Raw genomic sequence first — 144,179 nt, 5'->3', positions numbered from 1 at the left:
CAAGGGTGTTGATTGTGGATCCAAGTAAAACGAAATCCTTGACAACTTCAATCTTTTTCCATTTATCCTGATGTTGCTTATTGGTCCAGTTGTGAGGATTTTTGTTTTCTGTGTGTTGAGATGTAATCCTTACTGAAGCTGTAGTCTTTGATCTTCAGCAGTAAGTGCTTCAAGTCCATTTCGCTTTCCAGCAAGCACGATTGTGTCATCTGCATATTGCAGTTTATTAATGAGCTTTCCTCCAATTCTGATTCCATGTTCTTTTTTATATAGCCCAGGTTCTTTGCTCAGCATACAGACTGAATAAATATGGTGAAAGGATACAACCCTGATGCACACCTTTCCTGACTTTAAGCCAAGCAGTATCTCCTTGTTCTGTGTGAAATAATTTTAGTACCCATTGATAATTATTGCCTAGGATTATTATTACTGTGGTATTCACCAAACGATATTTTCTGCTCCAATAATTTCTTCAATGTTTATTAATTGGAATCCCATAAGAAATAGCTTTCCCTTTTCTCCCCTTTATTGACAACAACCTGGTGAATCAGATAAAACAATAGGCTGCTGGCTCAAGTTCCAAGAACTGGAGGTCAGATGATGATGAGCTGGGTGCAGGATTCAGAGCAAAAGAACTTTGCCAGAGCATTCATATATGTTGGATGCAGACCATTCCGTTAAGGAAACCCTCCTTCCTAGAGCATGCGGTGCAGGGTGTGATTTGAATAAGGGTGGTAAAGTAGTGACTGGACTAAGGGTGGTGACTTAACTCAAACCCTCTAGTAAGGTAGTGACTCAAGATACATCCCATCCTAATCCTGCCTAATTAACATAATGTACAACTCACTCCTAAATGGGGCCTTAACCACAGGAATAGAGGCTAGGATTTACATCACAAAAGGGTGGACAATTAAATCATTGCATAACTGCCAAAGTACATCATTACATAACTGCCCAACCACTGAAAATCATGGCCCAGCCAGTTAACACATAACCTTAACCATCACAGGTTCCATAAACCTTATTTGGATTAGCAGCAAGCTGTAGAATCCCCTTGGTGGGCCACAAGCACCTTATTTGCATAGTTTCATGCAATCACTGTGTGGGAGTCACAAAGTCTATGGCTAGAAGGTCCATATTAAGTAATTCATTGCACTGCAGTGTCCTTTTAACTTGTGAGGTCTGGCCTAACCCTCAACCCTAGAGTCAGAGGTGAATCCTGCATGGGTGACTGGTGTCATAGCTATATGAGGACAGGAATCTGAAATTTCACATGACACAGTTGGACTGTGATATGGGATTTCTTAGTCTCCTTGGCATAGATAGTAAGATGTTGAAGTCATTAAACTCCATCTGACCCTAAAACTGATGTCTCAACTACTAAATTACATAATTGGTAGATTTTTGGTGATGACTGGAAAAAGGATTGACCAGACTGATGTCAGTGCACCTAATGTCTACATGTAGTAAGTACTCAGTAAGTGATTTTTAATCAGCAAGTGAATGAATAAATAAGTGAATACATTTAGAGGCTATCAGGCAAAGACTTGCTCAGTTTCCTTTGTCTCCTTACAAAAGTTTCTGCTTCCACATCAATCCACACCTTCATACTCTGCATCTCAGTGAAAAATTTCGCTGTCTTCATCAACTCTGGCTCCTCTCCCTTCTCTTCTGAGGTATCACACCATTAATCATTTACCCTTTCCACATATTAATTATCTCTTGTGTTCTGATTATTTGCCCTTGGTGAAAGGATACAGCCTGACACACACCTTTCCTGACTTTAAACCACGCAGTATCTTCTTGCTTTGTTTGAAAGGCTGCCTCTTGATCTATGTATAGGTTCCTAATGAGCACAATTAAGTGTTCTGCAATTCCCATTCTTCACAATGTTACCCATAATTTGTCATGACCTACATAGTTGAGTGCCTTTGCATAGTCAATAAAACACAGGTAAACATATTTTCGGTATTCTCTGCTTATAGTCAGGATCCATCTGACATCAGCTATGATATCCCTGGTCCCACATCCTCTTCTGAATCCAGCTTGAGATTCTGGCAGTTCCCTGTCCATATACTGTTGCAGCTGATTTTGAAAGTTTTTCAGCAATATTTTACTTGAATGTGAAATTAATGATACTGTTCAATAATTTCCGCTTTCACTTGGAACACCTTTCTTGGGAATAGGCATAAATATGAATCCCTTCCAGTTGATTGGCCAGGTAGCTGTCTTCCAAATTTCTTCCCATAGACAAGTGAGCACTTCCAGCACTGCGTCTGTTTGTTGAAACATCTCAATTGGTATTCCATCAATTCCTGGAGCCTTATTTTTCACCATTGACTTTCGTGCAGCTTGGCCCTCTTCCTTTAGTACCATCGTTTCTGATCATATGCAACCTCTTGAAATGGTTGAATGTTGCCAGTTCTTTTTGGTATAGTGACTCTTTGTATTCCTTCCATCTTTATTTGATGCTTCCTGTGTCATTTAATATTTTCCCTATGTTGTTGTAGTTGTTAGGTGCCATTGAGTTGGTTCCGACTCATAGTGACCCTGTGTATAACAGAAAAAAACACTCCCCAGGCCTGTGCCATCCTCACAATTGGTGTTATGCTTAAGCCCATTGTTGCAGCCACTGTGTCAATCCATATTATTGAGGGTCTTCATTTTTTTTGCTGGCTCTCTCCTTTACGAAGCATGATGTCCTTCTCCAGGGACTGATTCCTTCTGATAACATGTCAAAGTATGTGAGATGTAGTCTCACCATCCTTGCTTCCAAGGATCATTGTGGTTGTACTTCTTCCAAGACAGATTTGTTTGTTCTCTTGGCAGTCCATTGTATATTCAGTATCCTTCACTAATACCACAATTCAAAGGCATCAATTCTTCTTCAGTCCTCCTTATTCATTGTCCAGCTTTTGCATGCATATGAGGTGAATGAAAACACCATGGATTGGGTCCCTATAGAATCCTTCAATATTGCAGTTCAAGGCTTGAATTTTTTCTTCAGCTCTTCAGCTTGAGAAGTGCCAAGCGTGTTCTTCTGTTTTGGTTTTCTATCTCCAGCTGTTTGCACATGTCATTATAATACTTTACTTTGTCTTCTTGAGCCACCCTTTGAAATCTTTTCAGGTCTTTTACTTCATCATTTCTTCTTTTTGCTTTAGCTACTCAACATTCAAGAGCAAGTTTCAGTCTCTTCTAACATCCATTTTGGTCTTTCCTTTCTTTCCTGTCTTTTTAATAACCTTGCTTTCTTCATGTTTGATGTCCTTGATGTCATTCCACAACTCTTCTGGTCTTCGGTCAATGGGCTAAATCTATTCTTGCGATAGTCTCTAAATTCATGGAGAATATACTCAAGGTTGTACTTTTGCTCTTGTGGACTTGTTCTAATTTTCTTCAATTTCAACTTGAACTTGCATATGAGCAATTGATGGTATGTTTTGCACTTGGCCTTTGGCATTGTACTGACTGATGATATTGAACTTTTCCATTAATTCTTTCCAAAGATGTAGTCTATTTGATTTCTGCATATTCCACCTGGTGAGGTCCATGTGTATAGTTGCCATTTATGTTGTTGGTCTTGCAAAGTTTTATATCAAGCTCCAGCATCATTTCTATCACCAAGGCAATATTCTCCAACTACCAATCCTTCTTCTTTGTTTCCAATTTTCACATTCCGATCACCAGGAATTATCAATGCATACTGATTGCATGTTCTATCAATTTTAGACTGCAGAACTTGTTAAAAATTTTCAATTTCTTCATTTTTGGCCTTAGGGGTTGGTGCATAAATGTGAATAATAGTCGTATTAACTGATCTGCCTTGTAGGTGCATGGATATTATCCTATGACTGGAGACTTTCTACTTCAGAAGAGATCTTGAAACTCCCCAGCGCATCTGTCAGTTTGTCATACTGTGGGGGCTTGTGTGTTGTAATGATGGTGGAAGGTATGCCACCGGTATTCAAATACCAGCAAGGCCACACATGGCAGAAAGGTTTCAGCTGAGCTTCCAGACTAAGACAAACTAGGATGAAGGACCTGGAAGTTTTTTCTGAAAAGAATTAACCAGCAAAAGCTTATGAATAGCAGTGGAACATTGTCTGATGTAGTGCTGGAAGATGACCCCCCTCAGGTTGGAATGCACTTAAAATATGACTGGCAAAGAGCTGTCTTCTCAGAGTAGAGTCAACCTTAATGATGTGAATGGAGTCAAGGTTTCGGGACCTTCATTTGCTGATGTGGTACAACTCAGAATGAGAAGAAACAGTTGCAAACATCCATTAATGAATTAGATATGAGATGCAAGTTCAGGCTCCTGTGATTACAAAAGTTTTGCATTTAATATCATTTAGAAAGTCTTCTAGCATTTCATATAACAACTCCTGCTTTTGTTGTACTTAGCACTTTGTCTTTTGTGAATTGGTGGCTTATTGCCTTTGCTCATTTCTCTCGACTTGTTTAGTCTTTAAAGTGTCTTGATAATGTAAACATATGACTTTATGTCTTTTTGTTAAATTTATTTTTGCCGTTTTAATAGTTTTTCTACTCGATGTTCAAGAGCACTTTTCAGAATCTCTTCTCACATCCACTTTGGTCTTTTCTTTCTTTTCTGTCTTCTTAATGACCTCTTGCTTTCTTCATATATGATGCCCTTGATGTCATTCCACAAGTCATCTGGTCTTCGGCCACTAGTGTTCAATGCATCAGATCTATTCTTGAGAGGGTCTCTAAATTCAGGTGGGATACACTTATTAAGGACTCTGAAACTTGTTCTTGAACATTGAGTAGCTAAAGTGAAAGGAAGAAATGATGAAGTAAAAGAACTGACCTGAAGATTTCAAAGGGCAGGTAGAGAAGACAAAATAAAGTGTTATAATGACATGTGCAAAGACCAGGAGATAGAAAACCGAAAGGGTAGAACAAGCTCGGCATTTCTCAAGCTGAAAGAGCTAAAGAAAAAATCCAAGCCTTGAGTTGCAATATTGGACGGATTCTACAGGGAAAATATTAAATGACGCAGGAAGCATCAAAAAAAGATGAAAGGAATACAAACAGTCACTATTTCAAAAAGAATTGGTTTCCCTTCAACCATTTCAGGAGGTAGCATATGGCCAGGAACTGATGGTACTGAAGAAAGAAGTCCAAGCTGCACTGAAAACTTTGGTGAAAAACAAGGCTCCAGGAATTGACGGAATATCAACTGAGATATTGAAGGCACCTAACAACAATAGTTTTTCTGCGAATATAACCAGAGTTGACATGCTGCCAGAGCTAAGGAAGTTTTCCTTCATCACAGTGTCTCAGAGATTATCTAAGCTTATATATTTTCCCACCTGTCCATTACATTGCTTTCTCCTGCTTACTGATCAGATTCTCATGTTTCTTTAAACACAGGGTAGAAAATGACCATATCAAAATGAGCCTAAGTTTACATGTCCATGCAAGGCTTCCCAACTGGAATATTTGGGTACCATTTCTACATTCTTTAGGGGAAAGACAATATGATGTTTTCAGCCTGAGACATGTCCACTCTGGCCTAATCTCTGGCTAGAAGTGAGAAGAGCATGGTATTAACAGAGCCCCAGGAGGCTATGTTGTGCTGGGTTTGTGTGAGCACAATGTTCAGCATGAGTAGGTTTCAGAGAAAGGGAACCTAGTTTCATATATTCTATGTCTCCTATAATACAGAAACTCAAATGAGAACCAAATGGAAATAAGGAGAGGATGCAACTCAATTCATGGAACACATTTGTAACCAAATCAATAAAATGCAAGAGATACAACTACTGGGTAAGGCATGAACTGCGTCTTGAAGTTCCAGCAGCTGTGAGGCCACCTTGTTCTTCAACATTCTCTAACACCATCTCTTATCACTCTCCCTCTTTCACATTCCATTCACCACACTGGCTTCCTTGATGGCCTTGAACATCTGAAACAAGCCCCTTCCTCAGGGACTTTGCACTGTCTGTTCCCTCTGGGGCACACACTTCCCCAGATATCTTCAAGTCTCCCACAGCCTCACCCTTGAGGCCTCTGTTCACATGTCACTTTGTCTGCTGATCTTGCCTAAACATTCAGTAAAAAATAGCAACCCCTATTCACTCTCTCCTATTTACCTGCTTTCTTTTTCTTCAGAGTATTTGCCACCATCTGATATGATACATGATTATGATATTTGATTGTATTCTGTCTCTATCATTGGATTGTAGGGACTTCTGCTTTTCAGCATTGCCTAGACAGTGCCTGGCACATAGTTAGCACTCAATATATATTCCTCAGGTGAATTTCTCCAGAAAGATTAAACAGAAGAGTTCTTAAGGGAAAGGCTCAGAAGGAGCAGGAATTCACCAATCAGAAATGGCCCTAGGGATTCCCTAAAGAGGACCAGATCCATGAATAAAATAGAGACTATAATTAATAAATCTACTGCAAAATATAAACTATCCCATTACTTCTAGGCTGGTAATGTCTGTTTGTGTGGAAATATGTTCTTTTTCTATTTCCTGATATTCACTACAGCCACATGAACCAGAAAATGATACATGAATTTTAGAATTTCTTCTGGGATTTTCAGAGGAACCAGAATTTAAACCCTTCCTATTTGGGCCCTTTCTGTCCATGTACCTGGTCACCTTCACTGGGAACCTGATCATCATCCTAGGCATTATCTCAGACTCCCACCTCCACATCCATGCGCTTCTTCCTCTTCAGCCTGTCCTTTGCTGACATCGGTTACACCTCCACCACTCTCCCAAAGATGCTGCTGAACATCCACACACAGAGCAAAGTCATAACTTATGAAGGCTGCCTCGGTCACATGTAATTTTTATGCTATTTGTGGAGCTAGACAACTTTCTTCTGATCATGATTGCTATGACTGGTTCCTGGCCATCTGCCACCTGCACTACATGGTTATCATGAACCCTTGGCTCTTCAGACCACAAAAATTACTTGTCAAATTTCTGTAATGGTGGAGTCTACACAGAAGACAGATTTATATCAATAGGTTGACAATATGGATAGAGTCAAAGATGACTTTAAATATGATGACAAATCATACACTGTATTACTATGGAAAAGATTTCTTTTTGATGATGTAAATCTATGCATTGAAGTGAGGAAGCTTGCTGTCCATGAGTAAGGGGGTTTACTCAGAGGGTGAAGGACCAGGTTATATGTTATATATTATTTTATTGAATCATGTTCCCTATAGTTTTTTTCTATTTCCCTAGCTGGAGCTTTCCTCCCTTAGTTCTGATATTTGCTATGTCTTGCCATTCTCACATCTATCATTTCTTATTATTTCATTGTGACCTTTGATTCAACTGGAATCCAGATTTCTGGGTTCATGGAATTGGAGTGACCCATCCAGGCCATCAGCCCTTAGGTGTCCTTTTGAACCACGAAGGAATTCATTCCCTGGAGTCACCTTCAGGTAAAAAAATAGCTTAATAACCAGCTTAGTGGAGACCATTTTGCCTTAGGCGTTGTGTTCTTTTGGAGAATTATCTATGCAGTCAGTTCCAGAAGCAGACTCCAAAGGTCAAACTGGGAGCTATGTTTTAAGGTAAATCAGTAATTATTTTAGTTGTTCTTCAAGACAATGCTGTATGAAAATCATACCTGACACAAATTTATCAGTTCTGTTATAACCCTTTTTTCTGTGACAATGCCAATAAGGTTTGGTATAAGAGTGTTTAGAGTTTCTCTCATCTTTGCAACATTTTTGACACTCTAAATGTAACCCCGATTTGCAAATTGTATGTGGAATAAACTTCAATCCATTTGTATTATTGGCTTAATATGATTTTTGTTTTAACAGAAAATGGTGTCAAAAGTGGGACCTTGAAAACATCTTCCCATGTCCCTAAATCCTTGGAGGAAATCAGGAACTGAGCCCATAACATATAGCATTCTTTGTGCTCCCTGCTTCTTTCCAGTTTCTTTGGGGCTGTGGTAAGAATTCTCAGGCCTTGAGCTTCACATTTTGCTTTGCAGCTTGACAACTTAATTGAAAATGATGGTAAGTTGTAAGAGACTGGGTGTCTAGCTTGCAGAATGAACTGGTTCAGAAAGAATGAACTAGGCTCAGAAAGAATGGAACCTGGTTTCATGTGGTTGTTGCGAAGGGAGACTAGAGTTTTTTTAAGCCACAAAAATTTGTGGGCATGAGTTCGAGCACCTTAAAAGCCTCTAGAGTGCTTGCCTCCAACAGAATGACACTCATATTGGGATACGCTGGGACATGAGATGTGCCAGACTATTAGGCTGCCTACAAGCCACAAGAAAGCTCTTGTGCAACAGAGGAACACTCAAACAAAACACTGACCAAACCCTGCAGGAGACTCCCTGTTAGGAATTTTATTTGAGTTTGAGAGACTGAAGTTTCAACCTAAGGGAATAGGGCCCTTGACTAGTGAAACCCATGTGAAATTGTTCACTACAGATTAGTAAGTAAGCATAAGTAAGCCTGTGCTTGCCTTGCTTACTGGGTAAGCTGCCTCTGATTTTACCAAAGAATAGCTGTATACATTTTAAGAAACTGGTTCCCTATTTGCTTTGTTTTCTGTTTTGATGCTTAAAAGTATAAACTTGGTTTTTGAGCTGGCCTCACAGACTAATGAGTTTATGTGGTTTTCCTGTCTCATTTTGTTCTGAGAGCTTGACTCTTATCTAGTAATAGTAATCATGAAAATCTTTTAGTCCACTCAGTCCTGTGTAGTTAATTCTGGTTCAGTGCAATCCTGGATCAGCATTCTGCAAACTCATCAGCATCTATACAAGAATTCTGGAAACCTTGATTCAGTCAATTTGTATCCATGTTCAAAGCATCACAGTTCTTTCCATAAGTCCAGTATAGTCCATCTTTTGTTGAAATGGAGCCCTGGTGGCACAGTGGTTAAGAGCCTGACTGCTAAACAAAAGTTGGCAGTTCAAATTCATCAGCTTCTTTATGCAAACCCTATGTGGTAGTTCTACTCTGTCCTAGAGGTGAAATCGTCACTGCAAGTTGGAATCTGTTTGACAGCAACAGGTTTGGTTTCTGGGGTTTTTTTCTTATATACTTTGGCCAAGCATTTTCAGGGAGTCAACAAAGTTAAAAATTATCTTTAAATGGCAAATTTAAAATGGCCATGATTAACTTATAGTAATAAGAATTCTTAAAAGTGAAAGACCTGGTGTGAAGTAATTACAAAAGTAATGCAAAGTCAAATAAAGTCAGTTCAAAATCTTTAGACAAAAATATCTCTAAACATAATGAATAGCTTATTTTCAAAGAGCTTCAGATATAACACATAATAATCTTGAGACTATAGTCAAGATATACCAAGATTATCAAGTCTCTAAATGTCTGAATTGTAAAAACAACAACAAAAAAACTCCATCAGTAAACTATGTGAATTCCCCAGTTAAAATCATTGGCTCTGATGTTGCTAGATTCAAAAGAAATAAAGTTGCAACCAAGCTAGGAGTTTTAAAAATTATGGCATAATATTATGCTCTTGTTGTCTAATATCAGGCACACTGACACATACATTTTTAACCCAAATAAAATTGGCATATCTCCTGATTTGACAACATATTTTGTAACTCCTAATGCCTTACATAAACCTTTTAAATTTATTTGTTATATATCTCTTACAGTACAACTTTTAAATGGTGAAAATGAACATATTTATTACCTGTTGCCGTCAAGGCGATTCTGACTCATAGTGACCCTAGAGGACAGAGTAGAACTTCTCCATAGAGTTTCCATGAGCCCCTGGTGGATTCAAACTGCTGAACTTTTGGTTAGCAGCTATAGCTCCTAACCACTGTGCAACCAGTGCATCATTTAAACTATAATGAATATCTATCAACTCAACTGAGTATCAGTTACTGCCAAAACCTTCCCTCTCTCCATACCTTTGGGCCAGTGTCTGTCAACTTTTCTTTCTTTATTGACCAAAGGAGCTTTTCTAGACTTTTTTCCCCCTAATCACCCATTAAAATTAATACCCCAGATATACTGCATATTCGTTTATGTACTTTGTCTTTAGAGGGTCACAATTCGTTGTAATATCCAGGATATTTATCACCTCCCAAGCCCTATTTTTGCTTCTACCTTCCATTGCTTCAGAGTAATTCTGGTCTTATTTATTATTCAGTTAGTTAGATGAGTGGCTCTCAAACATTATTGCACAAACAAATCACCTGTGGATATTGTTGAAATGCAGATTCTGTGTGTCCGGGGTGGGGGCCCATAATCTGCATTTCCGATAAACTGTCAGGTGGTGGTGCTGCTGCTCCATGGCTCACACTTGGAATAGCAAGGGATTAGATGGTGATTAGAGTCATTACTACCTAATTATTTTATCAACAGAGGAGACATTTTCCTGACCGTGCTAGAATGCATGGTGCACAAATGTTTTATTGGCGGGTAAGATGATGTGCATCCCTAACACCAGTTAGTAACAGGCAAGGCTAATCCCCTCAACACCCCATTGTCTCTCACATGTATGCTCTTAATCAGTATAACGATGACAGACTTAGTGGCGATTGGCCCTTGCAACAGCTGGGATAAATGAACATCCACATGTATATACTTCTTTTTCTCTCTCTTTTTTCTTGGGTTAACTTGCTCTCTGTAATATATTTGTAAGGGCTCCCAGTCTGGGATTAGCAGCTGGCAGGATGCACAGGGGACAATTTTTTTACCTTCCTTGCAGGAAATTAGAAAGTACTGCTGGGAGAGAGGGGCATTTGAAATGCAAAGAGACAACAGAAAGCTAGCACAGACTCCAGATGTTGCTGGGTGGCACAAGCAGTCAATAACCCAAACGATGGTGGTTGAAACTCACCCAGCAGCACTGCAGAAGAAAAGCCTGATGATCTGATTCCATAAAGATGACAGCCTTGAAAACTCTTTAGACCCCTAAAACTACTTCCCTGAGATAGTCTTTAAACCTTAAACCAAAAATATCCCCCAACATCTTAAGTCCAAACAATAGTTTATCTTAACTAGTAAAATAAGTCTGCCTTGAGCATTATGCTCTACCTACGTATAAGGTATCAAATTGACAACAACAACTCAAAAGATTCAAAAGGAACCTTACGGGGTAATGAGTTTATTTTAATGGGGGAGGGACAACTCAGAAAAGGAGGGTGAGAATGGTCGCACAATTTGAAGAAGGTAATCAATGTCACTAAATTGTACTTATAGCAATCGTTGAATTGGTATATGTTGTGCTGTGTGTATTCTCAACAGTAATAATAAAATAAAAAACAAAACAAAAACTTATGGAGCACAGTTCTACCCTGTAACATATGGAGTTGGCGTGAGTCAAAATTCACCCAATGGCAAAGAATTTTATTTTGTTTCTTGGTTTAGCACAGACGCTAAGCCTGAGAAAAGAGGATAGGCGAGAAAGGAGAAAGAAGGGAGAGAGAGGAGAAGAGGGAGGAGGGCAGGGGAGAAGTGTGAGCATTTCTGGGCAATGGCCCAGCCTCGTCTGCAGGTGTCTGAGGTGATCCCAGAGCAGGGCTAGTGGAAGACATTTATAGGGGGCCAAGCACAGTGAAGGCAATCCAGAACCAGGGATGCATCCATCTGGGTGTGTCTAGGAGAGAGGTTGACATGGGCACGAATCGAAGCAGAGATTAAATTGCAACATTAGCACAAGGGATGCTGAGTTTTGCCTCCTCTCTGCACCTCGACTTGTAACAGAGCCACCTCTGCCCCTGGTGGCCAAGGCCGGTGTATGTGACCTCCCTCCAGCTGTCTGTGACACACAGCATGGCCCCCCTCAGCCACCAGTTGGCTTCCTGTGTCAGAAAGAATGGAGAAGGGGTTGCTGACAGTGTTTGACATAGAGGCCTTCCTTGAAAACCAGGTAGGGCAGCGTGATGTGAACTGGGGAAACTGAGGGAGTGCTGTCAAGGGTGACTCGTGTAGGGGTGGAACTGAGTTCATGTAATATCACAGCCAGAAGTCAGGGGCCGTCCTGCCAACCGAAATCATCAGAACATGATTTGCACCTTGCCTGAGTTCCCTAGTGCTGCAGTAACAGAAATACCCCATGTAGGGCTTTAAAGAATAGAAATTCATTGTCTCACAGTTCAGGAAGCTAGACATCCTTGTCTCTTTCAGCTTCTCTCCCTTAATTCCTTGGCCATCTCCACATAGCATCAATCTTCCCCCATTTGTCCTTGATTGCTTCTGTGCTTAGATCTGTTCTTTTATATCTCAAAAGTGATTTAAGACATATCCTACACTGATAGTGCCTCATTAACATAACAAAGGAACTCCTATTCCCAAATGGGATCACATTTACAGGTATAGGGGTTAGGAGTCCAACACCTGTTTTGGGGGGACACAATTCAATCCATAACACACGTTGACTGAGTCCCTTCAAAGGAGGGACTGAGTCATTCCACTGTTGATGACATTTATAGCACAGGGAAAGCTGTCAGCCGTTCCCTGCCCACTCTGGGTTCCAAGTGAAGGGACATGTCCTTAGTGTCTCCAACAGCAGATTCAGCCTCACTCCCTCTCCCTTTCTTCCCACCTCTGTACAGTAACCTCTGTCCTTCACAGAATAGACCAGTTGCTCCAGCCTAGTGCCTGTGAGTTTGGTTCTGTTCCCATGTCCTCCTCTGGGTGGCAAGGATGAGGCCTTTGCTGAGCTGGTGATGATTGAGTACCCCTGAGTGGGCAGTAGGTTGGTGGGGAGTGGGTTGGGAGAGAGACCATGGATTGACCTCTCATTCTGCAGGTCGCAGTGACATATTCATTGAACAAGACCTGGCCTGGGGAGGCTGTGGCCCTCAAGTTAGAGCTGCACGGACCAACTGTGTGTTTTCGTGTGGTTGATAAGAACATCCACCTGCTCAGGTCTGGCTTTTGGCTGACCCCTGCCCAGGTGAGCTGGGCCCTTGGGTGTGGGGCTCCATGGTGGCTCTCCCTTCCTTCATAGTCCTGTTCCAAGAAGTGAAGGGGCTCAATATGAATCCAGATTTGAGTTCTCCATTGGGGTCAGTTCTTAGTGAACCCAGTCCTTGCTGCTTTGGGGCAGTTGAAAGAACTCAGCCTCACTATGTATCCCGAAACCAGTTGCCACTGAGTCAACTCTGACTCCTGGTTTTCCCCATGTGTGTAAGAGTAGGACTGTGCTCCATAGGGTTTTCAAAGGCTGATTTTTTGGACATAGATCACTGGGCCTTTCTTCCAAGGCACGTGTGGGTGGACTTCAACTGCCAGACTTTCAGTTATCAGCTGAGCATATTAACTGTACCACCTAGGGACTCTCCACTATATATCAAACTCTGAAATATGACCTTGGCCATGTTTCATCCATCCAGCCCCTGTTGGCCCATCTTAAAATGACTGATGACACAAATTTCCTATCTATTAGGAGTATCACAATGAGGTGACGGTTCAGTGATAGGATACTCACCTTCCAGGAGGGACACCCCAGTTCGATTCTCTACCAATGTACCTCAGGCACAGTCACCCCCAGTCTGTCATTGAAGTCTTGCATGTTGCTGTAATGCTGAATAGGTTTCAGAGGAGCTTCCAGACTAAGACGGACTAGGAAGAAGCCTGAGGATTGTCTTTTCAAAATCAACCAATAAAAACCCTATGGATCACAACAGTCTGGTCCACAACTGATCATTAGGATGGCGCAGGACTGAGAAACGTTTCGTTCTGTTCTGCATGGGGTCACCATGAGTCAGAGCTGACTTGACAGTAGCGAACAACAATAACAATAGGACTGTTGCACACTGGTGTATAGGAAAGAAGGCTGATAGGTAAAGTGCTAGACCATGAAAGAAAACCACAGCTAACCAGCACCCTTTCCCCAGTCACCAGGTTTTACAGGAGCTGGCTGAGTGTGATATTTCTGATGCCTTCAGGGCATCCAGGGACCTAGAGAAACTCAACTGGTGGGCCAGAATGACAGCATGAAGACCCCGGAGCTCCTCCGACTTCCTGTGGACACCCTGGGGGGTCACAAGGAGGCCCAATTTGCCTTCACCATAAGGAGATGGTGCCATCTGGGACACCAGTGCCTCTCTTTTAAGTTCCTTTTGCTTTGAAACAAAGGGTGTTAGGGACAGAGAGATGGTTAAGGCATAACTTCCAGAGTTTTATTGCCACAGAACTCTGTTTCTTTCTTTCTGGAATGAAAGCTCACAAACCCTCCTGGGTTGCAGGAAGTCCCTAGGTGGTGCAAAAGGTGAATGCACTTGGCTGCTAACCAAACAGTTGGAGGTTCTAGTCCACTCAAAGGTGCCTCAGAGAAAGTCCTGGCAACCTACTTCTGAAAAATCAGCTTTGAAAAACCCCAAGGGGCCCAGTTCTACTCTTAACACATGTGGGGTCGTTAGGAGTCAACTCAGTGTCTGCTCCATATGCTCTGTGTGACCGTGTCAAGGGGAGGCAGACAGGATTGCTGTGATGATGGCACCTTTGAGCTCCCAAACTCCTCTCCTCCCAGTTCATCCTCCCAGGATGCTGAGACTGAGGAGGACACAGTCCCCTACTGTCAAACAGCTCAGGGGGCTGAGCGGGGATTCTGGCAGAAGGTGGTCACAGGAGTGCTCTGACGGACTGAGTTATCTCAGGCTGGTGGCCACAGGCAATGAAGACTGTTATTTATGTGCATTTGCTACCCCAAAGCCATTAGTGTCCACTTACCCGCAGTGGGTCAAGGTGTTGTCTATTGCTTAGGACACTGGACTGGTGGTGATCACTGACTGGGTGAGCCTGGCCCACATTCAGGATGGTGGCTTGTACATGGACCTGGCTGTCCTTGCCTTCCAGCCCGTCATGGGAATCCTGGTGGCAGTAGCAGCCCTCAGGTAACCCCCAGGTTATACTGTTAGTATTTGGGGCTGGATCATTTTCTGGGATAGGGCCATCTTGTTGAGCAGCATGCCTGTTCTCCACCCACTCTATGCCAGTAATACTGCCTAGTGCTAAAACCAAGAATGTCTCTAGACATAGCTGTGTGTGTGTTTCAGAATCACCCCTGGATGGGAATCCCTGGGTTAGGGGATTCCACTGACCCCCAAGAGACTGTGTTGCATGATCATCCAACCTACTTAAGTCCAAAGATGCTGCACACATTTAAATACACACACTGAGTGGGGAGGAGCAGGGAGAAATCAAAGAAGGAGGATCATCCTGGCTTATGCCATCTAATCTGTTGGGAATTTATTCTCGTGTCTTGTGTGAGTAGGGACTGAACTCAATATGTTTCCAAATAATTTATGGCAGTTCTCTCCACCATGCCATTGTGGACATTTGGTTCAGGATTATTCTCAGGGGAAGGGCCTGTCCTATGCATTGTAGGATGTTGAGCTGCCTCTACATCCCTGGCCTCCACTCACTCAATGCCAGTACTCATCCTCCAGTAGTAACTCGTTCCCAGACTTTGCTCAACTTCCCCTGGTGGCAAAATCACTACTGACCCAGGAGGAGGGGCTTTCAGCACCTTGACCTTACCCTTTCCCACTCTTGGTCCTGCCCCAGCACACAGGATTTGGGATGGAGCAGAGGAGGGAGGATGATGCACCAGGGGAAGAGAAATTCCAGGCAGAGTGCGAGGTCTGGGCCCCATCTTCCCACTCACCAGGGCTCTGCTTAGAAAATTCATTCTATTGTCTTTTCACCTTCCTCTCCCCCTTCTCTCCTCTTCCTTCTTTTACTCTGTCTTTCCTCTTTCCCTCCAACTCTCTGTCTTCTTGAGTTGGACAAGTAATTACTTTTCAGTCTTTATTATCTTAAATATAAACCTTTGAAGTCTTTGCCTTCAAAGCAAACCTTTGAAGACTATGAATTCCTCTCAGAGTACTGCTTTAGTTGCACCCCACAAGTTGTGCTATGAAGTAGTTCCATTATTTCCTGATTCCTGATATGTTGTTGTTAGGTGCCCTCGGATCAGTTCCAACTCATAATGACCCTGTGTACAATAGAATGAAAGTCCTATGCCATCCTCATAATCATTGTTATGATTGAGCCCATTGTTGTAGCCACTGTGTCAGTCTATCTCTTTGAGGGTCTTCCTCTTTTTCACTGACTCCTGATACAGAGACTTTAAAAACTATAAAGAAATGTCTGACCAGAGTAAACGAAACTAGGTTAGAGTTCAGGTTTGAAATCCATTCTGTGTAAGAAAACCTGTGGAGCCAGTTCTGCACGCTAAGAAAATGTGTTTTTTTCCTTGTAACCAAGTCAAAACCTAATGTTACCAGTTTATCTCCAAGGGGCTGTTATGTAACTGTAATGGCTCTGTGAACTCTTTATGGTAGCTAAGTGGAAACTAACCCACAAAACACCCATATCATTGAACAGTAGCTATTTTACTTCACCAAGCACCAATTAGAATTTCGTTAGCTTGTTTCCAAAGGAACTTTAAACCCAAACTGCTCATCTCTATGGTTTGTTCCCAAGGAATTTTGAAACAAAATTTGTAAGCCACCGATCAATGTAATGTCACTAAGTAGGTAACTAGTTAACCAAAGCTCTGTAACCAATCATTATTAAGGTCTCACTGTGTTATCCCAACTTTGACAATGATGTACTTTTATTTCCTTCTGTAACAGTATATTAGCTGCTTCCTAACTGTAATTCAGTGGAGTCCACTAGTCTCTTGTGCATGGTGCACACTAGCAGGCCCACAGTACAATGATGGTCTTTGTCTTGACTTTATAAAAATCTCTTTTGAGTCTGGGTTCTTTTACCCTGTGACATTTGGACGAGCATTTTGTTGTCCTTTTCTGTCTGGTTTTTCTTGGATGTTTCAGCAAGTTTTCACTTGTGTTTTTCTCTCTGGCGTTTCTGGGACATTTCACCAAGATTTCACTTATTTTTCTGTTCAAATTTTCTCAAACTTCTACTTATTTTTCTGTTTGGATTTCGTAGGACTTTTGGTAAGCTTTCCCTTGTTTGTGTTGTCTAGATTTTATCATCCCAGTCAATACAGAGGTAAATCTACTTTCAAAGAATATTTCTTACGGTTTGTGACAAGCTAAAGGTACAAGTGGTTTGTTTGTGGGAATTCTCAAAGGTGAAGTTTGCATGCCATCTAGTGATGTGTGGCTATATCTGCATTTTCTGAATCTTGATAGCAAGTGCTGAAGCTCTAGTAAGATGGGGGTATGCCGCTTATGGGCCATACTAAAATGGCATGCACTTGCCAGAGATAGAGTTTCAGACCACGTGGAAAGTCGGGAACATTTTGTGCACAGGAAAAACTAATTTTTCTGCACAGTGGATTGGGAAAAAATGAGACTCTAAAATTATTGGCAAAGTTTTGGTTTTGGGTACCTACTAAAAGTTCCCTTTTGTGTCTTTACTGACTTTTTTTTTTGTCTGTACCTCTCTATTGAAAAATCACTCTTCCTGCTAAGACTAACAGGTTTGACTCATAAACTAGCTTTGACCGAAGAAACTCCTTGACAAGTAAATTAATTTCTTATACTTGTGTGACAATTACGAACACAGCCAAGCAAGAAATTACGCACAAGCTGGAAAGATGCCCAGGCCAGTCTTACTTCAAAACAGGATGGCTGAAGAGTTACTTAAAGAAGCCCTGGAAATAACAATAAGTTCTATTTAAACTCTAAACCTGATCGCCCTGTTAAGAAAGTTCAAATGACTGCCCCTTGGTCTATGTACAAGTTCCACTTGAGCACAATTAAGTGTCCTGGAATTCCTGTTCTTTGAATTGTAATAATGATCTTGAATTTTTTCTAAAGGAGCCCTGGTGGCACAGTGGTAGACTGTTTAGCTGATAACTGAAAGATTGGTGTTTAAACCCAGCAGCTACTCAGTGGGAGAAAGATGTGGCAGTCTGCTTCTGCAAAGATTACAGCCTTGGAAACCCTATGGGGGTTCTACTCTGCCCTATAGGGTGGCTACTGGTTGAAATCAGCTCCACAGCAACAGGTTTGATTGGTTTTTGTTTTTGGTTTATCCTTGCTAAACTCATAGTAGTGTCTTTAAAGATGAATTTGGATTTTCTATGTAAAGAATCATGTCTATAAGTAGAGACAGTTTTATTTCTTCTCCTTCAACCTGCGTGCCTTTTATTTCTTATTCTAGGACCTAAAGTACAATGTTGAGTAGGAGTGGTATCTGTACATTCTAGTATTTTATTTTTTACAAGGTTTTCTTTTTTGCTTTTATTCTATTTATAACAGCAGTGCTAGGTCCATGGGTTACTTACCTTTTGTAAGTTCTGATGATTGATGCCTGTATAAAAAATTTTTTTCTGATAACTAAAGTAATGTTCCCTGTATTAACTGGGAAATACTAAAACGTATACATAAAATCCATTGCCTGTAATGTACCATCTCAGAGCTCATTCCAGGGAAAATGTTTGATATGTTTCCTACACTCTGTGCACATGTGTTATCCTTTTTGACAGAATTACCTTCATCCTTTGTATATGAGATTAAATTAAATCTATCCGTTGCTTCAAAGTGGTCCCTGAGTGGTGCAAATGGGTTTCCCTTGACTACTAACCTAAAGGTTTGTGGTTCAAACTCACCCAGCAGCGCCACAGAAGAAAGGCTGGCAATCTGCTTCTGTACAGACTCCACCCATGAAAATCGTATGGAGCAATTCTACTCTGTAACACATGTGGGCACCACGAGTCAGAACTGACTCAATGGCAAAGCTGTTTTTTTTTTTTTGCCTCAAAATAACAGCAGAATGCAAACTGAACAGATAACATCGGGGACCTTCTCACAAACAGATGATGTCATGTTCCCTGATTCTCATGTGTTCCCGTAACAGGTTCCTGCAGCAGATTCGTTAGAAGCCAGTGGGAAAATGCCATAATGTGGAAAGAAACCCAACACACTCCATAAAAGCAGAAGCGCTTCATGAGTGTAACCATTGAGGGAGGGTGCAAAACAGCTTATGGTTGTAGGAAAGGCCTGTGCATTACTTTGATATTTCAGATGGTGATGAACGTGGAGGTCAGTTTTGTTTTCAACTACGTCAAGGTGACATTCCCTCTTTGCTTCCCCAAATGTCAGCAGTGTCATGGTTGAGAAGCCACACTTTAAACGTTAAGTAAGATCATTTAGAAAGACTGCTTGTTGGAATCCCATTGTGTGGCTGGATAGAAAATTCGTTTCCTTAGTGGAAATACGGAAACCCTGGTGGTGTAGTGGTTAAGTGCTATGGCTGCTAACCAAGGGGTTGGCAGTTTGAATCTGCCAGGTGCTCCTTGGAAACTCTATGGGGCAGTTCTACCCTGTCCTATAGGGTCACTATGAGTCAGAATAGACTCGACGGCAGTGGGTAGTGGGGTTTAGTGGAAATACAGCACATGCAGACGACAAAATGTTTCACCATTGCAAAAGAAGTAAGAATAGAAAGTCACCACCTCTCCACCTGAGGTTCCCCATCTCCAAACCTGGAAGCAGCTGCTCTCAACAGATAGTTATTTGTCTTTCCATATTAAAAAAAAAAATTGTAACACAAATGGTACCATACCTGTCTTAGTCTCCTAGGGCTGATAAAACAAGTACCACAAGTGGGTGGCTTCAGGGAACAGAAATGTATTTTCTCAGATTTCTGGTGGCTAGAAGCCTGATTTCAGGGCACTGGCAGGGCCATGCTCTCTGCCTGTTGGCTCTAGGAGAAGATTCTTCCCTGTTTTTCCTTTTTTGTAACCAAGGTGTTCCTTGGCTTGTAGACAGATCCCCACACTGTCTTCCCATGTGTGTGTCCTATTTTATAGCATGCCTCAGAAGGGATTAGATTAGGATCTACAGTACTCTGGCACAACCTTGCTAACCGATTAAAAAAACACAACTATTTCCCCAAACAAGATCACATTCATGGGTACAGGGGTTAATCTCGTTTGGGAACACAGTTCAATCTGTACCACTAGCAAAAGGTTGAGTTCTTGGAAGCAACTAGCATTGTGTAAAAAATATGTTTCTTTCTTTGAAAATTGTTAGGAGTTCCTCAAGCATACGAGAGGAAAATCAGGGTAAAGGATTCTGTTCAACAGATATATGAGTGTATAAAGAGAGCATGGCTTGCACAGGGAAATGTGAATAGTTCTTTGTTGTTGACACATGGAGGGTACCATCAATGTTTCTTAACGCTTGTATTCAATAAAATACACTCAGTGCAAAAAAAAAAAAAAAAAAAGTACGTGTTTCTTGGCTACCTGTAGAGTTCTTCATTGCCTATTTGTGCTGACTTGAGGGAATTCTTTCTCAGCCCACAGATTCTAGTGGGGTGGCTAAAAGCAACCAACAGTCCACCATTCTGGAAGGACACAGGACAGCCCCATCAGACCTGGATTTTTCTGCCACCAATGCGAAATGGTTAGCCTTATCCCCCCCCCAACCCGTTTTACAAACTGGGCTTTGAAATAAATCAAAATGGGCTTCTAAAGTTTGTTCTTCTCATGGTCAAAACTTTTTTTTTTTTTTTTTTAATCTCAGATAGAAAAGACTCCACGATCTCCATGGTTAAGAAGACTCCACAGTCGGAAAAAATGATGTCATAGAAATATGATTCAAGTTCATTATCTTCCTCATGGAAATAATCCAGTAAGTGCCTGAAACGGGGACAGTTGGTGGCTCAGTGGTAGAATTCTCTCTCCCACTGGGTCGATTCCTGGTCAGTGCACCTCGTGTGCAGCCACCACCCATCTGTCAGTAGAGGCTTGTGTGTTGCTATGATGCTAAAAAGGTTTCAGTGGAGCTTCCACATTAAGACAGACTAGGAAGAAGGACCTGGCACTCTACTTTTGAAAAAAATTAGCCAATGAAAACCTTACAAATAGCAGTGAAACACTGATACGGTGCCAGAAGATGAGTCCCTCAGGTTACAGGTTGTTTCATTCTGTTGTTCATAGGGTCACTATGAGTCAGATTCGACGAGAAGGCACCTAACAACATCACAAGGAAGAGCAGTTAATACGACTACTATTCAAATTTACCCACCTACTGCTAAGGCCAAAACATGAAGAAACTGAAGATTTTTACCAACTTCAGCAGTCTGAAATTGATCAAGCATGCAGTCAAGATGCATTGATAATTACTGGTGATTGGAATGGGAAAGTTGGAAACAAAGAAGGATCAGTAGTTGAAAAATGAGGCCTTGGTGATAGAAACAAAGCTGGAAACTGCATGATAAAATTTTGCAAGGCCAAGAACTTTTTCATCACCAATACCCTTTTTCAACAACATAAACAATGACTATACATGTGGACCTTACCAGATGGAATATACAGGAATCAAATCGACTATATCTGTGGAAAGACATGATGGAAAAGCTCAATATCATCAGTCAGAACAAGGCCAAGTGCTGACTGCAGAACAAACCATCAATTGTTCATATAAAAGTTCAAGTTTAGGTTGAAGAAAATTAGAACAAGTCCACAAGAACCAAAGTATGACCTGGAGTACATCCTACCTGAATTCAGAGATCATCACGAGAATAGATCTGATGCATTGAACACTAATGACTGGAGACCATAAGCGTTGTGGAATGACATTAAGGACACCATACATGAAGCAAGCAAGAGGTCATTAAAAAGACAAGAAAGAAGAAAAGATCAAAATGTATGTCAGAAGAGACTCTGAAATGTGCTCTTGGAAGTAGAGTAGCTAAAATGAAAGAAGAAATGATGATGTAAAACAGCTGAACAGAAGAATTCAAAGGGCAGCTTGAGAAGACAAGGTAAATTATTATAATGACATGTGCAAAGACATGGGGACGGAAAACCAAAAGGGAAGAACAGACTTGGCATTCTCAAGCTGAAAGAACTGAAGAAAAAATTCAAGCCGTGTTGCAATACTGACGGATTCTACTGGGAAACTATTAAATGATGCAGGAACCATCAAAAGACGATGGAATGAATACACAGGGTCCCTGTATGAAAAAGAATTGGTCTACTGTCATGGACTGAATTGTGTCCCCCCAAAATATGTCAGCTTGGCTAGGTCAGATTCCCTTCTTTGATTGTATGATTGTCCACCATTTTATCTTCTGATGTGATATTCCTAGGTGTTGTAAATCCTATCACTATGGTGTAGTAAGGTAAATTAGTGGCAGTTATATTGATGAGATCTAAAAGATTAGATAGTGTCTTAAGCCAATCTCTTTTGAGATACAAAAGAGAGAAGCGAGCAGAGAGACGTGGGGACCTCATACCACCAAGAAAGCAGCACCGGGAGCAGAGCACGTCCTCTGGAACTGATGTTCCTGTACTGAGATGCTCCCAGACCAAGGGAGGACTGATGACAAGGGCCTTCCTCCAGAGCTGGCAGAGAGAGAAAGCCTTCCCCTGGAGCTGGCACCTGAATTCGGATTTCTAGCCTACTGGACTGTGAGAGAATAAAATTCTCTCTGTTAAAGCCATCCACTTGTGGTATTTGTTACAGCAGCACAAGATGACTAAGACATTGATATTCAACCACTTCAAGAGGTAGCATATGATCAAGAACTGACAGTACTAAAGGAAGAAGTCCAAGCTGCACTGAAAGCACTGGTGAGAAACAAGGCTCCAGGAATTGATGGTATGCTAACTGAGATGTTTCAACAAACAGATGTAGCACTGGAAGCACTCATTCATCTATGCCAAGAAATTTAGAAGACAGCTACCTGGCCAAGTGACTGGAAGAGACTCATTTTTCTACTCATTCCAAAAAGAGCTGATCCAAAAGAATGTGGAAATTACTGAACAACCTCACTAATATCACACACAAGTAAAGTTTTGCGGAAGATCATTCAAAAGTGGTGACAGCAATAAATCGATAGAGAACTGCCAGAAATTTAAACCGGATTCAGAAGTGGACATGGAACAAGGGTTATCATTGCTGATGACAGATGGATCATGGCTGAAAGCAGAGAATACCAGAAAGATGTTTAACATGTTTTACTGACTGTGCAAAAGCATCTGACTGTGTGGATCATAACAAATTATGGATAAGACTGTGAAGAATGGGAATTTCAAAACACTTAATTATGCTCATGAGTAACCTGTGCTTAGACCAACAAGCAGTCATCCAAACAGAACAAGGGGATACTGCATGGTTTAAAATCAGGAAAGGTGTCCATCAGAGTTGTATTCTTTCACCATACTTATTCAGTCTGTATGCTGAGTGCATAATCTGAGAAGGTGGACTACATGAAGAAGAACGTGGCATCAGAAGTGGAGAAAGACTCATTAACAACCTGCAATATGCAGATGACACAACATTGCTGGGTAAAAGCGAAGAATGAGGACGACTTGAATAACTGATGAAGATCAAAAAACATAGCCTTCACTATGGATTACACATCAACACAAAGAAAACAAAAACCTCACAATTGGACAATTTAAGAAAATCATGGCAAATGGAGAAAAGACTGAAGTTGTCAAGGATTTCATTTTACTTGGATCCACAATCAACACCCAAGAAAGCAGCAGTCAAGAAATCATACAACAGATTGCACTGGGCAAATCTGCTGCAAAAGACCTCTTGTTGTTGTTGTTAGGTGTCGCCGAATTGGTTCCAACTCATAGCGACCCTATGCACAACAGAATGAAACATGGCCCGGTCCTGAGCCATCCCTACAATTGTTGTTATGCTTGAGCTCATTGTTGCAGCCACTGTGTCAATCCACCTCATCCAGGGTCTTCCTCTTTTCCGCTGACCCTGTACCCTGCCAAGCATGATGTCCTCCTCCAGGGACTGATCCCTCCTGACAACATGTCCAAAGTGTGTAAGACGCAGTCTCGCCATCCTTGCTTCTAACGAGCTTTCTGATTGTATTTCTTCTAAGACAAATTTGTTCATTCTTTTGGTAGTCCATGGTACATTCAATATTCTTCGCCAACACCACAATTTGAAGGCTTCAATTCTTCTTTGGTCTTCCCTATTTATTGTCCAGCTTTCACATGCATATGATGCGACTGAAAATACCATGGCTTGGGTCAGGTGCAACTTAGTCTTCAAGGTGACGTCTTTGCTCTTTGACACTTTAAAGAGGTCCTTTGCAGCAGATTTTCCCAATGCAATGTGTCTTTTGATTTCTTGACTGCTGCTTCCATGGCTGTTGATTGTGGATCCAAGTAAAATGAAATCCTTGACAATTTCAATCTTTTCTCCATTTATCATGATGTTGCTTATTGGTCCAGTTGTGAGGATTTTTGTTTTCTTTATGTTGAGGTGTAATCCATACTGAAGGCTGTGTTCTTTGATCTTCATTAGTAAGTGCTTCAAGTCCTCTTCACTTTCAGCAAGTAAGGTTGTGTCATCTGCATAACACAGGTTGGTAATGAGTCTTCCTCCAAACCTGATGCCCCGTTCTTCTTCATATAGTCCAGCTATAAGCAGAATAGAATAATAAACATTAGAATAAAGTAAAATCTTATCTATTTATGTAAGTGAAACATTACTAAGTCATAAATTCTAACTAATTAAACACAGCTATTTCAGATGTAATAAGTTTTAGGCACATAGTAAAGGCCTCAATAACTCACATTAAAAATGAAAGATTTTAGGTTCCTAAGGAAAAAAATAAAATGTTACAGTAAGGAATAATACTGACTTCAGACAATATTATAATCAAAAGAAGAATGGGGAAAAAAATGTAAAGCAAAAAGAGATGTCCATTGTCTCCATGATGAACAAGTAATAATAAAGTTGATTTAAGCAAAGTTAAGGTTGGTCAGGAGTTGTGTAAATTGATTACATTCTTATTAGTAAAATATTTAAGTTAACTTCGGGTAAGTATATAAAACAGGGTTATTTTAAATAGAAAATGATAAAGATACTAAAATAAAGAATAAAGGATAACAATATAACAATGCATTAAGGAAAATAAAGAAAGAATGATTATAAGTACAAAGTAAACTGTGAAGATATCTATTGTAATTCTTACTGGTTCTAATTGATCAAACACAGTAATTTTAAAGGTAAAAAGAATTATTAGTATAACAAATCATCTTTACAGAGTAATAAGCTTTACTATTAAACTATGACTATTTGCACAGAATGCAGGAAATTGCATGAAAATAATGTACCAGAGTACCTAATATTAAAAATAACAATGATGTTTTTCATCTAAAGAAGAAATTAAAAAAGAATTTTTTTAATGAAAGAGTAAAATGCAGTTCAATGATTTCAGAGTAGTAGGCTTAAACACAGGCCTGATCCTGGAATCTTGAGAATGTAAGCAATCTACCCAGGTGCCTGCTTCTTCTTTCCCTTGAGTTCAGCTGTTTTCTTCTAGATTTTCTGTTTAGCTGTATTTTATTGACTACTCAAAGGCATTTTGACTGTGTGGATCATAACAAATTATGGATAACATTTTGAAGAACAGGAATTCCAGAACACTTAATTGTGCTCATGAGGAACCTATACATGGATCAAAAGGCAGTAATTTGAAAAGAACAAGGGGCTACTGTGTGGTTTAGAATGAGGAAAGGTGTGCACCAGGGTTGTATCCTTCCACAATACTTATTCGAACTGTATGCTGAGCAAGTAATCCAAGAAGCTGAACTATAGGACGAAGAACACAGCATCAGCGTTGGAGGAAGACTCATTAACAACCTGTGTTATGCAGATGACACAACCTCGCTTGTTGAAAGTGAAGAGGACTTGAAGCAATTACTGATAAAGAACACAGCCTTCAGTATGAATTACGCTTCAACATAAAACAAAACTCCTCACAACATGATAAACTCAGAAAAGACTGAAGTTGTCAAGGGCTTCATTTTACTTGGATCCACAATCAACGCCCATGGAAGCAGCAGTCAAGAAATCAAATGACACATTACACTGCAAAAGATCTCTTTAAAGTGTTAAAAAGCAAAGTTGCCACTTTCAGGACTAAGGTGCGCCTGTCCCAAGCCATGGTATTTTCAATCCCCTCATATCCAAGTGAAAGCTGGACAATGAGTAATGAAGACAAAATAATAATTAGTGCCTTAGAATTATGGTGTTGGTGAAGAATATTGAATATACCATGGACTACCAAAAGAACGAACAAATCTGTCTTGGAAGAAGTATAGCCAGAATGCTCATTAGAAGCAAGGATTGTGAGACTTCATCTCACTTAATTTGGAAAGGTTATCAGGAGTGATCAGTCTCTGGAGAAGGGCATCATGCTTGGTAAAGCAGAGAGTCAGAGAAAAAGAGGAAGATCCTCAATGAGATGGATTGACATGGTGGCTGCAGCAATGGGCCCAAGCATAGAAATGATTGTGAGAATGGCACAGGACAGAGCGGTGTTTCATTCTGTTGCACATAGGGTCGCTATGAGTCAGAACTGACTCAACAGCACCTAACAACAACTGTAATTCAGGGAACTCTGCTAGTCTCTTGTACCTGGTGCACACTAGCAGACACTCATCGCAATAATTGTCTTTTTCTTGGCTTAGTAAAAATCTCTTTTAATTAACTTTGAGCCTGGGGTACTTTCTCCTATGACATTTTTTTCCATGAGGGTGGGATCCAAAGCCATTTTCCTTCAGCGGGATCCTTGAGGGGTCAAGGAGCAGAGCAGTCCAGTGACAGGGCCCTTTGTGCTCTACCATTTCCACGGACCCCGAGGGAAACCCTTGGAGGTAGTACTCTTGGATTTGAACCCTATAATTTATGGTGGGTTCCCTAAGATCTTTTATTAAGCCTTTTGTTTTGTTTTTCTATGGAGCTCTTCTCAGATATTTCAGCAAGCTTTCTCTTGTTGTATTTTTCTATCTGGTTTTTCTCAGATATTTCAGTAAGCTTTCACTTGTTGTGTTTTTCTACCTGGAATCCTTTGAACATCCCATCGAGCTTTCACTTGTTTTTCTGTCTGGATTTTCTCAGATGTCTCAGCAAACTTTCACTTGTATTTCTCTTAGGATTCCCTCAGATGTTTGGTAAGCTTTCGCTTGGTTGTATTGTCTAAATTTGAGCATTCCAGTCAAGACAGAGGTAAATCTACTTTCAAAGAATATTTCTTTGTGGTTTGTGAGAAGCTGAAGGTATTTATCTGTACAAGAATGTTTATGGGAATGCTCAAAGGTGAAGTTTGCCAGCCTTCTAGTTATGTGTGGTTGTATCTTCAGATTTCTGAATTTTGAGTAGCAAGTGCTGAAGCTCTGGGAAGATGGGAGCATGCAACTTATGGACCACATTAAAATGGCATGCATTGCCAGAGACAGAGTTACAGACCACTTGGCAAGCCTGGGAACATTTTCAGCTCAGTAAAAATTAACTTTTCTGCACAATGGATTGTAAAAAAGGAAGCTCTAAAATTATCAGCAAAGTTAAGTTTTCAGGTGTCTAGTAAAAGTCCCCTTTTGCTTCATCGTCAGTCATTTTTTTCCTCTCTACCTGTCTACTGAAAAATTACTCTTTCTGCTAAGAATACACATTTGACACATAAACTACCTCCAACCAAAGAAACTCCTTGACAGGTAAATCAATATAGCTGCACAGCAATTACAAACCCAGTCAAGTGATAAATTACACATGAGCTGGAAAGATGCTCAGGCTAGTTTTGCTTTAAAACATGATGGCTGAAGAAATACTTAAGAAACCCTAGAAATAACAATAAGTTTTATTTCAGACTCTAAACTTGACTGCCCTGTTAAGAAAGGGAGAAAGCCTCATTTTGAAATGCCTTTTAAAATTAAATATGCTGAAGAAAAAAAAAAAAAAACTTCTACAGTCACTGTTCCCACTCATGATGATGATAAAAAGAAGGCAATAATTACAGCTACAATACCTGTAGATATGGCGCCTGTATAAAAACTTGTAAACCTAGTTTATCAAGATTAGTTTTGAAGAGGCAGGGCTAAGATGGTGGAGTAGTCAGATGCTTCCTGTGGTTCCTCTTACAACAAAGACCCCCCAAAACAAGTAAACTGATTATATATGACAATCTAGGAGCCCTGAACATCAAAGACAAAGTAGAGGAATCAGACTGAGTGGCAGGAGGTGGGAGAGACAGTTTAGAAGGAGCGAGGAGTTGCCAGACCTGACCCAGCAGGAACTGGCACCCTGCAGGCTGGATTGGCTGACTTATGCAGTGAGGCAAGCAGTGGCACTTGGGATGTGTTTTCCACATTGGGAGAGACTGAGGGGAAGAGAGTCTGCTCAATGCTCCAGAACCAGGGAGAAATAGTACTCAACTGGCAAAAGATAAGTATACGTGTCTAACCTACTGTGCAGAGCAAAAATAATAATAATAATAAAACCCTTTGGGAAGAACCTGCTCCCCTTTTACCTTCCCTCTCCCTCTCTGCACCGGGTCCCGGCTGGCTTCAGTGATTGCCACATCCCCTGGGCCCGTCATGCACCCTGAGCCATTCTCCCTGCTTTGGAGAGGAACAAATTAACAAATGGGAAAAAATAATCTGCCAGCTCCCCTAAGCTGGGAACTCAGGGAAGGCACAGCCCCTTGTCTAGGAACAGGCATAAGTGGTCCACGAATGCTGAATGCCTTTCACACCTGCATAGACCTGTGTGGGCCCATTTCAACAGTATAGGCCCTCATCAGCACAGTACAACAGGGTGTATACCTGAAGTCTCTTTTCAGCTATACTAGTTATTAGGGGGAGTGGCAGATTCATGACATTTGACACCGCCCTACTCATTAAGCAAGGTCCTCACCTACCCACATCTGGGGTTGGAGGACTGATGGCTCCACCTACACCACCTAGCCACCCATGCCAAGAGTCCAAGAATAAGTGATGCCTCCCAATTCTTAGAGCCAACAGCATTAGGTGCTCCTAGTCCAGCTGTAAAACCCATCCACCTATCTGCTCTAGGGAACAGGGATGCACTTTCCTCCCAGACACTCAGGGGCACCTGTCAGCCTCCTACATTGCTCAGCACATGACCCCCTACTGCAGCCAGATCTCTGTGCCTACCCCAATCACCCCTGCCTGTCTAGGACTGTAGCTGAGAGCCTGCACCACATACTTGGTGAGTGACAACCTAGACACCTGAGCTGAATCCATACAAGAAAAGTAAACAGACTACTGAGCTCACATATCTAGTAGCAGCTCTAACCACTTGGTGGTGGGACGTGAGAACGTCAAAGTCACCAACAATCAAACTAGCTTATACAACCAGCCTATTTGGGCATATCAAAACTAAACAAAACAAGAAGCTAGGATACAGTAAGTAAACACAAAATAAATAACTATAGTAACATCGATGGCTGGGAGACAACAGTCAATATCAAATCACATAAACAGGCAGACCATGACGGCTTCAGCAAGTGCCCAAAACAAAGAATCAAGAACCCTTCTGGAAGAAGAGAGTTTTCTTGAAATACCAGAGGTAGAATTCAAAAGATTAATATACAGAGCTCTTCAAGAGATCAGGCAAAATGGAGAACAAGCCAAGGAACACACAGATAAAGCAAAAGAGGAGCTTAGGAAGGTTATACAAGACTATAATGACAAATTTAACAGACTGCAAGAATTCATAGAGAGAGCAAACAGAAATTCAAAAGATTAACAATAAAATTTCAGAGGTAGACAACTCAATAGAAAGTCATAGAAGCTGAATTGAGGCAATGGAAGTCAGAATTAGTGGGACTGAAGACAAAGCACTTGACACCAACTTATATGAGGAAAAATCATATAAAAGAATTAAAAAAATGAAGAAATCCTAAGAATTATGTGAGACTCTATCAAGAGGAATAATCTACAAGTGACTGGAGTGCCAGAACAGGGGGGATAAGAGAAAATACTGACAGAATTGTTGAAAGTTTGTTGGCAGAAAACTTCCCTTATATTGTGAAAGTTGAGAAGATATCTATCCAAGAAACTCATTGAACCCCAAGCAAGGTAAATGCCAGAAGAAAGTCACCAAGACATATTATAATCAAACTTGCCAAAACCAAAGATAAAGAGAGAATTTTAAGAGTAGCTAGAGATAAATGAAAAGTCATCTGCAAAGGAGAGTCAATAAGACTAAGCTCAGACTACTCAGCAGAAAACATGCAGGCAAGAAGGCAATGGGATGACATATATAAAGCCTTGAAGGAAAAAAATTGCCAGCCAAGAATTATATATCCAGCAAAACTGTCTCTCAAATGTGATGGTGAAATTAGGGCATTTCCAGATAAACAGACGTTTATGGAATTTGTAAAAACCAAACCAAAATTACAAGATATACTAAAGGGAGTCCTCCAGTTAGAAAATTGGATAACAACCCAAGACTAGGACACAGGAGAGAACAACCAGATATCAACCAAGATAAGGAAGTCACAAAAACAAATCAAAGCTAAAACACTGAAAATAGAGAAACAGAGATTTCGTTATGTAAAAGATGACAACATTAAAACAAAAACGAGGGACTAAATACTGTAGTCATAGATCTTTCTTATGGAGAGGAAGTCAAGGCAATATCAAGAAGTAAAAGACTGATTTAAACTTAGAAAAATAGGGGTAGCCACAAAGGAAACTAATAATCCTACACATGAAAATTTAAAACAAGAAAAACATAAAGACTCAGCGAGTGCAAAATCAACAACAATGAAAAAGATGAAAAGAAAATACATAAAGAAAAACAATTCAAAACAGAAAATTAAGTGGAACAAAGAAACTGTCAACAACACACACAAAAAAGTCAAAATGACAGCACTAAATACCCATCAATAATTACACTGAATGTAAATGGACTAAATGCACCAATAAAGAGACAGAGACTGGCAGAATGTATTAAAAAAAAAAAAAAAAAAGATCTGCCTATATGCTGCCTGCAAGAGACACACCTTAGAATTAAAGACACAAATAAACTGAAACTCAAAGAATGGAAAAAAGTATATAAAGCAAACAATGAAAAAAGAGTAAAATCCACCACAAAAGATAAGGAAGGACACTATACAATGATTAAAAAGGGTCAATACACGAGGAGGATATAACCATAATAAATATTTATGCACCCAATGACAGGACCCCAAAATACATAAAACAAACTCTAACAACATTGAAAAGAGTGACAGACAGCTCCACCATAATAGTTGGAGACTTCAACACAGCACTTTCAGTGAAGGACAGAACATCCAGAACAAAGCTCAATAAAGACATGGAAAATTTAAATGCCACAATCAACCAACATGAACTCATAGACATAAACAGAACACTGCTTTCAACAGCAGCCAAGTATATGTTCTTTTCCAACGCACATGAAACATTCTCCAGAATAGACCACATATTAGGCTACAAAGCAAGCCTTAACAGAATCCAAAGCATTGAAATATTACAAAGCATCTTTTCTGACCATAAAGCCATAAAAGTAGAAGTCAATAACAGAAACAGCAGGGAAAAGAAATCAAACACTTGGAAACTGAACAATATCCTGCTCAAAAAAGACTGGGTTATAGAAGACATGAAGGATGGAATAAAGAAATTCATAGAATCAAATGAGAATGAAAATCCATCTGTCTTAGTCATCTAGGGCTGCTATAACAGAAATACCACAAGTGCATGGCTTTAACAAAGAGAAATTTATTCTCTCACTGTCTGGTAGGCTACAAGTCCAAATTCAGGACTTCAACTCCCAGAGAATGCTTTCTCTCACTGTAGGCTCTAGAGGACGTCCTTGTCATCAGTCTTCTCTTAGTCTAGGAACATCTTAGCACTGGAAGCTCAGGTCCAAAGGATGTGCTCTGCTCCTGGTGCTGCTTTCTTGCTGGTATGAGGTACACCTGTCTATCTGCTCACTTCTCTCTTTTATATCTCAAAGGAGATTGGCTTAAGACACTATCTAATCTAGTAGACCTCATCAATATAACTACCACTAATCCATCTTATTGCATCAAGTGATAGGATTTACAACACATAGGGAAATCACATCAGAAGATAAAATGGTAGACGATGACTTGGGTCTTAAAAGCTAGCAAGTGGCCATCTAAAATTCATTAACTGGTCTCAACCCACCTGGAGCAAAGGAAAATGAAGAACACCAAAGACATATGGTAAAGATGAGCCCAAGCGACAGAAAGAGCCACATAAACCAGAGACTCTATCAGGCTGAGACTGGAAGAACTAGATTGTGCCCAGCTACCACTGATGACTGCCCTGACAAGGAACACAACAGAGAATCCCTGATGGAGCAGAACAGTGGGATGCAGATCTCAAATTCTTATGAAAAGACCAGGCTTAATGGTCTGACTGAGACTAGAGGGACCCTGGAGGTCATGGTCCCTGGAACTTTTGTTGACCCAAGATTGGAACCATTCCCAAAGCCAATTCTTCAGACAGGGATTGGACTGGACTATAAGATAGATAGTGCTACGGGTGAGGAGTGAGCTTCATGGCTCAAGTAGACACATGAGACTATATGGGCTACTCCTATCTGGAGGGGAGATGAGAAGGAAGAGGGGACAGGAGCTGGTCGAATGGGAATATAAGGTGAAGAGAAGGAAAGTGCTGTCTTATTAGGGGGAAAGCAGCTAGGAGTACATAGCAAGGTATGTATAACTTTTTGTATGAGAGTGACTTGATTTATAAACTTTCACTTAAAGCACAATAAATAAACTAATTTTTTTTAAAAAGGTAGAGAATCATACAATCATATAAGGAAGTCATGACCTAGCCAAGTTGACAGATATTTTGGGGGGACACAATTCAATCCATGAAAACATCCTACCAGAACCTTTGGGACACAGCAAAAGCAGTGCTCATAGGTCAATTTATAGCAATAAATGCACATATCCAGAAAGAAGAAAAGACCAAAATCAAAATGTTAACCCGGTGAAAGAAGCCCTCGGCACCAGAAAAAGCAAACAATAAAAATTAGAGCAGAATTAAATGAAATTGAGGATAGAAAAACAATTGAAAGAGATAACAAGACCAAAAGCTGGTTCTTTAGATCAACAAAATCGATAAACCATTGGCCAAACCGACAAAAGACAAATAGGAGAGGAAACAAATAACACAAATAAGAAATGAAATGGGCGATAACACAACAGACCCAACTGAAATTGAAAGAATCATAACAGATTACTATGAAAAATTGTACTCCAACAAATTTGAAAACCTAGAGGAGATGTGGAAACCCTGGTGGCATAGTGGTTAAGTGCTACAGCTGCTAACCAAAAGGTCGGCAGTTTGAATCCACAAGGTGCTCCTTGGAAACTCTACAGGGCAGTTCTACTCTGTCCTATAGGGTCGCTATGAGTTGGAATCGACTCAACGGCAGTGGGTGGGTTCAGAGGAAATGGATAAACTTCTAGAAACATAGTACCTACCTAAACTAACACAGAGGCAGAACAACTAAATAAACCTATAACAAAAGAAGAGATCGAAAAGGTAATCAAAAAAACTCCAAACAAACAAAAAAAAAAGCCCTGGCCCAGATGGCTTCACTGGAGAATTCTACCAAACTTTCAGAGAAGAGTCATCACCACTACTATTGATGGTATTTCAGAGCACAGAAAAGGATGGAATACTCCCAAACTAATTCTAGGAAGTCAGCATATCCCTGATACTAAACACCAGGTAAAGACACCACAAAAAAAGGAAACTACGGCCAAATGTCCCTCATGAACATAGACATAAAAATCCTCAACAAAATTCTAGCCAATAGAATTCAACAATATATCAAAAAAATAATTCACCATGACCAAGTGGGATTTATACCAGGTATGCAGGGGTGGTTCAACATTGGAAAAACAATTAATGTAATACATCACATAAATAAAACAAAAGACAAGAACCACATGATCTTATGAATTGATGTGGAAAAGGCATTTGACAAAGTTCAACACCCATTCATAACAAAAACTCTCAGCAAAATAGGAATAGAAGGGAAATTCCCCAGCATAATAAAGGGCATTTATACAAAGTCAACAGCCAACATCATCCTAAATGGAGAGAGTCTGAAAGCATTCTTTTTGAGAATGGGAACCAGACAAGAATGCCCTTTATCACCACTCTTTATTCAATATTGGACTGGAGGTCCTAACCAGAGCAAATAGGCTAGATAAAGAAATAAAGCACACCCAAATTGGTAAGGAAGAAGTAAAAGTATCTCTATTTGCAGATGACATGATCTTATACTCAGAAAACCCTGAAGAATCCTCAAGAAAACTACTGAAACTAAATAAAAGAGTTCAGCAGAGTAACAGGATATAAGATAAACATACAAAAATCAGTTGAATTCCTCTACACCAACAAACAGAATGTTGAAGAGGAATCACCAAATCGAAACCATTTAGAACAGCCCCCAAGAAGACAAAATACTTAGGAATAAATCTAACCAGAGATGTAAAAGACTTATATGGAGAAAACTACAAAGCGCTACTGCAAGAAACCGTAAGAGATCAACATAAGTGGAAAAACATACCTTGCTCATGGATAGGAAGACTCAACACAAAGTGATCTATAGATAAAATGCAATCCTGATACAAATTCCAATGACATTTTTTAATGAAATGGAGAAACAAATCACCAACTACATATGGAAGGGAAAGAGGCTTCGGACGAGTAAAACATTATAGAAAAAGAAGAACAAAGTGGGAGGCCTCACACTGCTTGATTTTAGAACATATTATAACACCATAGTAGTCAAAACACCCTGGTACTGGTACAACAACAGATACTTAGACCAATGGAACAGAATAGAGAATCCAGACATAAATCCATCCACATATGAGCAGCTGATATTTGACAAAGACCCAAAGTCTGTTAAATGGAGAAAAGACAGTCTCTTTAACAATGGTGCTGGCATAACTGGATATCCATCTGCAAATAAATGAAACAAGACCTGTACCTCACACCATGTACAAAAATAAACTCAAAATGGATCAAAGACCTAAATATAAAATCTAAATGATAAAAATCATGGAAGAAAAAATAGGGACAATGCTAGGAGGTCTAATATATGGCATAAACAGAATACAAAACATAACTAACAATGCACAAACACCAGAAGAGAAGCTAGATAATTGGGAGCTCCTAAAAATCAAACACCTGTGCTCATCAAAAGACTTCAAAAATGCAAAAAGACAACCTACAGGCTGGGAAAAAAATTTTGGCTGCGACATATCCAATAAGGGTCTAACCTCTAAAATCTACAAGATACTGCAACTCATCAACAACAAAAAGACAAATCATCCAATTAAAAAATGTGCAAAGGAGGCGGGGCCAAGATGGTGGAATAGCCAGATGCTTCTGGCAATCCCTCTTACAACAAAGATCCAAGCTAGGAGCCCTGAACATCAAAAGCAAAGTTAGAAAACAGACTGAGCGGCAGAGGGTGGGAGAGTCGGTTCAGAAGCAGAGAGGAGTTGCCGGACCTGAATTGCTGGGATCCCTCAGGTACCACTCCCAGGAGTGGCTGTGGCAGCTGGTAGTAGTGTTCAGCCACAGTTTCCTCAGGTAGACGCAGCCAACCACACAGGCTACTCACGCCACCGGAACCAGAGAAGAATGGCGCTTTCGGCAAAAGCTAAGTACTTGTGCATATTTTACCATGCCCCCTGCCGGCTTCAGAGGCTGTTGATTTCCCTGGGCCTGAGAGCCTGTTGAGTGCCTGGAGCTATCCTCCCGGCCTTGGAGAAGTAATAAATTCACAATTGGAGGGTAAAGATAATTTGCCAGCTCCACCAACCTGGAGAGCTCCGGGCGGAAGAAGCTCCTGTCCAGGCATAAATGGTCCATGGACTTTGAATACCTTTCCCCCTGCATGGATCTGTGTGGGCCTATTTCATGAAAATAGGCCTTGGTTGGCAGACTGCAACTGTTTCAGCTATGTGGTGGAGAGGTGGGTGTTTGATGATTGACACCACTTTGCCCATTAAACAGGGTCCTCACCTACCCACATAAGGGGCCTAAGGACTGGTGGCTCCACTCAGGTCACCCAGCCACCCGTGACAGGGGTCCAAGGATCACTAGTACCTCACAGTCCTTACAAACAAAAACATTGGGTGTCCATGGTCTGTCTGTAGAATGCACCCACATATTTGCTCTAGGGAAGAGGGACGTGCTTTCCTCAGAGTCACTTGGGGGACAATTCTCAGAGAATGACCCTTAGCTCCAATCAGATACTGGTATCTACACCTATCACCCCTGCCTCTCTAGGACTGTAGAACAGAGCCTGTACCACCCACTTGATGACCAGCTACCTGGACACCTGAGCTGAACCCATACAAGAAAAGTGAATGGACTCCTAGACTGATGTACCTGATAACAGCTCTACCATCCGGTGACAGGACATCAGATATTCAAAGGCAAAAGATAATCAAGCTAGATAACTCAAGTAACCCATTTGGGCATACCAAAACAAAACAAAGCAAGAAGCTAGGGTACAGTAAACAAACATAAAATTAATACAATAACTTATAGATGGCTCAGACAACAGTCAATAACAAATCACATAAAGAAAGAGACCATGATCGCTTCAACAAGCCCTCAAAACAAAGAATCAAGGGATCTTCTAGATGAAAGTGCCTTCCTGGAATTACCAGATGCAGAATACAAAAGATTAATATACAGTGCCCTTCAAGACATCAGAAAGGAGATCAGGACAAGCCAAACAACACACAGATAAAACAGTTGAAGAAATTAAAAAGATTATTCAAGAACATAATGAAAGATTTAATAAGCTGCAAGAATCCACGGAAAGACAGCAATCAGAAGTTCAGAAGATTAACAATAAAATTACAGAATTAGACAACTCGATAGAAAGTCAGAGGAGTAGAATCAAGCAAGTGGAAGCCAGAGTTGGTGAACTTGAAATAAAGAACTTGGCACCAATATATTTGAAGAAAAATCAGATAAAAGAGTTTTTAAAAATGAAGAAACCTAAAGAATCTTGTGGGACTCTATCAAGAGAAATAACCTATGAGTGACTGGAGTACCAGAGAGGCATAATGGGAAATACAGAGAGAATTGTTGAAGATTTGTTGGCAGAAAACACTCCTGATAGCGTGAAAGATGAGAAGACATCTATCCAAGATGCTCATCAAACTCCACATAAGGTAGATTTTAAAAGGAAGTCACCAAGACATATTATAATCAAGCTTGCCACAATAAAAATTATATTTTTAAAAATGGGCAAAAGATATGAACAGGCACTTCATTAAAGAAGACATTCAGGCGGCGAACAGATACATGAGGAAATGCTCAGGATCATTAGCCATTAGAGAAATGCAAATCAAAACTACAATGAGATTCCATCTCACTCCAACAAGGCTGGCATCAATCCAAAAAACACAAAATAATAAGTGTTGGAGAGACTGGAGCACTTAATACACCTCTGGTGGGAATGTAAAATGGTACAACCACTTTGGAAATCAATTTGGTGCTTCCTTAAAAAGCTAAAAATAGAACTACCATATGATCCAGTAATCCCACTTCTTGGAGAAACAAGGGCCTTTACATGAACAGATTTATGCACATCCATGTTCATTGCAGCACTGTTTACAACAGCAAAAAGATGGAAGCAACCAACATGCCCATCAATGGATGAATGGATAAATAAATTATGGCATATTCACACAATGGAATACTGTGCACTGATGAAGAACAATGATGAATCCATGAAATATCTCATAACAGGGAGGAATCTGGAAGGCATTATGGTGAGTGAAATTAGTCAGTTGCAAAAGGACAAATATTGTATAAGACCACTATTTTAAGAGCTTGGGAAATAGTTTAAACAGAGAAGAGAATATTCTTTGATGGTTACGAGATGGGGAAGGGAGGGAGGGAGAGAGAGGGGTTTTCACCAGTTAGATAGTAGGTAAGAACTATTTTAGGTGAAGAGAAAGACAACATGTGGTACAGGAGAGGTCAGTGCAACTGGACTAAACCAAAAGCAAAGAAGTTTCCTGGATAAACTGAATACTTCGAAGGCCAATGTAGCAGGGGTGGGGGTTTGGGGACCATGGTTTCAGGTGACATCTAAGTCAATTGGCATAATAAAATCTGTTAAGATAACATTCTGCTTCCCACTTTGGAGAGTGGTGTCTGGGGTCTTAAATGCTAGCAAGCAGCCATCTAAGATGTATCAATTGGTCTCAACCCACCTGGAACAAAGGAGAATGAAGAACACCAAAGACACAAGGTAATTATGAGTCTAAGAGACAGAAAGCACCCATAAACCAGAGCCTACATCAGCCTGAGACCAGAAGAACCAGATGGTGCCTGGCTACAACTGATGACTTCTCTGAGAGAGAACAGAGAACCCCTGAGGGAGCAGGAGAGCAGTGGGATGCAGACCTCAAATTCTCATAAAAAGACCAGACTTAATGGTCTGACTGAGACTAGAAACACCCCGCTAGTCATGGTCCCCAGACCTTCTGTTAGCCCAAGACAAGAACCATTCCCAAAGCCAACTCCTCAGACAGGGATTGGTCTGGACAATGGGATAGAAAATGATACTGGTGCAGCATGAGCTTCTTGGATCAAGTATACATATGGGACTATGTTGGCATCTCCTGTCTGGAGGGTAGACGGGAGGGCGGAGGGGATCAGAAGCTGGCCGAATGGCCTAGAAAAGAGAGAACGGAGGGAAGGAGTGTAGTGTCTCATTAGGGGGAGAGCAGTAAGGAGTATATAGCAAGGTGTGTATAAGTTTTTGTATAAGAGACTGACTTGATTTGTAAACTTTCACTTAAAGCACCATAAAAAAATTTTTTTAAATGTGCAAAGGATATGAACAGACGTTTCACCAAAGAAGACATTCAGGTGGCTAACAGACACGTAAGGAAATTCTCACGATCATTAGCCATTAGGGAAATGCAAATCAAAACTACAATGAGATACCATTTCACCCCAACATTATTGGCAGAGATCAAAAAACAGAAATGCTGGAGAGGTTGCAGGGAGATTGGAACTCTTATGCACTGCTGGTGGGAATGCAAAATGGTGCAGCCATTTTAGAAAACAATATGGAACTTCCTTAAAAAGGTAGAAATATAAATACCATACGATCCAGTAATCCTACTCCTAGGAATATACCCTGGAGAAATAAGAGCTGTCATGTGAATAGACATGGACACCCATGTTCATTGCAGCATTACCCACAACAGCAAAAAGATAGAAACAACCTCAGTGCCCATCAACAGATGAAAGGATAAACAGACTATGGTACATACACACAATGGAATACTAAGCAACAATGAAGAATAATGATGAATCTGTGAAATAGCTCACAATATGGGTGAACCTGGAGAGCATTAAGCTCAGTGAAATCAGTCAATCACAAAAGGACAAATACTGTATGAGACCACTATTATAAAAATTCATGAAAAGGTTTACACACACAAAAAAACAAGCTTTGATGGTTATGAGGGAGGGGAGGGGTGGAGAGGGAAGAACACTAACTAGACAAATAAGTGGCAATTTTGCTGAAGAGTAAGACAGTACACAATACTTGAGGAAGTTAGCCAACTTGACCAAGGAAAGTCATAAAGGCTTCACAGACGCATCCAAACTCTCTGAGGAACTGGGTTACTGGGTTGAGGGCTGGACACCATGGTTTCAGAGGACATCTAGCTCAATTGGCATAACATAGCTTATAAAGAAAATGTCCTACATCTGACTGTGGTGAGTAGCGTCTGGGGTCTTAAAAGGCTGGGAGTGGCCATCTAAGATACATCTACTGGTCCCATCTCGGCTCTAGCAGAAGAGAATGAAGAAAACAAAGACAAGAGAAAGATTAGTCCAAAGGACTAATGAACCACAGCTACCACGACCTCCACCAGTTTGAGCCCAGAACAACTAGATGGTGCCTGGCTACCACCGTCGGCTGCTCTGACAGGGATCACAATAGAGGGTCCTGGACAAAGCAGGAGAAAATGTAGAACAAATTCAAATTCACACACAAAAAAGAAAGAAAGACCAGACTTGCTGGTCTGACAGAGACTGGAGAAACCCCAAGAGTATGGCCCCTGGACACCCTAGTATTGAACCCACTCCTGAGGTTTACCCTTCAGCCAAACATTGGACAGGTCTAATGGGCAAACGAAAACACACTTGTGGAACGTGCTTTGTAGTTCAATCATGTATATGAGACTAAATGGGCACACTAGCCCAAAAGCAAAGATGAGAAGTAAGGAAGGGGAGGAAAACCGGAAGAATGGAAACAGGGAACCCAGGGTGGAGAAGGGGAGGATGTTAACACATCACTGGGTTGGCAACCAATGTCATAAAATAATTTGCAAATTGATTGTTTAGTGAGAAGCTAGTTTACTCTGTAAACTTTCACCTGAAACACGTTAAAAAAAAAAAAAAAAAAAAAAAAGACTTCACCAAAAGAGTAAAAAGAGAACCTGCAGATTGGGGAAAAAATTTTGGCTACAACGTATCTGATAAGGGTCTAATCTCTGAAATCTGTAGAATACATCAATACCTCAACAACAAAATGACAAATAATCCGACAGTTCACCAAAGAAGGCATTCAGGTGGCTAACAGACACATGAGGAAACGCTTGAGATCATTACCCATAGTTGTTGTTGTTAGGTGCCGTTGAGTCAGTTTTGACTCATGGCAATCCTACGTGCGACAGAACGAAAACACTGCCATCCTCACAATCATTGTTATGCTTGACCCCATTGTTGCAGCCGCTGTGTCAATTCATCTGGTTGAGGGTCCTCCTCTTTTTCACTGACCCTCTGCTTTACCAAGTATGATGTCTTTCTCCAGAAACTCGTCCCTCCTAATTACAAGTCCAAAGTACGAGAGATAAAGTCTCGCAATCCTTGCTTCTAAGGAGCATTCTGGCTGTACTTCTTTCAAGACAGATTTGTTCCTCTGACAGTCCGTGGTATATTCAATCTTCTACTCCAACTCCGTAATTCAAAGACGTCAATTCTTCTTCAGTCTTCCTTATTCATTGTTGAGCTTTTGCCTGCATATGAGGCGATTGGAAATCCCGTGGCTTGGGTCAGGCACACCTTAGTCCTGAAAGTGAATCTTTGCTTTTCAACACTTTAAAGAGGTCTTTTGTAGCAGATTTGCCTAATGCAACACGTTGATTTCTTGACTGCTACTCCCATGGGCATTGATCGTGGATCCAAGTAAAATGAAGTCCTTGACAACTTCAATCTTTTCTCCATTTATCATGATGTTGCTTATTGGTCCAGTTATGAGAATTTTTGTTTTCTTTACATTGAGGTGTAATCCATAGTGAAGGCTGGTAGTAGTCTTTGATCTTCATTAGTAAGTGCTTCAAGTCTTCTTCACTTCAGCAAGCAAGGTTGTGTCAACTGCATATGCAGGTTGTTAATGAGTCTTCCTCCAATCTCAATGCCATGTTCCTCTTCATAAAAATATAGCCCAGCTTCTAGAATTATTTGCTTAGCATACAGGCTGAATAAATATGGTGAAAGGATATAATCCTGACACACACCTTTCTTGACTTTAAACCATGCAGTATCCCCTTGTTCTGTTCAAATGACTGCCCCTTGATCTGAGTACAGATTCCTCATAAGCACAATTAAGTGTTCTGGAATTCCTATTCTTTGCAATGTTATCCATAATTTGTCATGATCTACACAGTCGAATGCTTTTGCACAGTCAATAAAACACAGGTAAATGTCTTCCTGGTATTCTCTGCTTTCAGCCAAGATACACCTGACATCAGCAATGATATCCATCATTCCATGTCCTCTTTAGAATCTGGCTTGAGCTTCTGGCAGTCCTCTGTTGATGTACTGCTTCAGTCACTTTTGAATGATCTTCAGCAAAATTTTACTTACATGTGACACCTTTCTGGGGAATAGGCATAAATATGAATCTCTTCCAGTTGGTTGGCCAGGAAACTGTCTTCCAAATTTCTTGACCAAGATGAGTGAGCACCTACAGAGCTGCATCTACAGAGCTGCATCTCTTTGTTGAAACATCTCAATTGATATTCTGTCATTTCCTGGAGGCTTGTTTTTCAACATTCCTTTCAGTGCAGCTTGGTCTTCTTTCTTCAATACCATCAGTTCTTGATCATATGCTACCTCCTGAAATGGTTGAACGTCAACCATTTCTTTTTGGTACAGTGATTCTGTATATTCCTTTCATCTTCTTTTCGATGGCACCTCCTTAAAAAGCTAGAAATAGAAATACCATACAACCCAGCAATGCCACACCTAGAGAAATAAGAGCCATCACATGACTGGACACATGCACATCCACGTTCATTCACAATAGCAAAAAGATGGGAACAACCTAAGTGTCCATCAACAGATGAATGGGTAAATTATGGTACATACCCACGATGGAACACTATGCAAAGATAAATAATGATGAATTCATGGAACTTCTCACAACACGGATGAATCTAGACGGCAATATGCTGAGTGAAATAAGTCAATCACAAAAGGATAAATATTGCATGAGACCCCGTTATAAAAACTCAAGGAAAAAAAAACTCAAGAAAAGGTTTACACACAGAAAAAGCCATCGTTGACCTTTACGAAGGAGAGGAGAGACTGGAAGCGAAAATCGCTAACTAGATAGTAGACAAGTGTTAACTTTGGTGAAGGGAAAGAAAACACACAATATAGAGGAACGCAGCACAACATGACCAAGGCAAAGTCATAGGAGCTTCCTAGACACATCCAAACACCTTGAGGGACTGAATTACCGGGGCTGAGGGCTGAGGACCATGGTCTAGGGCAACATCTAGGTCAGTTGGCATAACAGTTCATAAAGAAAATGTTCTACATCCTACCTTGGTGAGAAGAGACCAAGGTCTTAAAAGCTTGCAAGCAGCCATCTAAGATACATGTATTGCAAGCAGCTATCTAAGATGCATCTATCGGTCCTATCCATCTGGAGCAAAGGAGAATGAAGAAAACCAAAGGTACAAGGAAAATATTAGTCCGAATGACTAATGGACCACATGAACCAGAGCCTCTACCAGCCTGAGCCCAGAAAAACTAGATGATGTCCAACTACCACCATCAACCACTCTGACAAAGATCACAATAGAGGGTCCTGGACAGAGTGAGAGAAAAATGTACAACAAAATTCAAATTCACAAAAAAAGAACCAGACTTACTGGTCTGACAGAGACTGGAGGAACCCCCAAGACTATGACCGCTGGACACCCTGCTAACTCAGAACCGAAGCCACTCCTGAAGTCCACTTCTAAAGATTAAACCCATTGCCATCGAATCAACTCCAACTCATAGTGACGCTATAGGACAGAGTAGAACTACCCCATACAGCTTCCAAGGAGCACCTGGTGAATTCAAACTGCCAGCCTTTTATTTAGCAGCTGTAGCACTTAAACATTATGCCACCAGGGTTTCCATTAGACAGGCCTATAAAACAAACATAGCAATGATTGAGAGGATGGCACAGGACCAGGCAGTATTTCGTTCTTTATAACAGAATGAAACCTAACTCAATGACACCTAACAACAACATAAAACAAACAATAACACACCTGAACAATGTGCTTATTATTTCAGTCAAGTATATGAGACCAAAGGGGAAACACGTGCCCAAAGGCAAAGACGAAAAGGCAGGAAGGGACAGGAAAACAGGACAAATAAGGGAAACCCAGGGTGGAAACGTGGAGAGTGCTGACACATTGTGGTAATTTCAAACAATGGCACAAAACAATTTGTGTATAAATTTTTCAATGAGAAACTAATTTGTGCTGTAACCTTTCCCCTGAAGCACAATAAAAATTTTTTTTAATCATAATAAAAAGTTATGCCTTAATTGAGAAGTCCTTGGGTAGTGCAAATGATTAAGTGCTCAGCTGCTAACCAAAAGGCTGGAAGTTTGAGTCCACCCAGAGGTGCCTTGGAAGAAAGGCTTGGTGGTCTACTTCTGAAAAATCAACCATTGAAAAGCCTATGGAACCCAGCTCTACTCTGATACACATGGGGCCACCATAAATCAGAGCCAACCGCACAGTAACTGGTTGGCTGTTGTTCTTGTTGTTGTTAGGTGCCTTCAAATCCATTCTGACTTACAGCAACCCTATGTACAACAGAATGAAACATTGCCTAGTCCTGTGCCATTCTCTCAGTCCTTGTTATGCTTGAGTTCATTGTTGCAGCCACTGTGTCATTCCATCTCGTTGAGCGTTTTCCTCTTTTTCGCTGATTCTCCACTTTACCAAGCTTTGTGTTCTTCTTCAGGGACTCGTCTCTCCTGAAAACATGTGGAAAACATTTGAGACATAGTCTCACCATCCTTTCTTCTAAGGAGCATTCTGGTTGAACTTCTTCCTAGACAGATTTGTTCATTCTTTTGACGGTCCATGGTATAGTCAGTATTCTTCACCAACAGCACAATTCAAAGGTGTCAATTCTTCCTCGCTCTTCCTTAGTCATGGTCCAGCTTTCACATGCATATGAGGCAGTTGAAAACACCCTGGCTTGGGTCAGATGCACTGTAGTCTTCAAAGGTGACATCTTTGCTTTTCAATACTTTAAAGAGGTCTTTTGCAATAGACTTGGCTAATGCAATGAGTCTTTTGATTTCTTGACTGCTCGTTCCATGGGTGTTGATTGTGAATCCAAGCAAAATGAAATCCTTGACAACTTCAATTTTTTCTCCATTTATCATGACGTTGTTTATTAGTTCGGTTGCAAGGATTTTTGTTTTCTTAATGTTGAGGTGTAATCCATACTGAAGGCTGTGGTCTTTGATCTTCATCAGAAGTACTGTAAGTCCTCTTCATTTTCAGCAAGCAAAGTTGTGTTATCCTCATAATGCAGGTTGTCAATGAGTCTTCCTCCAATCCTGATGCCCACTTCTTCTTCATATAGTCCAGCTTCTGTGATTATTTGCTTAGCGTACAGATCAAACAGGTATGGTGAAAGGATACAACCCTGACACACACGTTTCCTAACTTTAAACACACAGTATCCACATCTTTCTGGTGTTCTCTGCTTTCAGCCAGGATCCATATGACATCAACAATGATATCCCTTGTTTCACATCCTCTTCTGAATCCAGCTTGAATTTCTGGCAGTTCTCTGTCAATGTACTGCTGCAGCTGCTCTTGAATGATTTTCAGCAAAATATTACTTTCGTGTGATATTAATGGTATTGTTCGATAATTTCCACATGCGGGTAGATCACCTTTCTTGGGGATAGGCATAAATGTGTATCCCTTCCAGTTAGTTGTCCAGGTAGCTGTCTTCCAAATTTCTTGGAATAGATGAGTGATCACTTTCAGCTCTGCATCCGTTAGTTGAAACATCTCAGTTGGTATTCCATCAATTCCTGAAGCCTTGTTTTTTGCCAATGCCTTAAGTTTTTTTTTTTTTTAAGTGCAGTTTGGACTTCCTCCTTCAGTACCATTGATTCATGATCATATGCTACCTCCTGAAACGGTTGGGCATTGACCAGTTCTTTTTGGTATAGTGACTCTGTGTATTCCTTCTATCTTCTTTTGATGCTTCCTGTGTTGTTTAATATTTTCCCTGTAGAATCCTTCAGTATTGTGACTCACGGCTTGAATTTTTTCTTCAGTTCTTTCAGCTTGAGAAATGTTGAACGTGTTCTTTCCTTTTGGTTTTCTATCTCCAGGTCTTTGCACATGTCATCATAATACTTTGTCTTCTCAAGCCGCCTTTTGAAATCTTCTGTTCAGCTCTTTTACTTCATTAATTCTTCTTTTCACTTTAGCTACTTGACATTCAAGAGCAAGTTTCAGAGCCTCTTCTGACATCCATTTTGGTCTTTTCTTTCTTTCCTGTCTTTTTAATGATCTCTTATTTTCTTCATGTATGATGTCCTTGATGTCATTCCACAATTCATCTGGTCTTCAGTCACTAGTGTTTGATGCATCAAATCTATTCTTGAGATGGTGTCTGAATTCAGGTGGGATATACTCAAGGTTGTACTTTTGCTCTTGTGGACTTGTTCTAATTTTCTTCAGTTTCAACTTGAATTTGCATATGAGCAGTTGATGGTCTGTTCGGCAGTTGGCCCCTGGCCTTGCTCTTACTGATGTTATCGAGCTTTGCCATCTTCTCAACTGGTTGGTTGGTTGGCTCTAATTGAGTAGAGTGTTAACTCTGCCAGGTAAAATAATTGGCAAGTTCCATCTTAAATGAGTATAACATTAAAGAGTTAACTAGTTATGTCCTAATTGAGGAGTTCTAGGTGGTGCAAACAATTAACATGCTCAGTTGCTAACTGGTTGGTTCTAACTGAGTATATTAAACGATGCAGGAAGCATCAAAAGAAGATGGAAGGAATACACAGTCATTATGCCAAAAAGAATTGGTCGACATTGAAACATTTCAGGTGGTAGTGTATGAACAGGAATCAATGGTACGGAAGGAAGAGATCAAGCTGCACTTAAGGCACTGGCAAAAAACAAGGCTCTAGGATTTGATGGAATACCAATTGAGATGTTTCAACAGATGGATGCAGCACTGGAAGTGATCACTCGTCTATGCCAAGAAATTTGGAAGACAGCTACTTGGTCAACTGACTGGAAGGGATCCATATTTATGCCTATTCCCAAGAAAGATGATGCAACCAATGTGGCAATTATCGAACAATATCATTAATATCACACGAAAGTAAAATTTTGCTGAAAATCATTCAAAAGCGGCTGTAGCAGTACATTGACAGAGAACTGCCCGAAATTCAATCTGGATTCAGAAAAGGACATGGAACCAAGGATTTCATTGTTGATGTCAGATGGATCCTGGCTGAAAGCAGAGAATACCACAAAGATGTTTACCTCTGTTTCTTTGACTATGCAAATACATTTGACTGTGTGGATCATGACAAATTATGAATAACATTGAGAAGAATGGGAATTCCAGAACACTTAATCGTGCTCATGAGGAACCTGTACATTAATCAAGGCAGTCACTCAAACAGAACAACGGGATACTGCATGGTTTAAAGTCAGGAAAGGTGTGCATCAATCTATATGCTGAGTGACGATCAAAGACCACAGCCTTCAGTACGGATTACACCTCAACATAAAGAAAATAAAAACTCTCACAACTAGACCAATAAGAAACATCATGATAAACGGAGAAAAGATTGAAGTTGCCAAGGATTTCATTTTATTTGGATGAGCAATCATCACCCATGGAAGCAGCAGTTGAGAAACCAAATGACACTTTGCATGGGGCAAGTCTGCTGCAAAAGACTTCTTTCAAAGTGTTAAAAAACAAAGATGTCACCTTGAAGACCAAGGTATGCCTGACCAAATCCATGGTATTTTCAATGGCCTCATGTGCATGAGAAAGCTGGATAATGAATACGGAAAATTGAAGAAGAATTCATGCCTTTGAATTGTGGTATTGGAGAAGAATATTGAATGTACCATGGGCTGTCAGAATGAACAAATCTGTCTAGGAAGAAGTACAACAAAAATGCTCCTTAGAAGCAAGGATGACAAGCCTTTGTCTCATGTACTTTGGACATGTTATCAGGAGGTATTAGTCCCTGGAGAAGGACATTATGCTTGGTAAAGTGGTAAAAACAAAACAAAACAAAACAAAAAAACAGGAAACCCCTCAATGAGATGGATTGACACAGCGGCTGCAACAATGAGCTCAAGCATAACAAGGATTGTAAGGATGGTGCAGGGCCATAGGGTCACTATGAGTCGGAACCAACTTCATGGAACCTAACAACAACAACAACAATTGAGGATAATGTTAACCCTGCCAGACAAAAGAATTAACAAGTTAGATCCACAAAACTTTAATCATCTGTCTCTCTCATTTTTATTTTTGTAGGGCAGAGAAGAGAAAAAGTACCTTTTTCTGCCAAAACACAAGTCTGGCATTACCTTAGCACCAGGTACAGTGAGGTCCCTTCTTTAGCCATCTTTGCACGTTGACCCAGAGGCACTCCTGGAGTTCACAGCGGCCTCATGGGTTTGCCTGCAGATCTGACCCATTCCTGAGTCAGGCAGGCCTCCTCTCCTAACACATCCTCCTGGAGACCATGACATCAGGCTTGATTCCCCCTGCAGCCTTGACATTTGCTCATGAAATATGAAACACAGGGGCCTCCTGCCTCTTAAAACTCCCTCCTGGGGTAACTCTATCCCCTCTGTTTTTATCATGAGCTCATTAAAACGACTGCAGTTCACCGGAATCTGAACTCAACCCTACCACGCCTCCCTTGCACCTACTGGCAAAACAAGCTGCTTTTCTTAGCAGATCTCTTCTCTGCATTTTTTCCTTTTAGTCCTCCTTGTAGCAGTAATGCTGGTGACATTTCTGTTGGATACAATGGACTGTTTTCCTGCAATGCTCTGGCCCGGAAAACCAATGGCACTAGTAGAGGTGGGGGTGGCCTGTCCTGCTGACACCAGGTGGGCACACAAGTTCTGATACTCTTTCCAACACAACTAGATAGTGCCTGGCTACCACCACTGACTGCTCTGACAGGGATCACAGTAGAGGGTCCTGGACAGAGCTGGAGAAAATGTAGAACAAAATTCTAACTCACAAAAAAGGACAGACTTACTGGTCTGACAGAGACTGGAGAAAATGTAGAACAAAATTCTAACTCACAAAAAAAGACAGACTTACTGGTCTGACAGAGACTGTAGAAACCCCGAGAGTATGGCCCCGGGACCCCCTTTTAGCTCAGTAATGAAGTCACTCCTGAAGTTCACCCTTCAGCCAAAGATTAGACAGGCCCATAAAACAATAGGAGACTAAAGGGGCACACCAGCCCAGCGGCAAGGACGAGAGGGCACGAGGGGAATGGAAACCTGGTAATAGGAACCCAAGGTCGAAAGCGGAGAGTGTTGACATGTCTTGGGTTTGGTAATCAATGTCACAAAATGATATGTGTACTGTTTAAGGAGAACCCAGTTTGTTCTGCAAGCCTTCATCTAAAGTACAATAATTAAAAAAAAATAATTTTGACACTCAGGCCAGCTGAGCTGGTGGGTGGGCCAGTAGATGCTGAACAGGGTTCTCCTTCCAGGTGTGAGGCCCAACATATGTGCTTGGAGCAGAATCAGGCACGCAAAGGGGTTCTCCCCAGGCTTCTTCCTTGGATATGGAGCCCTCATTGTGGAAAGGTGGAACCCTGGTCACAGCAGCTCCTGACTATTGCTTTTGTGTGTGTGTGTGGTAAAAATATATATAACAGGCTGCAAATTAGCAGCCCCACATATAAATTGATATGTAATACAATTAAGCAAAAAATGTAACTCTTGGTTTAATCAAATAGGAAATGTAGAGAATATTGCAATTTTGACAAGCCTAGAAATCATACTGTCAGTCCTAAAGGAACTGAAGAGCCCGAATCACAAGCATGGGTTATTTAAAAAAAAAAAAAAAAAGGAATGTGTCAACCTCTAGCCCATTGTCCTGTTTAATTTTTTTTCATATTTGTAACTGTTTACAAATGTGTTACTTATTGATGTGTCTCTGTTTATTACCTGCCTGCTCGACTACAAAGTAAGGTTCATGGGAGCAGGGCCCTTACCTGCCTTGTTCAATGCTGTAACCCCAGTCGCTAGAATAGCACCTGATAAAGAGTTGTTGTTGTTAGGTTCCATCGAGTTGGTTCCGACTCATAGTGACCCTATGCACAACAGAACGAAACACTACCCGGTCCTGCACCATCCTCACAATCGTTATGCTTGAGGTCATCCTTGCAGCCACTGTATCAATCCACCTCATCCAGGGTCTTCCTCTTTTCCGCTGACCCTGCACTTGGCCAAGCATGATGTCCTTCTCCATGGACTGATCCCTCCTGACAACATGTCCAAAGTATGCAAGACGCAGTCTCGCCATCCTTGCTTCTAAGGAGCATTCTGGTTGCACTTCTTCCAAGACAGATTTGTTCATTCTTTTTCACTAACACCACAATTCAAAGGCGTCAGTTCTTCTTCGGTCTTCCTTATTCACTGTCCAGCTTTCACACGCATATGATGCGATTAAAAATACCATGGCTTGGGTCAGGCCCACCTTAGTCTTCAGGGTGACATCTTTGCTCTTCAACACTTTAAAGAGGTCCTTTGCAGCAGATTTACCCAGTGCAACGTGTCTTTTGATTTCTTGACTGCTGCATCCATGGCTGTTGATTGTGGATCCAAGTAAAATAAAATCCTTGACAACTTCAATCTTTTCTCCATTTATCATGATGTTACTCATTGGTCCAGTTGTGAGGATTTTTGTTTTCTTTATGTTGAGGTGTAATCCATACTGAAGGCTGTGGTCTTTGATCTTCATCAGTAAGTGCTTCAAGTCCTTTCCACTTTCAGCAAGCAAGGTTGTGTCATCTGCATAACGCAGGTTGTTCATGAGTCTTCCTCCAATTGTGATGTCTCATTGTGGAATGACATCAAGGACATCATACATGAAGAAAGCAAGAGCTAATTGAAAAGACAGGAAAGAAAGAAAAGACCGAGATGAATGTCAGAGGAGACTCTGAAACTTACTCTTGAATGTCGAGCAGCTAAAGCAAAAGGAAGAATTGATGAAGTAAAAGAACTGAACAGGAGATCTCAAAGGGCAGCACAAAAAGAAAAAGTATTATAATGACATGTGGAAAGAGCTGGAGATGGAAAACCAAAAGGGAAGAACACCCTCAGTGTTTCTCAAGCTGAAAGAACTGAAGAAAAAATTCAAGCCTTGAGTTGTAGCAGTGAAGGATTCTATGGGGGAAAATATTAAACAACCCAAGAAGCATCAAAAGAAGTTGAAAAGAATACACAGAGTCATTATACCAAAAAGAATTAGTCGATGTTCAAACATTTCAAGAGGTAGCTTACGATCAGGAACCGATGGTACTGAAGGAAGAAGTCCAAGCTGTGCTGAAGGCATTGGCGAAAAACAAGGCTCCAGAAATTGATGGAATATCAATGGAGATGTTTCAACAAACAGATGTAGCGCTGGAGGTGCTCACTTGTCTATGCCAAGAAATGTGGAAGACAGCTTCCTGGCCAACTGACTGGAAGAGATCCATATTTATGCCTATTCCCAAGAAGGGTGATCCAACCGAATGTGGGAATTACAGAACAATATCATTAATATCACACGCAAGCAAAATTTTGCTGAAGATCATTCAAAAATGGCTGCAGCAGTATATCGACAGGGAACTGCCAGAAATTCAGGCCGGATTCAGAAGAGGACGTGGAACCAGGGATATCATTGCTGATGTCAGTTGGATCCTGGCTGAAAGCAGAGAATACCAGAAGGATGTTTAAAAAATGTTTACCTGTGTTTTATTGACTATGTAAAGGCATTCGACTGTGTGGATCATATAAAATTATGGATAACGTTGGGAAGAATGGGAATTCCAGAAGACTTAATTGTGTTCATGAGGAACCTTTACATAGACCAAGAGGCAGTTATTCGGACAGAAAAACGGGATACTGATTGGCTTAAAGTCAGGAAAAGTGTGCTTCAGGGTTGTATTCTTTCACCATACCTACTGATAAACAGTAGGTGCTCAATAAATAGTTGTTGAACAAAAGCTAAACGATTACTGCAAATTGTTAAGCGATAAAAGTAAGGTATAAAAGTATGTCTATACAGTCCGATCTCAATTATGTTTTACACATATGCAAAGAAAATACATGGGACAAAAACAGAAAAATGCATATATATAACAAAACATTTGCTGGAAGCATGTAATTAATGTCACTGAATGGTACATGTCGAAATTGTTGAATTGCTATATGTTTTGCTGTGTATATTTTCACTGTGATTAAAAAAAAAAAATTGCCCATTCAGCAATTTTACAGATACAATTTGGTGACATTGATTGCATTCATCATCTTGTGTAATCATCACTACTCTTTTTCCAAATCCTTCTGCCGCCACTAACAGAAGCTCAGAGCCCTCTAAGCAATGACTCTATTCCACCAGCACCCTCACCCCTGATAACCACTAATAATCTTTGGTCCCTATATATTTGCCTACTTCCTGTAAGTGAGGTCATACAGTATTTGTCCTTTTCCAACTTACTTATTTCACTCAGCATAATGTTTTTGAGGTTCATCCAGGTTGTAGCATATATCAGAACTTCATTTCTCTTTATGGCTGAGTAGTATTCCATTGCATGGATGGACCACATATTGTTAGTTCCTCTGTTGGTGGACACTTGGGTTGTCTCAACCTTTTGGCTATTGTGAATAATGTGTAGCGAACATGGGTGTGCACTATCTGTTTGCCATCCTACTTTCAGTTCTTTTGGGTCTATACCATGGATTGGAATTGCTGGGTCATTTGGTAGTTCCATATCTGAACTTTTGAGGAACTCCCAGGCTGTTTTCTACCTCCTTGTGGTCTTATAGTGCACCTAGCTGGTGGACGGCTCTCTCCTGTCCCTGGTGCCTTCACTGCTTCTCCCTCAGCAACTAGACCCCTCCCTGGGACTCTGGGTGATACAGCCAAGAAAGGCTCATGGTTCCCATCTCTCCATAGTGACCCATCTAACAAGAAGTGGCTCCGCATGCAGGCCCAAGACTCCGTCACCATCTGGTCAGCAAGGTCATGGGCTTGTCCTTCACACAGGGCCTGGGTGCGGAAGAGTAGGCCCTGTTGAGGGCCTTCAAGTCCTTCTTTGTGGAGTTTAGCTGCACACCCATGTTATCCGTGGAAAGTAGGGTAAGGTCCATCTCAGCAAGCACAACTACCTGGGTGTCTGGGCCAAAGTACTGAAGGTCAGGGGAGGTGCTCTGGAGGACAGGGGGTGGTAGCAACGGTCTGGGCTCCTTTCCCCTGGAGCTTGAGGAGGGGGTGATGGGGCAGGTTGCTTTTGAAACTTGAGTGGGGGGAGTAGCTTGGGGCCAAGCAAATGAACAGAAGCTAAAGCCCAGGCAGGGCTGCCCCATCTGCCCTAAGTAGTTTGCTTTGTTCCTAAGCGAGAAGGGGCCTCTATAGAGAACCTGGAGAGGGGGGTGGGCAGGGAGCACCGGGCGTGGGAGGTAGGCCAGTCCCAGCATGATGCACACATCACCCCCTGCAGGTTTCAAGTTGCTTGTCAAGCAACTTGGCAAATGCCAAAAGACCAAGAAGTTGTACCTGGGCCCCGAGGAGGGCAGGCCCAGCTGGCTGATCCTGTCCTTCAGTGACTTAGGCATAGCCACATTACAGGTGGGGTGCAGGCTCCCTCCAGGCCATCCAGGGCACAGGCCCAACCTAGCTGGGGAGAGAGGGGCAGGTGGGGTCAGCAGGCCTGCTCAGGACCGTCCAAGGGGCAGGACAGCTGGCCAGACGGACAGGGCTCAGCAGGGATGTTGAAGGTAGACCTGGGGGGCAGGGCTGGAACCTCACCTTGTGGGAACCTGGATCTTCAGGTGCAAGCCAATTGAGCCACTGACCTGGGAAAAGGGTGAGAGGGGTTGTGCACTCTCAGTGTCACACATATACATATGCAATGTTGTCTTAGTTCCCTAGAGCTGCTGTAACAGAAATGCCACAAGCAGGGGGGCTTTAACAAACGAATTTATTTTTGCACAGTTTAGGAGGCTAGAAGTCCAAATTCAGGGCGCCAGCTCTCAGGGATGGTTCTCTCTCTGTCAGCTCTGGAGGAAAGTCCTTTTCTCTTTCCTGCTTCTATTTCTCTGTTCCTTGGTGATCTTCACGTGGCATCTATCTTTCCCCCATTTATGCTTCCTTGCTTCTGTGCCAAATCTGCTCTTTTTATATCTCAAAAGTGGTTGGCTTAAAATACACCCCACCCTGATATGACCTTATTAATGTAACAAAGAAAACTCTATTCCCAAATGGGATTACTCTGCAGGTACAGGGGTTAGGATTCCAACACATATTTTAGGTGGACACAATTCAACCTATAACAAATGCACATGCAAGACACACCACACAGTGCAAACCCACATGTGCACACATATACTCACACACACCCACCCACACACGTGCGTGCATGCACACTCATGCTCACATGCAGTCATGCACATACATGCATGCTGACATGCATTCACATATGTGCATCTCCCTGAGAGCCAGATCAAGCACCCCAACCTCCACAGCCAAGGCCCTTGTGTACAGAGACATGCAGTGCTGCCAGGCGGGTCACAGCCTCCCAAGCCTGACAGACATCCAGAGGAGAGCCCCACCAACCAGAACATCCCCCTTAGCACCGACCGTGTCTGACCAGTGTGACGATCGAGGTGGGCCACATGCTCACCCTCAGTGATGCCCCAGGGCCTGGTTCTCTCGGCTGTGAACTGGGTCCTGTTGTGGCATGAGCTCAGTGCCTGAGCCAGAACCTGGGCAGTCTCCAGCTGTCTTCCCTGAGGGCTTGGGAATGAATGGGGCTTCCTCAATGGCAGGCCAGAGCAGGCTTTGGTGACACGGCCCCAGAGTGGGGATGGGCTGCCAGGGAGTGCCCCCCAATGGGCTCCCAGTCTTACCATCTCCAGGGGGTCCTGCCTCAGTCTCCGGTGTGTTGGCGGCAATGGTGGGGATGTGATTCGGTGTTCTCTCTGACCCCAGATGTGAATCCAGGAGCTGCTCCTTCCATGTGCACCTTGGCCAGTGTCCTGACTTCTGACCGCACTCCATAGGATGGGGAGCTGACTGCTTATGGAGCCGAGGTAGTGCACATAGACCATCTCACTGTGCTTGGCCAAACAGTAGGGGCTCATCTCACAGAAGCTAAAATCGCTCTGTTGCTTTCAGGGTTCTCGGATGTATCAAGTCCCAGGGCCCTGGTGAGGATCGATTCCATTCTGCGATGAGAGCACACAGCAGCTCCTGTGAAGGTCCTAACAGCAACCAAGGGACGTCACTCCCCAGCGGCCCAGCTGTACCGAGCTGCACACCCTCATGGCTGTGGTCCTAGTGGACCAGAAGCACAAACGTTTTCCATCAGCGCCTATAGGCACGTGCGCCAAGTAGAACTCCTTGTGGCAAATAGATCATGGCTGCAGGGTTGGTGATGTGACATACTGGGTTCTCCTGGGAAGAGTACGTCATCAAACAAAGAATGGGATGGCCACTCTGGAAAGTTAGAGACCCCTGATCCTGTGCTCAGCCTGAGCATATTCCCCGGGGCCCAGCCTGCCCTCCTGTGTCCAGAGGAGGAGGTGGCAAACCTCCCAGAGAGGCCCAGGCGTGGAATCCTAGAGTTCTTACCTCCTTCCCTTACAGAAGGAATTTTTTTAAATCCATATACAGGGATTGGGAAGGACCTCCTTCCCCACCTTCCCCTGAGCCTTCCCTCCCATTCACGCTGCTAAACAATCTCCTTGTTGTTAGCTGCCGTCAATTTGGCCTGACTCATGGTGACCCCCTACACAACAAAACAATGCTGCTTGGCCCTGTGCCATCCCCATGATCTGGGATTGAACCGTCATGATCCTGTGGTGCAGTGAATTGCTATTTTATGGCCCTTCTAGCCACGGTTGTGTAACTCCTACAAAGTGACTGAGTGGAGCTATGTAAATGAGATGCTTGTGGCCCACCCAGGGGATTGGGCAGCTTGCTTAAAATGTAAATAAAGTGCGTGGCACCCTTGTAGGGTTGGGGTTGTGTAAACAAGGTGCATGGAACCCTAACAAGGGGATTGGTCAGTTTTACCATATCACTAGGCTTAAAAAGAAAGCCAGCTCCAGAGCAGAGGGAGGACCTCAGTATCATCAAGATAGAAGAGCCAGGAGTGGAGCACATTCTTTGGACCCAGGGTCTCTGTGCTGAGAGCCTTCTAGAGCCAGGAGACAGACAGCTGTAATGCTGGAGCCAGCATGAGAGGGCAAGAAACGGTAGCAAGCAAGGCAGAGTTCAGCGGCAGGGAAATGGCAGCAGCAGAACCAGGAGACTGGTGCAAGACAGTGCAGTGGGCTTCCTAGCCCATGGGGCGAGGTGCCTACAGTGGGCATGTAGACCCATGGGGTGAGAGATCTGAGCCCTTCGGGCTGGAGGCTTCCTGGTGGTGTGAGAAGCCTCCAGGCACTTATCAGTGAGCTAAAGAGCTTTGTAACACTTGCCTAAGCAGGGCCCAGGCCAAAAGCAGAGGCCCAGACTGGGAGGAGGGCCCAGGCTGAGAGCAAGGGCCTAGCGGCAGCAGCTAAAAAGAAGCTGCCTTGATCAAAGAACTGTATCCTGAGTTGTCCCTGTTACTTACAAGTTGGTCCTGATCCTGAATTGTAACCTGTTACTCCCCTAATAAACCCCATAACCTTGAGTATGGACTGTGCGTTCTATATGGCCACTGCAATAAATTATGGAACCCAGGAGAGAAGTAGAGAGTGCCATGGGAGGGATGGCTGGTGGCAGAATTGGTAAAAAAAAGGTTGGAGGGTAGATGTCTGTCTGACGTTGATGGTGATTATCTTCCCTCCTCGTGAAGTTAGAGGAGGAGGTCTGACACCACACCATTTTTACAAATCCATAGGCTTTTTACAGGCTGATTTTCAGATGTAGATTGTCAGGCCTTTCCTCCTAGTCTGTTTTAGTCTGGAATCTCCACTGAAAAATGTTCAGCATTATAGCAATACGCAAGCCTTCATGGACAGATGGGTGGTAGCTGTGCGGGAGGTGCGTTGGCCATGAATCAAACTCAGGTCTTTCACGTTGAAGAGGAGATTTCTACCGCTGAGCCACCATTGCCTGTGAATAATAACCACCTGTGGTTTCGACCTCTGCACCCATGTCATGCAGGCAGCCCTGGGGGTCAAAGGTAAGATTGAGCCTCCAGATGACTTGATGTTGATGCACAAAAATGAAGCATCAATTAGAAAATGTATTTCGTGAGCAGGAGGCATTGTGTGGATTGATCAAGTAGCAAAATGCTTCTCCCACCTCTTTGTACCCGACAGCTCTAGACCCAGTGTCAATTGGTTGGTTATTAAGGTGCCAGCCCCTGCACTAGACTCAAAGTAGGACAATGACTATGACAAAGACAGCTTCCCCCGAAGAGGCACCACGCTGATAGGGAAGGAGGCAAGAGGATAGCTGTACCCATTGCAGATGCTTTACTTGGGTGGGGTCAGCCATCAGGTGGAGCCTGGGAGACCCCGGAGTTCCTTCCCAAGAACTTGGGCATGGGCGGGGGCTTCCTCAATGGCAGGACCGAGTGAGCTTTGGTGACATGGCCAAGGATTCACAAGGGACTGCTGGGAAGTGCCCCCGACCAACCCACTGGGCTGCTGTCATCCTGCCTGGCTTCCAGCCAACCACCAGAAGGCTAAGTGCTTTCAAGCATCTTAACCGCTAAAAAACCCACTGCCATCGGGTCGATTCTGACTCATAGCGACCCTATAGGACAGAGTAGATACTGCCGGATAGAGTTTCCAAAGAGTGCCTGGTGGATTCGAACTGCTGACTGCTTGGTTAGCAGCCGTAGCACTTAAACCACTATGCCACCAGGGTTTCCCCAAGCATCTTTATATGCCCAAGTAAATCAGCAAGAACAAGGAAGAGAGTGGGTAACATTCAGCAGACCACAAGGAGGACACAGCGGTGTCTGGGAAGCCGGGCTTGCTGGTCATTATGGAAGCTGGAGTGAGTCCTCAGGTTCAAACGGTGACTGAGGCATGCCCTTTCACTTTCTGTATTAGGAAATGTCCCTCATTGGATGTGGTGCCCATACATCAAACCCAAACCTGTTGCCTTCATGTCGATTCTGCCTTATGGCAAACCTATGTGTTACAGAAAAGAACTGTGCTCCACGGGGTTTTCTTTACAGAGACAGATCACCAGGCCTTTCTTCCACAGTGCTGCTGGGCGGGTTGATCCGCCAACCTGTTGGTTAGTAGTCAAGCGCAAGTCTTTTGCAACACCCAGAAACTCATGCATGCACGCAATGAAACGTTATTTGGCCATAGAAGGAATGAAGTCCCAAGACCCACCACAAGGCTGGACAAAACATGGTCAGAGCTGGCAATAGGGGCATCATATGCAGACCATGTTATGGGCCCAGGGACTGAGTAGGGCACAGAGATGAAGAGGCTGGAGCCAGGGAAGGATAAGTGTAGCTCAGATGGGCTAAGACAGTCGGAATGGGTGCTGGCCCATGGCCAGAGCAGAGGAGGAGGCAGGAAGCTGGGCTGAATTCTGCCAGAGGCCAAGGTGGAGCAGGAGGGAGGCTGCAGGCAGCCAAGAGGAGGTCTATTGTCCACTGTCCCTGAGGCTGTGCAGGGAGGTGTCCAGGAAGCCAGGGATAGCAGTCAGCCAGAGTCAGAGAATGGGCTCACTCCTACAGAAGGCCCCTTGGCCAGGTTCCAACCAAGAGGGGCAGAGGTTCTAGAGCAAACAGCAGAGAAAAAGGGATGCCTCCTGCCAGACAGCAGCCTGTCCTCACCAGAGAGGGTGCCAGATGGCAGGACCATCGGACAAGATCTTAAGACATACTGGCTTAGGCCTGGAATTCGTGGTCTGCAGATGTATTTGCTTGCATGCTCCCTAAAATAATTTTGTAAAAACTAGGTAGTTGTGGCAACAAGCACATGAAAAGATGCTGGACGTCATTGGTCATCAGGGAAATACAAATCATAACCACAGCTAGACACCACTTCACATCCAAAAGGAAAAGACCAAGCATTGGTGAGAATGTGGGAAAATTGGAACCCTCACATGTTGCTGGAAGGAATGACAAATGGTACAGCTGCTGGGGAAAACAGTTTGGCGGTTCCTCAAAGAATTAAACATAGAATTACCGTATGACTCAGCAATTCCACTCCTAATTACTCAAGAGAAATGAAAGCAGGAACTCTAGCAGACACACGTACACCAATGTTTATAGCAGTAGTGTTCACAATAGCCAAAAAGCGGAAATAACCCAAGTGTCCATTTTCCAGGCATGGACCAGTAACGTGAAAATTATCTCCAAAAATAGAGGGTGCCAAGAGACCAAAGAAAGAGATAGGCAGCTCCAGGGTGGCAGCAAAGGAGTTTATTAGGGAGACTTACAGACAAAGCAAGTCCTAGGTGGCTACAGGACCAAAGCAGATCTCTGTGCCCCTCAGTGGGAGGGCAGAGGTTTTATAGCAGTGGTGGGCAATAGTGGCTACAAGCCAGGGACCTGCATAAGAATGCAAACTATAGTGAACTAGCAGACCACATGACCGTGCTCATGTTCGACCTGGCAATCCCTGTTTCCCCTTCAATCCACCCCTCAAGGCAGGCTCTTACAATCTGGCACGTTCTCCCTCTCGTGCCACAGTATGAGAGACCCCTTTCCCCAACCTGCTGGGAAAAGATAGAGACGTGGGGTTGGTCAGGTGCCATATGGTGCCCACACACGTGCAGGAGACAGAGGAGGTTACTTTGTGCCCCGACAGAGTAAAGTCTTCTCCAATAAGAAGTAGGAACCGGGAGAGAGATGGCAACCCAATTCCCAGCCTCCTTGTCAAAGAATGCTCTGGGCTCAAAGCTCTTAGAATGCTCTTAGACAGCCTGGATGGGAGGCACAGAGGCAGATCATTCCCCCAACAGTCCACCGCTCAACTCCCATCAGGGTGCCAGAAAACGAAGCAAAACACTACCAAGTTCTGGTATTCCCATCATCCCTATTGGACACTAAGCTGCATGTTCATGGTTTGGTGCATAACTCTGGCGGATGTTACATCTGTGCAGCGTTTGAGGCAGCTTTTAAGGAAGGCTACTAGCAGAGACTATCAGAAAGGTGTTTGTCTGTGTTTTATCGACTATGCTAGGGCATTGAATTATGTGGATCGTAACAAATTATGGACAACATTTCGAAGAATGGGAATTCCAGAACACTTAATTGTGCTCATGTGGAAACTGTACATAGAACAAGAGGCAGTCATTCAAACAGAACAAGAGGCTAGTGTATGGTTTAAAATCAGGAAAGGAGTGTGTCAGGGTTGTATTCTTTAACCATATTTATGCAATCTATATGCTGATCATATAATCCAAGAGGCTGGGCTATATGAAGAAGAATGAGCCATCAGGATTGGAGGAAGACTCATTAGCAACCTTTGATATGCAGATGGTACAGCCTTGCATGCTGAAAGTGAAGAGGACTTCAAGCACTTACTGGTGAAGATCAAAGACTACAGCCTTCAGCATGGATTGCACCTCAACATAAAACAAAAATCCTCATAACTGGACCAATAAGCAACATCATGATAAATGGAGAAAAGACTGAAGTTGTCAAGGATTTCATTTTACTTGGATCCACAATCAACACGCATGGAAGCAGCAGTTAAGAAATCAAAAGACGCATTGCACTGGGCAAACCTGCTGCAAAAGACCTCTTTAAAGTATTAAAAAGCAAAGATGTCACTTTAAGGACTAAGATGTGCCTGTTTCAAGCCATGGTATTTTCAATTGCCTTATATGCATGTGAAAGCTGGACAATGACTAAGGAAGATGGAAGAATTGATACCTTTGAATTATGGTGTTGGTGAAGAATATTGAGTATGCCATGGACTGCCAGAAGAACAAACGGATCTGTCTTTGAAGAGGTACAACCAGAGTGCTCCTTGGAAGCAAGGATGGCAAAACATATTTTGGACATGTTATCAGGAGGGACCAGTCCCTGGAGAATGACATCATGCTTGGTAAAGTAGAGGGTCAGCGAAAAAGAGGAAGCCCCTCAGCGAGATGGATTGACACAGTGGCTGCAACAATGGGCTCAAGCATAACAAGCATTGTGAGGATGGCACAGGACCAGGCACTGTTTCATTCTGTCATACATAAGGTCACTATGAGTCAGAACATACTCGACAGCACCTAGCAACAACAACAACATTATATATTAATAATTTTAAGTTTATATGTTACAAAGTATCACCTAAGGGCACTCATGTTTGGCCTAGCAAAGCCCGTTTCCCCTTCATTCATCAACAGATGGATGGGTAAACACAATGTTGTCCACCCATACTCACAAAGAGAAAAGAAGCTCTGATACATGCTGCAACATGGATGAGCCTTGAAAACATTATACTCAGTGAAAGAAGCCCGACACTAAAGAGCACATATTGTATGATCCCATTTACATAAAATATCCAGAACAGGCAAATCATACAGGCAGAAAGTAGATTAGTAGTTGCCTAGGGTTTGGGGGGCAACTTGTCAGCGGTTAAAAACAACAGGGCTTGGGAGAGGGGGAACAGGGAGTGACTGCTAATGGTCACGAGGTCTCCCTTTGGGATGATGAGAATGTTCTGGAATTAGATAGAGGTGGTGGTTGCACAACATCATGAATATACTAAACGTCACTGAGTTGTTCACTTTAAAATGCTTAAGGTGATCAAATTATGTTATGTGAATTTTACCACCAAAAAATAAAAAACCAACCCAGGCTCTGACCTACTGATCTCATGGTCTGGAGCAGTGACAGGTGATACGAAATGACATTTAAGTAGCTACAATGTGCAGAGGGCCGCAGTGACATGCAGGGAGTTAGGGGGTCTGAGGAGGGCCCTGAGTTTGGGGGCGGGAGAGTGTGGAGTGGGAGAGGTAGTGGTTGGGGTCTGCAGGGCTTAGGCATCCCCAGCATAGCAGTCACCTGGCACTTCCTGAGCCCTCGCCCCCTTCTCCCTGCCCCTTCTGAGTAGGTGCAGGTAAGAGCACAGGCTGCTCTGAGGGTCCACGTGACCTACCCCTGGACACACAGCCAGGGGGAGCATGAAGGAATAAGCCTCAGTTTCTCACTGAAAGGGACAGGGAGAGGGGCTCCCCTGTCTACTGTGTACCTGGGACCTCAGTGCCACCCTGCAGATGCCACAGTGGCAAGGTTATGTGGCCTTACTCAGAGGGTTGGCTGCTATCCAGTGCCAGCTGCCTACCCAGCATCCCATCTCTGTGTTTCTCTATTTCAGCCCAAGGGAGCCCCCTACAAATACACCTATAGCACCTTCCTGTGTCCCAGTGGTGAGCCCTGCCCTTCCCCCAACCTGCCTCACTCCCATCTCGCCCCACTCCAGCCCCACCTGTGCCCCCTACTCTATCCCTGCCCAACACCCCACTCCATTCCCATCCCTCCACCACTGTATGGAGGACAGGTTAGTGGTTGCTAGAGGGTAGGGATGGGGTGGAAGATAGGGGGGAGGGACATGGATATGGGATCCTTGTGGTGTTGGAACCGTTCAGTATCTACTGTGATGGTGGACACATGTAATAAATTTGTATACAACTTACACACAAACACACACAAATAAAACTGGGGAAATCTGAATAAGATCAGTGGATTGTAACAATACGGATACCCTGGTTGTGATATCGTCCTGTAGTTTTACAAGATATTACTGTTGGGGGAAACTGGACAAAGGGTACACGAGATCTCTTATTTTTATTTATTATTTCTTATCTACAATGATCTGATTAATATTTTTGATTAAAAAAATTTAAAACAATACATAAGTATTAGAGAAAATTTGAAAAGATAGAAAGGAGAAAATTTCCTCTCATTACAACACAGAAATGACCTCTTTTGACACCTCGTTGTATTTGCTTTCACAGTGTTGATGATTGTTTTAGCATAGCTGTGAGCTCATGGCCTATATATTTTATATCCTGCCTTTTTCATTTAAGGCATCCAAAGTACTTTTCCTTGGTACTGCCAAGTATTCATTCACAGCACTTCCAAACAGTTTCAGTATGTTCCATCAAATGATTGCTCCATAATTTGACCTTTTTTCTATTGTTGGACATCCATTTAATGTTTCTAGTTTTTTGATATACTAATTAACACTAGGATGAATATCTTTGTATTCAAAGTAGAGCCAGTAACATTTTTTAACATGATTATTATGGTATAACTGACCTACAATACATTGCATATATCTTAATTGTGCAATTTGATAAGCGGGGACATATGTGTACATCTAGGAAACCAACACCCCAGTTAAGGTAGCAAACATTTCCATCACCCCCAAAAGTCACACTCCTTTGTAACCCCTTCCCCCTGCCCACCCTTGACCCTAGGCAAACTCTGATCTCCTTTCTGTCTTATAGTTTGTACTGTCTAGAAATTTACATACATGGAATCATTCCAGGCCCCATTGCCATCGAGTCGATTCTGACTCACAGTGACACTGTAGGACAAAGCAGAACTGCCCCTTATGGTTTCCAAGGCTGTAATCTTTATGGAAGCAGACTGGCACATTTTCCTTTGTGGAGCGGCTGGTGGGTTCCAACCGCTGACCTTCCAGTTAGCAGCCAAGTGCTTTACCCACAGTGTCACCAGGGCCCCTTTATGGAATCATAAAGTATGTAGTTATTTTATCTACTTTCTTTGGCTCAGCACAATAATTATGAAACTCATCCATGAAATGTGTATTAATAATTCATTCCTTTTAAAGCTGAGTAGTATTTCATTGAATGGCTGGCTATATAAAATTTTGTGTATCCACTCACCTGTTGGCGAACATTTGGCCTGTTTCGAATTTGGGACGATTTCAAATAAAGCTGCTACAAGCATTTATGTACAATGTACAAATCTTTGTACAGATAAAACGTTTTCCTTTCTCTTGGGTGATGACCTAGGGGTTGTTGTGGTTAGGTGCCGTAGAGTCGTCTCTGACTCATAGAGATCCTGTACACAACAGAATGAAACACTGCCTGGTCGGTCCTGCGCCATCCTCTCAATTGTTATGCTTGAGCCCATTGTTGCAGTCACTGTGTTAATCCACCTCGTTGAGGGTCTTCCTCTTTTCTGCTGACCCTGTACTTTATCAAGCATGATGTCCTTCTCCAGGGTCTGGTCCCTCCAGTCAACAAGTCAAAAGCATGTGAGACACAGTCTCACCATCCTTGCTTCCAAGGAGCACTCTGGTTGTACGTCCTCCAAGACAGATGTGTTCATTCTTTTGGCATTCCATGGTATATTCAGTATTCTTCTCCAACACCACAATTCAAAAGCATCAATTCTTCCTCGGTCTTCCTTATCCATTGTCTAGCTTTTGCACGCATATGAGGCGACTGAAAACACCATGGTTGGGTCAGGCGCACCTTAGTCCTCAAGGTGACATCTTTGCTTAACACTTTAAAGAGATCTCTTTCAGCCCATTTGCCCAATGAAATGACTCTTGATTTCTTGACTGCTGCTTCCATGGGTGTTGATTATGGATTCAAGTAAAATGAAACCCTTGACAACGTCAATCGTTTCTCTGTTTATCATGATGTTGCTCATTGGTCCAGTTGTGAGGATTTTTGTTTCCTTTATGTTGATGTGCAATCTGTACTGAAGGCTGTGGTCTTTGATCTTCAACAATAAGTGCTTCAAGTCCTCTTTACTCTCTGCAAGCAAGGTTGTGTCATCTGCATAACACATGTTGTAAATGAGTCTTCCTCCAGTCCTGATGCCCTGATCTTCATAAAGTCCAGCTTCTTGGATTGTTTGCTCAGCATACAGATTGAATAAGTACGGTGAAAGGATACAACCCTGACACACACCTTTCTTGACTTTAAACCATGCACTATCCCCCATGCAGGGTGCTGGTTCCTGCTGGGTTAGGTCTGGCAACTCCTTGCTGCTTCTGAACCGTCTCTCCCTCCCTCCCTCTGCCGCTCAGCCCCATTCCTCAACTTTGCCTTTGATGTTCAGGTCTCCTAGATTGTCATATATAATCAATTCACTTGTTTTTTCAGGCCTTTGTTGTAAGAGGGACCACAGGAAGTGTCTGACTACTCCACCATCTGGGCCCCGCCTCCTGGATCACCTTTCTTGGGAATAGGCATAAATATGGATCTCTTCCAGTTGGTTGGCCAGATAGCTGTCTTCCAAATGTCTTCACATAGATGAGTAAGCACTTCCAGTGCTGTATCCATTTGTTGAAACATCTCAGTTGGTATTCCCTCAATTCCTGCCTTTTTTTTTTTGCCAGTGCCTTCAGTGCAGCTTGGTCTTCTTCCTTCAGTACCATTGGTTCCTGATCATATGCTACCTCCTGAAATGGTTGAACATCAACCAATTCTTTTTGGTATAGTGACTCTGTGTATTCCTTCCATCTTCTTTTGATGCTTCCTGTGTCATTTAATATTCTCCCTGTGGAATCCTTCAGTATTGCAAGTTGAGGCTTGAATTTTTTCTTCAGTTCTTTCCGTTTGAGAAATGCTGAGCGTGTTCTTCCCTTTTGGTTTTCCATCTCCAGCTCTTTGCACGTCATCATAATACTTTACTTTGTCTTCTCAAGCCGCCCTTTGAAATCCTCTCTTCAATTCTTTAACTTCATCATTTTTTTCCTTTTCCTTTAGCTATTCTGTGTTCAAGAGGAAGTTTCAGAGTTTCTTCTGACATTAGGTTAGGTCTTTTCCTTCTCTCCTGACTTTTTTAATGATCTCTTGCTTTCTTCTTGTATGATATCCTTGATGTCATCCCACAGATTGTCTGGTCTTTGGTCATTAGTGTTCAACGTGTCAAATCTATTCTTGAGATGGTCTCTAAATTCAGATGGGATATACTCAAGGTTGTACTTTGGCTCTCATGGGCTTGTTCTAATTTTCTTTAGTTTCAACTTGAAATTGCATGTGAGCAAATCATGGTCTCTTCTGTAGTCAGCCCCTGGCCTTGTTCTGACTGATGATATTGAGCTTTTTCATCATCTCTGTCCACAGATGTAGTCAGTTTGTTTCCTGTGTATTCCATCTGGCAAAGTCCATGTGTATAGTCACTGGTTATGTTGGTGAAAAAAAAGTTATTTGCAATGAAGACGTCATTGGTCTTGCAAAATTCAATCATGGGATCTTCGGCATCGTTTCTATCACTAAGACCATGTTTTCCAACTACCAATCTGTCTTTGTTTCCAACTTTCACGTTCTAATCACCAGTAATTATCAGTGCATCCTGATTGCATGTTTGACCAGTTTCAGACTGCAGAAGTTGGTAAAAATCCTCAATTTTTTCGTTTTTGGCCTTAGTAGTTGGTGTATAAACAGGATAGATCCTAGGAGTGGAATGGCCATATAATATGGTAGGTGTAGGTTTAACTTTTTAATGAACTGTCAAACTGCTTTTCAAAGTGGTTGTACCATTTTGCATTTCTGCCAGCAGTGAATGAGAGTCCTGGTTTCTTCCTCTTGTCGTCAACACTTGCTGTTGTCGGTCTTTTTAGTTTTAGCCATTCTAATGGGTGTCTAGTAGTATCTCATTGTGGTTTTAATTTACATTTCCATAATGACGAATAACACTGAATATCTGCTTTTTTTTTTTTACATTTGTGTGTCTTCTTTGGTGAAGAGTCTATTCAGATTTTTTGCCCCACTTTTAAATTGAGTTATTTTTTATTACTGTCTTGAGAGTTTATTATATATTCTGGATATGAGTCTTTTATCAGATACATGCTTCGCAAAGATTTTTTCCTAACCTATGGCTTATGTTTTCATTCCCATAATAGTGTCTTTCAAAGAGCAGAAGTTTTTGGGTTTTTTTATTTTCTTTTAGGTGAAAGTTTACAAATCAAAGTCAGTCTCTCACACAAAAACTTATATACGTCTTGCTACATTCTCCCAATTGCTCTCACCCTAATGAGATAGCCTGCTCCCTCCCTTCACTCTCTCTTTTCATGTCCCTTTCGCCAGCTTCTAACCCCCTCTACCCTCTCATCTGCCCTCCAGGGAGGAGACGCCAACATAGTCTCAAGTGTCCACCTGATCCAAGAAGCTCACTGCTCACCAGCATTCCTCTCCAACCCATTGTCCAGACCAATCCCTGTCTGAAGAGTTGGCTTTAGGAATGGTTCCTGACCTAGGCCAACAGAAGGTCCGGTGGCCATGACCACCGGGGTCCTTCTAGTCTCAGTCAGACCATTAAGTCTGGTCTTTTTACGAGAATTTGGGGTCTGCATCCCATTGCTCTCGTGCTCCCTCAGGGGTTCTCTGTTGTGTTCCCTGTAAGGCAGTCATCGGTTAGAGCTGGGCACCATCTAGCTCTTCTGGTCTCAGGCTGATGTAGTCTCTGGTTTATGTGGCCCTTTCTGTCTCTTGGGCTCGTAATTACCTTGTGTCTTTGATGTTCTTCATTCTCCTTTGATCTAGGTGGGTTGAAACCAATTGATGCATCTTAGATGGCTGCTTGCCAGAGTTTAAGACCCCATACACCTGTCTCCAAGGTGGGAAGGGCAGAAGTTTTTAATCTCGATAAAGTCCAGTTTATCAATTTTCACTTTTATGGATTATGCTTTTATTGTCATATCTAAGAAACTTTTGCCAAACCCTGTTTTCTTCTGGAAGTTTTACAGTTTTAGGCTTTACATTTAGGACTATGAGCTATTTTGAGCTAATTTTTGCATATAGTGCAAAGTGTGTATCAAAGTCTTTCCTGCATACAGATAGCCAAGGTTCCAGGACCATTTATTGAAAAGACTTTCCTTCACCCATTGTCATGTATTGAATTGTGTCCCCCCCCCCCCAAAATATGTGTCAAATTGGCTAGGCTATGATTCCCAGTATTGCGTGGTTGTCCTCCATTTTGTGATTGTAATTTTATGTTGAGAGGCTTAGGGTGGGATTGTAACACCATCCTTACTCAGGTCACCTCCCTGATCCAAGGTAAAGGGAGTTTATCTCTCAAGAGATAAAAGGGAAGGGAAGCAAGCAGAGAGTGGGGGACCTCATACCACCAAGAAGGCAGCACCAGGAGCAGAACATGTCCTTTGAACACCAGATCCCTGCACCTGAAAAGCTCCTCGACTAGGGGAAGATTGAGGACAAGACCTTCCTCCAGAGCCGACAGAGTGAGAAAGCCTTCCCGGGGAAGTCAACACCTTGAATTTTGATTTATAACCTACTAGACTGAGAGAAAAAAATTTCTCTTTGTTAAAGCCATCCACTTGTATTTCTGTTATGGCAGCGCTAGATGACTAAAGACACCCATCAATTTGCCTTGTCGCCTTTGTCAAAAAATCAGTTAATCATACACGTGTGGGTCCTTTTCTTGACTCTGTCCTGTCCCATTGATGTATTTGTCTATCTTGATGCCAATACCACACTGTCATGATTACCCTAGCTTTATAGTAAATCTAATATCAAATATGGAGTCCCTGTATGGCTCAGTGGTTTAGAGCCCAGCCGCTAACCAAAAGGTTGGTGGTTTAACCCATCAGCTGCTTCGTGGGAAAAAGATGTGGCAGTTTGCTCTTGTAAAGATTTCAACCTTGGAAACCCTACGGGGCAGCTCTACTCTATCCTGTAGGGTCACTATGAGTTGGAATCAACTAGACGGCAATGGGTTGGGTTGGGTTGGGTTTTGGTATGGCACAAATGGTTAAGTGCTTGACTAATTGTCGAAATGTTGAAGTTCAAACCTCCCAGAGTCGCCTCAGAAGACGGGCCTGATGATCTGTTTCTAAAAGTTCGCAGCCTTGAAAACCGTATGGAGCAGTTCTACATGCACACATGGGGTCACCAAGAGTCAAAATCAAGCTTAACAGCAACTAACAACAACAATATCAGATAGCACGAGTCCTCCTACTTTGCTTTTCTTTATCAAAGTTGCTTTGATTCTTCTAGCTCCTTTGCAGGAGTCCCTGGGTGGTGCAAAAAGGAACACGCTCAGCTGCTACACAAAAAAATCAGCCATTGAAAACCCTATGGAGCCCAGTTCTATTCTGACACACATGGGGTTGCCACAAGTTGGGGTCAACTCCACGGCAACTATTTTGTTTTTGTTTTGTTTTTTGTCTCTTCCAGCTCCTTTGCATTTTCACATAAATTTTGGAACCAGCTTGTCCATTTCTCCAAAAGAGCCTACTGGGGTTTTCATAGCGATTGCGTCATATCCATAGATCAGTTTGGGGCAAATTAGCATCGTCACAATATTGAGTCTTCTGAGCCACACACACAGTCTCTCTTCATTAGTTCCTCTCAGTTGTGTTTTGCAGTTTACAGCAAAAGGTCTTGCCCATCTTCTTCCAGATTTACCCCTGAGTATTTCATCTTTCTGGTCTTTGGGTGGCGCCAACGGTTCGTGCTTGACTACTAACCAAAAAGTTGGTGGTTTGAACCCACCTAGCAGCACCACATAAAAAAAGTCCTGGTGTTCCGCTTCTGTAAAGATTACAGACAAGAAAACCCTATGGGTCAGTCTCCCCACCTACAAAATTAACCCCATTGTGCCCAGGGAGCCCGATTTGATGAGATTGGACTTCTCAGGCTGCGGCAAAGCTGAGCCCACAGCCCCAGCAGCTGCGCTGGGGTCATGTTCATTGGCCTTCCCTGCTTAGGATGTCACCCGAAGTATGGCTTTCACTACTTAAGAAAAACGAAAGTGAAAAAGCAAAATTCTAACCCCCCTCCCCCTCATGGTAGAGCCTCTTCAGCGCTAAATGCTCAGGGTCTGAATGTTGAGGGGGCTGGTTTCTTTCCCAGTTTGAGGGCCTTTTGCACCTCACGTGAGCTCAGGATCCTGGTGCTCCTGCAAGTCAGAAGTGACCACCTGGGCTGCATGGGGACACCTGGGACCACATCTGGATCAGCCAGGAGGGCCATCATTGGTTAGTGATGTCTGCCAGAGACACAGGAGGGCAGCCATTGATTAGCGATATTTTCCAAGGATGCAGGGGAGCAGTCATTGATTGTCTGATGTCTGTCAGGGTTATGGAAGCCCTGGTGGCATAGTGGTTAAGAGCTACAGCTGCTAACCAAAAGGTCAGCAATTTGAATCCACCAGGTGCTCCTTGTAAACTGTATGGGGCAGTTCTACTCTGTCATATAGGGTCACTCTGAGTTGGAATGGACTCGACAGCAGTAGGTTTGGGTTTTTTTTTTTTTTTTCCAGTCAGGGGTACAGGAGGGTCGCCATTGGCTAGTGATGTTTGCCATGAGTGCAGGAGGATGATCATTGGTTAGTGATGTCTGCCAGGGGTGTAGGATGATTATTAATATGCCTGCCAGGGGTGCAGAGGATGGTCATTGATTAGTGATATCTACCAGGGGCACAGGAGGGACAGGAAACACTGGAATACCACGTGTTTGCAGACCTGAGGTAAATATCTGAGGTCTCAGCTTTCCCCAAATGCCAGGGTCTAGTCCCCTGACATTTCTTTTTTGGACCACATGTATTGATGTCTACCCCAGGAGCCAGCCCAAGCCAGGGTTGTCTTCACATCCTCATGACCGACTGATCCTGTCCTTGCAAATGGAGTCACCCACTGGAGTCTGACAGGCTCCTGAGATGTGGCTGAGGACTTGTTCCTGAGCTTCAGTGACATGGCCTCTAAGTCAGGTACTGTACCTGTCTTGGATGCTGCCTTCCCGGGTCCCGGCCCTGGTCTCAAAAGGGTCCATCAGGCCTCTTCCATTTCAGTTGCCTTGGCCAAAGCAGAGATGATAGCCTACACCCTGCTGACCTGTACCCTCCTGGGCAAAGTGGCCACTGCCCCACCAGTGGTGAAGTGTCTGTCCAGGAAGCAGAGCACACTTGGGGGCTTCTCCTTTACCCAGGTAAGCCAGGCTGGGGCCAGGGGGAGGGGCTCCCCAGGACAGGGCCTCAAGGTCACCTTGTTTCACGCTCACTGGGTTCTTCAAGTCCCCTGGGGTGGCACCTTCCACCTACAGCCTCTGAAGACCTGGAGCCCCAGAGAGGGCAGGAGCGTTGTGGGGGGAGGACCCAAAGGACAGACACACTGTCAGCCCCTGCCTCTTGTGGAGACCCCAATATTGTCCCTGGTCCCCAGTTCTGTGGTGTCTGCAGTGGATGTGCTGTTCTGCCTGCGTGTACTCCAGATAGGATGGGGTGGTGCCACATTCTGGCCAGGCTCCTTCCCTGGGCTGATGGCAGCCTCCTCTGTCCCTAGGACACCTGCATGGTGCTGCAGGCCTTGGCTGAGTACGACAGCCTGTCATACACTGGTGGCATCAACCTCATGGTCTCTCTGGCTTCCACCAACCTGGACTACCACCAGCAGAGCTTCAAGTTGCACAGGGCCAATAAGAAGGTTCTGCAGACGGCAGTGGTGAGTACTCCTGCATCCAGGCCGAGTGGGGGCTCTGACTCAGGGTGGGGGCTGCACTGGTGGCAGAGAGGGCCAGTCAGGCATCACAGCATCTTCTCCCACCAGATCCCCAGCCTCCCCACGGGGTTGGTTGTGAACACCAAGGGTGAGGGCTGTTGCCTGATACAGGTGAGTCTGCAGGAGAGGGTGGCTCAGGGGCCAGTCCCTCCACTCGTGGCATCTGGAACCCAGGGGCCCCTGGGGGCAGCGAGGGCTCCAAGGGCATTGAGGCAGGATGTGTGTGAGAGAGAGAGATCATAGGGTCTATCCACTACCCCCAGCCAGGGATACAGGAGGGTGGTCATCGATCAGTGATGTCTACCAGGGATGCAGGAAGCCAAGTTAGGTGGCTATGTGTCCCCTTTAAGTATAGGGTCTCAGGAGATCCCTCCAGTAAACCCCCCTCGGCCCCAGGTCCCAGATCTCCAGCCATAGCAGACTCCTCCATGGGGATAGCACCTGGCTCTTGGTTATCCTCTCTGCCAGGGCCTGAACTTGGAGTCTCAGCCGGGACCTACCCCGTCCCCACCCCTCAGCGCTTCAGCTCCCAGGAATTAGGCGTGCACCTGACTGGCCAGTAATTAGAGTGCATGTTGGCCTCAGTGACCCTCAAGAGGCTTAGTTTCACGGAAGGTAAAGTGGGAAACCAAAAAACATAGGAGATGGGAGGGGAGTTTTGGTGCCAGAGAGGCTGGGGCTAGAGCCTGAGATGCATAAACATGGAGGATGGTGGCACTCACACTAAGTCCGGCTGTCTCGAGGTTAAATAAAACAATGACAGTTTTGACATTGTCATCAATGTTGTTGTCATCATCACCCTGGATGTCTCCCTTGTTTCCCTCTCCCCGCCCCCCACCCCCCACTCTGCTCCATCCGTCAGGACCCCAGGTCACTCTGCCTTGGTCCTCTCACACCCCCCAGATCGATGTCACCTACAACATGCCCGACCCAGTAGCCGAACCAGCTTTCCAGCTGCTGGTGAGCCTCCAGAAGCCTGAGACTGGAGGCCACCATGGAGATGACGCCCACCCCCACACCCGGATGACAATGATCCCGTAGCTGGCCAGCATCTCCAGGAGTATGAGATGACGCTGGAGGTATACACCCAGTAAGGCCACCTGCCCAGTGGGCCACACCCCTGGCTCCTGCTTCTCTGGGCAGCAGTTTGGCAAGGACAGAAGGGACCAGAAGGAGCTTGAGGACAGGTTTTGAAGTGAGGGAAGAAAGAGGAAGTGGACGCTGCAGACCCCAGTGACAGTTGGGGCAGATGGGCCAAAGCGGGGATGGCCATTTGTGGCCAAGTGCCTGGCACTGCCCAGCTTTGGTTCTGAGGGCCTCTTCGTTTCCCAGGAGGACCCAGGACTGGCTGAGGCAGGTCCTCAAGAGGGCATGGCTGCTCAGCAGAGGGTGTGGATGGACTCAGAAGATGTTCATTGCCATGGGTGATAATTTGGAAGCCAAAAGGTAGAGGGGGGTGGTTACCACAGCAACTGCATCCCAGTTGGAGCTGCCCAGGCACCAGGCCCTACCTTGACCCTAGACCTCCAACATATGAGGTTCCACGCAAGTTCAAGGCAGGGCTTAGAACTGGTTCTTCCTGGTTCAGTCATGGCCGAGAAAGTGAAACCAGAACATGCTTGAATTTTTAAAATTTGGGTTAACTGGAACAATAACTGGAATAGGAAAAATTAAGGGTTAAAGCTCTGCTAGAAATTTAATCTCCTTCTTAGAAAACAAGGGCAGCACACATGTTGCAAAGCAACCAAATCTCTTGCCCTTCGAACTTTGAGCAGAGTCGTCTGAAACAGCACTACCCTGATCAAAGATGGCAGCCAACCCCGGTGCTTCAGATGTGTGTTGCTCTCCACTGCCAATAGTCCGATCTCACGCGACAGGCTTCTGAAAGGGCTCACTACACCTTTCTTGAGTCTCCCATTCCAGGTCTTCGACCCGTAATTTTTCCCATTCTGGTTATTTTTCTGGATCACCCAAATTTTAACAATTCAGGTCTGTCCTGGTTTTACTTTGTCGGCCATGACTGGACCAGTTCAAACTGGTTCAGAGTCCTCATTCAAGGTCTTCAGTGTGGACAGACACAGGCTGGCCTGAGCCCCTGCGGGTGGGTCAGGGAGTGAGCAGTCCCCCCGACCCACAAGCCATGTTTCCCATGGCACAAATGGGAGTTGGGCAGGGGGTGGGGAAGCATCTGAGCCTGAGCTTCTCCTCCAGGGGTTTAGAGACGCCCACTGTGTGCCCCCAGATGTTGGCCTGACTGCATCCCTCAACCCCTCCTTGCTCTGTGGCCCACCCATCCCTTCCAGCCCACAGCTTCTCCTTGAATGTGTCCCTTTCACTGTCCTCAGCACGCAGCACAGGGAGGGCCTAATACGTGCTGGACTCCAGAGACCAGCCCAGAAGGGGAAACTTAGGGCAGCACTGAGGAGCTACTTACCTGGAGTCTCCTACCAGGGAGACCCTGGTGGAGCACCTGGGCTCCTGCTGCCTCTTGGAGCCATGCTCAGAGCAGGGTCATGAGCTGCTTCTCATGTGGGGACACAGTGTGGGGTGAGCGGTGCAGTTGGCCCAGAGTCAAGAGAGCTGGAGAAGGCCCTTCGCCTCTGGCCTCAGTGTTCTGGCTGCAAAATAGGCTGGATGAGGGGGAATGTGAGCTGCTGGGGTGGTGGGGGCCATGAGTGCTGCAAAGAGCCTGGGTGTGGCTTCTGGTCCTCTCATAGAAGGTGGCTGCACACAGTGTCCTCCAACACGTCCATCCTTGAAGTGCCCTTGCTGTCATGCTTGTGGGCAGAGGTGGAGAGCCTGGAGCAGGTGAGGTCACACCTCACCTGTAGTGGTTGTTGTTAGGTGCCACAGCGTCGATTCCAACTCATAATGACCCTATAGGACAGGGCAGAACTGCCCCATAGAGTTTCCAAGGAGCACCTGGAGGATTCCAACTGCCAGCCTTTTGGTTAGCAGCTGAGCTCTTAATTACTGCACCAGCGGGGCTCCACTGCAACTCACCGCAACTGAAACGCTGCCTGGTCCTGAGCCATCTCACGATAGTTGTTATGCTTAAGCCCATTGCTGCAGCCTGTGTCAACCCATCTTGCTGAGGGTCCTCTTTTTCGCTGACCCTGTACTTTACCAAGCATAATGTCCTTCTCCAGGGACTGTCCAAACTGTGGACAGGTCCCTAATTTCAAGCTTTTTGTCAGATTTCTTTGTGGGGCAAAGGTGGTGCTTTGGGACTTGCCCCTGGCGGGGGGAGAGGCAGGGTGGGGTGGGGGCTCTCCAGACAGAAACGCCATTGAGGGCATCAGTAAAAATGCATGAACTTTGGGGACCCTGTGGGGTGCCTGCATCACGCTCACAATCTCAAGAGATGCCTATGTCATGTCCTCGTTCATAGAGGAGAAAAGAGGGGTGAAGAGACAAGGGCTGCCTTGCCGGAGAGCTCAGGTTGGGGAGTGGAGGGAGAAAGGGAAGGAGAAGCAAAGCACCTCTGAGGCGAGGAGGTGGGGGGATCGGGAGGGGGGCAGGAAAGTTCTAGGGAAGGGGCTGGGGCTAGCGTAGAGGCCTACTGGGGAGTGGGCTGCGGGATCAAAGATCTGAAAAGACGTCCCAAGTGGGAGTGGGGGTTGAATGGGGCAAGTGAGGCAGAGCTCAGCAGGGCGCCTCAGGAGCCACAGGGCGGCCAGACCTGGCCCAGGGCTGGATTGGGGCCACAGGAGGGACGGGAGGGGGCACTCTGGGCAGGGACCTCAGGGGCTCTGACCACGTTTCTTCGAGGCCACGCGCGTCTACAACGCCAGCAATCGCAACCCTCTTGTCCGGGAGCTGTGCGCCGGACCCGCATGCAACGAGGTTGAGGGCGCCCCAGGCCCCGGTGAGTCCGCGCGCCCCCATTCCGGGTGACCACGCCTCCGCTCCCGGCTCGGACCCAGGCTCTCCCGGCCCCGCCCCGCGTGATCACCGCCCCCTACCCTGGGCGAGCGCCCCCTCCCACCTGGCCCCGCCTCTCTCCGGGCGCTCATTGCCCGCTCCCCGACCGAGGGTCCGGCAGAGATCCGAAGGGAGAAGAGGAGGTGGCCAGGCAGAGAGAAGGGGACCGCATGGGCAGGAGGACCCGGCACAGTCAAGGACCAGGCTGGGAGGGCAGCGGGGAAGGGGCGGGGCCGAGCCGTGTGTGGGCGGGCAGCGGGGAAGGGGCGGAGCCGAGCCGTGTGTGGGCGGGCAGTGGGGAAGGGGCGGGGCCGAACCGTGTGTGGGCGGGCAGCGGGGAAGGGGCGGAGCCGAGCCGTGTGTGGGCGGGCAGTGGGGAGGAGACTGGGCCCGAGCCGGGTGGAGGTGGGCAGTGGGGGGGAGGGGCCGAGCAGGATGGAGGCGGGTAGCTGGGAGAGGGCGGGGCCGAGCCGTGTGGCGGCGGGCAGTGGGGGAGGGGCGGGCAGTGGGGAGGGGGCGGGGCCCAGCATCAGGGCGGGCAATGCGCAGAGGACCCTGCCAAGCAGGGTGGAGGCCGGCAGTAGTGTGGCCTTGACTCTTCCTCCTCAACTCAGACTTTCCCGAGACAGCAAGGGCAGGGCTGGCGGTCACCCTTTCTCTTTACTTCCCAAATATTTCGGAATGGAATTTAGGTTGGTTTTCATTTTTTAAAAATGTACATTTCTAATTTAGTAAACCCGTAGCTAGGTAAATATAGGACCTGCGCCGTGCCCCCTCCCCACCCCTCAGGTCTCAGGCCTCCCGGCAACTGTCCCACCGTGACCCCTCCCTATGGGCGGTGGCCCGGCCCCCCCAGGGGCTTCTCACCACCCTTCCTCCTCTGGCGGGGGGTGGAGGCGGCGCCTGGAGGAGTCCCTCCGGGGCCACAGAGGAGAGGGCGGCGATTCCTCGTTGTCAGTGCGCCCGCGACTGCGGCGCCTGCGAGGACCCAGTGTGCGCCTACGACGGCTTCGTCTACGCCGGCCACTGCGCCCTTGGTGAGGATCATCACCACCCTCCTCACCCACCGGTTCCCGCCTGCGTCGCCCCTCCTATCCACTACCGCACCCTCCCCCTCCTCCATCGCCGCCTCCTCTGTCATCGCTCCCTCCTCCTCCATCACAGCCCCCTCCTCTCCCACCACCCCTTCCTCTCCATCACAGCCCCCTCCTCCATCACAGCCCCTTTCTCCATCACCGCTCTCGCCTCTCCATCGCAGCCCCCTCCTCCGTCACAGCCCCCTCCTTCCGATTTCTGTCCCTTCGTGAACCCCTCACCCCCATCTTGTGACCTCTTACCTCCCATCACTGCTACTCTGGGTCAGCTATCTTTTCCCCCACCCACCTCCAGGTCTTTGGGGAGTTATCACCCAGATCCCCACCCCCAACTCTAAGTCCACCTTCCTTACAACCAACTCCTATAGCACCTATGACTATGACCCAGTCCTCCCCGGGGTGGGGTGCACTTGCAGCAGGCCAAGAGGCTGGGCACAGCCAGTCTCTAGCCGTGGACTGGGACCCTGAGGAGGAGGACAGGTGAGAGCTGGCCGCATCCATCCCTCACCCCCTGCTCTGGACCCCTGGCAGGAGTGGGGAATGACTCAAATGGAGGGGTCAGGCTTTGAATTTCTGGGCATAGAGGGGGATCCTGCCCTTGACCAAGCCCATGGTGTGCAGAGTGAGGGGTCAACTCCAGGAGAGATCCACCCCTGGGCTTGGGGCCCCAAGGGAAGGGTAGAGAAGGGGCTGCAGGTGGTCTGGGGAGCCCTGTGGGGTCAGGCTGGGAGGGGACATCCTGGCAGACTTCCTGGAGGAGGTGAGTCTTTGGGGCGTAAGTTACAGAAAACTGGACTCAAGAGGTTTAAGCAAAAGGTTGATTTATCAGCTCAGATTTGTGCGAAGTCCAGGGGGGAGTGAGGCTCAGGCTCAGTCCTGGTCAGGTGAGCGTTTCTTTCAGGCAGGTTCTCTCACATAAATCTTGGTGGCAAAGACAGTTTTTTATTCCACTCAGCAAACCCAACAGGAAGAACGCTTTCCCCCAAATCCCCAAGGGTCAGCGGTGTGCCATCCTGCCCCAGGCACTGGGTTTAGTTCATGGCCATTAATTATTGATGGGGCTGGGTTTAGGGTTGTCATTGTTCCAACTCATGACGACCCCATGTGTTACAGAGTAGATCCGCTCCATACGGTCTTCAAGGCTGTAATCTTTACAGAAGCAGATCACCAGACCTTTCTTCCGGGGTGCTGTTGGGTGGGTTCGAACCACCGTTTAGGTTAGCAGTCGAGTGCAAACCATTTCCTCCACCCAGGGACCTTTGGGTTTAGGGCTACTGTCTAATTATTTCTCGTTTGTCCACTCTGTTCATCTTTCCATGCCCTCTTTTGGATTAATCAGATATTTCTTAGAATTCCATTTTTTTAATTTAGCTATTGTCATTTTGGAGCCGTGCTGGCACAGTGGTTAAGTGTTGGGCTGCTGACCAAAAGGTCAGCGGTTCGAATTCACCAGCCACTCCTTGGAAATCCTGTGGGGTAGTTCTTCTCTGTCCTACAGAATCACTATGAGTTGGAATCGGCTTGATGGCAATGGGTTTATTGTCTTTTGAGCCTTGGTGGTGCAGTGGTTAAGAGCTGTGGCAAGCTACCAGTGCTAACCAAAAGGTCAGCAGTTGGAATCCACCAGCCGCTCCCTGGAAACCCTGTGGGGCAGTTCCACTCTGTACTGTATGGTCACTATGAGGTGAAATCAACTTGAGAGCAATAGGTTTGGTTTTTGGTTTTATATTGTCTTTTTAACTATACTTTTTTCCATTATGTTTCTAGTGGTCCCTCTGGGTATCAGAGCTTATTTGCCTAGTAGTGTCCTTACCAAGGAAACCCTGGTGGCATAGTGGTTAAGTGTTACAGCTGCTAACTAAAAGGTTGGCAGTTAGAATCCACCAGGTGCTCCTTGGAAACTCCATGGGGCAGTTCTACCCTGTCCTATAGGGTCGCTATGAGTCGGAATCGACTCAACGGGACTGGGTTTGGATGCTTTTTTTTTTTTTGTCCTTACTAAGGAGTGGCTTCTCCTCCTTATGGTCACCTACCTGCTTGGCGCCTCATCCTGTTCTTGTCAGCCCTGAGCTGTCCCTCGGAAAGGTCCAGCAACTGTTTGGTGGGAGGTGACACCTGCGTCCAAATGAAGCTGATAAGCAGATCAGCAGAGACCTGCCTGCCCGTCAGACCCTACTTAGGGTCTCCTGGGGCCCAACCACCCTCACCCTCAACCGGAGGGACAGTGGGGGTGCTGGGGGCTTGTTGGGGGTGGGGCAGCTCCACTCTTCCCAGCTGGAGCTCCAGAGCCCCCTAGCCCTGATGCTCGGGCATCTCTGTCCTTGAGCAGGCAGCTCCTGCACCCCAAATTCGCTATGGGAGAAGGGGCATTCCCTAGAAGGGCTCCTGGCCAAAGGCTTCTTTCTGAGGCAGACAGGGCACCTAGCCAAATTCAGGAGACAACGTGCGTCCCTCCATCAGCAACTTTGAAATTTAACAGGCTGCCTCTTTCCACAACAGGAAGCCCAGGCCTCCTTTTGGGGCTCCTGGCCACTGAGTCCCTTAACTGGTACCTCAGAAGCCAGAAGGCTGGGTTGTCCTGGGTCACCTCCCCACCTCCGCCCTTGCCCCGAGGGTCCCTCCCCCACCCACCCCCACTCCCTTTCCCGCCCACTCCTGAAGACCCCTGAACGTTTAGCTATGGTCGCACAGAGCCTTACGGAAAAGCCCCGGGTCCAGTGTAACGTACCCTCTGCCAGCCCCGGGTCCCCCGGCCCAGGACAGGCCCTCCGCTTCGGCTCTGGAGGACCGTTCTCCTCCTGGCGCCGCGGGGTCTGACCTGCCTTACGGGAGAAGTCCCAGGCCGCCCCCAAAGCCTGCTCCTGTACTCGTCCCGAGAACGCGCGTTCTTGCGCGTGTCTGCCCCTGGCGGCGCCTTTGCGCGGGGTTCTCCGAGGTAGTTATTTCAGCCAACTCTGTTAAGCTGTTTCTCCGCCCGGGGGCGCAGCGACCCTGCCACTTACAGCCGCCCTGTCCTTCCTGCCCTTGTGGGCCCACGGGGATAGGCCCCGCGGCTGCTTCCCCGACTTTTCCCCAAAAGAACACGGAGGTTGTGGTTTAATAAAAGCTCGTTTCCACCGGAGTCACAGATGGCGACGGCCTCCTGCGGGTTATGGGGGCTCAGTCATAGACAGGGACCAGAGGGCCCCCCCGAGATGCGGAGGCTGGGTAGGGGCCCTCAGGCCTCAGCTGGAGCCGCAGCTCCCCAGCAGCCGTGGCTTCTGTGCCCAGGTCTTTAGAGCTGGGTGAGCGTGGGGTTTCTGGAAGTCACACACTTGCACCCCGAGATCACCCTAGATTCACATGCAGGTGTAGGAAATTGTACAGAGAACGTCCGGGGCACCCCTTGCCCAGTTCACCCAATTAATGAACATCTTACAAAACTCTAGTACAAGGTCACAGCCAGGATTCTGATCCACCAATCTTACACAGACTACATGTACTCGTGTGTGAGTGTGTATGAGTGTGTGTGGGAGTGTGTGTGTGTTTGCAAATGTGTCAGCATGAGTATGGATGAATGTGTGTAAATAAGTGTGGGAGTCCCTGGGTGGTACAAACGGTAAACACATTCAGCTACTAACTGAAAGGTTGGCAATTTGAACTTACCCAGAGGTGCTTTGGAAGAAAGGTCTAGTGACCTGCTTCTGTTAAGATTATAGCCAAGAAAACCCTATGGGGCCAAGTTCTACTCTGTAATACATGGGGTCGCCATGAAGCAGAATCTACCACATGGCAACTGGTTTAAATGAGTGTGTGTGTGTGAGACAGCTAGTGTGAGTATGAGTGTGTTTGAGTGTGTGTCCCCAGGCACCCTGACACCCTGGCTCAGGGTCACCCTGCTCACCAGCTCACACTTTCCTGGCCCCCCAAGGCTGGGCTTATTGGCAGCACAGACTCAATGGGGAGCCCAGGACGCCCCCCCCCCCCCAGTCCCCTCATGCTACAGTCTCTGCCCCACAGCTCCAACACAGTGCTCCAGGTGGCTCATGGTGTTGGGGTGAATGGGGTTGGGGTTTACCAGCAGACTGGAGCATTGTGGAGGGGGGTCACAGGGCTATAGGTCTGAGTACCAGGCCCCCAAGAGCCCACCGCCGGCCTCACCTAGTCCTGGGGGGAGTTAACATCAAATCGAGAGGTCAAAGAGTGGTTTAGAGGAGAAGCTGGAGTCTCTAGGGCCCTGGAGACAGAGGAGGAAGAGACTGGGACCTGTATCCCCCATGACAGAGTTGATGCTTTGGGGCAGAGTCGAGGGCTCTGGGTTTTTTTTTGTTTCGTTCTGTTTATTGTGGTGAAAACATACACACCAGAACATCCGCCAGCACGACTTCCACATTTACAGTTCAATGACATTGATTACGTTTTTCATGTTGTGCCACGGTTATCCTTATCCAAAACATTTCACCACCAGAGGGGCTCCGTTTTGATTGCTCAGGAGATGCCCCAAACCCTGGGCACCGCCCAAATTTGGAACCAGGGTTGCTGGGGCGCGAGCGGCTGGGGCAATTGGGGGGGAAGGGGGAGGTGGTGGCAGCCGGGACTCCCCCTGAGCAGGATCCTGTAGAAGGTTAGGGGGCTCCCATCTCTGGAGGGGGCTTAACTGTAGTCGGTCCCAGAGTCCACCTGGTCTGGAGGTCCAGAAGGGCCAGGAGTCTGGCTAGCCCGGGGGGTCCTTCTGGTCTGGAGGTTCTGCTGACTTAGGGGATCCGGCTGGTCTGGGATCCACCTAATCCGGGGTCCGGATGCCTGGGGCTCAGCATCCCATCTGCAGGTCAGTCATACCAACGAGGTAGAGCGGGTGCCGTTCCCCGCACCAACCCCTTCCCCGGAGGGCTTGGAAGTCGCGCCTGCGTTTCCAGGCGTCAGTCTGCGGAGCGCGTGGCGCACCTTTTCACGGAACTCGGCCGACACGTAGTAGTAGACGAAGGGGTCCACGCAGCTGTTGAGGGTGCTGAGCGCCAGGCTGGGCAGATAGGCGGCGTAGAGGTTGCCCCAGGCGCGCGGCCCCGGGTCCGAATAGTGCAGTAGTAGCAGCACGTTGCTGGGCGCGAAGAAGGCCAGGGCCGAGGCCAGCACGAGGGCGGCCAGGCGCAGAGCGTGATCGTAGCGCCGGCCGCCCGCCGCCAGCGCGCGCAGCGTAGCGCCGTAGCACAGCGCCATGGCCAGCAACGGCGCAAAGCAGCCAAGGAGCGCCAGGCAGGCGAAGGCGGGCCGCCAGTGCGAGAGCTGCGCGTCGAGTGGCAGCGCGTCGTGACACAGCAGATGGCCCGCGCCCGCGCCTGCCAACCAGAAGGTCTGTCGCTGCAGCGCGAGGGGCAGCGATAGCGCGGCGGCCACCAGCCAGGCGGCGGCACAGAGTCCAGTGGCCAGACACCGGCCGCGCAGGGCGCGGGCGCGTAGCGGGTGCACCACGGCCAGGTAACGGTCAAGGGCGACAGCCGCCAGCAGCAGCAGCGAGCCGTACATGTGGCCGTAGAGTGCGACCGTGGCCAGGCGACAGGCGGCCTCGCCAAAGGGCCAGCGCTGACCGCGCAGGTGGTAGGTGATGCGTGGCGGCAGTGCCAGTCCCAGCAGCAGGTCGGCGGCTGCCAGATTCATGAGCAGCAGTGTGGAGGGCAGGCGCGGCGTACGTGTGGCCAGTACCCACAGCGCCAGCCCGTTGGCCGGGAGTCCGAGCGCCAAAGCTAAGGCATAGAGGGCAGGCACCAGGCGCGTTGGCACCCAGCCCAGCAGCAGCGCCTGTGAGCTGTCCGGCAGTAGCAGGGTGTCGCTGTCGTTGGAGCAGAGGCGGCCAGGGAAGCTGCGTGGGCAGGGCAGATGCGGGGCTGTCACTTCTGTGTGTCTGAACCAGGGCCCCAGCTCGCTGCCTGCGGAGAGAGCGGTGTCAGCCCAGTTTCGAGGGAAGGGATGGGTGCCGAGGACAAAGGGGGCTACACCAGAGCCTGGCATCTGCCCCTCCTATCCCCTTCCTTGGGGTCTGCCCCTGGTGTCCCCTCTTGTGTCCATCTCTAGTTACTCCCTGGTGTCTGCCCTTTATGTCCCTCCCCAGACTCCTGAGCCACCTCCTTGTGTTCCCCTTGGGCCCTTTGTTGCCACCCTAGGGTCCACCCCAGATCCCTCAGCTGCCCCACTGATTTCCCCCTTCCTTCTGTCCACCTCTAGTGACCCCCTAGTATCTGCCTCTCATGTCCACCCTGGACTCCTCAACTGCCCCTGTGTCCCCCCCAGACCCCTGAGCCACTCTCTTGTGCTCCCCCTTGAATCAGTTCCCTCCCTTGTGTTGTCCCCCTCATTTGCTCCCTTGTGTTTGCTGAGGGGAGCCAACCCATGGGGGGGCTACAGTCCAGGCCCCAGCTCTCAGGATGCAGATGCCCCCAGCCCCACTGGGTCAGGGCCAGGGTGGGGGATGGGGCTGAAGGGCCCCTCAATTTCCCTCTACTCAGGCCCCCTGGCTCTGGGCCCCATACCCCTTGGCTTCTCTCTGCTCCTTTCACTCACCATCGGCCCCGCTTGCGCTCTGGTCCTCAGGGGTCTCGTCGTAGATGCTGGGGGTGCGGGTGCCGCCAGCAGGGTTGAGCCCCCGCACCAGGGCCCCGAGCAGCAGGAGCCTCCGCATGTCACTGCCGACAGGCTCGGTAGTCTGGGCCCCTCGGCTTCCTGCCCGCAGACCCCCAGCCCAGCTTCCTGCCTCAGCCCCGGAGGGTGGAGAGCTGGGAGATAAACCAGGAAGACCCCTTCCTGGCCCCCACCCCAATCCTGCCTGAGGGACTCAGCCGAGGACTGGGCAAACCAAGGTCAACTCCACCCAGCTGAGGCTCCTCACAGGGCCCAGCAAGATGCGGGGGGCGGGGGGGGGGTGCTGCGCTGAGCTGCTGCCCTACCTCGGCAACCCCCACCCCAAGCCAGGAAGCATCTGTGGTCCAAGTGGTCGCTTCCTGCTGTTCGCTCCCTCTGCAGCCCCAGTTCTCATGACAGCCATGCGTCAGGGGCCCTTCCTGAAGCCTCTCCTCCCCCCATCCCCAGGCTGGAGGTCATCGAGCAGAGGGACACCCACGACACCCAGTCCTCTGTGGGGCCTCACTCCTGTCCAGCACCTTCCCCTGGACATGGGAGAAAGGGCACTGCAGGGGTAAGAGGCACCTGCTGAGCCTGGGGCCTGCTGAGGAGAATGAAGAGGGGCTTAGTCCTTAGCCAGAGTTACTGACACTGACCACGTGCTGCCCTGGGGTCTGAGGGGACCCTGGCTCTTGAAGCCCCAGCCCCAGCCTCAGTTCGGTGATGTGGTTCACAGCCAGACCCCAACCCAAGGGAGGCCCTTCCTCCTCTCAGCCCTCCACGCCCCCCACCCATCCTGGCGGCCAGGCCCCTGTGGGATGTAACATCCATTCTCTGGTGGGGGGGGCACCCTCTGTGCTGATGAAGAAATAGAGGCTTCGAGGGTAGGCACCCTTTCTTTCTCTAGTCCACGCCCCTCCCGGCCTGGGAGAGCCCTGTGGTCAGGGCCAGGCCACAGGGAAGAACTGGGGGCAGGAGGGCCAGCCTGTGGTGGTGGGGGTCTGGGGTTAGAGGGAGCCGTTTCATCTCAGGGCAGCCCTAATCTAGTCACACACCCGGGGACTTGTTGACCAGCCAGGAAGTGATGAGGCAGAGTCCTGGGCAGCGTCTAGTGTGGCAATCACCCATGTCAGCCCAGGTGGAGATAGGAGGGCCCTGCCCCAGCTCCGGGAAAATCCAAGGCCAGAGAGGTCCCTGGGCCCAGGGAGCTGTTTGTATCACACTAAGGACACACTTAGCCCACACTCACATCTTACAGACACATGTAACCAAAGACATCCACAACTGGGATCCCTGCCACCTTCATTGTAGGTGATGGGGGAAGTCAGTGTTCCCACCCTTTGACTCAGGGGCCCCAGATCTGGGAACTTACCCTGGATGTCCCAGGGAAGATGTTTGTATAGGACATTTCTGTAGCACAAAGTAGGGTGCACAGTCCCCCTCCCCGTTGTGGATGACACTGTGTCATGGGAGGGACCCCAGACATGACAGGGAAGGTACAGAGACACTGGGAACCCAGGGTCTCACTTGAGTGACGTGCAATGTCCAGGACCACACCCTGGGATGCTGGGCGCAGGGTGAGGCTGTCTGGGGAGAGGACTTGGGCTTTACTTCTCACCGTGAGCCATTTGTGCTGCTGTGATACTGTTCATGTGAGTGACCTAGGACTGCTGGACAAAGTACCACATGCTGGGGGGCTTAAAAGAGAAGAAATCTAAAGCACTCAGCTGCTCACCAAAAAGTTGGTGGTTCTGAATCCAACAGCCTCTCTGTGGGAGAAGGATGTGACAGTCTGCTTCCGTAAAGATTACAGCCTTGGAAACCCTATGGGGGCAGTTCTACTCTGTCTCTTCGGGTCATTATGAGTTGCAATCAACTCAACTGTAATGAGTTTGGGTTTTTTGTTTTGTTTTAGGAAGCTGTTATTGCCTTACCATAAGTGGGTCCTAAATCTCCAGATACTTGCCTTCAGCTAATGGCTGGGAAAATATCAAAACACACACACACATGATTCTGTTTGACACATCCCTGCCTTAAAAATTCTATGCTAAAGAAGGATAGTTTATAGTTTGCCTGGATGTTAGAACAGCTTTCCCTGGCAGCTGCAAATAGGTAACTATTTTTTGTTAAAGCTGTCAGTCACGATTCATTAACTATATTAAGAAATGTGAAGAGGTCAATTAGGAGAATGCTATATTGCTCAAGGAGTTTTATGCAGTACAGAGAAGGAAGGATGGAATTATCAGTTCAACAACCTTACCAAAAAAAAAAAAAATTTGTATTTAACTTTCTGATCAAAAATATGAAGCAGAGATGGTACAGGTAATGATGATGGTAGTATGATAATAATGATATAATAATACCATTATAATGATATTAAAATATGATTCAATAATAATAACAATAATATTTGAAAAATAACAAGAGAAGTCAGCAATGGGAAAAACTTAAGGCATAACAAATAAGTCATTCCTAAGACTGTAGGTGTCTTAGTTATCTAGTGCTGTGTAACAGAAATACCACAAGTGGATGGCTTTAACAAAGAGAAATTTGTTTTTTCACAATCTAGTGGGTATAGTAGGTTACAAGTCCATATTCAGGGTGTCAGCTCCAGAGGAGGGCTTTCTCTCTCTGTCGGCTCTGGAGGAAGGTCCTTGGTCCTTGTCCTCTATCCTTCCCTGGTTGAGGAGCTTCTGAGGCCCAGGGACCTTGTGTCCAAGGGACGCGCTCTGCTCCTGGTACTGCTTCCTTGGTGGTCCCCACCTCTCCGCTTGCTTCCCTTTCCTTTTATCTCTCGAGAGATAAAAGGTGGTGCAGGCCACACTCCAGGGCAACTTCCTTTACCTTGGATCAGGGAGGTGACCTGAGTAAGGGTGGTGTTACAATCCCACCCTAATCCTTTCAACATAAAATTACAATCAGAAAATAGAGGAGAACCACAGAATACTGGGAATTATGGCCTAACCAATTTGACACATATTTGGGGGGGGGACACAATTCAATCCATGACAGTAGGCTACAATAACGTTTCAAAAATTTAAAGGTACTATCAGAACATCAATTGCAAATCTGATACATAAAGAAAGTGTACATCACTATAGCCTACAGGATTTATGAAAACACAGATTACTGGGCCTTACCTCCAGTCTCTCACTCAGTAGGTGTCTCAGTCATCTAGTGCTGCTGTAATAGAAATACCACAAGTGAGTGGCTTTAACAAAGAGAAATTTATTCTCACAGTCTAGTAGGCAAGAAGTCTGAATTCAGGGTGCCAGCTCCAGAGGAAGGCTTTCCATCTCTGTTGGCTCTGGAGGAAAATCCTTTGCATCAAGCTTTCCTTGGTCTAGGAGCTTCTCTGTGCAGGCACCCTGGGTCCAAAAGACACATTCTTCTTCTGGCACTGCTTTCTTGGTGGTAAGAGGTCCCCCGTCTCTATGCTCACTTCTCTCTTTTATATCTCAAAAGAGATTGATTTAAAATAACCTAATCTTGTAGAGGAAACCCTGGCGCCATAGTGGTTAAGTGCTATGGCTGCTAACCAAGAGGTCGTCAGTTCGAATCCCCAGGTGCTCCTTGGAAGCTCTATGGGGCAGTTCTACTCTGGCCTATAGGGTCGCTATGAGTCAGAATCAACTTGATGGCAGTGGGTCTTAATCTCGTAGATTAAGAGTCCAGCCTCGTTAATGTAACTGCCTCTAATCCTGCCTCATCATAGAGGCAGGGTTTACAACACGTGGGAAAATCACGTCAGACGACAAAATGGTGGATAATCACACAATACTGGGAATCATGGCCTACCCAAGTTGACACACATTTTGAGGGGGCATAATTCGATCCATAAGAGTAGATCTGGATTACACCCAAAAGTCTGCATTTCTAACAAGTTCCCTAGAGATGCTGATGCTGCTGGTCCTAAGACCATATTTCGAGAACCACTGTGATAAATTAAGTCTCAAATCCTTGGAAAGGAAGGAAATGAATATTCATTGAGAGGAAAGGGAGAGAACAATTATTGAAAAACTACCTTGAGTCAGGCTTGGTTAAGTGTTTACATAGTTCCCGGTTTGGTTATGTGTTTGTGTAGTTGACCTGGTGCAGTCCTCACATCATCCCAATGAGCAGTACTTCTCCAACATACAGAGCAGTGGGGGATGAACGCATCCATGCAGAGCCTATGCCTAAGCAGTCCTCTAGAAAGGGGAGATTATTGATGACTGTATTACCTTAAAATTCCCCATAAAATTTGTATTCTGTTTCAAAATATCGCTGCTCGTTTTGAAATAAAATACTTCTAAAACAAAAATAACCCCGAAGAAATCTATTCTCTCACAGTTTGAGAGACCCAAAGTCCAAAATCAAGGTTCGGCTGGGCCATGCTCCTTCCAGAGGCTCTAGGGAAGGATCCTTCCTTGTCTGTTCCAGCTTCTGGTGGCTCCAGGCGGTCCTGGGCTTGTGGCTGCATCACTCCAGTCTCCGCCTCCGCCATTACATGGCTTCCTGTTCTGGGTCTGTGTCTCTGTGTCCAAATGCCCCTCTTCTTATAAGGACACAAATGATCGGATTTAGGGCCCAACCAACCCCAGTATGACTACATCTTAACTTGATTACAACTGCAAAGACCTTATTTTCAAATAAGGTCCTGTTCACAGGTAGTGGGTTAAGATGTGAATGTATCCTTTTGGGGACACAATTCAAGCCATAACACTGTTCCATAAAAACTTATTTAAAAAAAAAAAGGCAAAAAGATGGGATTAGTGGCTTGTCCTGGATTTCTTTGCTCCCCGGACCCACCTGCCCTCTCTTTTCTCCCCTACCAGCCCCCAGAACCAGGGCTTCAAGTTGATTCAAATGGCTGATGAAGCGAGACTGGAACAGACTTGAATTTTTAAAATTTGGGTGGGACCAGAATGATAACTGGAATGGTAAAAATTACAGGTCAAAGCCCTGGAATCAGAGACTTGGAAGAGGCGTGGTGAGCCTTTTCAGGACCCTGATGCATGAGACTGGATTATTGCCAGGACTGTGGAGAGCAACATACATTCAAAGCAGTGCAGTCAGCTGCCATCTTTGAGCAGAACACAGCTATTTCCGACTCTGCTCAAAATCTGGTCAAGAGATGTGGTTGCTATGCAACACATATGCTGCCCTTGTTTTCTAATAGGGAGATTAAGTTTCTAGAAGGGCTTCAACCTGTAATTTTTCCTATTCCAGGTATCTTTTCGGTTCACCTAAATTTTTAAAATTTGGCTCTGCTTTCCTATTTCTCTTCCTTGGCCATGACTGAACTGGACAGAACCAGTCTGAAGCTCTGCCCATAACTGCCACTACCTCCTGACCCCTTCCTGACCCACCTCAGCCCCACCCCAGTCCCTCCTCCTGCCCTCCCCCCTGCCCCTTTCCTAGTCCTGCCCCTCTCCCAGCCCCAGCCTCCACCCTGGCCCTCGCCAGCCCCTCCCTCCACCTAACTCCAGCCCTGCCCAGGTCCCTCCTATGCAGAGGTGTGGGGGGGGGGAGGGGCAGGCGGGCAGAGTGGGGCACTTGCCCCCAGGTCCAAGTCTGGGGGGGGTGCCAGATGAGGCACAGAATGGCATTCCAAGTTGCCACAACTATGAAAGGTGCCTTACTGAGGCAGCCAGACGAGAAGGGTGAAGGAGTTTCTGCTGACATAAAAAAAAAAAAATTTTTTTTTTTTTTTGGGCTGTTATAAACGTCTATTCATCTTGAAATTGGGGGGTCATGGTGCAATTTATAGATTACCTCTGGGTGCTGGAATGGGGGGAGTGGGAGGACACAATTTAGAGATTGCCGTGGGAGCTTGCTACCCTTCTATGCCTCTGCTTCTATGACCCCTCCCCCAGCCCTGGGCCTGCCCCAGTCCCTCCCCTAGTCCCTCTGCCTCCAGTGAAAGATCCAGACTTGGAGGAGGAGTTGGTGGCCCAAGTCCCTCCTCCTCTCCCATCTTTCCCCCTCATCCCCTCCCCCATCACTGTGGAAACCACTCTCTCCATTCTGTGCCGTGGTTGACTCCTGATCCTTGTCCAGCGTGTCTCCTCTAGGGGTGAGTCAGGGAGTTTCAGCTCTGGGCAGGGCAACACCCCCTCAGCCACCCGAGAGGAAGGGCGTGACCTTGTTTCAGTGGGGCTGGGGAACAGCCACTGGTCACATAAGGTCTGAACTGCCAGGGGCTCCTTTCCAGAGTCTGTGACCCCCCTAATCCCCAGGGCTCAGAACCCTCCCCACTACCCACCCCTGGTTCAGATTCCAAGGCCAAGGGCCCGCAGCCACACAAGCTGTCACCCACACACTCTGCCCATCACTGACTCAGGCGACCTCGCTTTGTGAAACCCACGTCACTGTATCAGGACCATGTCCACTGGGTCCACCTGAGTGCCCCATCCTCCTCCCTCGGCCTCCCGTGAAGGGATGCATTCTCCTGGGGAGAGGAGTACCTACTTAGTCTTACCTATCTGTGGCTCCACAGCTCACCTGTGCACAAGGAATCCCTGATAGGCCAGGCCTGGGGGCTCCTGATGTCCCCAACCCTTGGGGCATAGAGTGTGAGGAGGCTGGGGCCTGAGACCTCACAAGCCTCATCCCGTGAAGCAGGCTAGAAGGGAAGGTGCAGGCGTGAGGGCAGGGTGCTGGTGTGGGGTTCTCTCCCTCATTGCTGCCTGGAGAATCCCCGTGGAACACAGTTCTACGCTGACCCACATGGGGTCTTATGGGTCAGAGTCACCTCAACAGCAACTGGTTGGAGTCCCTGGGGGGTGCAAATGGTGCATGAGGTGGCTGTAACTGAAAGGTGAAAATCCACCCACAAGTGTCTTGGAAAAAAGGCCTGGCGAATGGCTTCCCCAAACTCAGCCACTGAAGAACGCTATGGAACAGTTCTCTGACACACATGGGGTCGCAATGACTGGGGTTGACTCAACAGCAGCTGGCATAATGAATTCCCACAAGTTTAGTGGCACAGAGCAACACCTCTTGTGATCTTGAAGCTTCTGTGGTCAGCAGCTCTGGAGAGGCTGAGCTGGACCCTCTGCTCAGGGTTCCGCCACCCTCAGCACCTTCGAAGCCAGTGCGTGCTCTTGGGCGCTGCAGTCAAGGTGGGTGCCAGCTGCACTCCTTTATGCAGGTCTCTGTGAGGGGTGGTGGGGGTGAGGGGAACAAGGCCCTACTCTCATGCCTGCGTCGGCCCAGGGGAAGGCCTCGCATGGCCCAGCAGCCCTTCTCTGAGGCGGCTTACAGGCTAGCTCCTCCAGGCCACTAAGATGGGTCTTATTTCCCAGGACCCCATCACATCACAGGTCCAGCCCACCTTCAGGGACTGGGAATCTTGGGCCCCCTTGGAGTCCTGCCGGCCGCATTGGCCCTGACTCACCCCTTATGTGCCCCTAGGCCTTGGTGCTTCCTGGGAACTGCTGTGTCTTCACTGGCAACTCTTGAGGTGGGAGGGGGAACTTGGGATAGCCCTGAGCCCCATCACCGTCAGAGCTCTGCCTGCCCACTCAGCCCCTTCTGGGCTGGGAGGAGGACGCTGCCAGGGACAGAGCAGGTGGGGATACAGGGGTGCCATGGTCCCTGGGACATCAATGGACTCTGAGGGACATCAGGGAACAGTTCTTGGGGGTAGGGGACTGGCACCAAGCTCTGGCGGTGGACAGGGTGGTCTGGGCAGCAGGTGCGGGCTGAAGAGGGGGCACAAGGGACCCCTACGGGTGTTTGGTTCCAAGAAGACCACAACCAGGTCCTGGGCTCCACCTACCAGGAGCAGGCGCAGTGGCCTGGTGGAGAGACCTTGGGTGGGGGGTGGGGGGGCGGTGGATAGGGCTCTGGAGATCAGTTTGCAAAGATGCAGGTAAGGGAGGGAGGATGGACCCCTGATTGGGGGCAACTGAAAAGCACTGTCATGGGTTGAATTGTGTCCCCCCAAAATATGTGTTATCAATTGGGCTAGGCCATGATTCCCAGTATTGTGTGATTGTCCACCATTTTGTCATCTGATGGGATTTTCCTGTGTTGTATATTTTGCCCTAATGATGTTAATGTGCTGGATTAGCACCAGTTATTTTAATGAGATAGACAAGATTAGATCCTGTCTTAAGCCAATCTCTTGAGATAGTAAAGAAGCGAGCAGAGAGACATGTGGACCTCATGCCACCAAGAATGAAGAGTAGGACCATACTTCCTTTGGACCCAGGGTCCCTGTGCTGAAAGCTCCTAGACCAGGCAAAGATTGATTACAAAGACCTTCCTCCAGAGCTGACAGAGAAAGCCTTCTCCTGAAGCTGATGCCCTGATTGGACCTGTAGCTCCCTAGACTGTGAAAGAATAAACTTGTGTTTGTTGAAGCCATCCACTTGTGGTATTTCTGTTATAGCTGCACCGGATGACTAAGACAAGTGTGGACGCACAGGGCTGGTGTGGGGGGTCATGCCCAGCCCGGAGAAGCTCAGGAAAACCCCACAGTGGTAAACCAGGATTCACAGACCTAACACCTGGACAGAAGGAACTCTTGTCAACCCTACTGAATGTGGGAATGTTCTAGAAAACACTCCCATGGCTCCTTATGAATGGAAGGTATGTGTGGAGGGATATGCCCTGGGGACAGTGGAGAGGCATTCGGGCAAGACCACCTTTGGGGGTAGCTGGGCTCTGCCATCCAAAGGGCCACTTCCATTCTCTGGGGCCTTGGAAAATGGGACCCCACCCCAGAGCAGTGAGGGCTGTATGGGCCCAGGTGTATGGGCCCCCCTGACAGGCCTTGGGGGCTGTGGTGCGTGCAGGCTCACTGGACTTGCTTACAGAAAATAACTGGCAGAGCCTTTTGGCTTTACATCAATATTTAATTTTTAACTTTAATGTGCAAATAAATAGAAAAGGAAATGTACATTCAAAACAGCTGCAAAGAAAGTATAAGCCCCAGGACGGAAAGTGTCCAGGAGGAGCAGATGCCCCTGGAAGCATGCAGGGTGGGGTGCCCCATGCCCGCCTGCCCTGTCCCCTCAGCTCCGTCAGAGACAGATGGACAGACCGAAGAGGAGGCCCAGCAAGGGCACAGCCAGGGGAGGGGCTGGTTCAGAATTCTGGTGATAAACTCCCTTCTTATAAAACCAGGGTGCTAACAAAGTGCCTGACCACACTCGGAAAAACAGGGCCAACGAGATCCCGGGCAGGAACACACTGGCCTTGGAACCGCCTGGGCCTCGAGTCAAAGGCATCACAAGTTCCACAGGAAACTTCTAGAAACATGTCTCCGCTTTGCGAAACCACAAATTTGGCACAGCTCTGCTGTGGGAGGTTGAGTGCTGGGGAAGCGAACTCCAGCACGATGGTGCAAGACGTTCACAAGGAGCTGGTGCCAACTCCATCGCGTGGGGTTCTTGGCACCGAGACTTGGACGTCTGCACAAGCGTGGCTGGAGCCTTTCAGGCCCACACCCTCATGGGGGAGAACAATGAGCCCATAGGAGCAGCTGGGCACCCCCTCCTCAGAGGACAAGGCCTGCAGGAGGGGGCGGCAGGATGGGCAAACAGAGTTGCCAAGAGCTTTCACTAACAAGACGCTGGAGGGCTGGGCTGCCACAGAAGCCACACCGCCAGGAAAGCATGAAAGAATAAATATGTGTGTGCTCGTAAGAGTCCTTCTAGAAGATCCACTTTAAGTACACCATGGAGCAGGGATGATGGCAGAACCCCTGGTCTGGCTTCTCTCCCATGGAGGATGGATCTTCTGGAAGTTTGGGCTGCTGGGCACAGCAGGCCAGCTGCTGGGAGTCTGTGCTGCCACCCTCCCCTACATCTTGGCTTGTGACTGGGGACTCTGGCTGCTCGCAGAGTCTGAAGACCCCGCATGGTGCCCTGCCCAGCCCTGCAGCCACTCTGGGATCTCATCCTCGCAAGGCAGTCACCCCAGCATTCCCGGGATGGGGCCCCTCCGGGTGCTTGGGAGCAGGCAGGTCGGTTTGGCATAGGCTGGGCCCCAGGTCAGGGCACGTCACTGTGGAGACACCTGGGTGGTGTGTCCCAGGGGGACATCAGGGAGAGGCAGGGCGCCGGCTGTACTGCACGCGGTAGCGAGTCACGGGGAGCCCATGCACGCGCACTGTCTCACACAGCGTCTTGCACGGCACCAGGTCCTCATCCTCCTCACCCATCAGCCAGTCCTGCACCAGGCTGGCCGCCTCCACTGGCACGTGGTCCTCCAGCCAGCGCCCGTGCCATGCCTCAAAGTGCTGGTGGTGTCGCAGCAGCACCAGGGGCTGCACCTGTAGGGGCAGGGTGGGGGTCAAGCCAGCTGGACACCCTGACGTGGGCAGAATCCCAGGGACCTGAGTAGGAAAGGTGAACAAACGTGGGCAGGACCAGGGAAGGCTGGATCCCAGGGGTCCCCAGGGCTCAGGGTACCTGCTTGGCACGGCCGAGGGCGCCACGGCGGTACATGTAGTCCTCTGAGTTGACGATGAACATCATCTTGTGGGTGCTGAGCCGGAAGCGGCAGTCCACGCTGCAGGCACTCTCCACACCCACCAGCCGCTTCCACGTGCCCTTGGCCTCGCCACGCAGCGCCCGCACCTGTGCACACTGCCACCGTCGGAACTTCCTGAGGTTCCTGCCAAAGGAACGTGCTCTAGAGGCAGTGCTGGGCACCTGCCTGTGTGCCCGCCCAGAGAGGGCCCCTGCGCAGAGGAGGCGCTGGGTGGCCCACAGGGAGTGAGACTCAGGCCCACAGGTCAGGGGTCCTTGTGGTCACAACACACTGAAAAATGCCTGACCGCAGGAGTGCGGGAGATGCAAACCAAAGCCACAACCCCCAGCCCACTGGTCCAGGAAGGACCACACCAGCGCCCCTGTTGTTTGGTCCCCGAACACACCAAAAGGTCCCATTCCTCTGTGCCCCTGCTGTGGGCACACCCTCCCACCCAGCTCCTGCCCCATCCACCCCCACTCCGGGGGAAATTTCGCCCAGCCTTCCTCCTTCTTAGAAACCCAGGTGGCGCAGTGGTTAAGAGCTACAACTGCTAACCAAAAGGTCAGCACCACGAGGCGCTCCTTGGAAACCATATGGGGCCGTTCTATTCTGTCCTATAGGGTCACTATGAGTCAGAACCCACTCAACGGCAATGGATTTTTGGGTTTTTCCTCCCTCTCAGCACCCCTTTGCACTGTGACCCCAACCTTCACCTCAGGCACCACCCTCCTCTCCTCCTCATGCAAAGGGTCAGCCCCCTGGCTGTCTCCCCGCAGCACTCAGCCCCCACCAGATCTAAACACTTGCCCCCAGCGCCCATGGATCTGGGTCCCAAGTTCACCTTCTCAGCTTGGCCGCAGTGCCCTAAGACCCGGCCCTGCACCTCTGGTCTGATCGCTCCACTTCCAGTAGCTTCTCCTCTAAGCCTCTGAAGCTCCAACCCCGTCACCACCCAGGGCTCACCAGTGGGGGCGGGTCCTCTCACCTCTGCAGGAACACTGGCTTCAGCAGGAAGCCCTCGCTCGGTGAGCTGGCAGTGCCCTCCGTGCCCACATACTGCTCCACGTAGCTTGACAGGTGCTGCCAGGTCGGGGGAAGGCACTGTGACTCCCCATGTCCAGGCATGGCCCCTCACCTTGGACACCATCCCCCACCCTCTGGGACCTCCCCGTGGAACACTCACCCTGAGAATGCGGTGTGACAGGGACGTTTTGGGGGCCTCACACTGACCTGCACCTCCACGGGGTCGTCCGTCTGGGCCTCCTCGGTGTCCAGGAGCTCGATGGTCATGATCACCTGCCCTTTGCGCTGGAGGAACATCACCTGGGGGCGGGGTCACAGGAACCGCCTGAAGCCCCCGGAACAGCCCAGCACGAGGGACCATGCTCCCTGGACCTCCTCATAGCCCCATGTATGGCCGGAGCCACCGTCCCAGAGACAGGGAGACCAGAGGGCTGGGCACAGGGTACACGCAGTGTCCATCCTTATCAGGCAGGTCTGACTCTGGCCCTGTGCTTGGGCCCTTCCTTGCCCTCTGACCCCTGCTCCCCCCGCCCCCGCCCACCTTGAAGCAGTTCTCATCAGCCATGCACCGTTCCGCCCTCCACTGGTAGCTGGTCTCTCGAGCGGCACGAACACATCGTGAGGACAGGTTCCCACCAGCAGCCCCTCGCTTCTTCTCATTCAGGTAGAGCTCCACCACCTTCAGACACACGTCATCACTCACCAGGTGGTGCAGCTGTGGGGGGTACGGAGGGAGGGTGAGTGCCTGCCAGGTTAGCAAGGAAGCCCAACACCCCGAAGGCAAGGGCGACAGAAGCGAGAAACAGATCACAACGGAACAGGTCTGAAGTGAGAATGAACATCAGGAACCCAATTGAGCTGCACAGGGTAACCTCAGCACTGTGTGCAACCCGACCCAAGACCCCACCTGACACGTGACCCAACCCAACCTGACCCAACCCCAACTGTCCAACTGCAATCATCTAACTCAACCCCACCCAACTCAACCTCAACTCAACCCCACCCAACCTGACTCCAATCTCAAGTATAGACCCAACACAACCCCAACCAATCCAACCCAACCCCAAACCAACCCCACCTAACCTGACCCCAACCCCAACCATTCAACCCAAGCCAACTGGACCCAACCCTAACCCAACCCCACTCAACCCCATCTCAACCTGACCCCAATTTCAACCTACCCCAACCAATCCAACCGAACCCCAACATTCCATGCCAACTCCACCCAATCCCATCCCAACCCCAAACCAAGCCAACCCCACCCTGACCTTACCCCAACCCTTATATGACCCCACAACAAAGCGTGTCTGCGCATGCGGGAAGCATGGAAACCAACCAGAGATGATGTGCCAGACTGGGAACAGTAACCCTCAAGTTGTGCCATTACGAGTGCTTATTTTCCCTTCCTGTTCAGCTACAAGTGCGCTTTAATCCCACCTTTACGTTTTGGTTTATGAAGAAGTGAGCATGTAGGCATCAGAGCTGCATCAGGCCGAGCTGTGGGCCTTGGACAAGTTAATACAAACTCGGGGACTCAGCACTCCCCACACAATGGCACCCACACACACGGCCTGACCCTCTCGGGGCCATCCCAGAGCTGTGGCCTTTCTAGCAACATGCACCAGACTCAATGCCCAGCCTAGGGGTCCAGCTTGAGCCTGAAGTGCCAGAACACAAGCCGTGCCTCTGACGTATTCTTGCAACCAGAAGACACAGACCCCCACTGTAAACTTGAAAGAGGCAGACACGCCAGCAGAAAAAGAGGCTGCGATGGGCCCTTAGTAGTGGGGGGTGCCCAGGGCTCAACCTCGTGAATTGTTGGGCATGTGCTGCACAGGCTGCACTGCAACCCCCCCATTCCTCGCGACCTACCCAGCTGACAGGTCCCAGCATACCCCTGCCATGAGGGTCTACACCGGAGAGACAGCAGCCCCAAGGCCAGCCCCACGGGTCCCGAGCCACACCCCAGGCACAGCACCCGAGATGCACAGGCCCACAGCTCTCCAGACACTTCCTGTCTCTCTGTGACCAAAATCACCTTGGGGACACTCAGCTGCGCTAAATCTATGACACCCCCAGGAGAAAAGGGTTAAGAGTCTTTTACACGTTGTCAGGTACCCTTATGATGGCTTGTTAACGGGGACTCAAACAGATACCTCATACCAACGTTCACAGCAGCATTATGCACAAGAGCCAAAAGGTGAGGACAACCCAAGTGTCCACCCACAGATGATGGGTAAACACAGTGTGGTCCACCCACACAATGCAATGTTACTCAACCATGAAAAGAATGAAGCACTGATACTACAACGTGGATGAACCCTGAAGACGTTATGCTGAGCAAACGAAGCCAGAAAAACAGACTGTATTATACAATTCTCCTGCTGGGAAACATCTAGAAAAGTCAAGTACATAGAGACCAAAGGTTACCAAGGCTTGGTATGAGGGAGTGGGAGCTGGGGAGTCATTGCTTGAGGGGCACTGAGTTTCTATTTGGGGTAATGGAAACTTTTGGAAATGGCCAGCGGTGACGGTTGCACGACATGCGATTAACATCACTGAATTGTATGTGAAAAAATAAGTTAAAATGGCAAACGTTTCGTTATAATTTACACAAACAAACAAAAAAAAAGAATGAAGCGCTGATACAGGCTACAACATGGATAAACCTCAAAAACACCACGCTGAGTGAAAGGAGTCAGACCAAACGGCCACATGGTGTCTGATTCCATTCGCACGAAAAGTCCAGAAGAGGCAATCTACAGAAACAGGGAGTGGATGAGTGGCTGCCTGGGGCTGGGGCAGGGGGATGTGAGTGACTGCTAATGGCTCTCATTTTGAGGAGTGACAAAAATGTTCTCAAGCATAACAACTATTGTGAGGATGGCACAGGACTGGGCAGTGTTTCGTTCTGTGGTACACACGGTTGCTGTGGGTCGGAACTGACTCAATGGCACCTAACAACAAGAATGCTCTGGAATTAGAAGTGGTGGTTGCATGTCTTGCTAAGTGGACTAAATGCTGTTAAACTGCCTACTTTAGAATGGTTAATTTTATGTTATTTGGGAAAAAAAAACCCGTTGCTGTCAAGTCAATTCCCACTCACAGTAACCCTAGAGAACAGAGTAGAACTGCCCCATAGGGTTTTCAAGGAGCGGCTGGTGGATCCGAATTGCCGACCTTTTGGTTAACAGCCTGAGACCTAACCACTGTGCCAGCAGGGCCCCATATTGTTTGAGTTTTACCTCAGTTAGGAAAAGACAAAGCTATAGAGAGAAGGGTGGGGAGCTGGTGGACCTGGCTACACCACTCACCTGCCGCGCAATGTTCTGTACCAGTTTGTCCATGGTGAAACCAATGTAGGCATGGATGGTGAACATCTCACGCAAGGTGTCCTCATACTGTGTGGGGTCAATGTTCCCCTCCAGCAGGCTGCGGACCATGTCCAGGAAGGCTGGGTAGTACTCCTCCAGCTCCACCTCACCTGGGGGAGGAGAGCCGCTGCCCTTCATTCTTGCCGGGCCCCCAGGGGAGCCCGGACCTCCAAAACAGGCCATATCCTGCAGGCCTGCTCTGAGCAACTGGGCCTGAGATGGCCCACCAAGCCCGCGGTCCTTGCAGCCAGCCTGCCCAGACGAACTAGAATCTCTAAATCTCCATGAGCAGCAGCAGCTTGGCCCACCCTGCTCCCTCCACCACGGCTTGGCCACGCCACACAGGCCTTGGGTGGCAGTGGTGACATGATCAACCCTGGGACATAAATACCCAGCCCACATCTGCCCAGGTGGAAACGGCGACGCGTCCAACGCCTGGGACACAAATGCCCAGGGCTGCGCTCAGCCGGGGGGAGGCAGCGGACATGGACACGGCCTGCACTCGGCCCACAGTAGTCCTGAGGCCAGGTCCCTGGTCTGACCCTGCACCACAGCTGGAAGGCTGGGGGCTGGGGGTGGGGGTGGGGGGGATGCACGCGCCTCTCTGAAATACCTCTGCAACCTCCTGGGCATCTATAATGACTTCAGGAGGAAAAGCTAGAAAAACCTGAGGCAGAACAGTCCTGATGTAAGCCCTGAAGCTAATGAGGGTGCCCCGGCAACCCGCAGGCCACATCCTGCCCAGGTCCATTGATCTGGCTGGCTGTCCATCTGTTGTCCCCTGGCCCCGGTCCCCTGGCTTACTGGGCTGCTTCAGCCGCAGCTCCATGGCGGGGTCGCCGCCCCGCTCACGCCGGCCCTCGCACAGCAGCTGCTCACGCTCCTTCTCAGCCCGGTACTCTAGCAGCTGCTTCTGCGCCTGGCGGTAGAGCTTGAGCAGCCGCGCACACAGCGTTTGATGCAGGCGCAGGAAGAAGTACCAGTTGTTGTTGGCAAAGAAGAGACTGTAGACATCGTCCAGGGGTGTGGGCTGTGGCCCAGCCGCCAGACCGTCCCCAGGGGGCCCCTTCTGCTCTGGGGGGCCGCTGGGAACCCCCGGCCGCTTATGCTCACTGGGCTCTGTGCCTGGGCCCCGGGCACCCTCGCGGTCCTCATCAGCAGACTCCTCAGAGGCGCCAGGGTCCAGCGGCTGCGAGAAGAAGAGGCTGGGCACGAACTGGTGCAGCAGCTGCTGGATGGTGGCCTGGTCCTCCTTCTGGATGGCTGGCTGTCGCGCCACATAGTAGCTGACCAGGGCTGCCGCGTCCTCCAGGATCTGCCGGTCCTCGTAGACGAAGATGAGGTGGGGCTCACTGGCGGGGGCGCTACGGCCCTCTGAGTGCTGCTCCTGGTGCTGGGGGGCAGGGAGATGGGAGTGTGAAGCAGGCAGGAAGCCAGCAACTGGGAGGACCCCTGAACACAGAACTGCCACAGGCCTGATGTCACCCCATGACAGCCACCCACACAGACCTCTGCTCAGAGAGAGAGGAACAGAGAGACAAACAGTGACAGAGCCAGAGAGCAACAAAGGCAGACAGAGGTAGAGAGCAAGAAACAGAGTGACAGAGAGTGAAAAAGAGACAGAGAAATGAAGACAGAAAAGAGAGGGAACTAGCAGGAGAGCACGTGCCGCTCACTGACTGTGGGGAGAGTCACCATGGTCCTCCTGGATGCTGGCCCCATCCTGGGGACCACACCCCTGCCCCTGTGTCCCCAGTCCTGCAGGAGTGATGTGACCTGCCCACGCCCAGGCGGCTTAGGCAGCAGAGGCCCACCTCGTCGTAGACGCTCTCGATCTCGTTGAGCAGACTCTTGGAGCGCAGGGCTTTGGTGTCGTTCTGCTTGAAGTTCACGGCCTGGTGGTCAAGCGACTTGAGGTAGGCCTTCTCGTACTGCTCCCGCCACACCTTGTTGAAGCCACGCTGTGCCTCCCGCCACTCTTCCTCCTTAGCTTTCAGCCTGTGGGAGGCGGGGTGGGTAGCTTGGTGGGGGCCACACCTGTCCTCCTGCACACCCTCAGCCTCGACAGCGCCCGTCCAACAGGACCACTGTAGTAGTCGATGGTTTCTTTGATATCGTCCCCCCCTGAGACCCTCCCTGTCCCAGCCCAGCGCTGAACACTCCATGACCAGGTGCTAACAGGCCCCTTGCGGGACTGAAAACCCCTCGAGGGAAGGCGTCATGTCTGCCTCGTGAAAGCTGACCCTTAACCGACACCTGCTCCCCAGCAAGGATAGGGCCCTGGGTGTATGATTAAATAAAAGCAAGCTATGGAGTGGAGAGAAAAACTGTGGCTGCCCAGCCAGTGCAGCATCACCCACCCGTTAGAAAACTAAGCTGTGAAGCCACGAAAAGACATACAGGCACCCTAAATGCATGCTGCTGAATGAAAGAGGTCAGTCCGAAAAACCTACACACCCTAGGATTCCAACTACAGGATGTCCTAGAAATGGCAGAACTACGGAGACACCGAAAAGATCAATGGTTGCCAAGTGTTCAGGGCGAGGGAGAAGGGATGGATAGGTGGAGCCAAAGAGGTTTTCAAGGCAGTGAAACTATCCTGTATGAAGGCAGTGAAACTATCCTGTATGACGCTGTAACGGCGGACACGTGACATTATGTAAATTTGTCAAAACCTGCAGGGCTGAAAAACTCCAAGAAACCCTAATGTAAACTATGAACTTGAGTTAATAATAACGTGTCAAGATTGGATCATCAATTGTAACAAATGTACCACAGGAACTCAGGATGTTAGTAATACAGGAAACTGTGTGGAGGGGGAAGAAGGGGACATATGGGAACCCTCTGTACTTTCTGCACAATTTTTCCATAAACCTGAAACTGCTCTAAAAAACAAAGTCTACTAGAAAAAATGCAAGCACACTGTGGTACGGAACAATTCCTGTCACACTGGAGAATATCTGCCCATGTTTATGCGTGATCATGCATACAGGGAAGGTTCTAGAAGGGCACAGACAACTGTTAAAGGGTTGCCTCCCCAAGAAGTGGGCTTGGGAGGTGAGGGGCCAGGGCCTGCAGGCAGGCTACCTCTTGAGGACGACAGGCACGGCGGTGGCGGGGTTCTTCTTGAGGCTCTCAATGATCTCGGGGGCCTTGTCACCATAGATGCGGTAGATGGCACGCCGCTGGATGACTTCGGAGGCTCCACCCAGGCAGTCGTCCAGACGGAACTTGTCCTGGTCCTCAGGGGCCATGCGCGACAGCTTCTTCTGCACACTCTCCAGCACGCGGATCGTGGCCAGGTTGGTCTCCAGGACGACGTCCAGCTGGTGGTGGGAAGGTGGGGAGGGTAAACCATGCAGGAGTTTGAGGCCCTGGGGCAGGATGTGGGGCAGGGTGGAACCCCACAGCTTTGAGGGGGGTCACCTCATGGGCCCACAGGGGTACCCAGAGTGGGCACAGGGATGGGTTCTACAGTTGGGAGGGCAGACCCTGGCTGTGGCACCATGCTGGGGCATGGGCAGAGGTACACCGGGACTCTCAGGACCCCAGACAGTGCCATGAACGCTGTTAATCGCCAGGGAGGTGCCCAGCACAGCAAGGCACCATCAGAGGAGGATGGTCCTCGGCCTGACTCTCCTCTGGATCCAAAGCACTGGGGGAGTGGGTATAAAAGGGAAGCAGCAGGAATCCTCATGGAGCTGGACCTGCTCAGTGTCCTGACTGTGGCAGCGAGCGTGAACCTCCCCATGCAATAAACCTGCACAAAACCCCCCACACACGCACGCTCACACATACATACTCGCATACACACTGTCACATGAACCAATGTATTCACACACATGCACACACACCCCTACTCACACACACCACAATCACTCTCATACGCATTCATACATACTCTCACATAACTCACGTATTTACACTCACAGCAGACCACACATACACACCCTCATCGACACACATGCGCACACACACACACTCACACAAATGAGTACAAGTAAAATTGGGGAAACCTAAATCACATCAGTGGACCATAGCACAGTTAGGATCCTGGCTGTTTTACTTTGCACTAGAGTTTTACCAGACATTCCCACGGGGGAAACTGGGTAAGGGGTGCTGGTATCTCTCTGGGCTATTTTTTACAGCTGTGGGGGAATCTAGAATGAGCTCAGTAAATATTTCAATTACAAAATGATGCCGACAGATGAAGGAAATGAACCAGCACACCACTGTGGCCAGCCCAGGGGCCAGCCAGGACCAGCAAAAGTGAGCTACTCTCAGGAAGTGCCCCCGCGGGAAAGTGTCCAAACCCCATTTTTTCAGGAGGAGACTGGGGATGCCCGGGGCTTCTGGAGGGTGGCAGGGAGATACTCAGTGGGGAGGATGAGGAGGAAACAGGCAGTGGATGCGCACACCCTCACGTGGACACACGCACCCAGGAGGGGTCCCAGACTGACTGCTGCCCCCTGCAGCCCCTTTCCCGTCCTTCCCTACAGCCCCTCAGCTGCCTCCCTCCAGCAGCCGCACCTCGAAGCGCTCGTCCTCGCAGCGGTGCAGCTGTTCCTCATAGGGCGTCTTCTTGGAGCTGACGAAGGTCGAGTCCTCGGACCAGGAGGGGAAGGAGACCCAGGTGTCGTTCAGCACCTGAGCAGGAGAGACGCGTGAGCAGCCCGCGGACCCCAACTGCCAGCACCGTTTACTGTCTTTTCCAGTGTAGAAGACACTAAGACAAGCCAAGGCCATCCTGATTTTCCGGGGAACCACTTTCTCATACTTTAGTTTTAACATTCCTGTGGCCAAGTGAGCAAATTTTAGTATTTTGGCAGACTTTCTCTGTCAAGGGCCAGATAATGAATATTTTAGGCTTTGGGGCCTGACAGGCTCTGTCTCAACTATTCAACTCTGCCCTTATAGCTGGCAAGTAGCCGTGGGCAACAGATAAACGGCTGTGGCTGTGTGCCAATAAAGCTTTATTTACAAAGGCACGCAGCCATGAGGATTTGGGCCTTGGGCTATGGTCTGCAAACCCCTGGAGCACATCCTGAACATAGCAGGCAGTCCTGAATTTTGCAAATGCAGTCAAAGAGTTGTCAGCAAATCCGCCAACTCCTGGTGACCCCATGCACAAAAGAACAAAACACTGCCCGGTCCTATGTCACCCCCATGACTGGGTGTGGATAGGACCACTGATCCATAAGGTTTCCTATGGCTGACTTTTGGAAATTGACAGCCGGGCCTTTCTTCCTACTCTTAGCCTGGAAGCTCTGCTGAAACCTGTTCTGCATCACAGCAACACACAAGCCTCTACTGACAGGTGATGGCTGCACATGAGGTGCGCTGGCCAGGAATCCAACCAGGTCTCCCACGTAGAAGGTGAGAGTTCCGCCACCAAACCACTGCTGCCCCCACACTCTGTCTGTAGTTAGATGCTGGCGAGTCAATTTAGGCTCACGGTGACCCCGCGTGTTACAGAGTGGAACTGCTCCACAGTTTCCTAGGCTGTGATCTTTTCTTTCTCCTGTAGAGCCACTGGGTGGGTTCAAACCACCAACCTTTCGGTTAGCAGCTAAGCACATAACCAATGAGCCGCCAGTGCTCCCTCCTGGTCCATCTAGTAATCCTGAAAACCTGTCACAGGTGAAGCTAAGCAGGCACACACCGTGGGCAGTGAGCGCTGGACAGAGCGGAGCACTGGCAGGAAAAAACCTCACTCTAAAACGCCGTGTGCCCTGAGCTCACCAAGACTACTGGCAGCGAGCAAGCTGCCATCCCTGCCTAGGTGGTCTGCTGCCCACATTCCACCGCTGCCCAGAAGCTAGTAGGCTGGGTACCTGGCATGCAGTCTCTTGTCCCAGACACGGGGCAATGGACGTAGGGGTCTTTTTCCTTGTGGGGGATGCAATATACAAGCCAACTTTAGTCCCAAGGGGCACCTGGGCCTGTGACTGGTGTGAATGGACCACGGCAGAAGCGCACCCCTTCCCAGGGAGCACTCCTTCCTTGTAGATGGCCGTCCCACCCACCCTTCCAGCACTTCCCCTTTAGAAATGGCCATACCCCCCTCCGCCCTGGGAGCACTTCCCCTTGCAGATGGCTCTCCCCCAGAAGCACTACCTCCTTGCATATGGCTGTCCTCCCGCTGCACTTGGGCTGCTGGTAGGTCTTGGGCAGTGCCCGGTAACTGGACCCAATGCGCTTGCAGGATGCATAGTCAATCTCTCGGCTGATCCCATCCCCAGACCGGTCGCTCAGGGGCGGGGCAAAGGACAACTCCTTCACTCCCAGGAAGGACTTGAATTGGGCAAAGAGTTCTGGAAACTTCCTTCAAAGACAATGATCAGCAGTAAGTCAGCACCTCAGGGCCTCCAAGACCGAGACTTCAGAATGGCTTCTGGGTCACTAGTGGTCAGAATTCAGTGTCAGGGAGCAAGGCAGGTGAGCTGCCCCACCTCCATGTACCCAGTCAGACCCCTTTCTGTGCGCCCATGCTTGTTACTCATGCTCGTTACTTGAAGGGAGGCCTTGAAATGTGCCACAAGGGTGAGCTAACCCAGCAGAAACCAGGGGCCTGGGGTCAGCCAGTGACCATCCTAAACTGGAAGGGGCCAGGTGTGAGGCCAGGGATTTGCAAACTGTGGCCCAGGGGCCAAATCTAGCCTTTCTGTAAATAAAGTTTTATCGACACAAAGCCACACCCATCTATGTACATATCACCTACACTGCACATGACGGGGCAGAGTTGAGTGGCTGCAACAGAGACCATGTGGCCCCCCAAACTTAGTGTACTTACTATCTGGCCCCTTGCCGACCCCTGCTCTAGAGTCTCCCTGGCCTTATGAAGGAGCCTCCATCCTGGAAACCCCCTGCAGACAAGCTCTCATGAATCAAAAGCCTAACTACCATGAATGCCCACAAGGAAACCTTAATGCATTTGACCCCAGGACAACCTGGATTTACAGTTAAATAACACCAAGCCCTTCGGAAGAGGCTGCAGTGCCTCTGACAGTCACGCAGTTGTCCTGCTGCGACCCAGCAAGGTGCCTCCCTCAACCACTCCATCCCTCTGTGATACGGCCACCCTGTGCCCCACCTTGGAGGACCCTGCACTCACTCTGTACACAAAAGGGACGAAAGCCACAACAACTTGAGTAGAGGACGTCTGCGAGGCACTTGAGCCAACGTGCCCTGTTCCAGCACGATGTCAGCTGGTGGCAGTCCTCTGGCCACCACACTCAGCTGCCCATGGGGTGAGCACACCAGGCCAAAGCTTGCAAATGCAGGAGAGGCCCATGGAGGTGACCACTGCTAAACCATCATCTCAGAAGAGCCTGAAGGGGCCCCTCATGACTGGACCCTGTCCCAACCCCTTCCCTCAATCCTCTCACTTTCCATCTGCTCAGTGCCTCCCAGGGAATGTTCCTTCCCTCTTCTTTAGGTGTCCCTGGGTGCTACAAACGGTTTAGTGCCTGGCTGTTAACTGAAGTTGGAGGCTTGAGTTCACCCAGAGGTGCCTCGGAAGACAAGCCTGGCTATTCTGCTTCCGAAAGGTCAGTCCTGAAAACCCTATGGAGTGCAGTTCTACTCTTTGTCTGCTATGGGGAAAATTCTCGTGGCGTCTCTCTCCCCCGTTTGCTAGCTTGTCTGTGTCTATGCTGCTCCTTCTAACCTCAGAACTGAGTGGGTTTAGGACACACCACCCCACCTTGCTATGACCTCGCTAACGTTAACGAAAACTTTCTATCCCCGAATATGGTCACACCCTCAGATACAGACGTTAGGATTCCAATATATATTTTGTGGGACACAATTTCATCTGTAACACTATCATATCATTTCTTACAACTGACTGCGTGTGAATCTACAAAGATCTTGATACTAACTTCGACTAAAAAGCAAAGCCAACAACAGCCAACCTCCTCAAAAACAGATCTCCAACCCCAAGAGCAAGGGGGTGGGCTCACGATGGTGGGCTGCATGGGCTCAGAGGGTCGCTCACCCCAGGAACGGGCTGACCAGCTGCAGGAGCTCAGAGCCAGACACAAGCTCCTGGTTGAAGAGCGCGATGCAGCGGAGGAAGTTCTCATAGACCTCCTGGCTCTTCAGCACCCGGCGCACCTGCGGGGAGAGCGCATCAGGGGGTCCTGCTCTGCCTGGCCCCCACGTGACTCAACTGTCACTTGGCATGCGTGGCCCCACCACCCATCTGCTATCAGAGGGTCCTGCCCTGCCCAGCCTCCATGAGGTTCAGATGTCACCTAGCTTAAGGGTCCCACCACCCGCCCACCATCAGAAGGTCTTGCCCTGCCCAGCCTCAATGCAGATCAGCTGTCACCCTGTGCGTGTGTCCCACTGCCAGCCCACTTGCCATCAGAGGGTACTGTTCTGCCTGGCCCCCACATGACTTGGACATCACCCAGGGTCCCCACCACCCACCCATCGTCAATGTGACCAGCCATAACCTGCAGGCTAATGCTGTGTGTGGGGTGGTCTGTAAGGTGTGCACACCAGCCATCTCCCTGCCTCTGCACAGCTTGGGTGTCATCCAGTGTGCACATCCCTACCAGCTGCCTGAGCTCTATGTGACTAGCTGTGGTCTGTGGGCAACTACCGCGTGTCGTCTGTCCTGCCCACTCACCCTGGGCACCATGCCCACTTAAGAAGGGGGCAACGTTGAAGCTTTGCATGCTGCAAGGGCAGATGTGTTCCCAACCCTGCCCCAGTTCATGCTGCCCTTCCCACCTGCTCTGCTGTCTCTCTGTCCACCACGCACCCCACTCTCCCTAGCCTCCCCCCAGAGCTCCCACCCTTGCGCTGCACGTGTACCTCCCGTAGGGCTGTGTGGCCAGTCTGAGCTGGGCCTTCGTGGGCGCAGCCCCAGGGAGCAAGAGCTCAGCGGGCCAATCAAACCACCCCCAAGACGAGTGCAAGGGCAGCGCCCCTCACCTTGTCAAAGAAGGAGAACTCCTGTAGGGTCCCGTACTTGCCCACGGCGGCGATGGACAGGTCCTTGGTCCCGCGGAGCTTCATCTTCTTCTGCAGAGAGAATCTAGATGTTAATCTCTCCTTCCCTGGGTGCCCTCCATCCACTTCTGGTCCAGTAACAAGGACAGCAAGCTGGGCTCTCCTGGCAGAATGAGGACCAGGTATGCGGCAGGCAGGGCCCCCAGTCCTTCCAAGACTTCCATGTACTGCAAGGTACCCCCCAACTGTGAAGATCAGGATCCCTTATGTCTGCATGGTGACCGTCACTGGGACCTCCCATGAATGCACAGTGTCCTCCAACTATGAAGGTGGGGATCCCCCAGGACTGCGTAGCGCCCCCCCCACCATGAAGGTTGGGACTACCCAGGACTGTGCAGTGACGCTCACTTTGAAGACTGGGACCCTCCACGACTGTGTGGTGCCCCCCCCCACTGTGAAGGTCAGGGACCCCCTACCCCAATGACTGCAGAATGACCCTCACTTTGAAGATTGGCACCCACCCACAACTGTGTGGTGTCTCCCCCACTTTAAATATTGGGACCTCCCACAGCTGTGCAGTCCCCCACCACTAAGGGTGGGATTCCCCCTACCCCATGTACTACGTGGTAACCCTCACTTTGAAAACTGGGACACCCAACAACTGTGCAGTGGCCCCCCATGTGAAAGTCAGGGCCCCCCATAACTGCACGCGTCCCTCTGCTGTTGCAGGGCCCTCCCCACCATGAAGGTTGGGACTCCCCACGATGGTGCAGTGGCCCCTCACTGTGAAGGATGGGACTCTCCCCACACATACTGCACAGCAATCCTCACTTGGAAGACTGGGACCCCCACGACTGTGCAGTACCACCCACTGTGAAGTCAGGGCCCCCCACAACCACACAGTGCCCTCCCTGCCCACAGCCCCCAAGAAGGTCTGTCAGGTGCCCACATGGTACTCACCCACCCCCTCTCACATTCTCTACCCTGCATAGAAGAGGGAACAGGGGTGGGGGAGAGGCTGGTGCTACCCCTACATGCAGGCACCCCATGGCCAGCCACAGCCCAGGGCCAGGCACTCAGCCACCTGTAGCTCGGCTGGTGTCCTCTGGTCCCTACAACCTGTGCCCCCTGGTTAACAGATAAATCGCCTCAATTTTCTGTGGGTACCTTTGGGCACCAGGGTTAGCCGGGTGTGGCTGGAGCTGGGGACCCTGTGCAGTGATTGACCAGGACAACTGTACTCTGTGGCTGTGCCAGAATCCCAGGGCAAACCAGGTGGTACATCTGGCTCCTCTAGCCCCTCCTCTCTGAAGCCAATCTCATGAGAGAGGGGTAGCGAGCGACCACCATGAGACACTGACTTCCCAAGGTCATTCAGCTGGAAAATTGTGGGCCAGACCAAACCAGACTCCAGCCACACCCTGGGCTTGAGGCTCCAGGTGGGACCTTTGCACACCCATGCCACAAGGGTCGCTGGGCTAGTGACCACAGGCTGGGCAGTGGGGTCTGTAGCAGGGAGCCATCTGCACATGGCTGACACCTACCTTGGCCGGCCCAGACACAGGACGGAGCAGAGAGGGCCGGGTGCGCTTCTTGCTGTGTTCTGGAATCTTCTCGGGCTCACCCTTTGGGGCACTGTTCATCCCGCATGGCCCGTTTCCTGTGAACTGAGCAAAGACACACGGTCAGCACCACAGACATGCTGGGCCTAAGCACTGGTCTTGGCACATCCAAGCTTGGGGAGTGCCAGCTCATGAGATGGTGTGGACCACAGGATGACCACGCTCCCTGAGCCCCTAGCACCACAGTGCTAGGAGGATGCAGTGCTTGGAAAAGGTTCCAACGGGCACAGAGAGAGAAGGCAGCCAGGAAACTCGGGTGGGCAAGGCCTCACCTATGACCAAAAAATCCCCAAACCCATTGCTGTCAAACAGACCCCAACTCACTGATTGAGGAAATAATATTGGAGTCATTATTCCCTGTCCTTGAGGATACAGAACGTGACCCAGCTGGAGGTGGACTCACAAGGGCACATCAACTGGGCCCTGAGGTATTAAAAAAAAAAAAAACCCAAACCCACTGCTGGTGAGTTGATTCTGACTCATGGGGATCCTACAGAACTGCCCCATAAAGAGTTTCCAAGGAGCACCTGCTGGATTTGAACTGCCGACCTTTTCAGTTAGGAGCCTAGCAGGTGTAGCTCTTAACCACTACTGAGGTATAGAGACAATAGCTTAGATAATCTTGGAAAATATCTTTAAAGGAACCTCTCACATAAGCCAGTCAAACAGAACACAAAAGTCTTTCCACTCTTATCTTTTTCTATTAGCATTTTTTGTTGTTAGGTGCGGTTAAATCGGACCCTATGCACAACCCAACAACCTACAGCATAGTGACCTACAACATCACAGTGACCCCATGTGTGTCAGAGTAGAACTGTGCTCCACAAGGTTTTCAATGGCTGATTTTTTGGAAGTAGACTGTCAGGCCTTTCTTCTGAGGGGCCTGCTGTAGGGAAGAAATATCTCAAAGTTTGGTGAAGCAAAAAGAAACTTTTATTGGGCATACATTCAAAAAGGCAAAAGTGGGAAGCAGATAAGCACGCTGCCACAGCCATGTCTGCCTGAGTCCAAGGAATATTACAGTCATTAGTATATATTAACATTAAAAATGGGCAAAACCACTGAGAGCTTTACTTTTTCACAGATTGGCTAGAAACTATGATCCTACATTTTGAATTGCTTTTCTTAACAATCACTGGTACAGGTTTCAGTAAGGGTCTTCATTGGTCCAACAAATTTTTTATTCACTAAATGCTAACAGAAAAAGATAAGAGTGGAAAGTCTTTCGTGTTCTGTTTGACTGGCTTATATGAAAGGTTTCCTAAAAGATATTTTCCAAGATTATCTTAGCTATTGTCTTTATACCTCAGGGCCCAGTCGATGTGTCCTTGGGAGTTCAGCTCCAGCTGGATCACATTCTCTATGCTCAAGGACAGGGAATAATGACTCCAGTATTATTTCCTAAATCAGGCCTCTGAGTGGACTGGAACCTCCAGCCACGTGTGAAAGCCCTTGGCACATGCTGCTGCAGATGCAGGAGCCAGAACATCGTGCTCTCAGGGTCAACAGAGGGGCAAGGGTGGGAGACACGGCCTTCCTGCTCAGCCTGGGCAGCCCCTGGGCCAAGTGCAGGGCCTGAGACAACCAGGGGTGGCACAGACGAGGCTGGCAGAGAGGGTGGGGCCTCAGAGGGCATTACTTGGGGGCAAGGGGTCAAAACAGAACACATGGGATCCCGAACTTCAGGAAGGCAACAGAAGATTCCAGGCTGAGAGAGGACGGGGCGGGGTGGGCCCCAAGGGACTGGGCTCAGCACGGATGCTCATCGACAGGTGACACCCAGTGCTGCAGGGACCCCAAGGAGGGACTTGCTCACCTGGGGACGGGGTGGCCCTGTAGCCCCTGAAGCAGACGTCTGAGGGTGGGGGGCGAGAAGACTAGCCCCAGGACCTGCTCCCGCATTTTCTGCCCGTTAGCTGCTGCCCTCTTCAGGGCACTCAACATGATGCAGGCATCCGCAGGGAGAGGGGACAAGGTCTATGAGGGGGCACAGTTCCAGCCACCAAGGCACCTGCGGTGGGATGAGAGACTGTGGCCGGGCAGTGGCCTGCAGGGCTCTGCCCAGGCCTGAGAGTTTGCCCAAGGCTCTGGTGCGTTGGACAATACATAATGGCTCCCGGACTTCAGAACTCGGCCCTACAATGAGCGCAGTCTCTGGCTTTCCATTCAGAGATGTTTCCAGGGGAGACCCCCATCGGGCGTGCCTTGGTAGTACACAGGGAAGGGCCCCTCATGGGATGACACTGTGGGGCACTGGCCTGGATGGGCTGGAAGAGGCTTGAGGCAAGGCCAAAGGGGAAAAGGGTTTAGGAAGGGAGAAAACCCAAGGATTGTGTCCCCCCAAAACATGCGCTGTAAATCCTAACCCTTATACCTATGGTTATAATCCCACCTTGGAAATGGGTTTTGTTATGTTAACAAGACAGTATTAGTATAGGGTGTACCATGAGTCAATCTCTTTTGAGATAGAAAAGTAGATCAAGCAAGAAAAAAGAAGGAAAGATGGGAAAGAGAGATGCCAACCCACATGAAAATCGCTCAGGAGCTGCAGTTCAAAGGGACAAGGACCTTCCTCCAGAGCCAATAGAGAAAGAAAGCCTTCCCCTAGAGCTGACACCCCAAATTCAGACTTCTAGCCTCCTGAACTGTGAGAATAAATTCAAAGCCACCCACCTGTGGTATTTCAGTTACAGCGGCACTAAAAAACTAAGGCAGACACGTACCTGAAGTCTACTCTATCTGACCAAGAGTTCTAATGACCCCCCACACCCAGATCCTCTGTTGTGGCCTCTCCTCCACCTCCCCGCAGCCCACACCCCCCACCAACCACATGGTCACTCAGACACAGGACCTGGGAAAGGCCATGGCTCAGTGGCTCCGAAGGAAGTTGGGGAAGTTCTTGTGTGCCCACACCCAAGACACCAGGACAAAGAGGAAGAAGGAAAAGAGGAAACAGAGCACTCAGCAAAAAGGAACAGAAGGAAACCAGGTTGATAAAGGGCGCTGGTGGCATAGTGATTAAGAATTTGGCTGCTAATCAAAAGGTTGGCACTTAGTATCTCTATTTGCAGATGACATGATCTTATACACAGAAAGCCCTAAGGAACCCTCAAGAAAACTACTGAAACTAATAGTTCAGCAGAGTATCAGGATACAAGATAAACATATAAAAAATCAGTTGGCTTCCTCTATACCAACAAAAAGAGCATTAAAGAGGAAATCACCAAACCAATACCATTTACAGTAGCCCCCCAAAAGATAAAATACTTAGGAATAAATCTTATGAGAAATGTTAAAAGCCTATACAAAGAAAACTACAAGACACTACTGCAAGAGACCAAAAGAGACCTACGTAAGTGGAAAAACTTACCTTGCTCATGGATAGGAAGGCTCATCATTGTGAAAATATCTATTCTACCAAAAGTGATCTATAGATACAATGCAATTCCGATCCAAATTCCAATGACATTTTTTAATGAGATGGAGAAACAAATCACCATATGAAAGAGAAAGAGGCCCCGGATAAGTAAAAGTATTACTGAAAAAGAAAAACGAAGTGGGTGGTCTCACTCTACCTGATTTTAGAATCTATTATACTGCCAAAGTAGTCAAAACAGGCTGGTACTGGTACAACACAGATATATAAAGCAAAGGAACAGAATTGAGAATCCAGACATAAATCCATCCACAAATTGGCCGCTGATATTTGACAAAGGCGCAAAGTCAGTTAAATGGGGAAAAGACAGTCCTTTTAACAAACAGTGCTGGCATAACTGGATATCCATCTGCAAAAAACTGAACCAAGACCCATACCTCACGCCATGCACAAAAACGAGCTCAAAATGGATCAAAGACCTAAATATAAAATCTAAAATGATAAAGACTATGGAATCAAAAATAGGGATAATGCTAGGAGCTGTAATATATGGCATAAGCAGTATACAAAACATTACTAACAATGCAGAAGAGAAACTAGATGGCTGGGAGCTCCTAAAAATCAAACACCTATACTCATCCAAAGACTTTCACCAAAAGAGTAAAAAGATTACCTACAGACTGGGAAAAAGCTTTTAGCTGTAACATTTCCGATCAGCACCTGATCTCTAAAATCTATATGATACTGCAAAACTCAACTACAAAAAGATAAGATAACCCAATTAAAAAATGGGCAAAAGATATGAACAGGCACTTCACTAAAGAAGGCATTCAGGTAGGTAACACACACGGGGGAATGCTCACGATCATTAGCCATTAGAGAAATGCAAATCAAAACTACAATGAGATTCCATCTCACTCTAACGAGGCTGGCGTTAATGCAAAAAACACAAACTAATAAATGTTGGAGAGGTTGTGGAGAGACTGGAACACTCACACACTGCTGGTGGGAATGTAAAATGGTACGACCACTTTGGAAATTGATTTGGTGCTTCCTTAAAAAGCTAGAAATAGAACTACCATACGATTCAGCAATTCCACCCCTCGGAATATATCCTAGAGAAATAAGAGCCTTCACACCAACAGATGTATGCACGCCCATGTTCACTGCAGCGCTGTTTACAATAGCAAAAAGATGGAAGCAACCAAGGTGCCCATCAACGGATGAATGGATAAATAATGGTATATTCATGCAATGGAATACTATGCATCGATAAAGAACAGTGAGGAATCTGTGAAACATTTCATAACATGGAGGAATCTGGAAGGCATTATGCAATATCAGTTGCAAAATGACAAATATAGTGTGAGACCACTATTATAAGAACTCAAGAAAGTTTAAACAGAGAAGAATATATTATTTGATGGTTACGAAAAAGGGGAGGGAGTGAAGAAGGGAGAGGAGTATTCACCAATTAGATAGTAGATAAGAACTACTTTAGGTGAAGGGAAAGACAACACACAATACAGGAGAGGTCAGCACAACTGGACTAAACCAAAAGCAAAGAGGTTTCCTGAATAAACCAAATGCTTCGAAGGCCAGTGTAACAGGGGTGGTGGTTTGGGGACCATGGTCTCAGGGGAGACCTAAGTCAATTGGCATAATAAAATATATTAAGAAAACGTTCTGCATCCCACTTTGGAGAGTGGTGTCTGGGGTCTTAAACCCTAGCAAGCGGCCATCTAAGATGCATCAATTGGTCTCAATCCACCTGGAGCAAAGAATAAAGAACATCAAAGACCCAAGGTAATTATGGGCCCAAGAGACACAAAGGGTCACATAAGTCAGAGACTACATCAGCCTGAGACCAGAAGAACTAGATGGTGCCCAGCTATAACTGATCACTACCCTGACAGGGAACACAACAGAGAACCCCTGAGGGAGCAGGAGAGCAGTGGGATACAGACCCCAAATTCTCGTAAAAAGACCAAACTTAATGGTCTGACTGAGAGTAGAAGGACCCCAGTGGTCATGGTCCCCAGACCTTCTATCAGTCCAAGACAGGAACCATTCCCAAAGCCAGCCTTCAGACAGGGATTGGACTGGACAATAGGATAGAAAAAGATGCTGGTGAAGAATGAGCTTCTTGGATCAAGTAGACACATGAGACTATGTCAGCATCTCCTATCTGGAGGGGAGATGAGAGGGCAGAGGGAGTCAGATGCTGATGGAATGGACATGAAAAGAGAGAGTGGAGGGAAGGAGTGTGCTGTCTCATTAGGGGGAGAACAATTCGGAGTACTTAGCAAGGTGTATATAAATTTTTGTATGAGAGGCTGACTTGATTTGTAAACTTTCACTTAAAGCACAATTAAAAAAAAAAAAGGTCAGCAGTTAGAATCCACCAGCCCTCCTTGGAAGCCCTATGGGGGCGGTTCTACTCTGTCTTACTGGGTTGCTATGAGTCGGAATTGGCTTGCTGGCAATGGGTTTTTTTTTTTTTTTTTTTACGGAATTGGCAAAGAAAATGAAGTTGTCAAAGATTTCATTCTGTTTGGCTCAATAATCAACACCCGTGGAAGCAGCAGTCAAGAAACCAAATGATGCATTACACTGGGAAAATCTGTTGCAAAAAAAGTCTTACAGTGGTTAAAAAGCAAAGATTTTACTTTGACAACTAAGGTGAACGTGACCCCAAATCACGGTTAATTGCCTCATACACACATGAAAGCTGACAATGAAAAAGGAAGACAGGAGAATTGACACATTCAAATTGTGGTGTTGGCCAAGAGTAATGAATACACCATGAACTGCCAGAAGAATGAACATATCAGTTCTGGAGGAAGTATAGCCCGAATGTTCTGTCGAAGAGGCTGTGGCAAGATTTTGACTCCCTTACTCTGGACACATGTCATCAGGAAAGACCCATCAGTAGAAAAGGACATCATGCTTGGTAAAGCAAAGGGTCAATGAAAACGAGAGAAACCCTCCATGAGATGGAATGACACATGGGGACAACGATGGACTCAAATATACCAACAACCATAAGGACAGCGCAGGACCAGGAAATATTTTGTTCTGTCATACACACATTCACAATGCGACAGCGACTAGCAACAATGGAAAACCCACAGCTCACTTCAAACTCATCACAGCTGTCAGCAAGACTGAGCACTTTCCCCCTGATATCAGGAGCAAGATGAGGGACTCTGCTCTCACCATTGCTATCCAACATCATTCTGAAAATTCTAGTCAGCAATTAGGGAAGAAAAAGATATAGAACACATCCGAATTGGAAAGGAAGCAGTAAAGCTATCTCTATCTGCAGCTAACATGACCTTATATTTACAAAGTCCTAAAGAATCTACCAAAAAACTATTAGAGCTGATAAAAAAATTCATTAAAGTGGCAGAGTACAAGGTCAACACACAAGTATCACTTGGGTTTCTATACAGCTGCGATGAAGGACCCGAAACGGAAATTAATAGTTTCTTTTACAATAGCATCAGAAGGAATAAAATACTCCAGAATAAATTTAACCAAGAATTGTGCATTGAAAACTTCAAAGCATTGCTGAAAGAAATTAAAGACCTAAATAAATGGAAAAACACCCCACAGTCATGGATCAAAGATTCAAAGCGATTCACAGATTCAATGCAATCCCTGTTAAAACCCCAACAACCTGTTTTGCCGACATGGAAAAGCCGATCCCAAAACTTATTCGGATGGAGTTTCAAGAGACCCCAGTTAGCCAAAACAATCTTGAAAGAGAAGAACAAAGTAAGACTCACATTTCACAATTTAAAAACTTACTAGAAAGCTACAGTAACCAAACAGTATGGTACTGCCGTAAGGAAAGGCATATAGATTAACGTAAGACAATCGAGAAACAAACTCCTATATCTATGGTCAACTGATTTTCAACAAGAGAGAAACAAGGGGGCCAAGTCCATTCAATGAGGAAAGAACAGTCTCTTCAACAAATGGTGCTGGGACAACTGGACAGCCACACGCAAAAGAATGAGGGTGGGCCCCTACCTCACACCATATATGAAAATTAACTCAAAATGGATCCAGCACCTAAACATCAGAGTTAAAACTATAAAACTCTTAGAAGAAAGCATGGAAATAAATCTTCAGGACATTGGATTAGGTAATGGGTTCTTAGATATGACATTAGATATGACATCAAAGTATGGGCAACAAAAAAAAAATAGGTAAATTGTATTTCATCAAAATAAAAACCTTTTGTGTATCAAAGGACATTATCACAAAAATGAAGAGACAACCTACGGAATGGGAGAGAGCATCTGCAAATCATGTATCTGATTGTTGTTATGTCCCGGTGAGCGGATTCTGACTCACAGTGAACCTACAAGGCAGGGTCTAGAACTGCCCCATACAGTTTCCTAGGCTGTAATCTTTATGGGAGAGGATCTCCATGTCTTTCCTCCTACAGAGCTACTGGATGTGTTCAAACCACCAACCTTTTGGTTACCAGCCAAATGCTAAACTGTTATGACGCCAGGGCTCCTTGATAAGGGTGTAGTACCTATATATATGAAGAACTCTTACAACTTAATGACAAAAAAGACAAACAACCCAATTAAAAAATGGGTAAAGGGCTTGAGAAGACATTTCTCCAAAGAAGATATGGCCAGTGTGGTGTGATGTTGTGTGGCCTTTCTCACCATGGTCTTGTAACTCCCACCCAAGTGGCTTGGTAGGACTGTACAAACAGGGTAATTATGGCCCACCAAGGTGATTGGTCAGTTTTGCCTTAAAATAGAGCCAATTCCAGAGCAGAGAAAGGATCCTACTACTAATAAGGAATAACAGCCAGGAGTGGACAGTGCATCCTTTGGACTCAGGATCCCTGTGCTGAGAAGCTCCTGGGACCATGAGACCACGATATAGAGCTAGCTGTAACCCTGAAGATGGTGAGAAGCAGTAGCAGGAGAGATGAGCAGGAGACCAAGCAGTGTGCTTCCTGGCCCGTGCAGCATGAAAGCTGAGTGCCTGGAGGGCCTCTGGGGGTTTATTAGCAGCGGCTAAAAGAGCTTTCTAACACTTGCCTGAGCAGGGCAGAGGCCTAGGGCCAGGAGAGGCGTGCCTGTGACCACAGCTAAAAAGAGCCTTTCCTAATGGAAGAACTGTATCCTGAATGTTCCTGAGCCTGGACTGTAACCTGTTACTTCCCCAGTAAACCCCATAATCCTGAGTGTTATCTGTGAGTTCTGTGTGGCCCTTGCAATGAATTACCAAACTCAGTAGAGAAGTAGAGAGTGCCGTGGGAGAGATGGTTGGTATTAGAACTAGTTAAGATGGCAAAGAGAGGAGGCATGTCCGACCTCTGCCTCATAGGAATCAGCCTTGGGCTGCTGATCTTGATTCTCCTTTCCCCTTGTAGAGAGAAGGTCAGACACTGCCCTCACTCTGTTTTTACAGCCAGAAAGCACATGAAAGTATGTTCAACATCGTTAGGGAAACGCCAATCAAAACCACAATGAGATAACACTTGATACCTACTGAGATGGCTATAATAACAAAAACTATGGAAAAAAACAAGTGTTGATGGGGTTGCGGAGAAATTGGAACCCTCATCCACTGCCGGTGGGAATGTAAAATGGCACAGTCACTGTGGAAAGTAATTTGGCAGCTGCTAAAAAAGTTGGACAGAGAACTACCAGAGAAAACCCCCAACCAAACTCACTGCTGTCAAGTGGATCCTGACTCATAGTGGCCCTACAGGACAGAGGAGAACTCTCCCACAGGGTTTCCAAAGAGCACCTGGTAGATTCGAACTACTGACCTTTTGGTTAGCAGATGAACTCTTAACCACTGTGCCACCAGGGCTCCATCCAAAAAACCAAACCAAACCCACTGCTGTCGAGTCAATTCCAACTGACAGCGACTCAAGAGGACAGAATAGAACTGCCCCACAGAATTTCTAAGGAGTGCCTGGTGGATTCGAACTCGACCCGGCAATTCTACTCCTAGGTATATTCCCAAAAGAAATGAAAGACTCAAACAGATACTTGTACACCAATTTTAATAGCAGCATTATTCACAACAGCCAAAAATAGAAACGGCCTAAGCATCTATTAACAGATGAATCAACAAAATGTGGTACAGACCTGCAATGAAATATTAACTCAAAACCAAACCCATTGCCATCGAGTCGATTCCAACTCATAGCAAACCTACAGGACAGAGTAGAACTGCCTCGTAGGGTTTCCAAGAAGCTGCTGGTGGACTTGAACTGTTGACCTTTTGGTAGTAGCCAAGTTCTTAACCACTGTGCTACTGGGACTCCAGTGGAATATTACTCAGCCATAAAAAACAATGAAGCACTGATACACGCTACGAAATGGATGAACCTCAAAAACATACTAAGTGCAAGAAGCCAGACACAAAAAGCCACATAGTGTACAGCTCCATTTACATGAAATGTCCAGAACAGGCAAATCCACAGAGACAAAGTAGATCAGTGGTTGCCAGGGCTGGAAGGAGGAGGATGGGAAGTAAGTGCTCATGGGTATGGGGTCTTCTTTGGGGGTGATGAGAACATTCTGGAACCAGATGGTGGTTATGCAACATTGTGAATTCATAGCATACCACGGAATTGTTCATTTCAAAATAACTAATTTGATGTTACATGAATTTGAACTCAATTTTTTTAAAAGCCTATGTGCAAAAGAAAGGAAAACCAGTAAGAGGAGAGGAAAAGGCAACCCCCGGCAAAGGCAAGGGAGGGAGAGCAGAAGAGGAAGGACTGAGGGGCAATGCCCCCAGACATGGCCCTTGTCACCCCCACCTACCAGTCATGCCCCACTTTAGCCCACCTCTGCCCACCCCTCCAGACCCATCTTGCTGGAGCCCTAGATAAGGCCCCACCCAGCAGAGGGGCCTTATCTTCCTATACCTTCCCACAGGGTTGTGGTCACAAGCCACTGCAGGTTAGTGGCCCTAGGAGGCAGTGCCAGAGCCGGAATGGCTCAGTCCCACCATCTCCACGGGAAGACACTCTCAGCCCCCCGAGCACCCCACACCCCAGGCTTGATCTGGACAGAGGGGCACCTGTAGCCTATGAGGAGCTGCCCAAGTGTCTGCACCCCTGTAGCATCAGAGGAGAGAGCCAGGGTGTCCCCACGGCCACCAAGCCTGGCCAAAGGCCAGTCACTGTAGGGGGCATTCGGCCTGTGGGGTGGGCGCTGTACTCACCAGGGACCGCTTTGCCTCGGGCAGGAACTGGCCAAACTCGGAGAGCAGGTCTTCCTGGCCCCGGAAGAGGTTGGCCACTTCTGTGAAGACCTCCTCCTCGGACATGCCGCGGAACGGCCGGCCCTTTGTGCTCAGCTGCTCCTTCTGCCGGTGGGCGGAAAGAAAAAGAAGAAATTAGCCCAGACACTGTCCGTGATGTGCAGACACCCGCCTTGGAGGGGGCTGAGGGGCAGTTCACAGAGCACAGAAGCCCTGCGGGCTCCACCACGCAAACAGCCACCCACAATGGCCTGCTCACTGCCCACTGACCCCTTTGACTGCCCAGGCTTAGGCCCTCGCCATAGGGAATGATCCTGGGCTTCTGTGCCTTGATTCTGCTCCCCAACATGCCTGTACCGGGGTACAGAAGGGGCCTGGCCCAGCCTCGGGGGGGCTCATGAGCACAGGGAACGGGAAGTGTGGGGCCACTGGAGTCTGGCTATACAAAGGTTAAGTACAAGGTCGGGGGGAACCAGGCCCTGGGATCCCAGGGTGAGTGGTACGTTCTGCCTGTGGGGAGCCTGGAGTTGGAGCTGGGCCTAGGAGAGAAGAGAGGGAAAGGGGAGGGGGGTGGGACCTACAGACCAGTCACCAAGACCCGTGGGGTAAAGGGAAGGAGCATAAACAGGAGCCACTGAGTGGAGCCTCAATCAGCCACTGGAATTGCCCCAGTTAACATCACACTCAAGCATATGACAAAGCAAGGGCCCTCCCAGTTACTCATTTTGCACTCCATGGCCACCAAATGAAACCCTCCTCAACCCACTGGCCGTGACTTCATCAAAGAATGCAGGGAGAACCCTCAGCATCCCCTTCCCCACCCCCGCAACAGTACACCCCCAGGAAATGCAGGTTACTTTTTACACACTAACACACGTAACACTTACTTAAGAGGGAAAAGATCATCTGCCCCCCAAAGAGTTACTGGTATCCTTGAGAGCCAAATCAAATGGGGCAAAAACCACTCCTCCATTCAGAGAATACTGCAAATGAGCCATAAACCAGTTGCCACTGAGTCAACCCTGACTCACAGCGATCCCATGCGTGCAGAGCGCAACTGTCCTCCATAGGGTTTTCAATGGCTGATTTTTCGGAAGTAGATTGTCAGGCCTTTCTTCCAAGGTACTTCTGGGTGGACAAGAACCTCCAACTTTCTGGTTAGTAACCAAGGACATTAAGTGGACAACAATAAGAAGGCGAAGCCAACGCTGCTGTTTTTAGTGGTCATACCTATCCCCACCTGCAGTTACAATGTTTTAGGACGTGCCGATCTTCGACGTAGGGAACAGCGGTGGTTTAGTGGTAGAAGCCTCACCTTCCACGCGGGAGGGCCAGGTTTAACTCCCGCCCAGTGCGCCTCATGCGCAGCCACCACCCATTTGTCTGTGAGGCTCGTGTGTGGCTAGGATGCTGAAGAGGTTTCAGCGGAGCTTCCAGACTGGGACAGACCAGGAAGAAACGCCTGAAGATCAACTCACGAAAATCAGCCGATGAAAACCACGTGGGGCACAGCAGCCCAATCCACAGCAGATCATGCGGCTGGCACAAGACCAGGCGGCATTCTGTTCCATTGTGCACGGGGTCACCAGGAGTTGGGGACTGACTTGAAGGCAGCTAACAACAACATGCGTTTCCTAATCCTGCTTCCCAATACGGAGGTGCCTCAAGGGGCACATTAAAATAAAATTCAAACAGAATTTCACACAATTTCAGGAATCAAGACAAGAAAATCTGAACCGTTTCAGTGTACCTGGTTATCAGAGGATGCCGGGAACACACACACACAAGTGCATGGCGTGGCTTCTCACCTGGTAAGTGTGCAGTATCTCCAGGAACGACCGGTAGATCTCCGGGTGGTCCAGGAAGCGAGTCTTGATCTTGTTCACATAGCTGATGGCATTGTTGAACTCCACAGAATCTGACTCCAGGGGTACCTGGGGCTTGTCCTCCTTAGAGAGCGCCTGCTGCTTGAAGTCGTCCGCATAGTCGCTATGGTTGTGTGAGTTCTCCTAAGAACAAAGCAACGAGTTACCTTCAGGCCCAACACTGGAGACGGACTGTGAAAACTGCCAGCCCAGGGTTGCTGTCTGTACGAGAACAGACAAAACGTTATGCACAGCCAAGGTTCTTTTAGATGCTTCTGGGAGCCCTGGTGGTGCAGTGGCTAAGAGCTCAGGCTGCTAACCAAAAGGTCGGCACTTCAAATCCACCAGCCATTCCTTGGAAACCCTATGGAGCAGTTCTACCCTGTCCCACAGAATCACTATGAGTCGGAATCAACCCGATGGCAATGGGTTTGGTTTTTTGGCTTTGGGGGCCTGGGGGTGGGGGAAGAGGGTTAGGCGCATACACGGAACACAACGCCGGCTTCATGCATCACGAGCTTCTGCACGTTCCCAGGCAGCTCTGATGAACGCCCCTCCACCAGGTCCTTCCTCAGCTACAGAAAGGACACGAGTGTTGAATTCACTCTATACTTTCAAAAACTGGCAACTGGAACACGTACACAAAAAGTGGATGCAGACTCCTTTCCAGGGCTACGTCTGGAGCTGTTTATAAAAGCTCTTCCCATGTCGTCTGTGATCTGACTTCAGCAGGAGTGTGAGTATGAAACCACCTGCTTTTAGCAGTGCTGGGAAGAGCTGGGATGTATTACAACGACGGGAGTCCCTAGTGGTACAAACAGGAACAAACACAGCTGCTAACCGAATGGCTGGAGGTTCAAGTCCACCCAGAAGCAACTTGGTAGAAAGGCCTGGTGCTTTACTCCTGAACCACCAGTCACTGGAAACCCTACAGAGCACAGCTCTACCCTGACACACACGCTGGGGGGACATGAGTTGGGGGTGACCCGCAGCAACTGGTTTTTTATAAAATGATGATGTTGGGGGACCCACTGTCCAGGCTGTCCTGGATCACAGGGATTCTTAGGACATGGGACTTTGAGTGCTGATTCCGGACACACTGGGACAAGGTGGTCATCTTAATGGAGAAAGCAGCAAAAAACAGTCACCTGAGAGGGAAGAGATGGTCTTGAGCGCCCAGCATGTCCTCTGCCTATACACTTGCCTGTCACTTGTCGTTAGTTGCTACTGAGTCAGTTCTGACTCATGGCGACTCCATGTGTGCAGAGTAGAACTGCTCCATAGCGTTTTCAAGGCTGTGACCTTTCGGAAGATCTTCAGGCCTTTCTTCCGAGGCACATCTAGGTGGACTCGAACCTCCAACCTTTGGGCTAGTAGTTGGGCGCTTAACCGTTTGCACCACCCAGGGTCTCCTTCCTGTCACTAGAAATAAAAAACGAAAGAGAAAAAGGAACCCACGCCTTTCTCCTGTGTCCCTGGAATTCCACCTCGAGGCAGGACAGGACCACCCTGCAGGAGGTGCCCTCGTGTCTCTGAACTGAAACAATGGCCAAGATTCTCCGAATACAGCCCCCACCCCCGCCAGGACGCGGGCTGCACTGTCCCCAGTGCCCAGTGCCTGGTCTCCAGCGTCAGAACCCCTCTTCTGCTTAGCTTTAGGTCTTTGCCTTCTCCATGAGCCTTCCGGGACATCCTGTGTCAAGGTATGACTACCCTGCTCTCCCAGCACTCCCCACCCCATCCTTGCTCTATTTTCCTCCATGGAACTTATTGTCCCTACATGTGACATGTTTTACTCATTTAATCTGTTGTCTGTCCACCGGATGAGAACACAAAGTCTGTGATGGTGGGATGTGACACTGCTCCCTGTCTGGGATGGTGTCTGGAAAGGAGCAGGGCATCGTGCACACTGTGGGGGACCAGGTGTGGGACACACGGAGTCCTGTTCTCTTTCCTCCCTGTGGCCCGGCAAAGCATCCGCTTCTGATGACCTGAGGAAGACTGGCTGAACTGGGAGACCCGCCTCCTCGCTCCACCCAGACACCAGCACATGCCGTGGCAGAGGCCAGTATGACGTGGCTCAGCTAGTCAGGTGCCTCTGGACAGTCTGAGCCAAGTAAGCGGAGATACAAAGACCCCCGCCAAGCAGCCAAAGTCTCTGTGCCAGCATTTCTCCTCAGCAGTGGAGTCTATTCTGGGACTTTCTGGAGATGCTCCTGCTACTTATATTGCTTAGCATCTTAGTGTCTGGAGCTGCTGTAACAAAATCCCATAACATGGGTGGCTTGTGAGAACAGAACAGTGGTGAGGCTACAGGTCCGCGTCAGATCTCGGCCACGTGGATTCCTTCTGGGAGCTTTCAGAGAGAACTGTCCCCTTACTGCTTGCAGATGCATCTACCTCTGTCATCACATGGCGTCTATCCTCCCCTCCTGTGAATGACTGTCTCCGTGTCTGTCCTCTCCTTTTGTAAGACTCGGCTCACAAGGGATTAGGATTAGGCCTCACCCTATAAGGATGACCTCAAGTGAATTTAACTGCTAACACTGACAAAGACCCTTTGTCCGAACTAGGCCATGTTTACAGGTGCAGCGGCCAGGATGCCGATATATCTTTCTGTCACCCCATGACACAAAGGCTCCAGGGGTCTGTGCTGGCATTCCTTTAGTGCACACGGGTAGGGGGAAAGGGCAGGGAGGGAGAGAGGGAGGCGGCCTTGGAGACAAGTTTGCTTCAGAGAAGGCTCTGCGCTCGGCTCCGGGGTAACACCCCCACCCTCCCACGATAGGCAGCGCTGGGAGCAGATCACTCCTAGGAGGCATCTTGGAGTCCCATATGTCCCTCCAGAGCCCCTGAGTGAGCCACAGTGACAAGACAGACAAGCACCCCGAGACCAGAGAACTTTAGCTTGGCAGGCTGAGAGACGAAAGCGAGGGTATCAGGTACGTACTCTGCTAAAACGTAACCACAGACACAATGAGATTCCATGTCACACCCACTAGGACGGCTATACAAAGAAAAAAACACCGAAACAACCAGTGTTGTCAAGGATGCGGAGAAATAGGAGCCCTCATCCACTGCTAGTGGGAACATAAGACGGTACACTCACTGTGGAAAACTGTGTGGTGGTTCCTCCAAAAGTTAAGCAGAGAACTACCACATGACCTGGGCAGACACCACTCCTGGGTGTCTACCCAAGACGAATGAGAAGAGGAACTCAAACAATACACAGATGCCGGCGTTCACTGCAGCATTATTCACTACAGCCAAAAGGTGGAGACAACCTAAGGGGCCATCGGTAGGTGAATGGGTAAATACAATGTGTTCCATCCAAACAACGGAATATCATCCAGCCATTAAGAGAAATGAGGTCCTAATACATGCTATGACATGGCTGAACCTTCACAATACTATGCTCAGTGAGAAGCCAGTCATAAAAGCACAAACACTGTATGATGTTACTTATGTGAAATATTGAGAACAGGCAAATGCAGAGACAAAAGCAGGTTCAAGGTTACCAAGACCTGAGGGAGAGAAGAATGAGGAACAACTGCCAACTGGTAGGGAGTTTCTGTTTGGGGGTGGTGAGAATGTTCTGGAGCTAGATAGAGGTGGTGGTTGCAACACTGTGAACGGACTAAAACCCACTGAATTATGCACTTTAAAAGGGCCATAATGGATCATTTTGTTAAAGAAATTTTATCTAAATAAAAAAAATTTTTTAATGTAACCACTGAAAAACATAAAGCCACTGGCCTTACAAAGCCAGGCAAGCATTGGTCCTTGGGCAGTAGTTTGCCTAGCCCTCTCTAAACCTTCCAGAACAACTGTCCTTTCCTCTCTGCCTGTACCCCATCCTCCAGTGTCGTCCACTCTGCCCGGATCACTCGGGCCCTCCCTGGACCATGGCTTCCTCTCTGTCCTGTTCTCAGCATAGCAGCTACAGAGGCCCTTTCCAAAACCCTCCATAGCTCCCTCGACGCTCCTCTCCTGGCCCTGCAGTCTCCTGGTTCATCCCCCCAGGCCTCTGCAGTCCCATAGGGATCTTCTCCCTGAGACGCAGGCCTAGCTCCACCCTCCCTGTGTGCCTGCCCCGGACACCTCCCCAGGCCCTGCCCTGGCCTCCTTGTCCTCCCTGCCCTTCCCTGAGTCTGTGTTTACAGCACTGTGGTCACTGCACTCCTTTCACATCTGCTCCTCATCCCAGCCCTGACCTGGCTGTGCACGTGCCCTGAGCGGGGACTTGGCTTCAGCCAGGGCCTGGCGCAGCAGAGGCCGGTATGCTCCACTAGAGAATGAGACTCAGATGCGGGAACTGATGTACTCAGGGACTGACAGAATTTCCAAATGATTCTCCCCAGAGAGAAGGTGCTGGGCCTCACTCTGAATGTAACCAAATCAAACCAGTTGCCACTGAGTCGATTTCAACTCATAGCACTTAAAGATTAGTGGTTCAAGCCCTTCCAGCAGCACCATGGAAGAAAGGCTTGGTGATGCGCTCCCATAAAGATTATAGCCAAGAAAACCCTACGGAGCAGTTCTACTCTGTACCAAATGGGTTACCGTGAGTTTGAATGTAAGTGAGCCCCTTTTATGTTGTAAGCTATACTCTTTTTGTCGTATCCGACTCACGGTGACCCCACGTGTGCAGAGTAGAACTGTGCTCCATAAGACCTTCAGGGCTGTGGCCTTTCGGAAGGCCTGTCTTTTGCAATGCCTCTGGGTGGGTTTGTTTGAACCACCAATCTTCTGGCTAACAGTTGAACGCTTAACCAAAAAGTTCATCTATGTCCACACGGCTGCTAAGCCAGCTCACCATCCAGGGGCAGCTCCAGGAGGCAGGCCACCCTGAGGAGGATCCAGGAGCAGAGACCTGCCTTTATGCAGCCAACACCTGGTCTCCTGCCCCACAAATGTGTCCAGCACCCCGGCACTGTCCCGGGAACGGAGACACAGCTGTAAACATGACAGATGAGGGTCCTGCCAACCTGATGGACTTGCAGCTGCTGGGGGATGGAAACAAGTGAGAAGCAAGGGGTTTTCATTCATTTTCCAGCTTACCAACAGGATGGTATGAGGACAGCTGAGGTGGGAAGGGGGCCTCTCTGTGGCCCAAATGACCAGATCCAAAATGACACTGACTCGCAAGGTCATGAGCTGAGTCCCCCCTCTACCACAACCCCAGCAAGAGAAGGCACCTCCCTCTGAGCTCCTGACCCTCTGCTGGCAACAACTCTCACGTATAGCACACGTCCACCTGCCTTCCCCCATACCGTAGACCAGCTGTCTTCAGCTGGGTGCAACTACGCCCCCAGGGGGTTGCTACTGGCATGGAGTGGGTGGAGACCAGGGATGCTGCTCAACATCCTACAGTGCACGGGATGGTCCCCACCCCAGAGAATGATCCCAAACTAGATGTTTCCAGTGCTGAGGTCAGAAAGTTCTGTACTGAAGGCTCCTCACAGGCAGAGGCCCTCTTATTCATCTTCCCCAGCTTTTAAGAGCCATTCTTCCCTCTGTAGTTGACAGGATTTATAAAGGAATGAAATTAAAAAAAAAAAAATCGAAACTCTACTTCGAAACAACCATACCAGAAAAACCATTAAGAAAAGCACGCAAACCTCTGCAAGTGGCAGCGTCACAAGTGTTTAGGTGGCTGGAACCTGGAGAGACACCTCGTTTGTGCCTATGGTGAAGCCACGCAGGTAACAACTGGGCTGCTGGGATGCAGGCCAGGAAACCAGGCTGGATCCGTACACACCACCTGCCACCAGGTAGGCTCAAAGTGGGGCTGCCAAGAGGGAAAGCTCCTCTCTGACTGTGGATGGAAGCACCCTTGCTAGAAAAGGCTGCCTCCAGGCTGGGGGAAGATTCCAGAGTAGGTATCTAATGGATGCTCCCATAAAACCTTTCTTCACATCAATGGACTGTTGTCTTAGTTCTCCATTGCTGCTATAACAGAAATACCACAAACAGAAATTTCTTTTCTCACAGCTCAGGAGGCTCTAAGTCTGAATTCCAAGGCACCAGCTCCAGAAGGCTCTGTCAGGTCTGGGGGAAGATCCTTGTTCTGGCTTCACCAGTGTTCTTATCCATGTTCCTTGTCAATCCACAGGGCATCTATCTTTGCCCATTTGTGCTTGCTTGCTTCCTTCTAACCTGCTCTTTTTACAGCTCAAAAGTGATTAGGTTTAAGACCTGCTCTGCACTGACATGGCCCATTAACAAAGAAAACTCATCCACAGGTTTAAGGATGAGGATTCCATTACATATTTTTAGGGAACACAATTCCATCCACAACAACTATCCTCATCTAAGCCACCTGGAGGGAGACCAGATTGTGTCTGGTCTCTCCCCCGTACGAAAGCCCTCCAAGGTGTGGAAAGGCAGGGCCTGTGGCTACTAAAGGAAGCATCATCTCCCAGTATCAGTGTGCATTCCTGTCAGGTCCCAGCTCCCAGCAAGTCACCCCCGCAGTCAGGAGCACAGGAAGGCAGTTTTCACACATGGAGATCAACTGCGGTCTCCTGACTCCTGATCTTTCTTAGCAAGTGCTGTTATCCTTGTGTGCCGTTGAGTCAATTCTGACTCAGTGACCCCATGTCACAGGAGAACTGCCTCATGGGGTTTTTTAGCTGTAATCTTTATGAAAGCAGACTGACAGGTCTTTTCTCCATTTGTGCCAATCAAGGGCCTCTAAACCAAACCTGTTTCCGTTGATTACGACTCATGGCAGCCCCATGTGTTACAAGGTAGAACTGCTCTATAGGGTTTTCTAGACGCCAGTTAGCACCGTCCTAGTAGTGACAAACCTGAACCTCTGCAGACACTGTCAGGTGTACCCTGGGGGCAAAAATGCCCCTAAGTGAAAACAGCTGGTCTAGGCAAACCAGTTCCTCCATTCCCTGCAGTCCCCGCCCCTAGGATTTGAGGAAAAAAAAAATAAAAACAGAAACAAACCACCGCACCATTTGCAGCCGAGTGGATTCTGACTCACGGCAACCTCGCGTCTTACAGAGTACAACTGTGCTCCACTGGGTGCTCTTGGCTGTAATCTTCATGGAAGTAGGTCACCAGGACTTTCTCCCATGGTGCCTCTGGGTGGGTGCGAACCACCAACCTTTAGTAGCTGAGCACTTAACTGTTTGCTCCACCCAGGGACTCCAGAGGATTTGAGCTGGGAAGGTAAAAATCAGCTGCAGGAAGCACTGCATAGGTGTTTCTTTCAATGGAGGGGCTTGCCAAGTGCCTTGTAAACTGAGGAGAAAGGGTTCGGAAAAAGAACAGTGAGAGGCAGGCGCTGTGGCAATGGTCAGCCTCCCTCCTCAGGGCCTGGTGGGTAGACTCTGTTTTTTTCTTCTTAAGGCAGGCCCTGCCGTCAGCATGTTGCCCCGTAAAGCCCAGGGTTCATCTCCATGTTCAAAAGAAACCCAAAAACACACAGGTGTCACCTCCAAAGAGCCTTCATTTCACACCTGCAAATGGAGCTCCCAGATCCAAGAGTGGAGCCGAGGCCTCCAGTTGCTAAAAGCTTGTTGGGATTAATCGGCAAAACAGGGCAGGGTCAAGCTCGTGTGCAGTGATGTACGTGAGAACAGTTCATCACATCTAAAGCCCTGTGTCAGTGTTGGGCGATGCAATATCATTTCCAAAGGAACCCTGGTGGTACAATGGTTAAGCACTTGGCTGTTAACCTACAGGTTAGTGGTTTGAACCCATAGCAGCTCAAACAAAGTAAGTATCAGAGATCTCCTTCCGTAAAGATTACAGCCAAGAACATTCTGTGGAGTAGTGCTACTCTGACTCACATGGGGTCGCCATAAGTCAGAATCAACTTGTTGGCAACAGGTTTGGTTTGGTCTACCGGCGTCAAGTGGGTGGTGGGCAGGAACACTGCTCCGTATCAGTGCGCTGGTTGGCCCCCACAGCAAGGAGTGATGTTCTGTCATTCCTTGTCAACCGTTCCAAAGCTGACAAACTCTGACTTAGAGAAAAATACAAGATTACCCTACAAACACAAAGCTCAGGTAAGGTTTCTTTTTCTCAGAGGGTCTGGTGAGCTTGGGTCCCTGGATGGCACAAACAGTTTGTGCTCAACTACTAACCTAGTGGTTGGCAGACTGAACTCACCCAGTGGCACTGCAGAAGACACGCCTCGCGATCTGCTTCTGCCAAGGTTATAGCCAAGAAAACCCTACGGAGCAAATTCACTCGGTAACACACAGGGCCACCGTAAGTTGGAACCGACTAGATGGCAACTAACAATATCGTGATGAGCTCAAACAAGAAGGGGCTACAGAAGAAGAGGAGGCAGCTTCCTGTCACCAGAGAAGGAACACAAGGAAGCCGTGAGCATGGGGGAGGCGTAAAGGTTGATCTGAGCCAACGTCCCCCAGCACTGAAATAAAACACAATGAAAACAGCTCTTCGCGCGCTCCTCTCAGCCACCTTACTGGCACCACCAAGATCTGTCAGACACAGGTGAGTATCTGCCCAGGTACGTGGACAGGCCTGCCTGGAATGCTCCCAGGGAAAGCCTCTTGCCAAGACCTTCGCCCCTGCTGATGCCATAATTGTTGGTATTTTTTTTAATTTTGGTAAAAAATTCAAGAAACATAACACTTGCCGATTCATTGTTTTCCATGTGTACAATCTGGTGGTGCCAACCATCACCACTATCTGTCGTCAAACCTTCTATCATCACAGACGGAAACTCACTGCTTCCTAAACAACTGTTCCCCTCTCCCCCTCCCTCCCGCCCCTGTTCACCACTATTAACCATACACCTTGGTGGTCCCTGGGTGGCGCAAAACTGTTAACCAAAAGACTGGCAGTTCAAACCCACCCAGTGGTGCCTCAGAAAACAGGGATGGCAATCTGATTCCAAAAGGTCACAGCCTTGAAAATCCTATGCAGCAGCTCTACTCTGACACACAAGGGTCACTGTGAGTCAGAGTCAACTGGACAGCAACTAACAACATCCTATGCCTAGCCTAGATATTTCGTGTAAGTGAGATCACAGGATGCAGTTATTCTGACTTCGAGGAAAATTCCGGGGTAGGAGCAGGCTTCCTCGACGCATGTGATATAAACTCTTCAGGCAGACCCACTTGGGATTCAGGGGCTGCCTGTGGAGGCGTTTTGATCTAGTTTGATTCGTGCCAGAAATCAGCAGTCTGGCTTTAAAAAGACCAGATCTCACGTGGCTTCCAGCAAAGAAATACCGCCCTGCCCCCCTCCAGCCAGGTCCCAGGACACACAGCGCAAACACCCATTCAGGTAACTGAAGCCCAGCGGCGGCCTACCTGGTTCGCCAGCGGCGACTGTATGTTTAATTTGCCGTTCTTGGGGATATCAATCCTGTATCCCAGGGGGAGGAATGCGTTGAATCCAACGATGAGGTCGGGGTGCTCGTGAAAGAGCTGAGACACACGTCTGATGACCCCGGGAGTGTCGATGCTAGGACAAAGAGGGACACAAGTGGACAAGAGGGTCTTGGGGAACAAATCAAAAGCAAAACCTATTTCCGACTCTCTCCACAGTACCACGTAATGGAGCTTTCTGACTGGCAACAAAGCGACCTAAAATATACTCATCTGCTGCATGATTCTACAGCCAGTGATCTATTTCCACAGTAGCGAGGAAAGAGCATTGGTGGCACAACGGTTAAGTGCTTGGCTGCTAACCAAAAGGTGGTTGGTGGTTCAAACCCGCCCAGCAGCTCCACGGGAGAAAGGCCTGGTGATCTGCTCCTGTAAAGACCACGGCCAAGAAAATGCTATGGTTTTCTACTCTGACAGTTCTACTCCATCACCTGTGGTCGCTGAGAATTGGAATCGACTCAAGAGCACCCAACAATAACAACAACCATGTCTGTTCAGAGCAGCGAGGCCTGGGCTCCCCACACCCTCTTCCTGAGAACCGCTGAATATTTCCCCAGCATGGTTCCCAAAATACTTCAATAATGTGTGCTCAGTTCCGAAAACTGTCAAAACCAAAGCACCGAACCAGCTGCCATCAAGTCGACTCCAACCCATAGCAACTCCATGTGTGTCAGGGTAGAGCTGTGCTCCAGGGCTTCCTTCCAAGGTGCCTTTGAATGGATGTGAATCTCCTATCTTTTGGTAACTGGCTGAGTATTTAACCATTTGCACCACCTAGCAACTCCTGAAAATGTCAGAAGCTCTAAATGCAGGTCTTGGACTCCAAGAGGTGGCGAGAGGCCAACTCCCTCCACGCGAGGTGATAAAGTCTGTCACTTTGTATGAGTTAGGATCACCCATGACGCAGGTTTTGATCCAAGCAACTCACTGCAATGTATCAACACCCAAAATCTTGCAAGTATCAGGAATGCATACAAATGAGAGGGGAAAGGGGGGCTTTGTCATTACTGTAGTCCCAGCACAGGGCTGACGCTACTTCATAGAAGGAAACCGGGGGGGGGCGGGGGGGGTACCCAAACTCATTGCCACTGAGTCAATTCCAACTCATGGAGACTCCATGTGTGACAAAACAAAACTGCTCCATGGGGTCTTCTTAACTGTAATAAAGACCTGGCGATCTGCTCCTGTGAAGATTACAGCCTACAGGAGCAGATCTACCATCACACAGGATCACTATATGTCAAAATCAACTTGACAGCACCTCACACCACCACCAACAATCTTCATGGAAGCAGACTGACAGGCCTCTCTTCCACTGTGCCACTGGGTAAGTTCGAACCACCAAACTTTGGATGTGCAGTCAAGTGCAAACCGTTTGTGCTGTCCAGGGACCCTCAAAACCAGCCCTGCCATATTTCCTAAGAGAGTGGAGCATGTAGGTGGGCCTGTGACAAGCAAGAATTTAAGGGTTGGGGGGTCTGAGTTCTAACTCGGCCTCTGTCCCTAAGGTGCGTGTGGGCAAGCCCCTTGCCCACTCCAAGCCCTGATCCTGAGGCCAAGATCCTGAGATTCCCCATTTATCTGAAACCTTCCTGATTCTGCCTAGAAAAAGAGCTAATGTCTTTAAACACTTTCCCTGCGGCAGGTCCCTCACTAAAGGCTTTATGCACATTATTTCCAAGCAGGACAGGGTCTAGGGGAGGCAAGGGAGGCACTCAATTTGGATACAGAATTTAAAGGGGAGGGGCACTCAATCATCAAAACGAATAACACTGTAACGCAATGCTTGCAAGAAAAAATTTAGGCAAAAAAATTCCTTGAGGAACAAAAGTTATTTAAAGCCAACGTTTTAAATAAACGCAGGGTCCAACTTTGCATTTGTCTGACCTTATCTCCCCTGATTCCAGCCCTGCTTCCAAGAATCCCCACCACAATTCCACAAGGTGGGTACGATCCATCCCAACATTATAGAACAAGAAACGGAGGCTCACAGAGGTTCAACGACATGCTCAAGGTCATTCAGCTGAGGGGCAGCAACCGGGAAGGGGTCTCTCACCCTGATCAGCCCGGTTCGGGGCCCAGCGCGGCCCTCGGGGGTGGGGAGGGGCCCCGCGGGTACCTCTGGCTTTTGAACTCCTTCATGATCTCCAGAAAACCGTTGTAAGTGGCAGGGTCGCTGCCGAAGCGGATCTTCACCTGGTCCAGGTAGGTGAGGGCGTCCTCCACCTGCGGGGAAGCGGAGGGTCCCGGGGGGCCAGGGTCAGCGGAGGAAGGGGACAGAAGTCGGTAGTCCCCGACGGGAGGTGGGCAGGCCGGACCTGTGCGGGGCTGAGATGAAGGGTCGGGGTTCCGGGGTCCGGGGCCGCGGAGGGGAGGCCAAGAAGGGGCGGGGGCCAGGACCGGGCGGGGCCGGGGTGAGGGGCGCCGGCCTGCGGGGGCCGGAGAACAGGGTCCCCGAGGGAGGGCGGACGCCACTCACGTGCACCGGCAGCTTCTCGTGGCCCGCGGAGGCCGAACGGCCCCAGCGGGCGCCGCTCAGCCCCCGGCCCGCGGGGTGGCCACCGCCGCCGCTGCCACCGCCACCACCGCCAGCAGCGTGCGCCATGTTGGAAGTCGGAGCCGCGGCCCGCCCCGCCCCCCCAGCCCGAGCTCCGGCCGCGCATGCGCACGCTCCGCCCCGGGGCTAGGGCTAGTGCTGCGAGGAGGGGCGGGGCTCTCGTTGGGGAATGTGCGTTGTACCCCTAAACCTGAAATAGCGCTTAATGGCCGAGGTGCCGAGGTGAATAAACCGAGACCCAGCATCTGTTCTGTACGTCCCTCAAGCTAAGAGTGGTTTTTACATTTTTAAATAGTTGGGGGAAAAAAATCTCGGGAAAAAGTGTATTTTATGGCACATGAAAATTTAATTTTATAAAATTAAAATGTCAGCATCCATAAATAAGAGTTTTATTGGAACACTACCATGTCCGTTCATTTACCCATCGTCTGTGGCTACAACTCACAATTGAGTAGTTGCGACAGAGGCCCTAAGACCCGCAGAGACTGAAATATTGAACATCTGTTCCTTTATGGAAGAAGTTTGCCAATCCCTGTGTGCTGCAAACGGTTGAGTGCTGGACTAGTAGCCAAAACGTTGGAGGTTCAAACCAACCCAGAGGCTCCTCGGAAGAAAGGTCTGGTGATCTGCTGCTGAAAGGTCACAACCTTGAAAACCCTATGGAGCAGTTCTCTGCATGTATGGGGTCAGCATGAGTTGGGGTTGACTCGACAGCAACTAACAACAACAGCTTTATAGGGTTGGTGTGACCGTGGGATAAAGACACGTAGCATCCAAATAAAAGGCCCTGTACAGTGAATTTTTGCTAAAGAGCCCTTGGCTTAGTCCCACTCCTCCTATCCTCACTTCTCTTGTCCTGGTCCCATCACCTCCTTCTGGACCAGTTCAGAAGCTTCATTGGTTTTCCCAGCCCCATCTCTATCAAGAGCCAAGATCCTTCCACCACTGCTGCCGAACCCGTGAGGTCTTCTTATTTTTCCTGAGATGAAATCAAACCACCTACCCCTTAACATCGTCAGAATCTGGCCCCTACCAACTTTTTTTTTTGCAGAATTTTCCACCCAAGCAAATTGTACTTTATGTGTGAAGAACTTCCCACAATTCTTTGTCCAGCCAGGCTGCTTCCTGGCCCCATACATCAGCACACACCATTCCCTTTGCCAGGAGTCATGTTTTGTCTCTTTGTCACCCAGAAAACTCCTACACATCCTTCAAAACACATCTCAAATGTCCCCTGTCTCAGGAAGCTTCCTCTGACCCCTCCTTTGGCCTCCCACAGTCCCTTGTGCATCGTCTTCATTTTGTGTTTTGTCTCTAACACAAATGCCTGATACAGAGTTTCATCAACAAGCATTTACTGAGTGAATATTCAATGAATGACCAAATATTATTTTTCTTTTAGTATGTAAAGAGGTGCAGGAAAGCTGAGAATAAATAGGTGGTGTATGCATCATTTTCCAGGTGGTGTTAGGTGTCAGGTATAGAATGGTTGTTAAAACAGGGCCTGGGGTCACCAAGAAAGACATGACTCACACACAGGCATTGGGTGGAACAGCACTTTACTCACACAGAGAAGAGGCAGAGCAAGGTCAGCTTCAACATTAGGCGTCATTCTTCCATGGCCATGGATCACTCCCTGTAGCAGCTGATATAGGTACGATGGTCTGCATGCATCCCTCCTGCCGGGATCAGGTATAAAAGTGGAGCTAGCCACATGCCATATGACACACACACTTAAGTAGTAAGCAGACTGGGAACCCAGAACATGAAAGAAGATTCCCTGATAAAGAAGAAGAAACTGAGACAGAGACTCAGTTCCCAACCTTACTACCAGGGAATGTTCTAGGCCAAAGGACTCTGATTAGGTCATCTGGTGAGGGTTTGAAGGTCCCATACCCAATAATAGTGGACAAAAAGTAACACTATTCTTGCCCTCACAGAGCTTCCTGTGTTTTAGGATAGGTAGATATGAATCAAATAATCACAAAAACAAATGTGAAGTTTCAAGTATAACAAATGCTTCAAAGACAAGGTACAAGTGTGTTCCAGCTACTGTGTCTGCATAACAAACCGCCCTGAGACTTGTTTTTTAGTTGCTCCAAGCCATAGTGACCTTATTATAACAGAACAAAATGTTGTCAAGTCCTGTGCCATCTTCATGATAGTTGGTATGTTTGGGCTAATCTTCCAGCAATATATTGGATAATATTCTGTTGTGCTCCATAAGGTTTTCATTGGCCAATTTTTGGCAGTAGATTGCCAGGCCTTTCTTCGTAGTCTATCTTAGTCTGGAAGCTCCACTGAAACCTCTCCCCCATGGGTCACCCTGCTGGTATTTGAAATACTGGTGGCATAGCTTCCAGTATAGTAGCAACATGCAAGCCACCACAGCATAACGAACTGACAGATGGGTGATGGATCCAAGACTTAGAGGCTTAAAAATGACAACACCATTTTATTTTGCTCACCAGTAATCTGCTGTTTGGCCAGGCTTGGCAGGGATGGCTTATCCCTGCTCCCCTCGATGTCAGTTGGGGTGGCTGGAGGTTGGCAGTTGGACCTATCTGCAGGTTTGCATACTCAGAAGTGAGGTGTAGGCTGACACCTTAGCTGGAGATATTGCCTGGAACTCTGACATGTGACCTCTCCAGGCAGTTTGAGCTTCCTCCCAATATGGCAACTGGGTTCCAAGAACAAGGGTCCAAAGACAGAGAGCCAGGCAAAAGTCATATCACCTTTTATGACTTAGCCTCAGAGATCACACAGTCACTTCCATCGCATTCTTTCCCTAGAGGCAGTTACAGAGTCCCTCTCTAGTTCAAGAGGAGGAGAAGTAAACTCCAGAACTTGGGGAGGGGTTAGGTTCTGGAATAGCACATGCGATGGGTAATATTGCTATGACCATTTATGGAAAACACCACCTGTGGCCCTGGGGACTTGCGGGGAATGTGGCATCAGGATTGGAGGAAGACTCATTAACAACCTGCAGGACGCAGATGACACAACTTTGCCTACTGAAAGTGAAGAGGACTTGAATAGCTTAATGATGAAGATCAAAGACCTCAACCTTCAGTATGGATTATACCTCAACGTAAAGAAGACAAAAATCCTCATAACTGAACCAATAAACAACATCATGATAAATGGTGAAGAAATTGAAGTTGTAAGAATTTCATTCTACTTAGGTCAACAATTAATGTCCATGAAAGCAGCGGTCAAAAAATAAAATAATGTAATGCGTTGGGGAAGTCTGTTGCAAGAGACCTCTTTAAAGTGTTCAAAAAAAGAGAGACCTGGTGGTGCAGTGGCTAAGTGCTCAGCTGCTAACCGAAAGGTTAGTGGCTCCGTGGGATACGAACCTGGCTCCTATAAAGATTACACCCTAGAAAGCCCTATGGGGTAGTTCTGCTCCATCACATGGGCTGCTATGGGTCAAAATCAACTCAACAGCATCTCACAAAAACAGCAAAGTGTTAAAAAATCCAAGATGTCGTTTTTATGACTAAGATGCACCGGACCCAAGCCGTGGTCTTTTCATTCGTCTCACATGCATGCAAAAGCTAAACAATGAAAAAGGAAGATCAAAAGAGAATTGACACATTTGAATTGTGGAATTGGCAAAAAATACTGAATATACTGTGGACTGCGAGACAAACGAACGGATCCGGCTTGGAAGTACAGCCAGAATGCTACTTAGAAGAGAGGATGGTGAGACTTTGTCTTGCTTACTTTGCACACGTCATCAGGAAAAACCAATTACAAGATGAGGACATCGTGTTTGGTAAAGTAAAGGCTCAGGGAAAAAGAGGGAGCACCTCTATGAGATACACTGACATGGTGGCTGCAACGATGGGTTCAAAGATAACAACAATTGTGATGATGGCACAGGACTGGACAATGTTTCGTTCAGTTATACACGGGGTTGTCATGAGTTTGTGCTGCCTTGAAGGCAGCTTACAACAGCAGCAGCAGTGGAATTTGGGGAAGGCTTCCCAGAGGAGGTGGCATTATAACTGAGATATGAAGGATGCATAGGTGTTAACCATAAGCAAAGTCAGGGGGAATGGCTGTGCAAAAGCCCTGAGAGTCCTGAGGCAGGATGGAGCAGGGCATATTTGAAGAAATTAATTAATTAAAAAAAAAGACAAATGGACCATATCTACCACAGCCTCCACCAGACTGAGTCCAGTACAACTAGATGGTGCCCGGCTACCACCACTGACTGCTCTGACAGGGATCACAATAGAGAGTCCCAGACAGAGCCGGAGAAAAATGTAGAACAAAATTCTAACTCAAAAAGAAAGACCAGAATTGCTGGCCTGACAGAGACTGGAGAAACCGTGAGAGTATGGCCCCTAGACACCCTTTTAGCTCAGTAATGAGGTCACTCCTGAGGTTCACCCTTCAGCCAAAGATTGGACAGGACCATAAAACAAAAAGGAGACTAAAGGGGCGCATCAGCCTAGGGGCAGGGACTGGGAAGCAGGAGGGAACAGGAAAGCTGGTAAAATAGGAAACCCAAGGTTGAGAAGGGAGAGTGTTGACATGTCATGAGGTTGTTAACCAATATTTAATGAAAACTAGTTTGTGTAAACCTTCATCTAAAGTACAATAAAAAATTAAAACAAGAAAACTCTGTAACTGTTAAAAAAAAAAAAAAAAAAGGCAATATACCTGAATTGCATAGAGGGAGGGAGAGAGAGAGGATGTGGGATAAGAGTGAGAGGTGAGTTGGGGCAGATGTTACAGCACCTTAGGGGATGAGTTAAGGCTTTGGTGCTAATACAGCCTCAGTGGAAACCGTGTGTGGGTTTAAGCAGAGGAGCTGGGTGATAAGCTTTGCACTTGGAAGTGATTGCTCAGGCTGCTCAGAAGGGAAGAGATTGGAGGGGAGCCAGGGAGGATGCTGGGAGGACGTTGTACATCCTTTAGCCAAAGGATGTTTGTGGCCGAGCCCAGGACGGAGGTGGTGGAGGTGGAGAGACGGGGGTGGGAGGGAGTGATATCTAGCAGGTAAAGCTGAGAGGATGTAGTGGGTGGATGTAGGGGTGAAGGGAAAGAGGCAGCCAGGATACATAGCTCTGAGTCCAGAATGGGATTCTGAGCTGTTTCAGCGTATTACCACGTGAGCAACAGCTCGGGGGCAGAACGCTTTGTGGTCACCAGATGCCTGGGCAGTCCTTTCGCACCAACGACTCTCAGCAACCTGTGAGTCACTGAGCTTGAGGGCCAATGGCACATGTGGGCTTCTGACATGCGAATGGGTTCCCGCACAATGTCCTCCCACCTCAGGGAGTGTGAATTCTGTTCAGATTTCCAGTGTTGCTTCCAAATTTTCATTCTTTTCAGATTTCAAATGGTCAGATGAAGCCTTCCGTCATGTGGAGAACAGGAACCCACAAGTCAATTCCACCTCGGGGGTGTGTGTGTGTGCATGTGTGAGTGTGTGTATATATACGTAAGTGTGAACGGGTATGTGTGTGTGAGTGTGTGTAGGCCTCTGGATGGTGCAAATAGTTTGCCCGTGACTACTAACTGAAAGGTTGGAGATTTAAACCATCCAGCAGGGCCACGGAAGAAAGGCCTGGTGATCTGCTCGCATGAAGATTATAGCCAAGAACACCCTATGGAGTACAGTTCCACTCTGTAACAGAATCGACTCCACAGCGATGGGTTTGGTTTTTGGTTTTGGTGAGTGTGCGTGAATGTGGTGCAATGAATTCCTTTATGTGGCTTTTTGGCTAGGTTCTTTGGAAAAACAACTTGGGAGATTTTTCCCCTAAGCCCTGAGAATTTACCGTTGCACTAGTTCTTTGGAGAAACAATGTGGGGGGCCCTGCAGATTTCTCTCTACCTCAGAGGGTCATTACTTTTGCCCAGGGAAAAAGCTGCTCTCAGCAGGCAGGAAATATTACTTTTGTACAAGACCTGAGTTGATTGACATCTCATGGGTAATTGAGGATTGCTTGAACGCTGGTCTGGTGAGGGAGGCCCTGCCTCGTAACTGATGAGGACTGGAATATATGAACAGCTGAAACATATAAGGTTTTTTTTTTTAATAATTTTTATTGTGCTTTAAGTGAAAGTTTACAAATCAAGTCAGTCTGTCACACTTAAGCCTATATACACACCTTGCTACATACTCCAATTTACTCTCCCCTAAATTAAATATAAAAAAAAAAAATTTTTTTTATTTAATGAGTCAGCCCGCTTCCTCCCTCCAGTCTCTCCTTTCATGACCATTTTGCCAGTTTCTAACCCTCTCTACCCTTCCATCTCCGCTCCAGACAGGAGATGCCAACGCAATCTCAGGTGTCCACCTGATACAAGTAGTTCATTCTTCATCAGCATCTCTCTCCAACGCATTGTCCAGTCCCTTCCATGTCAGGTGAGTTGTCTTCGGGAATGGTTCCTGTCCTGGGCCAACAGAAGGTTTGGGGACCATGACCGCTGGGATTCTTCTAGTCTCAGTCAGACCATCAAGTCTGGTCTTTTTATGAGAATTTGAGGTCTGCATCCCACGGATCTCCTGCTCCCTCAGGGTTTCTCTGTTGTGCTCCCTGTCAGGACAGTCATTGGTTGTGGCCGGGCACCATCTAGTTCTTCTGGTCTCAGGATGATGTAAGTCTCTAGTTCATGTGGCCCTTTCTGTCTCTTGGTCTCATGGTTATCGTGTGACCTTGGTGTTCTTCATTCTCCTTTGATCCAGGTGGGTTGAGACCAAGTGATGCATCTTAGATGGCCGCTTGTTAGCATTTAAGACCCCAGATGCCACACTTCAAAGTAGGATGCAGAATGTTTTCATAATAGAATTTATTTTGCCAATTGACTTAGAAGTCCCCTTAAGCCATAGTCCCCAAACGCCCGCCCTTGCTCTGCTGACCTTCGAAGCATTCAGTTTATCCCGGAAACAGCTTTTGGTCCAGTGCAGTTGAGCTGACCTTCCCTGTATTGAGTATTGTCCTTCCCTTCACCTAAAGTAGTTCTTATCTACTAACTAATCAGTAAATAACCCTCTCCCACCCTCCCTCCCTCCCCCCTCTCGAAACCACAAAAGAATGTGTTCTCAGTTTGTACTATTTCTCAAGATCTTATAATAGTGGTCTTATACAATATTTGTCCTTTTGCAACTGACTAATTTCACTCAGCATAAAGCCTTCCAGGTTCCTCCATGTTATGAAATGTTTCACAGATTCGTCGCTGTTCTTTATGGATGCGTAGTATTCCATTGTGTGAATATACCACAATTTATTTATCTGTTCATCCGTTGATGGACACCTTGGTTGCTTCCAGCTTTTTGCTATATTGTAAACAGAGCTGCAATAAACATGGGTGTGCATATATCTGTTCGTGTAAAGGCTCCTATTTTGCTAGGGTATATTCCGAGGAGTGGGATTTCTGGGTTGTATGGTAGTTCTAACTTTTTTAGGAAACGCCAGATAGATTTCCAAAGTGGTTGTACCATTTTACATTCCTACCAGCAGTGTATAAGAGTTCCAACCTCTCCACAGCCTCTCCAACATTTATTATTTTGTGTTTTTTGAATTAATGCCAGCCTTGTTGGAGTGAGATGGAATCTCCTGGTAGTTTTAATTTGCATTTCTCTAATGGCTAATGATCGAGAGCATTAATGGCTAATGATCGAGAGCATTTTCTCATGTATCCGTTAGCTGTGTGAATATCTTCTTTAGTGAAGTGCATGTTCATATCCTTTGCCCACTTTTTGATTGGGTTGTTTGTCTTTTTGTGGTTGAGTTTTAACAGAATCATATAGATTTTAGAGATCAGGCACTGGTCGGAGATGTCATAGCCGAAAATTCTTTCCCAATCTGTAGGTGGTCTTTTTACTCTTTTGGTGAAGTCTTTAGATGAGCATAGGTGTTTGATTTTTAGGAGCTCCCAGTTATCTGGTTTCTCTTCATCATTTTTGGTAATGTTTTGTATTCTGTTTATGCCTTGTATTAGGGCTCCTAACCTTGTCCCTGTTTTTTCTTCCATGATCTTTATTGTTTTAGTCTTTATGTTTAGGTCTTTGATCCACTTGGAGTTAGTTTTTGTGCATGGTGCGAGATATGGGTCCTGTTTCATTTTTTTGCAAATGGATATCCAGTTATGCCAGCACCATTTGTTAAAAAGACTATCTTTTCCCCAATTAACTGACACTGGGCCTTTGTCAAATATCAGCTGCTCATATGTGGATGGATTTATATCTGGGTTCTCAATTCTGTTCCATAGGTCTATGTGCCTGTTGTTGTACCAGTACCAGGCTGTTTTGACTACTGTGGCTGTATAATATGTTCTAAAATCAGGTAGAGTGAGGAGTCCCACTTTCTTCTTCTTTTTCAGTAATGCTTTACTTATCCGGGGCTTCTTTCCTTTCCATATGAAGTTGGCGATTTGTTTCTCCATCACATTAAAAAATGTCATTGGAATTTGGATCGGAAGTGCATTGTATGTATAGATGGCTTTTGGTAGAATAGACTTTTTTTTAACTATGTTAAGTCTTCCTATCCATGAGCAAGGTATGTTTTTCCACTTATGTAGGTCCCTTTTAGTTTCTTGCACTAGTACTTTGTAGTCTTCTTTGTATAGGTCTTTTACATCTTTGGTAAGATTTATTCCTAAGTATTTTATCTTCTTGGGAGCTGCTGTGAATGGTATTGATTTGGTGATTTCCTCTTCGATGTTCTTTTTGTTGATGTAGAGGAATCCAAGTGATTTTTGTATGTTTATCTTGTAACCTGAGACTCTGCCTAACTCTTCTATTTCAGTAGTTTTCTGGAGGATTCCTTAGGGTTTTCTGTGTATAAGATCATGTCATCTGCAAATAGAGATAATTTTACTTCTTCCTTGCCAAACAGGATGCCCTTTATTTCTTTGTCTAGCCTAATTGCTCTGGCTAGGACCTCTAGCACAATGTCAAATTAAAAAAAAAATGTTGAATAAGAGCGGTGATAAAGGGCATCCTTGTCTGGTTCCCATTCTCAGGGGAAATGCTTTCAGGCTCTCTCCATTTAGAATGATGTTGGCTGTTGGCTTTGTATAGATGCCCTTTATTATGTTAAGGAATTTTCCTTCAATTCCTATTTTGCTGAGAGTTTTTATCATGAATGGGTGTTGGACTTTGTCAAATGCCTTTTCTGCATCAATTGATAAGATCATGTGGTTTTTGTCTTTTGTTTTATTTATATGGTGGATTACATTAATGGTTTTTCTAGTATTAAACCAACCTTGCATATCTGGTATAAATCCCACTTGATCGTGGTGGATTATTTTTTTGATATGTTGTTGAACTCTATTGGCTAGAATTTTGTTGAGGATTTTTGTATCTATGTTCATGAGGGATATAGGTCTGTAATTTTCTTTTTTTGTGGTGTCTTTACCTGGTTTTGGTATCAGGGATATGGTGGCTTCATAGAACGAGTTAGGTAGTATTCTATCATTTTCTATGCTTTGAAATACCTTTAGTAGTAGTGGTGTTAACTCTTCTCTGAAGGTTTGGTAGAACTCTGCAGTGAAGCTGTCCGGGCCAGGGCTTTTTTTTGTTGGGAGTTTTTTGATTGCGTTATCAATCTCTTTTTTTGTTATGGGTCTATTTAGTTGTTCTACTTCTGATTGTGTTAGTTTAGGTAGGTAGTGTTTTTCTAGGAATTCATCCATTTCTTCTAGGTTTGCAAATTTGTTAGAGTACAATTTTTTGTAATAATCTGATATGATTCTTTTAATTTCAGTTGAGTCTGTTGTGATATGGCCCATCTCGTTTCTCATTCGGGTTATTTGTGAAACATAGAAGTTTTTAAAAAGGAATTCCGGTTGACAGGAGCCAAGAAAGGAGTGTGTCCTTTGGGACATGGAGACTTCTCTCACACTTGGTAAAGAAAAGCTACAGCTGAGAGAGACACTGGCTCTGAGCTGGCCAAGAGGCCAATGGCAGAGACACCTGATGGTAGAAAGGCCTAATGGCAGAAAGCAACTGAGAGAGCTGTCCTGGTCAGAAGTGTCCTGCACTGAAGAAGGGAGGGATGTGCTCTCCACTTCAGGGGAGCCTTTCAGACCTTACCTGTGTGCTTCCTGATCTTGATGTTGAGTTGTTCCTGTTACTTCCAAGTTGATCCTGATCCTGAGTTATAGTCTGTTACTTCCCTAATAAATAACATAACTGTGAGTACAGTCCATGAGTTCTGTGTGGACATTCAACAAATTTTTGAACCCAGCAGAGAAGTACAGAGTGCCACGTGTGCTGTGGGGGTGGGGAGAATGGTAATGGCTGGTGTCAGAAATGGTGAAGAAATTGGGGAGCAGAGGTATGTCTGATCTTCATCTCTTAGGATCAGGTTTGTGCTGATCCTGATTCTTATCCCCCATGAATTTAGACAATTCCTTATGCGGCATTACAGTCGGTGTCAGAAGTGGGATTTGTTGCAATGACTCCTGACTCATGGTAACACAGGGTTTTGGAAGAGAAATGGTGAACGGGCATGGGATGAGAAACTTTTGATTCTTGGATGGTTACTTTGGTTATCAGTATTCGTAACGGATAAAAGGAAAGTAAGAGACATTAGGCTGCAGCAAGATAGGAAAGCTGCATCCAGAGTGGCTTGCGGTGAACGTCCAGCAAGTTAACAAGATGATTGATAGGGGGCCAGGGTTTTCCTGGTCTGACCCACGAGGGACCCAAGGCCACTTGCATACGAATTGCTAAAATAGACATGTAGAAAAGAGAAGATAAAAAGAGAATGTTTAAAAAGATTGTGTTTATATGAATGTATTATGAATATAGGTCTGACTGAAGGAATGCTTCCCCTAACTGGTATTATAAAGCAAACCTGAATGTCTGATGGAAATTGTCACGGATTGAATTGTGTCCCCCCAAAATATATGTCAACTTCGTTAGGCCATGATTCCCGGTATTGTGTGATTACCCTTCATTTTGTGATTGTAATTTTACGGTAAAGAGGATTAGGGTGGGATTGTAACACCCTTACTAAGGCCACATCACTGATCCAGTGTAAAAGAAGTTTTCCTGGATTGTGGCCTACACCACCTTTTATCTTATAAGAGATAAAAGGAAAGGGAAGCAAGCAGAGAGTGGGGACCTCATACTACCAAGAAAGGAGTGCCAGGAACAGAGCATGTCCTTTGGACCCAGGGTTCCTGTGTGGAGAAGCTCCTAGTCCAGGAGAAGATTGATGAAAAGAACCTTCCTCCAGAGCCAAGACAGAAAGCCTTCTCCTTGAGCTGACACCCTGAATTTGGACTTCTAGCCTACTAGACTGTGAGAGAATAAACTTCTGTTTGTTAAAGCTATCCACTTGTGGTATTTCTGTTACAACAGCACTAGATACCTAAAACAGAAATGAATATTGGGTAGTATAAAAATACAGAGAGCATGTAACTCCACCCTTCAGACCGTACTTGATTGGGTATACTAAAACGGAAAATAGCAAGTGAATCCAAAAGCCCATGAGAACAGGAGATTTGCATTTAAGACAATTATACTGGATTTTGATTGAGAGTACCACAATGACTGAAGGCTCAATTGACCAAATTGCTGTTTGGTGAGTGAATAGTAAAAGGATATTCATGTGGGGCACAGCCCTATGAAATCTGAAGGGTGTATTGGAATAGACTTGCCAGTGTCCATCAGGAAACCCCCCTTTCAGGACTGGAAGTTAATGAAGTTAATGAAGGTGAGTAGATGGCCTGGTATGATCACTTGAGGTGACTACCAGCGTCCACAAAATAAGTGGAAGTGGGGGAAATGCAGCAATGAAGAGGTGGCTACTTTGAACACACTCCTCTGGCACCCATTGACCTAGCCCTCAGTGGCTAAGGATATGAGAGATAGAAAGAGAAGGGGCCAGCTGGTCTGAAGGGCAGAGGTCATGTGGACTCCCAAGCCTAG

The 144,179-nt window shown here is 47.2% G+C and overlaps 2 protein-coding genes and 2 long non-coding RNA genes across 11 annotated transcripts; 1 reads left to right on the top strand and 3 right to left on the bottom strand.

Annotated features, from left to right (window-relative positions):
- Window positions 1-76,249: 76,249 nt before the first annotated feature.
- On the bottom strand, window positions 76,250-79,472 carry LOC135230678 (uncharacterized). Its single transcript, XR_010321257.1, has 3 exons — window positions 78,515-79,472; window positions 77,820-77,901; window positions 76,250-76,974 (listed from the first exon to the last, which is right to left on the bottom strand). It is a non-coding gene; the product is annotated as an uncharacterized LOC135230678 (long non-coding RNA).
- A 320-nt stretch (window positions 79,473-79,792) lies between these two features.
- Window positions 79,793-83,240, bottom strand: F2RL3 (F2R like thrombin or trypsin receptor 3). Its single transcript, XM_064280930.1, has 2 exons — window positions 82,321-83,240; window positions 79,793-81,689 (listed from the first exon to the last, which is right to left on the bottom strand). Exons 1-2 carry the CDS (start codon window positions 82,436-82,438, stop codon window positions 80,599-80,601), a joined length of 1,209 nt encoding a protein of 402 aa, XP_064137000.1. The 5' UTR covers window positions 82,439-83,240; the 3' UTR covers window positions 79,793-80,598.
- A 7,468-nt stretch (window positions 83,241-90,708) lies between these two features.
- On the bottom strand, window positions 90,709-132,322 carry SIN3B (SIN3 transcription regulator family member B). 7 transcript variants are annotated; one of them, XM_064280925.1, is made up of 21 exons: window positions 132,036-132,126; window positions 131,837-131,943; window positions 129,640-129,793; window positions 120,278-120,478; window positions 119,501-119,623; window positions 118,431-118,574; window positions 107,753-107,875; window positions 106,191-106,280; window positions 105,244-105,362; window positions 104,359-104,514; window positions 103,362-103,569; window positions 101,775-101,891; window positions 100,332-100,570; window positions 99,059-99,242; window positions 98,049-98,637; window positions 97,185-97,354; window positions 94,412-94,585; window positions 94,078-94,170; window positions 93,833-93,927; window positions 92,784-92,988; window positions 90,739-92,644 (listed from the first exon to the last, which is right to left on the bottom strand). In XM_064280925.1, the coding sequence occupies exons 2-21, from the start codon at window positions 131,857-131,859 to the stop codon at window positions 92,414-92,416; spliced, it is 3,438 nt and encodes a 1,145-aa protein (XP_064136995.1). In that variant the 5' UTR covers window positions 131,860-131,943; window positions 132,036-132,126; the 3' UTR covers window positions 90,739-92,413. The 7 variants fall into 7 exon arrangements, with proteins under 7 accessions (XP_064136997.1, XP_064136996.1, XP_064136998.1 ...); XM_064280924.1 differs by lacking the exon at window positions 132,036-132,126 and adding an exon at window positions 132,197-132,288 and having other exon boundaries at window positions 90,741-92,644; XM_064280927.1 differs by lacking the exons at window positions 129,640-129,793; window positions 131,837-131,943; window positions 132,036-132,126 and adding exons at window positions 127,477-127,591; window positions 128,143-128,528 and having other exon boundaries at window positions 90,709-92,644.
- Window positions 101,804-107,759, top strand: LOC111751503 (uncharacterized). 2 transcript variants are annotated; one of them, XR_010321256.1, is made up of 4 exons: window positions 101,804-101,908; window positions 102,502-102,620; window positions 103,450-106,390; window positions 106,938-107,759. It is a non-coding gene; the product is annotated as an uncharacterized LOC111751503 (long non-coding RNA). The 2 variants fall into 2 exon arrangements; XR_002786614.2 differs by having other exon boundaries at window positions 101,887-102,047.
- Window positions 132,323-144,179: the final 11,857 nt, after the last annotated feature.

This window comes from Loxodonta africana, chromosome 3, assembly GCF_030014295.1.
Source record: "Loxodonta africana isolate mLoxAfr1 chromosome 3, mLoxAfr1.hap2, whole genome shotgun sequence".
NCBI classification, from domain to species: domain Eukaryota; kingdom Metazoa; phylum Chordata; class Mammalia; order Proboscidea; family Elephantidae; genus Loxodonta; species Loxodonta africana.
This window is presented reverse-complemented; position numbering and strand designations above follow the sequence as displayed.

Bases quoted from the DNA above. Each gene is read 5' to 3' on its own strand.
- F2RL3 (XM_064280930.1), bottom strand. From the start codon at position 82,438: ATGCGGAGGCTCCTGCTGCTCGGGGCCCTGGTGCGGGGGCTCAACCCT. The intron at 81,690-82,320 runs GTGAGTGAAAGG...CTCTCTCCGCAG, and splicing joins GAGCGCAAGCGGGGCCGATG to GCAGCGAGCTGGGGCCCTGG.
- SIN3B (XM_064280924.1), bottom strand. From the start codon at position 131,859: ATGAAGGAGTTCAAAAGCCAGAG. The intron at 103,570-104,358 runs GTGAGTGCAGGG...TTGTCTTTGAAG, and splicing joins TCGTCCCTTTTGTGTACAGA to GAAGTTTCCAGAACTCTTTG. The intron at 94,171-94,411 runs GTGGGCGGGGGC...CCCCGCCCCCAG, and splicing joins CTGATGAGAACTGCTTCAAG to GTGATGTTCCTCCAGCGCAA.